The 144,179-nt window shown below is 41.2% G+C and overlaps 1 protein-coding gene across 1 annotated transcript; it reads right to left on the bottom strand.

Annotated features, from left to right (window-relative positions):
• Nucleotides 1–32,033: 32,033 nt before the first annotated feature.
• GAK (cyclin G associated kinase) lies at nt 32,034–108,420 on the bottom strand (the record flags this gene model as incomplete). Its single annotated transcript, XM_082497487.1, has 28 exons — nt 32,034–32,697; nt 34,282–34,458; nt 35,838–35,986; nt 37,406–37,618; nt 41,060–41,179; nt 41,531–41,665; nt 47,850–48,020; nt 49,913–50,374; nt 51,148–51,306; nt 53,220–53,413; nt 53,758–53,837; nt 58,096–58,213; nt 59,271–59,465; nt 61,485–61,618; nt 63,510–63,632; nt 66,829–66,977; nt 67,074–67,123; nt 74,758–74,881; nt 77,011–77,122; nt 77,699–77,811; nt 78,391–78,526; nt 85,894–85,983; nt 87,959–88,084; nt 89,844–89,986; nt 90,423–90,537; nt 92,603–92,662; nt 94,080–94,141; nt 108,279–108,420. The coding sequence occupies 28 exons, from the start codon at nt 108,418–108,420 to the stop codon at nt 32,596–32,598; spliced, it is 3,954 nt and encodes a 1,317-aa protein (XP_082353613.1). The 3' UTR covers nt 32,034–32,595.
• Nucleotides 108,421–144,179: the final 35,759 nt, after the last annotated feature.

Genomic DNA, 144,179 nt, shown 5'->3' with positions numbered 1-144,179 from the left:
TGCCATCTGGGGACTGCTGTCATAAGAATAGGATGAGGAAAAGGCAGTAAAGTTAACCAAGGACCTACTTTTCCCACTCATAATGAGCAGAACTTTATTCTGTGGGAGGTATTGGTTACTTGCATGGGGCCAGTCTCAGGGTCTGGCACTGACTGGCCCACACTGCTGCATTAACAGCCAGGACTGCTCCAGGAAAGGAGTACCAATACATCTCTAAATGCAAGAGCTGTAGTCAAGCAGCAGCTTTATTATATTTTCTCAATACAAAAATTTTTTCATTTGAAGTTTGTAGGGAACAGGAGACTACATGGAAATCAAAGAAAGGACAATATGACATAGCACCAAGGGAGAAATTCTTTCAGACCTTCCCATTTTATTATGCTACAAAATAGGAGTTTATTTTACAAAGCCTCCAGAGCACAGTGCTCCCCCATTTAAACCAAATATTTTCAAATGAGTCCCTGAGATTTTGCTTAAGGCTGCAGTGAAATGGCAGCAGCTGACAGGTGGCTTTTTTAATGAAAGCAAGATTCTGCTAGATATCCTGCACTGCTGGGAGTTGCTTCAATGAAGTTGATCCACTTCTTGGACAAGGTACCGGTGCTTACATTGGTGTCTCACCCTATACAGAGATGGCATGCAGCAAGCACCACCATGTAGCTGTTTATACAAACAGTGGGAATATGTTTGTTTTCCAGGCTGGCACAGCTGATACGAATGGGAGCAGAGATCTCTTGGAAGGACAGTTGCATTGTTTCAGAACTGGCATGGGGCAAAGGAGAGTGCAGGAGCAAAGCACCTAGTAGTGACTTCAGTCAGCCAGAGATCCAGTCTGGGCTCTTGCAGGAATGCAAGCTTGATGGCTGCACAGAGAACACAGGCAAGGTTTGCAGGCTTTTCAGCAGAACATAGAAACCCCAGAGATGGATTAGACCTGCTGAGCTGGGTGTTGCGCAAACACAACACAGAGTGGCTGCTTTTATCCCAAAATTGTATATACATAAAGAAGTAGGAAAGTAATAAAGGCAATTAATTTTTGCGTTTCTTTCAGAGGCCTTAGATTTCTTTGAAGAATTATGAGTATTATGTTAATATTTTCAGCTTAAGCTTGATCAAAGGAAAAAGAGGAACCAGAGAATGTGGTCTTCAGCAAGAAGCTATAGAAGTAATGCATATTTCTTTTGTTTTACTCTCTAGTAGCTCAAACTGACTACAAGATAGTCAGGCTAGTTCTTCTAAAACAAAAATAACAAAACTATATACCCATCTGTGGTATTTAAATATCTTCAAGTTTTCAAAATGTTCAGTACAAGTATTCCCTTCTGTTATATTTATAGAATTTATATCACATGATATTTATTCTGTTTAATATTTATAGTTCATTAATTTCAATTCACCAGCTGCAATGCAAAATGTGGACCCACTGCTGAATGAGGCAGGTGCCCTGGTGACAGAGAATGCAGAGAAGGTGTAGTTACTGAATGCCTTCTTTGCTTCAGCCTTTACTGATAAGGCTGGCCCTCAGGAATCCCAGACCCTGGAGGTACAAGAGAGAGCCTGGAGAAAGGAAGACTTCCCCTTGATCGAGGTTAGAGATCATTTAGGCAAACTCAAGACCCACAAATCCATGGGCCCCAATGGGATGCACCCACAAGTGCTGTGGGAGCTGACAGATGTTATTGTGAAGCCACTCTCCATCATCTTTGAAAGGTTGTGGAGAACAGGAGAGGTGCCTGAGGATTGGAGGAAAGCTACTGTCACGCCAGTCTTCAAAAAGGGCAAGAAGGAGGACCCAGGAAAATACAGGCCAGTCAGCCTCACCTCTGTCCCTGGAAAGGTGATGGAACAGCTCATCCTAGATGTCATCTCTAAGTGGGTAGAAGAAAAGAAGGGTATCAGGAGTGGTCAGCATGGATTCAACAAGGGGAAATCATGCTTGACCAATCTGACAGCCTTCTGTGGTGGCATGACCGGCTGGGTAGATGAGGGGAGAGCAGTGGATGTTGTCTACCTCAACTTCAGCAAGGCTTTTGACACTGTCTGCCATAACATCTTCATAGGTAAGCTTAGGACATGTGGGTAGATGAGTGGACAGTAAGGTGGATTGAGAACTGGCTGAATGGCAGAGCTCAAGGAGTTGTCATCAGTGGTGCAGGGTGCAGTTGGAGGCCTGTAACTAGCTGTGTTTCCCAGGGGCCAGTACTGGGTCCGGTCTTCTTCAACATATTGATCAATGACCTGGATGAGGGGACAGAGTCTACCCTCAGCAAGTTTGCTGATGACACAAAACTGAGAGGAGTGGCTGACACACCATAAGCCTGTACAACATGACCTGGACAGGCTAGGGAGTTGGGCAGAGAGGAACTTAATGAAGTTCAACAAGGGCAAGCATAGGGTCCTGCACCTAGGGAGGAATAACCCCATGCACCGGTACAGCTTAGGGGCTGACCTGCTGGAAAGCAGCTCTGCAGAGAGGGACCTGGGAGTCCTGGTGGACAACAAGTTGACTGTGAGCCAGCAATATGCCCTTGTGGCCAAGAAGGCCAATGGTACCCTGGGGTGCATTAAAAAGAGCATGGCCAGCAGGTCAAAGGAGGTCTTCCTCCCCCTCTAGTCTGCCCTGGTGAGGCCACATCTGGAGTACTGTGTCCAGTTCTGGGCTCACCAGTTCAAGAGAGACAGGGAAATACTAGAGAGTCCATCGGGGGGGGGGGGGGGGGGAAGGGTATGAAGATGATCAAGGGAAAGGAGTGCCTCTCTTATGAGGAAAGGCTGAGAGACCTGGATCTGTTTAGCCTGGAGAAGAACAAGAGGGGATCTCTTCAATGCTTATAAATATTTAAAGGGCAGGTGTCAAGAGGATGGAGCCAGACTCTTTTTGGCGGTGCCCAGCAACAGGACAAGGGGCAACAGGAACAAACTGGAGCACAGGAAGTTCCACCTGAACATGAGGAAAAACTCCTTTACTTTAGGGGTGACAGACAGAGCACTGGAACAGGTTGCTCAGAGAAGTTGTGGAATCTCCTTTTCTGGAGATATTTAAAACCTGTGTGGATGCATTCCTGTCTAACCTGCTCTAAGTAAACCTGCTTTAGCAGGGAGGTTGGACTAGATGATCTCCAGAGGTCCTTTCCAATCCTTACCATTCTGCGATTCTGTGATTCTGTAATATGCAGTTCATTTTCAATACGTTACTTCTAATTTCAGTTCCTTTGCACAGTCTACCTTCTCTTGAGCTAACCCCTGGAACTCAATTCTCATCTAGAAACCAGAGGCTGGGAAATCTGCTTAAGGAACAGCACATGCCCTGTGTCCTCATGAAACTGCCTGACATTTAGGGTCATCACAGAGCTGATGGTATGCTGTTCTGGAGGGAGAACAGTAGGCACCAACCTCCTTCCCTCTTACCTTTCCTATGCAAGGAAAGCAGAACAAGTCACCCAACAATTACTGCTGGAGTGAACCCTACTTCTCCATCTCCCCACTCAATCTGAACAAACAGTGTTTTGGCCATCTCTCTTTTGTGGACACACTGGCCATGGTGCAGCCCTGAAGATATCATGAGCCTTAATGGGGACAGCTTTTTGTCTGAACAGGCACTAGACAACCTGCTCTTGAGGAAACTCATCATCAGTGAAACAGAAATAGAGGCATAGTAAATGAACTCCCTCCAGCTCATGGCACTTTTCAGGCAAGGCAGGCAGTTCCTTGCAGGCACGTGTGTCCTCCCATACTCAGTAATTCCCCTCAGCTGCAGCCAGAGCCTTCCTGCATCCTTGGGGAAGTTTCTCTCAGCATCCTCTCTAAGGCACAACTGTGGTCTATTCACGGGTTCTCTCAAGCCCGCTCTTGAGCTCTCTTGCACACTGTCACTCTCCCTTCTTGCACCCAGCTCCCTGGACAGTTTGACTCCCCCACAGCGCGTTTGGCTATTATCACATAAATGGTACATCCTTTGTTTTCACAAAACAGTGTTCTTTAAAAGGCAGAATAGATGCTGTACACCAACTGGAAAAAGATGCCTTTTGTTGATAGGGCTTCTTTGCTTGCTGGAGTTGCAGAGTCAATGCAATGCAGGTATACCAGGGGAGCTAGACTAACAAGAAAGTTTTAGGTGGGGCCTAATACAGTGTCAAAAAAAAATCATCTCTTATTCAGTTCTTCAGATACAAATGTATCCAGTTCCCTTAGGAATCAAACCATTGACCTTTCTGAATGCAACAGAGCCTAGAAGCAAGGCAGAGGGACAATGATTATCATCTCATTAAAACAGCATATCTCCCAAATCTAGTTACTGCTGGACCTGATGCTAGCTGGGGAGAAGGAGGAAGACAGCATGCCGTTGTTAGAGCAGGCTGTGTTTGGAGGGGTGGGGAGTGGATCACAGAGGATCAGAGGATCCAGGCTGGCACAGGCTTCTCTGACTTTTCAGGACATTTCACTTATTTCTGCATAACACCTGAAAAAAATGGCATCCTTACTAAGGTTGTTTGTGAAACGCAGGAAGCAGCAGTGACCTGAATCAGGAGGTTTTTCTCGTTGGGAGAACCCTCAGAAACGTGTTTCTGGGAGATGCATTCAGGCATGGCATGTTTTCTCCTGGGCGCCTGAAGTCCCCATGGTGTCCCCAGGACACTGGGTGCCACATACACTGCTGACAAAAGGGTTTCTCTCAGAGAGCTCCCTCAGCTCCAGGGCAGGTGGTGCAGAGCCCCACACCTGCAAGGGGCTTACCCTGACTCCCCCACAGAGCCCCTCGAAAAGGCATGTGCAGACCCCCCTCATGTACAGACACCCCATGATGACACACCTGCAGGTCCCTCTCCCAGCCCCCAGCCCAGGAGAGGGTGCATCAGGCACCACTCAAGGACACCACTTGTGCTAACTGCTTGGCAGCCTTGAATCATGCATTTAAAGCCAATTTCCTCTACAGAGCCTTCAGAGATAAGAGAGTTCAGACATGCCTAAGTTTCAGGTCATACAAGAACATCCCTTTTAACTGTATAGGTGTGGACAGCCCTCACTGAAGATGACACAGGGTTGCCAGTAGATGCATTAGCCTGGGACCCAGTCTTGTGGTTCACTGGTGGGACTTGATGCCAGGCCAGGGGTTGGCCACTGGGGGTGCTTGGTATCTGCACAGCATGGAGGGCTTGCGTGTGGTGGTGGAAGCGGGTTTGATGCCCAGATATACAAGGGGCTGAGACTCTCCAGAAACTTGGCTTCCCCAGACGGCCTATGGGTTAGCACAAGGCAGCTTCTACAGTGAAGGAAAACATGGGAGGAAAGATGGGGAGAAGGCAGCATTTCTGGGACCCCATTGCTAAGGTCACTGCAAGTTCAAGCCAGTAGCTCCATGCACTAGTCATTAGATTGCAGAATGACAGCTGAAAAGCAAGCAGACACCTCTGAGCCACACACTACCTGGTAATGTGGATCCCAGGCTGTATCAGCAGGAGCAAGATTTTCCAGTTTGCAGCTGAGTCTGGCTGCCTGATTCACCAACACATTGGGAGCAGCAAGGACAGGACAGGTGCTTCGCCACAGCAAACAGCCCCAGCTGTAGCTTTCTGCAGAGCGCAGTGGCAGACCAGGAGATGAGGACCTGTGACATTTTCATTTTGATTTTATCCCACGTGCAGACAGTTAAGTGTCCTCCCAGGACTGAACTGGAGCCATTACTGGGAGCCATCCCAACTGCAGTGATAAGGCAGGCTTTTCCTTTCACAAGCCAAGAGCTAGTCATCATTTATTTATAGGTGGCTTCTGTTCACTCAATGCTGTACTGCTGGTAAGCAGATGACAATTACTAAAGTGACTTGGCCTCTGTGATTTTTCAAAAAAAAAAAAAAAGTTTCTTTCTGCCTTTACCTGTCACCTCTCCCATGTGAGAAGGCATGTTCTGGACAGGCTGGGACAGAAATAAAGATTTTTTACATTAAGATTTGACCATCATACATTTCATGAAGAACTAAAATTATTTTGGAAATTAAGAACTGCTGAAGAATTTTTGTTTCTGCTTCCAAAAAAATAAAACCTGTGTTTATACCCCATGATGCAACCAGATTCCTTCACCAACAGTAGTTGAATATATTTCCTTTGAAAAAAACCTAGAGTGTACAGATACTGGCAGATACATCCCTGCCCATTTCTAGGCTGTCAAGAAGCAGAGCACAGCGTTTCAAGCATAGGAAAAGCTGTTTCCCAGGGTTTCTGTGAACAACTCCCAGTCCAAGCTGCAGTCCTGCTGACTTGACAGCAGAGGGGTGTTTGTGATGGGGAACTGCAGTGTCACACTCAAAGGGGCTGAGCTAAGGCTGAATAAATATTCAGACTCCCCTGTGCCTGGTTTAGCAACTGACTCTTGCTTTGAAGGGAGTTCTCTGAAATACTTACAGAATCCCCCAGAGGGGTCCCTCCAAGTGGGAGCTGCTGAATTCCAGGGTTCAAAAAGCCTGAACCCCTTGGTCAGAGAAAAACTCCACATCCAAATTCATTGTCAAACAGTTCATCTTTTTTTGAAAGTTACTTTGTTTGGTTAGGGTTCAGTGACTCTTGCAGTATCTCATATGCTAAGTACTCAAACACCAACATGACCCAGAGATATGAGAACAGCTTTTGCACTCCTAGGACAGTCTCTGTGACTCTGCTGAAGAGCCTCTGTGTCTTACAGCACTACAGTTTGTCTTTATCTCATCTTCTCACCACCCTGTATTTCCAAGAAAAACAGACAAAACAAAAACCAAAGAAAACCTGTGATGTGGTCACAAGGGGGAAATTGTCCAGATCATCAGTAATGTTGCATTTGTGTCGCCAAAGCAGAGGGAACGATGTTCCCACATGCCAGGGTGCACTCAGGGAGCACTCTCCATTTGGTATTCATGGTTCATGCACTTCTATGCATCGTAACAGCAGTGCTTAAGGAAGGACAGGTGGTTACCCTGGAGGTCAGTTTCCTAAATGAATATCCAGCACTTCTGAGATCCTGTCGCAGTGATAGCTGTAGGTAACCAGCTACCAATGAATATTTCAAGGCAGGTTTGTGGTTTTCTGCAGCTATACTGCCTGAGGATGCACAGGGAGCCAGCTCTGCATCTTCCTCCCTCCCAACTGCTGTTTGCTGATCAGCTCTCTGTTGCAGGTGTACCCAGGATGGAAGAGTGTCATGTAGAGTACTGTCTTCCCACACCAAGATCAGGCCAGGAACTCATGTAATTTTTCTTTCTGTGCAACTAACTCCTACCCAGAAACCTACTGAAACAATGGAGAAACAAAGCCTCTTCATCCAATCAGCAGAAAACAGATTTTGTAAGCTACTAGGTAACAGGTGTGAGGGGGTGGTTAGGAGTGACTAGCTTCATAAGATTTGTTTTTAACAGCTGTTTGGCTTGCAGTGTTGCTTGGAACAACTGAACATGAGTATTAGCTCTCATTAGGCTCTCAGTGATTAATCCACATATGGATTAATATATATGGGGATCCAGAGCAGAGCTAAAGACTTGTCTAACAGCTTTAAGATTTTCCTATGTGATGAATAGGAACTACAAGGCAGTTCATCTCAGGGACTATTATGCTATCAGTACAGCTATAGACCATTTGAGACCTGCAAACAGGCTCCCACAGAAAGCTTCAGAACTTCAACTGGCCACAGTGCTTAATGGGAGCTAGGAAGAAAGCTGCCAAGTTGAAAAGGAGCGAGCCTCTGCAAGGATGTTTGTTGGTCCATGCTATCCAGCTCTCCACTGCTCTCATTTAGACAATCCCTTCCCAAGAACCACCTGGTTGTGTTTGATGGATGCAGCACCTTCCCATGCCTCAAGCACCACTTCAGACACTGCATTTGTGCCTGCTCCTTTGCTGTTCTTCAACAGCATTTTAGGCATGTAATGAGAAACATGCTGCCCTGGGTTAGCCAAAGGAAACAGTCTCCTGTTTGGCTGTAAAGCAAATCCAGATCCCTGGGTTAAACACGCCCATTGAGCAGGGAGGAGAAGGAAGCAGTGGGTTTCCCTGGATGTTTTTGCTCCACCACCCAGGGGAAAAACCCTCTAGCAGGAACCAGTTCCCAGGGGTGGAGGAGCAGGGTCACATGCATCTGAGAGATCAACACCGCTCTGCAATGTTAGTTAGTGTGAAACTCACAAATGACCCCCCTGCCCTCCTCCTCAGCTAAACTGGATTGAGTTGCAGCTCATGGAGGAAGACTACACAGCTCCCAGTGACACTCTCTGAAGAGGCAGAAGCCCCACCACACACCATCAAACGCCAACCAGCTCCTTCTTGGGGCACGGTGGGACTCAAAGAGCCACAGCTCCAACCCAGAGGCTGGTAGCGGAGCACTTTGGAGGCTGGACCACATGGGAGAGATCCCTTTTCCTAACTCCAAGAGCATTTGGAAGAGGAGAATTGACCCCCAGACCTGAGAGATTTTCCTCAGGCTTTCTTGGTGCTGAAGTCAGTTACCTTGCTTTCCCAGCAACACCCCTGTGGGCTGTCCTGGTGAATGACCCCCTGAGGAGTTTGCAAGGTGGGAGGAAGCCATTGCCCACCTGTAGCATGATGCCAGCATCCGGGACTCACATGAGTTGGGTAATACCTCAGCTCCATCCCAGCTCTGGAGTGTAGCAGCATTTTGGAATGCAAGGCAGATAGCAGCATGCACCTGAGAAGCAGTTAACAAGCCTGAGAAGCAGTTAACAAAGACATAATAAGAAATAGAACTGGATCTCAGCCAGCGACCATAACAGGAGCTCAAAAGTACACAGCTCTGTGTGTGTGTGTGTATGGGAAAAGAGCATGACCAGAACACTGTTCTGCAGGATCAGATGTTGTGAGGAATGAAGAGTGCAAAGGACGTAAACAACCTGCTTGGCTGCATAATTGAGATCTGTATCTGTGACTATATAATAGCTTTACATGCTAATAAACTTTGTCTTGGTTCACAACACTGAGTCCGTGCATTCAGCCCACCGCACTCGAGCAACACATTGTCCAAAGGAGGGGAAGATGGAGCTGAAGCCTACTTGGGATTTTCCCACCTCCATCCAACTGGGAGGACATATGAGCGAGGAGATGCTGTGCCCAGTCTCCAGAGGAGTCTCACAAGATAAACTGGGGACATAAGAATACTATAGGAACTTCAATTAAAAGTCGGTCCCAAGGCAGCTGAGTTGTGTCTGTTTCTCATGAGTTGCACCCTCCCCTGTCCTTCCTGCCCTCCCTGCAAGGCAATGGCAGGGATGACTTGGGTGTCTGCTCTCTGCATCTCCTCTCTCCCCACTGTGATGAAGAAGAGTGGACATGGAATACTGATAACTCATGGATGATGCTGGGACATGGCTTGCAGGGGACTCTGACAGCTCTTCGGGGCAGAGAAGAAGATGAAAATTTCCAGGCCTCCCGTGAGTGCTGTCTGGGTTTCACAGGCCATTCAGAGATGTGAGAAGTGGCTGAACTTCACAAGGAGGGGACCTTTGGGGACACAACTCTCACCAGGCTAGCAGCGACTGTGGAACTGCATCAGTAATAGCATAGAGAACAGAGATTATATGGATAACCATCTCAGAAATACCGAACTTGGGTATGGATGTAGCAAAACTGGAGCCAGTGGAGAAGCAGTAACATGCAGGGATTTGTTTATTTGGGAAGGGATTGTGCTGAGAAAGGGAAGGACAAGGACAGCAAAGACGATCAAGTAACAAGTATCAAGGTATGCAGTCAGGGCTGTCCAAAGACAACAGCCACACAGTCCTGCACCTGACCATCACATTTGAAAAATAAATCAAACCTACCTTCTGATCATACCACATGTGACTGGCTGCAGCCAGGAGGGTGAGGAGGAAAGCAGGGAGCACAGGCTGGCTAGCAAGGGAACACCCAGGACTGACAGACCAAACATCCCCATTCCCAGATGCATTCCAGACCTGATGGCCTCAACATCTTCATAACACCTACCAGGCTTCTAATACTACAGTCTTAAGTCTCCAATTTTTCCTGTGGACATTTCTGCATATGAGTGCATGCATGCTTCCCACCTCCCCATGTACACATAAGCCCTTAGCAGCTTCAAATGCATTGTGCAGGGAAGCAGAGACACCTTTATGGTGTGAGACAAATCTCTGGTTAGTTTGATCATATCAAAAGTTGCAATGATATAAAACCATTCCTCTCAGGTGCAACTTCAAACTGAAACTATAAAAAAAGGATTAGAATAGTTGCTGTTATCAAACTCATCAGGAAAGCTGAAACACAGAGAAAAGGTCTGCTTGCATTAACCAGGAACAGAAAGATCAGATGACCAAAATGAAACCTGGAGTCAAAGCCAGTTGATGAGAGAAGAGACTGATTATAAAGTCTTTCTTGGATCAAAATGCAAACTGAAGCGTGAGCAGCAGTAAGCACCTCTTTTAGTGAGCCTTCAAATGTTCCTATTTTCATACACAATTAGCCTCACTAGAGCAGTAAGAGCTGCCTGAAGTGCCCTTAATGTAATCATTGCTTGTGGAAAATTTCCTTTTGCATCTTTGTTACAGTTTCTCTCACAACATTTCTCTCTGAATAGGTGATAATTTCAGTCAGAGAGTGGGAGAAAACATCTGGGCCCATCTGGCTCAATTAAAGTGCCTTGTTCCAAAAGCATAACCCATCATTTTCTGTTCATCTTGTTGTATTTTCACTCTTGTCTGAAATTAGGACACATTTGGAAACGCTAATTATTTCATGAACGATTTAACATCAGACTTAACACATCTTTTGTTGTTGTTATGCAGAACCCTGACTTTCGATTCTTTTGTCCACTGATACCAACTTAACACTGTTTCGCTTATGTCATTTCACAGCCACTAAAGAATTCCTAACAGTAAAACTGGTGATGTGTATGACAGCGTGCTCTGCACATCCAATGTGTCTGTTTGCATAGTCTCTGCATGCTCCAGCATACAGAGAGCAAGTGAGGAGGAGGCAGAATGTGCTGTGCAGATGACAGAAAGGAGATGCTGTCAGCCGGTTGCCACCCAGACCCCCTGACTGATGGGGTGCATCACCCCAGGGCAACATTTGCAACCCAACAAGCCTCACACCCAGACATGTAGCAGGACTCCAAAGTACATATGTAAAACCTGTTCTGGGGCCGCAGCACACTCAGCGCTAGCTGCAGACCTTACAATCTCAGGACCAGCTGTCAGGCAGCTCCTCAAACAGAGGGTGGGAAGCTTTAAAAGGTACTAAGCCTGGCAGCTCAGAGCAATCGTCAGACACAGGGGAGCAGGAGGGGAGTCTATGAGAAGCGCTGGCCCCTCCACAGCACCAAGGACAGAACAGACTGAACAGCAGAGCCTCTTGTGCTGTTGTGGTGTGTCTGTTGCAGAAGGGCATGTAGAAGACTTAAGAAGCGCAACTTTGGACATTAAGGAGAACATTATGTCCCACACTTTGTAGGTGCTGTGACAGGAAGAGGAGCAGAGGCAGGGATCACCTCCCTCTTCAAGATATTTGGGACAGGAATTTACAGACACAGCAATCATTGGGTTCCTCTGGTGTCCTGCCCGAGCATGAGGTGTGGCAGGGGGAAGCAGCAGAAGCAGGAGAGTATGTGCCTCCAGAGGGCCGGCTGAGATCACCTAATTCCTTTTACTCAGGCCCTTGGCCCAGGGCACAAAAGGGTATGTTGCCACAACATGAGCCACTGGAGAAGGGCAGATCCCTTCTCTGATACTGAACTATTAAACCTGTGTTTGCATGGTCAGCTGTTCCAATGTTTCAGGCTCACACCATCGCAGGCAGTGTACCAGGGAGCTTTCCAGAATCCCTGAGGTCTGATCTGCCCTGGGCGAGAGGGCAAATGCACCAAGACACTGTTCCAGAGGCCCAGAGTACACAAGGGAGGTAGATCTAAGAACAGGGTCCTTAGAGAAGCAGTATGGAGATTCCCAGGTGTCATATATCATGTTTCCAAAGTGTCCTGCCCTGAAGTCGGAGGTCCAAGACCACAGCAGGTATTCAGCATCCCAAAGCTGCCCTGCTCCCTGCAGTAGCCCCCAAAAGCCCTAGAACAAGCTCCTGCAAACACCCCTCCCTGCAGTAATGCTAAGCCAGCTCCTTTGTCTGATTTTGACTTTGAGTCTGCAGTGGCAGGAGCAGAATCAGTTCTGCCTAGTGAGTTATTTCTGCCAGCCAGCACACCGCCACCACCAGTCTGTGTAGCTGCAAGCTGCTCATGCAAAGCCCCGTGGCTCAACTGGCCAGCAGTGGCTCCCACCACACAAGATGCACCTAACCCTGGTGACTCTGCAAACCATGACGTTGCAAGTAGAAAGGAGGGAAACAGCTCATGCCACCTCATCCTCCACGTCCCTAGGGCTGAAAGGTCTATATTGGCATATCTGAAAGCAGGAAAGATGCTAAGTGGATGAGTCGTTTGCTAGAGATCAATTACAGACCACTGTAAACAGCTGATCTACTGAATTCACTTATTTATTATGCAATTTTTTTAAGGATTATTCAGACAGCTCAGCTGGATCTTACTAGCACTTCAATATTTATTCTGCCCTTTAGCAAAAAGCAGAACTGCAAAGCATAAGTTTCTTGCTAAACTCTCCTGCTGGGAAGATAGCACATTGCTAATGCACCAGAAACCCTCTTTCTCCTTCATGAAAGCTTATGCCCTCTCACAGACCCACCCTTGGGCCTGGCTTGGGGACACAGCCCAGGCAGCATGGCACCCACGTGTCACCAAGGAGGCACATCTGCCCAAGCCAGGTACCCAACTGTACAGGCTGGTCTTCACTGAGGAAACCTGAATTGTAGCTAAAAAGCTAAGTGGAGATATGACTGCAGTTATACTTAAAGCCAAGGAAACCACTTCAGCTTTCCAGAAAAGCTGTAGCAAGAAAAATAGAAAACTCAGCACTATTTCAGATTACCCCAACACTGGAGCTGCGGTGAGGTTGATAAGCAGATAATTCTGCAAAAGCCACATATCTGAAAACAAGGCTCTGCTTCCCCGCTGTCGTGGTTTAGGCCAAATCCACCACTGGGGACCCGAAGGACCCCAGATGGGACCGACAGATGCTCCCCTCTACCCCTCTACAAAGAGAGAGGCAGAGGAGGAAAAAGAGACTTAAGAGTTTAGAAGAAACTAAACTACTTTAATGAAATATTAATAATAAAATAAAAAGAAATAATGAAAAATATATACAAAACCGTATCAAGCTCCCGAGATGACAATCACGTCACCGGCTGGCACTGGGGCAGTCCCAGGCTGGACTCAGTAACGGACGGGAACTGGATTCCGGATCTGGAGTCAGGATTGGGATCACAGGCAGAGAGAGTCCTCCTCAGACGTCGGCCATTGAAGGAAGAGCCCGTGACCCTTTGGTCCCTCAGCTTTTATACTGAGCATGAGGCAGATGGGATGGAATACCCTGTTGGTCAGTTTTGGGTCACCTGTCCTGTCCGCTCCTCCCTGCAGGTGGGACCGCACTATGCTTTTCCGCTTCCGACCCTCCAACGGGGCAAATAACAAAGTTGGTTGGCCTTGGCTGTTATGGCAATAAGTGTAAGCAGGAGCCTCTCTGCTTACCATGCCTGGGCATCAGCTATAAACAATTGGTCTTATCACTCAGAGAGAGTGAACACTGTCTGCACAATATGCAGTTAATTTCAGTAGTTAGAAGAGGCCCAGCTAAGAAGCGAAGTTACTGAACAAAATTGGTTCTGTTTTACCTCGAACCAGGACACCCGCACATTTGACAAAAGCGCCAGGTTGCTTTCTTGCTCTTGCTCATTGCTCCAAAACTGAATGGCTTCAGCATCGATAACTGGACATGTAAAACAAGGGCAAACATTTTCTCCAACAGTTGAATATCTGAATGTAGGAAACACTCAGACCCATATGACCCATGTTAAAGTACCAAACCTGAATTTTTTTAGAAGCTATCTAAATAATCGGAAGTGTTGACCTCCCACTGCAAAATCCATGGTATTGTATGTTGCTTGAAGGACTTTATTCCTCCTAACTCTTGGAAACTCCTTACAGGGAAGGCGGGTGTTTGCTTGCCACAATAATATCACTGGCACACAACAATTTCTGAAATTTCAGGTCTTAAGAGGCCCTGGATTTGCATTTTCATACCTAGAAATTGTAGCCTGTAGCTCAGCCATAGCCATAACAGAACTCAAGCTTTATAATATTAATTCCCTATACTAGACCTCAAGTCTTGTCAGGCCTTGAACCTGCCTTTGCTTGATTTCAGCCATCTCTGCAAAATTAGTTAAAAATGCATCACTTGCACCTGCAATTTACCTATTAGACACATTGTCGTGGTTTGGCCTCAGCCAGCAACAGAGAACCACGCAGCCGCTCACTCGACTCCCACAGCCGTGGGAAAAATCAGCAGAAAAGGGCAAAACTCGTGGGTTGAAATATTATAATTTAACAGAACAGACAAAGGGAAAAAGAAAGAAAAGAAAGAAAGAAAAACAATAACACCGGTAAAGGAATACAAGAACGCGATTACAGTACCGCCGCGAAGCGCACCGACCGGACCCGCACCGCCGCAACCCGCCCCCGAGTGGCGACTGACTCCCCCGCCCGGCTAGCTCCTTTTATAGCGGGGCATGGGTCACGTGGTATGGAATACGTGCCTCCCCTGCCGGCTCCTTGGAAATTAACCCCATCCTTGCCGGAACCAGGACATTATCCACCCCTTATTCCATACCATCTATGTCATGCCCAGATCTTTCAGTTCCCATAGTCTATGAGCCATCCCTTAAAAATGTCCATTAAGCTCAGGTAGTCCATGACGGTAGGCTCCAGCAGTGAGAACAGTCTCTCAGGGCACATAAGATGATGTGTAGTGCTGAACTAGTGGGTGCTGTATTTGAAGCTCGTGACTGGGGAATGCAATACAGTCCATGCCCATGGTCCACAGGTTGAAGATGTCGATCTCAAGGAAAATTGCTGGGCGCCAGATACTGAGATCAGTTCTTATTACATCATAAAATTATTCACTGGCTATTCTCACCCCAAATCAAATCCCCATGAGGTACACATCGGACTTCCCCATCCTCTCGCATCACCCACCAAGTGCACCCGGGTCCTTGTGCAAAAGCAATCCCACGGATGGGTTTGCCTTTGCCTGAGGCAGGGCTAACCCAGACTGTCTTTCCTAACATATTCTTCATATGCACTACAGGGACTTTATCCCCTTCTACTGTACGTGGAAGTTTTGATTGGGCAGGGCCAGCTCGATTGGCAGATCCCCTAGTGTTAACTAACCAGGTGGCTTTTGCTAAATGGGTATCCCAATGTTTGAAGGTCCCACCCCCCATGGCTCTCAGGGTAGTCTTTAGCAGTCCATTATATCGTTCTATCTTACCCGAGGCTGGTGCGTGATAAGGAATGCGATATACCCACTCAATGCCATGCTCTTTGGCCCAGGTGTCTATGAGGCTGTTTCGGAAGTGAGTCCCGTTGTCCAACTCAATTCTTTCTGGGGTGCCATGTCGCCATAGGATTTGCTTTTCAAGGCCCAGGATAGTGTTACGGGCGGTGGCATGGGGCACAGGGTATGTTTCCAGCCATCCAGTGGTTGCTTCCACCATTGTGAGCACGTGGCGCTTGCCTTGGCGAGTTTGTGGGAGTGTGATATAATCAATCTGCCAGGCCTCCCCATATTTATATTTTAGCCATCGTCCTCCGTACCAAAGAGGCTTTAACCGCTTGGCTTGCTTAATGGCAGCACGCGTTTCACATTTGTGGATAACCTGTGCAATAGTGTCCATGGTCAAGTCCACCCCTCGGTCACGAGCCCATCTATATGTTGCATCTCTTCCTTGATGGCCTGAGGCATCGTGGGCCCACCGAGCTATGAATAGTTCACCCTTACGTTGCCAGTCCAGATCCACCTCAGCCACTTCAATTTTAGCAGCCTGATCTACCTGCTGGTTGTTTTGATGTTCCTCAGTGGCCCGATTCTTGGGGATGTGGGCATCTACATGACGTACTTTCACAACCAGATTCTCAATCCGGGCAGCTATATCTTGCCACAGTTCAGCAGCCCAGATGGGCTTACCTCTGTGCTGCCAGTTGTTCTGCTTCCACTGCCGTAACCACCCCCACAGAGCATTTGCCACCATCCATGAATCAGTATAGAGGTAAAGTACCAGCCATTTCTCTCGCTCAGCAATGTCCAAAGCCAGCTGGACGGCTTTTACCTCTGCAAACTGACTCGACTCACCTTGTCCTTCAGTGGCTTCTGCAACTCGTCGTGTCGGATTCCACACAGCAGCCTTCCACTTTCGATGCTTTCCCACAATTCGGCAGGACCCATCAGTGAACAGGGCATGTTTCTTCTCATTTTCTGGCAGTTCATTATACGGTGGGGCCTCTTCTGCACGCGTCACCTCTTCCTCTAGTGATATTCCGAAATCTTTGCCTTCTGGCCAGTCCATGATCACTTCCAGTATGCCTGGACGACTGGGGTTTCCCATTCGAGTTCGCTGGGTGATCAGTGCAATCCACTTACTCCACGTAGCATCAGTTGCATGATGTGTGGCAGGGACCCTTTCTTTGAACATCCAGCCCAGCACTGGCAGTCGAGGTGCTAAGAGGAGCTGTGCTTCAGTGCCAACCACCTCCAAAGCAGCTCGAACCCCCTCGTATGCTGCCAATATCTCCTTTTCTGTTGGGGTATAGCGGGCTTCGGATCCTCTGTATCCCCGACTCCAGAACCCCAGGGGTCGACCTCGAGTCTCCCCTGGTGCTTTTTGCCAGAGGCTCCAGGTAGGGCCATTCTCCCCGGCTGCAGTGTAGAGCACATTTTTAACGTCTTGTCCTGCCCTGACTGGCCCCAGTGCTACTGCATGAACTATTTCCTGCTTAATTTGTTCGAAAGCTTGTTGTTGCTCAGGACCCCACTTAAAATCATTCTTTTTCTGCGTCACTTGATATAGAGGGCTCACAATCAGACTGTAATTTGGAATATGCATCCTCCAAAAACCCACAACACCTAAGAAAGCTTGTGTTTCCTTTTTACTAGTCGGTGGGGACATAGCTGCTATTTTATTTATCACATCCATTGGGATCTGACGGCGTCCATCTTGCCACTTTATTCCTAAAATTTGGATCTCCTGTGCAGGTCCCTTAACCTTACTTCGTTTTATGGCAAAGCCAGCTTTCAGAAGGATTTGAACTATTTTATTCCCTTTCTCAAAAACTTCTTCTGCTGTGTCGCCCCATACAATGATGTCATCAATGTACTGCAAATGTTCTGGAGCTTCACCCTGTTCCAGTGTGGTCTGGATCAGTCCATGACAAATGGTGGGGCTGTGTTTCCACCCCTGGGGCAGTCGATTCCAGGTGTACTGGATGCCCTTCCAAGTGAAAGCAAACTGTGGCCTGCACTCTGCCGCCAAAGGGATTGAGAAGAATGCATTGGCGATATCAATCGTTGCATACCACTTGGCTGCCTTCGACTCCAGTTCGTATTGAAGCTCTAGCATGTCTGGCACAGCAGCGCTCAGCGGTGGTGTGACTTCATTCAGGCCACGATAATCCACTGTTAGCCTCCACTCTCCATTAGATTTTCGCACTGGCCATATGGGACTATTAAAGGGTGAGCGAGTCTTGCTAATCACTCCTTGAGTCTCTAGTTGACGAATCAACTTATGGATGGGAATCACAGAGTCTCGGTTAGTACGATATTGCCGTCGATGCACCGTTGTGGTAGCAATCGGCACCTGTTGTTCTTTGACCCTCAACAACCCTACCACAGAGGGGTCCTCTGAGAGACCAGGCAAGGTGGATAACTGTTCAATTTCTTCCGTCTCCAAGGCAGCTATGCCAAAAGCCCACCGATATCCTTTTGGGTCCTTGAAGTATCCTCTCCTGAGATAGTCTATGCCAAGGATGCATGGAGCCTCTGGGCCAGTCACAATGGGATGCTTTTGCCACTCATTTCCAGTTAGGCTTACTTCAGCTTCCAGTACAGTCAACTCTTGGGATCCCCCTGTCACTCCAGAAATACAAATGGGTTCTGCTCCTCTGTAATTTGATGGTATTAAGGTGCATTGTGCACCAGTGTCCACCAGAGCCTTATACTCCTGTGGCTCAGATGTGCCAGGCCATCGAATCCACACAGTCCAATAAACCCGGTTGTCCCTTTCCCCCACCTGGCTGGAGGCAGGGCCCCTCTAATCCTGATCATAGTATACGTTACTCACTTGTTGCAAAAATGATTTGGAAGTCCCTTCAAGAGGATCGGAGGTAAGATCAGGCCTTCCATTCTGTCTGGGGAACTGTCTGCTGGAAACAGGAGCTGCACTTTTTCTGGAGGGATCCCCTTTTGTGTTTGTTCTTCCTTGCAGCTCACGTACCCGTGTCCGTAGTGCTGAGGTAGGTTGTCCATCCCACCTCCTCATGTCCTCTCCGTGGTCACGCAGGTAAAACCACAGGGTGCCTCGTTGTGTGTACCCCCTATACTCTTCCTCTTGAGTAGGGAAACGCCTGCTCCTAATAGCTGAGATGCTGGCCTGTACAGGTGGGGAGTAGGACATACTCTCTTCAAGTTGCTGGACCTTCTGGGACAGTTTCTCCACAGCTGAAACGAGGGGGGAAGATAGGCTTTCTTCATATTGACGGAGTCGTCCAGCCACCTCATCCACCGTTGGTCCCTCTTCACCTCTCCATTCCATCACTGCCAAGGAGTTGGCATATGATGATGGTGCGCTCCGTACAAACTTCCGCCATATGGGCCTTGTGCACTGGACTTCATCAGGATCTGTGGGTAACTGCGCATTATCTGGGTTGAAGTAAATCATCTCTCGTACGGCTAATTCCCTTAGGTACTGGATACCTTTTTCCATGGTGGTCCACTTGCTTGGACGACATACAACATCTTCACTGAAAGGATACCTTTCCCTTACACCTGCCAGGAGTCGCCTCCAGAGGCTGAGGGCTTGTGTCTTTTTCCCAATTGCCTTGTCAATGCCTGCCTCCCTAGACAAGGACCCCAGCTGCTTAGCTTCCCTGCCCTCTAATTCCAAGCTACTGGCCCCGTTATCCCAGCATCGGAGCAGCCAGGTGACAATGTGCTCACCAGGAAGTCGACTGAAATCTGTTCGCATATCTCGCAGCTCACTCAGGGATAGGGATCGGGTTATTACCTCTGGTTCTGTCTCTTCCTCCTGTTCCTTTGATGGCCCTGGTTCATCATCATCCTTTACTATGCGAACTGATTTCTTGGTGTATTTCTTCTTCTGTATAGGAGCAACTGATACTGGCACAGGTTGGTTGTCCGGTTCAGCTGCAGAGCCTGTCACCGGGGTTTGAGTAGCCGCATTGCCTGTCACCGGGGTTTGAGTAGCCACAGTGCCTGCCACCGGAGTTAGAGTAGCCTCATTGTCTGCCACGGGGGTTGGAGTAGCCTCATTGTCTGCCACGGGGGTTGGAGTAGGCATAGTGCCTGCCACGGGGGTTGGAGTAGGCATAGTGCCTGCCACGGGGGTTGGAGTAGGCATAGTGCCTGCCACGGGGGTTGGAGTAGGCATAGTGCCTGCCACGGGGGTTGGAGTAGGCATAGTGCCTGCCACCGGGGTTGGAGTAGGCATAGTGCCTGCCACCGGGGTTGGAGTAGGCATAGTGCCTGCCACCGGGGTTGGAGTAGGCATAGTGCCTGCCACCGGGGTTGGAGTAGGCATAGTGCCTGCCACCGGGGTTGGAGTAGGCATAGTGCCTGCCACCGGGGTTGGAGTAGGCATAGTGCCTGCCACCGGGGTTGGAGTGGCCTCCTTGTCTGCTGGTCTGGCTTTCCCCTCTTTCCCCTGAGGGTCCTGCATAGTACTGAGCAGTGTTTGGTAGATACTGGCCAGGGCCCAACACAGTGCCATAAGTTGTGCCTCTCTGGAATAGCCACAGCATTTTCCTTTCAAATATTCTATTACTTTATCAGGGTCCTGTAGTTGTTCAAGGGTGAAGTCCCAAACCATTGGAGGTGAGAAGTTCTCTAGATACCTGCCCATGTTCTCCCACATCCCATGCCACCCCTGACTATCTGGCCTTGGGACAGATTTCTGAGTGGTAGTCTTAAACAGCTGTTTTACCCTAAAAAAAACTTGAAAAACATTCAGGAGACATAGCAATAGGAACACGCTGGTTTGAGCATCCCAAGGATATTCAAAATTCTCAAGAGGTGTTATACCTGGCCCAAAGGAGAAAAAGGAGGCAAAAGAGCTGGGGAAAGTATCTCCCCCTGTTTCTCCCATAGATTGGGTGTGATTATTGATAACTTCTGAGAGACGGGAACCAAGGTATGGACAGGACAGCAATACTACATAGAAACCCCAACAAAGCCACTTGAATAGTGATGTTGCCATATCATAAGCTGATATTGCACAGGACAGCAAAATTATAGTCCTGATCCCTCTCCCTGAGATAACAAACAGCATCACAGGGAGTACATACAGCATATAAGAATTTACATAACACAGCGATGTAAACAAACGAAGCAACATTGTAACCGGCAATTATTTAACTAATAGGAGAAATACATATAAGAAATCCGTTTTAACAAGCTCTGGTCAGATCTGTCGTTATTACAACCCTTCGTGCCCCACGTTGGGCGCCAAAAAGGACTGTCGTGGTTTGGCCTCAGCCAGCAACAGAGAACCACGCAGCCGCTCACTCGACTCCCACAGCCGTGGGAAAAATCAGCAGAAAAGGGCAAAACTCGTGGGTTGAAATATTATAATTTAACAGAACAGACAAAGGGAAAAAGAAAGAAAAGAAAGAAAGAAAAACAATAACACCGGTAAAGGAATAAAAGAACGCGATTACAATACCGCCGCGAAGCGCACCGACCGGACCCGCACCGCCGCAACCCGCCCCCGAGTGGCGACTGACTCCCCCGCCCGGCTAGCTCCTTTTATAGCGGGGCATGGGTCACGTGGTATGGAATACGTGCCTCCCCTGCCGGCTCCTTGGAAATTAACCCCATCCTTGCCGGAACCAGGACACACATACTGTTTAGTTGTCCTAGCTGCAGCAGCAAAATTGTCTAATGGCCAGTGTCTGTTCTTGGCCTGTGGTTTTGAGCTTTTTTTTTTTTTTGTGCTATTGTCTGACTCCTTTAGCATAAGTTTTGCTTAACTTGTGCAGTTGTGTGGTTCTCTCTTCCTAAGAAATTATGTCATATACAAAGAAAAAGCAAACCTAAGTAATCATGATATAATTAACCCTGTGGACACACAGGAGAGGAGAAAGTATAACCTATTAGCAAGTCTGGGGTTGAAACATACAAAGATCATCCTAAATATACCTAAGAACAAGAAGGAAGAAATCGCCCACTATCAACAAAGCGTTTCTCGTGGCAAAGGACATGGGATGCCAATGAGCAATGCATAGGAAGGGCTCAGACAAGATTGTGACAAAGTAACATGCTAGAAGTAAAGCATTGCACTTTTTAGGATACATGTTTTAATCTTTTCCTCTTCTCACGTTGGAGTCGCCAGGTCAGAAGCAAAGCTGTGCCCACAGATCAAGCCAGGACATGTTTGCTCAGAGCCCAAGAGCCTGGACATGTGCCTTTGGGTTCACACAGGGACTGGTGGCAGCACTGCTCCCATGTGGACAGCCCCTGCATCCTTTATAAGGCTTTCCTCACAACCACATGTACCTTTCCCAGGCTCTCCCTTACAGGCTTCAGGAAATTTTCATTCATAAGACTCAAGCCATTTCCAAGAGAAGGGTAGAAGAAAAATGCTTGCTTTTGCTCACATTGAACTCTAGCAACTTCATAGGAGAAATTGCAGGGCTGGGTCTGGCAGGAAGACACAGGTGGGAGCAGCAGGTGAATGTGTGCCTTCTCCTGTACAGTGGGGATCATTAAAATGATGCAGCCTTTGTCCAGTTAAGAGATGCAAAGGTCCACCAGTGTTCTGCAGACCTGGAACTTAATTTCACGTTCCTGAACAAGTGCACGGTTTTTTACCATCTCCTTCCTTGTATGCTCCTGCACAAACAATGAATACTTGTGCTAGGAAAAGTGCCTTTGGAAAATACATTTGCATTTCAGTCTGTCTATGGAAAAGAATATTAATGTATTAAATGCCATCATGGATCACAGCAATAGATCTTTCAGTCTGTGCTAATTTTCCGGCAGATGCTGATCTTCCAGCATCAGGAGTAATCTTCTAATATTATTTGCATAGCGCTGAAATTAAAGAACTGCATTTATCATTTCTCAGTTGAAGCAGACACATTACACTTGACGGTAACAGAATTAGAAGTAAAACTCATCTAATTTTATTTACCATACATGAGATGCTTGATAATATTAATGATGCAGTTTCCAACCATTCCTCCAGATAAAACTCAAGCTTCGCTTTTAAGGTCTTGCTGGTATCAACTCCTCATGAATCGCTGTCACTTACACTGAATTTTATACCTTCCCGCGTAAGGGTAAATAAGAAGCAGCTACACAGCAGATCTCCACAGGCTCTGCTGGGGAACGAGCTGGGTGCCTCTGCTGCTCTTCCAGCCTTAGCACTGTAACAGCTGTGAGTCCTACCTCAGTCATCATCAGCTCTATGAATTCACACATGCAAAAGGAGCCCCTTTTCTGCACCATTCACATAAAAAATACACAAACACGTACAAAATGAATACTGTGGCAGAGGTTTGGTTAAAAAAAAAAAAAAAAAAAAAAACCAGCTGTGTTACAAGTGTGCTACTGGTGGACAGCAGGATGACCATGAGCCAGCACTGTGCCCTTGTGGCCAAGAAGGCCAATGGCATCCTGGGCTGTATTAGAAGGGGGGTGGTTAGCAGATCGAGAGAGGTCCTCCTTCCCATCTACTCTGCCCTGGTGAGACCGCATCTGGAATATTGTGTCCAGTTCTGGGCCCCTCAGTTCAAGAGGGACAGAGAGCTGCTGGAGAGAGTCCAGCGTAGGGCAACTAAGATGATTAAGGGAGTGGAGCATCTCCCTTATGAGGAAAGACTGAGGGAGCTGGGTCTCTGTAGTTTGGAGAAGAGGAGACTGAGGGGTGATCTTATTAGCGTTTATAAATATATAAAGGGGGAATGTCATGAGGATGGAGCCAGGCTCTTCTCAGTAGCAACCAATGATAGGACAAGGGGTAATGGATTCAAGCTGGAACACAAGAGGTTCCACTTAAATTTGAGAAGAAACTTCTTCTCAGTGAGGGTGACAGAGCACTGGAACAGGCTGCCCAGGGAGGTTGTGGAGTCTCCTTCTCTGGAGACATTCAAAACTCGCCTGGACGCCCTCCTGTGCAACCTCATCTAGGTGTTCCTGCTCCGACAGGGGGATTGGACTAGATGATCTTTTGAGGTCCCTTCCAATCCCTAGCATACTGTGATACTGTGATACTGTGAAGTAGGAAATGGCTATGAACATGTCCTTCTGCCAGCAGATGGCAATCAAAACAAAGAAACATAATTACTTCTGATAAATAATTCCACTTGTTGTCGGGTGCATTTTATTCAAGGGAGCAATGCAGCTGCTGCCCATCCTGAAGGGTGCATGGCAGAAGGTTGGTGCTCCTTGCCCCCCAGCTTCTGACCCCTCCAGCAGGGACTGCAGCTGCCTCTTCTCTTGGTGGAGCTGTGCTGACTGCAGCCCTGCCTGCCATTAGAAGGGCTGGCTCAGGGCAGCCACCTCCCTGTCACATCCCCCCCCCTTCTCTCCTGGCAGGGTGGAGAGGGTTATCACCCACTGTGGAGCCCACAAGGCCAAGGACAGGCCAAGAAGAGCTGTCTGCATTAGGAAAAGCAGAGCACAGAACAGAGTCCCTTCTGCCTTTCCTGTTCGCCTGAATTCCTGGGAAGATTTTATAGTCCTAGTTTTGGGCTCCTCACTACAAGACAGACATTGAGGTTCTGGAGCATGTCCAGAGAAGAGCAACAAAGCTGGTGAGGGATCTAGAGCACAAATCTTTCAAGGAGTGGCTGAGGGAACTGGGATTGCTTAGTCTGGAGAAAAGGAGAAGGGGACACCTTTGTGCCCTCTACAACAAACCAAAAGGAAGTTGTAGCGAAGCGGAGGTTGGTCTCTTCTCCCAAGTAACAAGTAGATAGAACAAGTAGAAATAGCCTCAGGTTGCACCAGGGAAGGTTTAGATTGGGTATTAGGAAAAATTTCTTCACAAAAAGGGTTATCAAACACTGGGACAGGCTGCCCAGGGAAGTGGTTGAATCACCATCCCTGGAGATACTTAAAAGATATGGTGCTTAGGGACATGGTTTAGTGGTGGTTTTGGCAGTGTTAGGTTAATGGTTGGACTTAAAGGTCCCTTCCAACCTAGACAATTCTATGACTCTACAAAATCCCCAAACACCTTTTTTTACATCTGGTGGTGATAAACAATTGCAGCTCAGCTCTCCATGGGAGATGTACTCCTCATGATGCCTCACACACAGGAGAAGAAATACAGGTCTGGAAGTGGCCCCTACCTTGCACATGTGGGGAAGCAGCTGCAGCAGGTGGGCACAGAAGCAGATGAGAAATTTCCGGGTCTAAAAGGCATTAGACTCATGTTGGTAGGAGCAGCAGAAAAGCCTGGTGAGGCGAAGGGGGAGTGGGAGAAGGAAAAGGGAGGGCAGCTTCCATGGTGAAGCAAGATAGTTGTGGAAAAAAAAAAAAAAACAAACCAAACACACAAACCAAAAACAAGGAAAAAAAACCAAACCATGTTGGTAACAGAAACCCTGCATTCACCCCTGGTTTCATGATGAGTCAGTGAGGGCAGGAGAGGCAAGTTTAGCCATAATACACAAAAAAGTCACAGTGAAATTAAACAGAACATGCACTGGTTCAACAAATTATTCAATCCATTGAAACACTTGTGGAAGTCCAGTTTTCATGGTTCATATGTCCTTGTAATAAACCTGGCACCTATCTTCCTCTAGAGTGAACCACAGCTAGAATGGAGACAGAGCAGGCATGCAGCAGGAAAGGAGGAGCCACAAGACATCACAGCTGCTCACTGCCATAGGTTGACTTATTTCTGGTTCTGCTTTGCTGAAGGTCAGTTTCCACAGGAAGTTTGGCAAGTCCATTGCTTTAGAAACTCCAGAAGCCTGAAGGAAGCTGAAGTCCTGAAACCAAAGACAACAGGGAAGGCTCTGGGTCAAACATTCCATTAACAACTACTAGAAAGGCTGTCACCATCACCTAGCATTTTTGAGCTTCATAATGAAATTGACAGGACCTAGCTAGCAGAGATCAGGAAAGGACCAGAAACAGTGGAAGCACTGAGCTCAAATGCTAAGCTAGGGAACACTCAGCACTTCACAACACACAACATTCCTACGTTAACAAGCACCAAGTACAACTAGGTCTCCCCATTTGCTCCTATTTTTGAGGCACTTCCATTCTACTTTCTACATAAGTTAGTTCCACAAACACAATATTCCTCTTTCCAAAGTCAGCCAGGTTGAGGCTGGTACTCAAAATGCACAGCTATGTACTTCAGTTTGTTTCATGCAGGAGAAATAAACAGATTTAGCAGCTGCAATCTTAAACCTTTGAAGAGGCTTGTCATTTAAATTAGCTTCCTGAGCAAGTTGGATGAGCTGCCCCTTCAGGTTTCATCTTGCACATTCGAAGTCTGCTGAATACATTGCATATTGTTTGGCAGGGAAGCAGTGAACTGACAATCCCACCTCTTTAAAATGCAACTTGTAGAGTGCTTCTGCTGTCTTGTTGGTCACCAAAACTATTCACAAGGAAGCAAGCAGCAAAGTTCACTGATTGCTAATGGCCAAGTAAGGCCTCACTAAACATGAGCCCCCAAACACCCCCACAAAGATAACGACTTAATTCTTGGGTCTGCCAGCAGCATTACACACCAGAGAACTTCACAGCCATTATTTTGTGTGTCCGCAGGCCTTTGATTAGGAGCAGGAGCCACTCCTGGAAAACAGCCAGCACTGATTTACAGATTACAGGAGCTGAAGAATCCCTTACAGTTTATACTAAAAAGGATCCTTCCAGTTCAAGTCTTCACCTACCTACATGCTCCATTTTACCTTCTCCGGTGCTTTTTACTCAGTTCTGCCATCGAGGGTAAAAATCTGCCAGAAGTTCTCCTCTCACCCTTCACAACAGAGGCAGCACTGAGGCACAGCAAATCGTATCATCTTCAGCTCTCCAGCATCCAGATCAGGTGTCTACACAGCAGATTTGGAAGGCTTTGGCTCAGATTGCTACAGGCTACTCTGCACACCACACTACACACGATTCTGCACAGTGCTTCTGCTGCCTTTTTTTAAGCTCTCATTTGCTCTTCCTGTTTTGTGTGCTTTGGTTGATATTGAACTTAAGGCCATGCTATTTCTTTGTAACACATTCTGCCTACCGGGTGCAATTACTTACCCATGCCTGCCAGCTTCACAATGCAGGATTTCCACCTGCTGTGGATTGTACTCCCAACTCAGTCTTTCTAAATACATGTCAGAGCAGCCAGAGGCTTTGTATATGGCAAAGAAAGATGCAACTGAGTAACATTATCCTTTGCTGCAACAGTGAAGGACTAGAAGTTGGTATCAATAAATTTTTCAGCAGCTTTGCACAATAAGAGCAAACAGATTAATAGCAAAAGTAACAGCATGTTTCTTTTGATACAGGGAGAAAGCCTATTTGGTGAGGAAATGTTAAAAGACCTATCTTAAATATTAAGTTCTTATAAACCCATCAGACTATTTGAAGTAGTGAGCAGAATATGAAAAATATTTCCAATGACAATGCTTTGCTTGCTTCTCAGCTTGCTAATGCTTCTCTTTCCTGCCACATGCTTATCCCATCCATCCTCCTTTGGTCATGCCCGTCCATTCTCCCATATCCTCTGTTTTCCACCCTTCTCCTTGGGGATCCTCACAGCCTCATACAGGCAGCAGTGTAAGAAATTCAGCTGCCAAACCACAGAGCACACTGCAGGGACTCCTCTCCAACACGAGAGGAAACACTTCTGAAGAGACACCTGGTTTCAAAGAGGTTCAGTCAACCTCAACACACTAATGAGAACCATTTCTCTAGCGCTCGCGTATTGGTCTGAAAGAGGCAGTGGAAATACTTTGGGCATGCAGGTCATTTCTCCCTTGCTAAAGAAACAAACATGCAAAATCATTTTTTTTGTTTAATTGATCACTGGTTAAGTCATAATACATTTCAAAGCAAAATATTCCGTTCAAGGACATTGTGCCAAACATTAAATCTACTTTTAAACAAGGCTTAATTTGACTATATTATCTTTATATACATACAGGTATAATTTTCATTTCACTAGTAGCAAAATTGCTTAGTACATTGCATTTCATGAAAGATGGCAAAAAAGTAGGACTTGAATATCTGTTCTGTCCTTCCACACACCCCAAACCAGAAAAATCACAGGTATAGAAAGTACAATCACAACTACAGGTAATTACAATAAGGACATCCGAGCAAGCTAAGTCCTTTCTAGAGGTGACAATCACTTCTAGAAGTCTACATTACAAATATACAGTACATTCCACTGAAGAGTTTCGGGAGTTCTCACAATGCCTCTTAATCCTCTTTTGGCAATAAAAAGCTTCTATGACAACATGTATCCTTCTTAAAAAAAAAAAAAAACAAAAAAACAAACAAACAAAAAAAAAAACCACAAAACCAAACAAAAACAAATAGTGAATTTGTATTTTTGGAGCATATGTTGGAAGATTAATGCGGTCCAAACTGCAGCGTACAATAAGCTCACCCAAACAGAGAGCGTTGCAAGATTCATCCAGATCAGAACCACAGCTCAGCTGAGTCACCCTTTGCTCCTAGTCACTGGGCATCCAATAGCTACAGCTCCTCTGCACCAACGACATTCTCAAGGAGTAAGAAGTGATACATTCCTTCTACAGCTTTCCCAGGTCAACTGCCTGCAAGTTCTTGACCAAAACCGTCAACTGACTCACAGCACAGCTAACTGTGCAAGACTAAGTTGAACTTATTTACAAAGCATTCGTTACACTGCAATTGTTAGACAATTACAGAGACAGCTAAGGAGTAACAGTGTTTCCACACTTATGCTACTCCGGAAATATTCCTGTGAGCAGCAGAGAATGCAATGGGCCATGACTATGCAAACATACTCTCACTGCTGGGGAAACGGCAATCTGGCCTTGGGAGGTGGAATGGTGCACGCAACCCAGCAGTCCCAAAAGGCAACAGAGATTTCAGTTACGCTCAAACACTGCTTTGGTTTGTGCAAAATATTAATCCTATGCATGCAGCTCTGAGATGTATCTGCACTCAGGAAGGAACCGTTACTCTGTGCTTGGCAAGAAAACATTCAACATTGGATGAATTTTTTAGAATTAGCAAGAAAAGGGAGGTAAACAAGGCATTTTTCATAAGCGCTAGTTACCCTCACAGGTGCAATGCCAAGGACTCTGCCACTGTTTCAAGGAAATGTACTTCAGCACTGTTGAAGGTTTTTACATTCTGTACTTGCTGAAGAAAGCTACCACTGATTTGAAAAGTATCTGAACTTTACCCAAGTAACAACGCAGAGGCTAAATGTCTGGGATTCACTACTCACTAACAATATTGAGCATAACCCCATGATTTAATATGAATTAAGTGCTTAACTGCTCATTTACTTCCTCTTCCCCGCTGTTAAGTTTAAGGAAATATGACAGCACTAGGAAACATCAAACAGACATGCCCAAGGTTAAAGATACCAACTGATTTCCTCCAACACGGTCAAAACCATGGTCAAAACTCTTCTCCACTCGGCAGGTTCTAGCCATGCGCACTCTTAACATCAATTCTTTACAGATCTCTATTTTAAAAGTTAAGTTGCCTAACTCTCCAGATCTAACAGCAATGTAACATAAGCAACTTAATGCAGAAATAACTAGTGGAAACGTGCCCCATCATTTTATAAGCCCTGCTTTATAGCAACTTCTGCAAAAAAAGCCAAGCACTTGGTACTGCCACTTGTCTAGAGCCAGTCAGTAGCACTTCTAAAAGGGCTGGAAAAGCAGGTTACAAACCAGGTTCTTTCTACTAGTCTAGACCTGTTTTTATAGCAGAGGTATGTAAGAATACGTCAATGAAGAAAGATTAAAAAACAACATTTGAAATGTAGGTTAGAGGCTGGATGTTCTTCTCTACTCTTCCCTTAATCTATGTTGCATTGCTTTTGTTTGCTCTTGCAATAACCACATCAAGCTACTCCTTCTTAAGAGGTGGATCCTGGTAGTCTGCAAAGAAGGCATGGTATTAGTCAGTTGTCATTAGCAGACAAAGGAACTACAAACATGGGCCAAAAGGCACCATGATTTGCTGCAGGAGTCAAGGAGATACTTAGCAATAGAACTACAAGTGTCACACGTGACATCTGGTAGAGACAACATCAACCTACTGGCAACAGTTACCTCAACCTCAAGCTTTGCAGTCAGCAGAAGCAGATGTAAAGGACAGCATTCAGGGCATGACTTCACTTCAACATTTCAAAATCTAACTGTGCAATGAGTAATAAGCATGAATGAAAAACACATTTTAAGCCCAGAGAGAATTCACAGTATCTAATAGCCTCAGCTTAATCAATTTTTCTGTAGCCTATTCTAAAAGCTTTTCAGCTTGTGGACATTAAGACGACAGATACAGTGGAATGTGTGTGTAATAGTTTTGAGTGCAGTCCTATCCCATACAGCAGACAACCAACTAACAATGAAGTACAGAGTGTGAGAAAGGTTGAAAAGCCCTCAATCGCAGCGGGTTTTGTTTGGTTGGTTTTTTTACCATTTTTTATTACTGTTTATTACTGTTTAATTATTACTAATTAAAAGAGAACTTCTGGACTTTTTCTTCCCAATGACCCTCTCTCCTTTAAAAGCAACAATAAGACACTATATAGCTACATAAAATTTACCTTAACCTCCCTCTACCCAGATTCTTGTAACTAAAAAATTTAATATATAAGCCTTACACTATGAAACACCTTTAGTGGGCCTCATGCTGCTTTATCTTCTAAAAAACCCAAAACTTCAGTTTACTATGGTCGTGTTCATCACTTGAATATTTAAAGTTGCTTACTGCACATTCTTGTAGGCAACGCAGTTAAATGACATATTTACACAAAAAAACACCCCACCCAAAACATTTTCACTATCAAGATTTGAGAGTTTACCAAACTGAGCCTCTCCCAGATTCTTAGCACCAAACTTCAACTACATAGGAAGGAGCAGGATACAGGAATCAGCCAGTTCTCCCACTGAGGACCAGACCTGATTAAGCCATAAAATAAGTTGAGGGGTCCTGTAAACCTGCTTGAAGTTTCACTAACTATCAAATGGCTCTTGGAAGAATCAACAGCCAAACTTCATTATTTTCCATAATTTTAAAAAGGGTGAATAAATTTCAAGAGATCTTCAGTTCCAGATAAAATTAGTGAACTCATGTTTCCCTCCTCACTTAAAATCACATCTAAGGTTCTTCTCCCCATTAAAGAAAATTTTGCAACCAAGAGTAGAGAAATAAAAACAGAAATGTAGGCATCATCCAGAAAATGCTACCAAACATACAACCCAGAAGAAGATATTTTCCTCCTAATTTTCAGTTTAAATTTTTATAGACATATTTCAAGAAAAGAGCAATTAAAAATGTGTCCCTCAAAATTAAGTATTAGTATGTGCTGAAAGTTAAATTGTGCTGAAAGAAATTAAGTATGTGCTGAAAGGAACATGGGTTTTTAAAGTAGTCCTTCTTTACTAAAAGCAACTCCCTCAGAAATGCCTTATCTCTCAGCTGTTATGTAGGAGTACAGCAAATCAGTGTCATCATATATCTGTGTATGTCTTTTTAAACCTATTACTAGATATCATTTGCCCTAGAACTGTAAAAAGCCATGCAGGTCTCCAACAAACCTATCCTACCAGCAGAAGCCTTTAATTTCAAGAGATGCAGACCACTCATACAAAGAATTACTGAAGTGTTCCAAGGGAAAAAGATTAGCTCTTACTCTAAATAAGACAGCAAGTTACCTGTTTTTATGAAGAAATCTACTGAGATTCAAGACTGCTTCAAAGCAGTAACTGAAATACAACTGCAGCTATGAATAATATATAACCATCCATAACTGATCCTGGCTTCCATCTTAAACAAAAAAACCCACAAAACACAGTAGCTGAATATATACGTGAATATACACACACAAAAGCTTTTAGCAGGCATTATTTAGTAACTGTTAGATCTGAGCTTAGAGAGTATAAATTGCAACCTGTGTTCACAACTCTCTAACTCAGGCTCTCTCAGACTGGTATAGCAGTGGAAAACCTAATCCAACACACTGTTCAGGTGGCATTAGAATCTCATGTTTTCTGTTTAGACATTGCTCAACTGAACAGTTACCTCTGATAATGGTACAGTGTCCCCTTCAGTTACACAAGCAAAATGTATAAAATAGCAAGATGATCAAAATATCCCCGTGAATGCCCAACTACTGTTTCAAGAGAAAACATGACAAGTTTTCTTATCAAATTGTGTCTCTACTCATCTTGCAGTGCATACATGGAAGGTAGGTGAGCAGAAACACAACAGTCCACCAATACACCCCATGTTTTCACATACACTGATGTCATGCATATCTCAAAAATACAGAAGTTCAGGCATGCAGCAAAATGTGTTCAAGCACTTTAAGCACTCTCCAGATGATAACGAGTAATGTAGTATTTACTCAGAGAAATCAAAGCAAAGTGAAATGTTTTGTGCTTACATGTAAGTTTCCGAATAACATTATTTCTATCAGACTACCTGAAGTCCAATGGAAGGAATGTTCCATTGAAATCAGAAGCAAAAGACACCATGTAAAGAACTAGGAAAATAAGCACTGGCCAGAGTACTGTGTTCCAAAGGTTCATAATAAATAACAAAACAGTAGGAACATGCAGACCTTAAAGTCCAGGGTTGTTTCTAAATTCATGATACATAAAAATTAAAAGTCAAGAAAAACCCTGGCTGACTTTCCCACTTTTGGGGCCTTTTTGGCTAAACAACTGTTAATTTATTGTAAGGAACACAGGTATTGTCAGAAAACATTATTTACAGAATGATTGTCAGAATGATGACAAAATACAGATGAAAATATACACCTTCAGGTTTGAGATAAGCCAACCAAATTCATTGCTGATAACTAATGCACTTTGAATAAGGCGACAGGCACCAAACTGAAACTGAATGACAAGACTACTGAAATTAACAGTCAAACTGGGGAAGGGAGAGGTAAAGCAAAGGTCAATAAAATTGGAATTATTTATTAGTATCAGTATACCAGAAATCATGGAGCTTCATTAAAATTCTATTTTACCATATCTAAAACTGAAAGGAAATCTTTACTCCCTGACTGAGATTTCTGAGCAGCTGTTTTCTTAATGCATCTATGTAATGCTTTGTACTCTACATTTTACAAAATACATCAGCGCATTTAAGTGCATGATTAGAAACTGTGCTGAAATCATGGAAACACACTTCATAAATCATAGGCGCAATAAAGTCACAAGAATACTCAGCTCCAGTTTTTTGAAGTAGTTCTATAAAAGGTGAAATTTTAGAAAAGGGACTTGGATCCCTGGTTTTCAAACTCTGACCACGCATCGTTCAATTCCATGAAGATCATTTTGGCATATTGCTCATAAGGTTGTCCTGTGGCCTGAAAACAAAGAGAACATGTTAGAAGCATAAAAATATTATGAATTATTTTATTTTTGCTATCTTATTCAACAACTTTAGACTGTTGTGTGAATATAATTTTGCAGACACAGAGCTCTCTCCAATCTTATCCAAAGTTTGCCATGAGTATTTTAAACAAAGCCAAAGCCTTCATTTCCTTACATTACTTCAAACTTTTAGTGCAATTCATGGCACTTTGCTAAAACCAGTTTTCCAAGCTGTTCTTTTCATAAGAAGTTTTAATTAATCATCAAATGCTGTCATTTTTGGAATTGCTTCCTGACAGTCTTTGCAATAGTGTACAAGAATAAAATTTAAGCACCATTTAAGACGACTCCTTCTTGTCAGGGTTTCCTGAAGAAAAATCTGTCACTGATTGTGAATGACGTTCCAATTCAACATTAACAACATAGCACTTCTGTGTATTTGCCTCCATACTCAAACGAAGATAGTATGCTTCTGATTCCCTGCCTATTTCACAGCAGCCCTACCTCTGGGCCAACCCAACCCCCATGCTTAGTAAAGATCAAGTTCCACAAGATGAGTCATTTTAACAAGTTTTTTTTCCCCAACACAAAAGGGGAGTCCCAGAGCTCTCTCCAGTATCTTCTCCTGCTGCTTGGCTTTTGCAGCTGCAGTACTTTATAGACACTTTTAGGGACTGCTTTAACCCAAAGTGGCAGAAAAAAATAAATAAGAAAATGCATCAGAGACCTGTGTTCTGACACTGATATGTTAAAGGGGCTTAATGAAAGCACCAAAAAACCACCATGAAGGTGGAGGAAGCCACATGGCCAAGAACAGCAAAAGACCGTAGGAAGAAAAGAACAATGTCTTGTTTCTCTGTTATGGATACAAGATGACCCAGGACTTAGACTACTGCTCACTGAGCCACCAATGAAAGCAAGCCTCAGAATTCAAACCAGGTACATTTAACATGTATCTTTACATCTACAACACATCCTAGAGCAATGACTCAAAAAAAGAAGCTACCTTCATACATTGGGAGACAACCAAACAGCAATGGAATGCATTAAATATTTTAAAAAGACAGCTGAAATGTCATTCATCAAGTATTTTTCAGCTGCTAATTTGTTTACTCTAGTAAAATTTACTTTTTCTAGTTCCTAGTAAGGTTGTTTAGTAAAGGAGGTTCAGCAGTTTTTTCCTACAGTCTTGCTGTGGCAACCTCTGAGTCTTCATATACTAGTGAATAGTCCTAAAAGACCTGAACTATCAGCTGGCAGAAGTAAAGCAGATTCCACTCATCAACATTAAACCTGCCAGCAGTCAGTCAGAACCCAGCATAACTGACTTCGGTGATCATCTTTCATTTGTTAACACTTATCTCTTGAATTCTAAGCTGCGTCAGGATGACAAGAAAAATCCTGTACTACCTGAATACACTAGGACACCAAATTCAGAAGACAATAGAAGCAAAGCGAAGAGCATCTAGGGCGCTGATCAAGAAGCAAGGCTGCAGCATCTGTCAATGACTAGTATGGTGTGGTAAGAGCAGTTTGTATTCCTTATGAAGGAAAGAAGATCAGAGGAATACACTCACCTTATCTGGATGAACTACAAGCACTGCTTTCCTGTAGTACTTCTTTACTTGTTCAGGAGTTACTAGATCTGCCATGCTGACTGCTTTCCACTTATTTTCCCCTTCCCAAAGCACAGTATGAAGAGTGGATATTAATGCTCTGATATTTCTCTCCTTTCCTTCAATCCATTCAAGAATCTGGGAAAACCAGAATGTATAGAATGGAATGCATCACTAAGCATTCTCAGTCTATCCAGAGGCATAACCTTCACTCTGTACAAGACTGCAAGATTAAGACCCAAATACAGTTGCCTTGCTGCCTTCACCCCAAAAGTCCAACTTTCTCACTATACCATTCTTTGTGGCACCCAGATCATTAGCCACGCAAGTGATATTTTGTATTGCCACTAAGGAGCAGCTCATTGTTATTAGTTTATTGCAGAAATTCAGTCATTGCAAGAGATATTACTGATACAGTTAATTTTACAGGGTTTTGTAATATGTAATAACAAGATAATTGACTGGAGTAATTAAAAACATCTGTTACAGTTACATTACCTCCATGCCAGGGCACAACATTAATTTACTAAAATTCTTACTTGATTTGTACATAAGTTTCACATTATGTATATTAATAGTTAATGTTTACTTAAGCAACCTGCAGGGGTGCACAAACTAAAGTGTTCTTTCAGATATCCCGATGAACATTGATTAGAATAACTGGCCATTTCACATACTTTATCAGCAAAATTCAAGCCACTGTGATATAGTGATACAGAGTCTTCATTGAACACTGCGTTACGCAATATGAAAGTCTCTGCCCTCTATCAGCAACAAGTACGGTAAATAAAAATCTGTATTTCCATTTATGGTGATTTGTGTTAAAAGGTACCCATGCAAGCTCTGCACACTTTCTTCATGTAAGACACTTTGTGAAAACAAATTTCAGCATCCCTCTGAAGTTTTTATAAACTTTTTTAAAGCACTGTAAAGACTACAAAACTGAAAGTATATTAATATGTGATGTTATCAATGAGTCATCAAAAAAACCTGAGCAGATGATCACATAAAACCCCACTGTCTAGTTCTAAAGCCCATCTCCAGAACTGCATCTTTTAGTAATTTCTTAGGACAGCAGTTAACTGGTAAATGCAAGTGGTCACCCTGAAGACAGCTATTCTCACCTGCCTTTTTTTTTTTTTTAAAGTTGAGTTTTGTATTATCAGCCAAATCCATACTTTTCTAAGTTCCTTTGGGAAGAAAAGAGATACAGAACAGTTCTGGCTACAAGATATGGACTCTGACAAGAAAACGGGTTCTTAAATTCTCCAAGCTCAGCTGAAATAGGAACTTGCGTTCCATCTACACACTTTGTGCTGTTGTCACTGCCACTTCATTGCCAACGGACTCTTGTTCATACTAATTAACTTCTACAGTCATACGATTTAAATACAGATAAAATCTTTTTCTGCTTTATCAGTTTGCTCTGTTAGTCATTGTATCCTTCTGGTCTGTTGTCAGCAGTTCTAAGCATAAACTCAGATTTTCACTTAAATCAAAATCACTGTTAAACAAACCTTGAGTTTCAAGGGGTCCATATCTTTAGACATTTCCTGTTTTCTCATCTCAGCAATGGTCTTTGGTCCCTTTTTATCAGATTTAGATGAAAACCCTTGATTAGATAAGAGGTCCTCAAAGTCATTTTCTGAAACTTTTGGCTTTTGACCTATGAAAGGAGAAAAAGATTAAATGAAAACTTACATAGGAGAATACATTAATGGGGGGAATATATTGCACTTAGATACACCTGCATGACATTTGTCACTGCCATGATAAATATCCTTCAGAGGCTTGATAAACTCCACAAGACTAACAGAAGGCTAGGAAGAAAAAGGGGTCATTGACCAGCTTTCAGTCCAGTAGACCAGAGCCTTATGTGCACACACATGACTAAATACTCACATGTCTTTTTTTAAAAAATGGAGTAGACTGGACGGAGTACACATCTACCTATTCATGATTTTGGAAACGGTTCCATTTTTTTACTATAAAGCAATTTTAACTGCTGTGCAACAGTTTTTCAAATAACTCAATATTTTAGTCAAAAGTATGTAATCAACATTTAAGTATGTTGAAACATTCAGAATAATGAATGGGTAAAATATCAATATGAATAGTCATTACAGAAGCAAAAAATTTTAGAGAACTGTAGAATGACTGAATTCTGAAGAGGCCTCTGGATGTCTTCTAGTCCAAACCCCACTCAAAACATGGACAAACCAGATAAATTTCTCAGGTCCTTGTCCAGCTGAGGTCCACCTGTTTTCAAGGATGAGCAATCACAACATCCCTTGCCCCATTTCAGCATTTCATCATGCTAATTGATATTTTTCCCCTGTTCTCCAATCAGACTTTCCTATGCTGCAACTTATGCCCACTGCCTCTCCATTCTGTCACCTTTTTCCAGATACATATCAACCAAATCATTTCAACTTACAGAAGTACCTGCTGTTCACTTATATGCCAGTTAAAGAGAGGCATAATCCCAATACCAACACATGAGGAAAATAAATTTTTCCAAGATGATTAATGTAGAAGATGCCATGCCCATCCCTATACTTCTAGGTTTGCCTTTTCAGTTGGAACATCTTAAGGGACTGGTTCAAAGAATGATTCCACCTATTCCTATCCCCATCCTTGTCTGAAACACAAAAATTTCTAATAAGTGTAACCTCAATCTTTTTTAAGACTAGCTACTATTCTTCAGCTAGGAAAAATGTTGCATCCTTTTACCTGTGTATCACAAGCAGACTAGCATGAAGCAACATTATCAACCATCTCTCCCTGGATAGATCAAATTTACCTTTCTGACACAGTGATACAAAACCAGTACCCATATGGGTGAGTGAATGTAGTGAATGTAGCCAAACTTGCAAATAATTGGGGCACGGTCAGCTTGTCTCTGTGATATTCTAGTGTAGCTTTGCAAAAGCAGGACACCAGATTAGCCAAGCTCTTTTCTTATTTCAACCAGATACAACCTAAACGTAAATAAAAAGATGAAGGTAGAAGAGTTTCTGCAGCTAACAGCACATCTGACCAACTTCTCTCAGGTGGTTATGAGTAATGCCTTCAGAAAACTTACCGAAGCTCAGGGTTCTGACTCCTCTTTCTTCTCGTCCTCCAATAACACTGAAGTTCACTGTGTAATTGGGTTTAGCTGCTGTACTGGATTTGGTCTGGGACTGCCATGAAGTAATCTGTGGTTTTGTGGATTTCTGCCACTGATTTCCCAACTTCTGAGATGGAGCAGTCTTCTGACCAAAGCCACTACTTGAGAGTCCACCACTGGAGGAACCTAACAGTAAACACTAAATTAGTTGTTCAGCTTCGTGTCTGTCAGCTGTTTAATACAAGTATGACAGTTTGGTCTTGACATCTAATCACATAGTTTACAGTGATACCACTTTACAAGAGAAAGTGTAACAGAAAAGTGTGTGTTAAATGAATTTAAGAGTCTCATTAACAAGTAACCTGAATGGCAGGAGCTAGAGCCGTTACTCAAAGTCTTCCAGACTCTTACAGCTGAAGTTCTCAACTGTCAGTTTTAGCAGAAGCATTCACTCTTGTCTGAACGGCCAGGCACATGTAAGGCCAGAAAATAATTCAGCAGTGACAGTAGTTCTGCCTCCCAACTCGTTACACTTCAATGTCTGTTAATATGCAGTGGATACTGAAAAACTAATTATATGATCAAGAAAATTGAAAATATTCTCTAATATATTACAACGAATGCTTTCGAAGTCTCTAGTGATTTCTTACACTACTGTTTAAGAAAATTGAGAAGATTATTCTACAGCAGCATTAACAGTGAATGTTTCACATTAGTAAAAAACGCACTGAAGCCTGCAGGATATACTGTGGTAATCACCCTGGTGTGATCTATAGGCCTCTGTCTATCAACACAATATTGAGTCAATTTTTAGTATCCCATTTCTCTTCACTAAACCAATATAAATAACACTGCTTAGCAACTTCACTTGCTACTCACTTTAGGAACAATACACAGGGCCTCTTCATCACTGTACAATACTCACTGTAAACAAACTGAGCAGAATAAAGCTCCAACCTTTTAAATTCATTATTCAGCTTTTTGTCTCACTGATGAGCATAAATCTGAGATTTTTTAATTCTAAACCAAGCCAAAATTAAATTTCCCTTGACTGACTTCCTTTGGAAAGATTTCTATAAACTCAGTTGCCTTGACAAGTTACATATACCTGGCACCTATCCATAACAGGGAAAAAATTGCATGATGACTGAATTTAGATACACCTAGATTTTTTGGAAGAGAAACATTTTATACCACACATATGGCATCCTAAAATAGATTAAGACCTCTTCATGTTGGAAGAACTCCCTAGAAATGACAGAACTTTAATTCAAGACTAGTGGTCAAATATGGTTACACACCTAAAGCGTGCCAGAAAGTATGAATGAAATACTGACAATTCAAAAACAGAGATCTTTATCACTTGGTCTTGAATGACAAACTTATAATCCCATTTCATTATTTCTTGGAGAAAGGTGAATTAGTATTTGCATCTCCACATACGGTACTAATCAGCTGCTGGTAATTAGAGAACCTAACTAACTTTCAGCTCAAACATCAGTCAGTTTAAACTTACTTGTTGTTTTCTGTTTTTCCCTCCTTTTATTCACTCTAAAGCCTCATAAAAAAACACCCAAATTGTCTAGGTATACACAGCCCTGTAAGCTCAGTTTCTTCTTTCAAAACTGATTCCCCACACCTCAGCTCTCCTGATAGCTATCTTTTATAGCTGCTCATAGTTATAACATCTTAGACAAGAGGACATCTCCCTAGGGTCATGTACAAGATACCGTACTATACTTCTAAATATCACACCTGATAAGACCTAGTATTGCAATACAGCACCTCATAAAATCTAGAATTGCACTATTTTTTCATGAAAGCACCCAATTGCGTAGTCAACTCAGTCTTCAGTCACTTCAAGCTTGTGAAATTTATGGAAAAAAAAAATCCATGCTACTAGTCAGAGCACATGACTTCACACACTGAAAAATAATATTCTACTACTCTTTCAAAGCATTCTATATTCACTGTTTCAGTCTTCAAGGCCAACCAATTCTTCCTGTAGGACAAGCCAATGCCTCACTACCAGCAGCAACTTTTCAACTCCACACTCCTACTTTCTGGTATAGTATCATTCCTAGAAATGAAAAGTGTGAGAACACCAACTACCACAGGACACTATTGGTATCCTACCGTTAGCCTGATATGTTTCTAGTAACTACTTTTAGCTATTGTTTCTTTTCTGTTTATATATCATTCCCAATTAAGCAGCTTTCACTCTCATAGCTCTTCTTCCAGAATAATTACTTCTATGCGAAAGCCAAAAAACTCCTATGAAAAATACACCACCAAGTCTAAATTCCAGTTCTTACAACTCCCTGAAAATTCAGTTCAAGCCTGAGAAGGTTAATTAGCACACTGACATCTGCCTACTTGTTAATGCAGTCATTTTTCCTATTAAAAGTTAACTGAAGGACAAATTGATCTAAATGCTGCTAAAAACAATACAATTTCTTCCATTGGTTCAGTGTATGCTATACCTGCATCTCCAAATCAAAGATAAATTGTTTCTTTTATTGTCACACTATCTATAGATTTAACAAGTCCATATTAACCTGGTATTAAACTAGAAAATCTTTGTAAATTGTTTACTGCAGAGCAGCCTTATTGCTACTGCTTCAACACTAGAATTTTGCAAGCAATTATGCACAGACAACACGAAGAAGCCAAACATTGTATGTTACCTTGTGTTTATATAAGATAATTCTACAAAGAGGATAGTCAATTCAATACAAAATGCTAACTGTCCAGGATAAAATCTCTGTCAGCTCCAAGCTAAGGGAAAAGTACCTTCCTGCAATTCAGCAACTCAGCAACTACAGGCTGTTTCAAATTGTTCCTTGGACTCTTGCACCTAGTCATGTTTAACAGCTACAAATCAGCCATTTGCTATGGCAGTGTGGTCCTGACAAGCAAGGACCTCTGCTTTTTCTATTGCCTTTAGTTTTTCTGCTCTTTGAGAATGCTGCAGGGCTGATTCCTCAGTTTGGGGTGAATATAAAGTCCTGGAATGAGTGTTACTCTGCGATGTGTCTCATCTTCCATAACTTCTTGTGCACACCACTGCAAACTGACAAATGTTCATAATGCTTATGGTATTGGTGTACAAGTATGGGCTTGATTTGTGCTCACCTTACAAACACGACAGGTTTGAGTAGCGGAGCTATTAAGGCCTACTGAATTTAAAGAAAAGTACTGAATTAAAAGGAAAACAACTGTCATTTTTGATCTAACAAAGAATTTAAGCCAACTTTCATTTTACAGCCTTCACAGCACAGTATCAGTCAATGCTAGATAAGAAACCTCATGCTGAGTTACTGAATCAGGAATCCCTGGTTTCTCTTACCTTCTCAACTAGATTCTGAAGCCTTAAGTATTTATACTGTTTCTAAATCCCAGCTGGGGTTACTTCCTGAAATATTATCCTGGATGTTTCACACAATCTTTGTAAAGATTCAATCTTTTATTGTTACTTGCCTGCTCTGAGCTGCAGCCTGAAGCTGGTTGTTAACAATTAAAAGGAAATACTTTCCTTCATATAATCTATCAGTTACATTTATTGGTACAAGAAGCAAATCAAACTGTAGAGGCATTAAATATAGCCTCTTAAAAGTAAGATCTTACCTGGAAGACCAGATCCAAGATTGGCAAGATCAGCAAAAGGATCAAAGTTCTGAGATTTAGCCTGGCTGAAAGACAGTCCTGAAGACACACTGGACTGGCTCCCTGTGGTAAAAGCTTGACCTGCATAATAAAAAACCCATATCATGTACTTGATGTATTTGGAAATTGAGAAAATGAATAAAAGTATTATTTTCCACAACACCTCATGTAAACCTCCCCAGCATTCTACTCCATGACAAGAATCACCATTACTATAGACAACTGAAACTATTTGGTTCCTCTGCCTTGAACTTACTCTGAAAAATTATGCAAGTGCCTTACTAAAGGGGCATTTAAGCACAAGAGCATGGAGTTCTTTACGGAACAACGCAAAAAGGCATGAAGACATGCTCAGCACTTTCATGTGATTAAAATGATCAAGTCTGGAATATTCGTTATTCCCTCTAATGGAAGATTTTCACTTCATAATACCTTCAAAAAGAGGCTTCAACTGGGTTGATGCTACATTGCTGGTTGCCGAGGAATCTGGCCAAGAATCCCACCCACATAAGAGATCTGGGTGACTTGTAGAAGATGATATTTTAGGTGGCTCAGGTGTCAAATTCCCTGCAGTAGAAAAAAATGAAATCTTTTAATTATTCTTTTAATAATAGATACTTTGCCAATACCAGTAGAATTGTGTACCACAATGTCAACTACAATAGCCAACTACATGGCTTGCTTAAATTTCTCCATAACACAGTCATACAGCCTTAAACAGGACTCAGAAGGGTTTTACCACTGGAATTCCTTAATTTGTATTTGAAACATCCCATGCACTTCATAAAGAACCTATTTTCATGCATAGGCAGCGGTATGAATTTAACTAGCTAGGTGTCCAGGGCATAAGAACTAGCTAAGGATGTCTTCAGGTCACGCTGCTGTTCCTGACAACACAGCAGGTAACCAGAAAGCAGCAGTGCTTCATGAAATGGCACTCTGTATCAGTCAGTAGTCTGGGTGCTACACAGGTGGAGCCAGGTCACTTCAAAACTTTGTCACATGAGGCCTGGGTTAGGCAAATCTAAAGGGAGCTCTTGACAAACTAATAGGCCTTTTAGGTTCAATACATGAACAAATGCATGCAATTAAAGAGCAGGATACAGGAAGAGTGATCTCTTCTGTGAAAAGACTGAGAATCACTGGCTCCATGGATAAAAGCTGCTTTTCTACATGCACAGCAAAACCACCACGCTAATTGAAAACAGAGTGAAACAGTTTCATTCAAAAGGATGCAATTGTGCTGCCACTAACTTCTAGAAAGTGTCACATCCAATATAGGATTATAACTGTGACCCCTGACACTTGCAAATGATTCCCCCCTTTCTCACTCACACACAATATGTGGTGAGCCACCCTTAGAATGAGAGGTCCTAGGTATGGAACACAAAGCTGTATGCCAATTCTGAGCAGTCCCTTTGAGCACAGCTTGTAACGACTCACAGTAAAGCAGGACAGTTTTTGAGTATAATCACCTCTTCAATGCTAGGACAACAGTCAGTGCTATGGGAAAGGTGAGATTTCAGCAAAATCAATATATTTAGTGGTGCTCTAGGGCATTTTGAAGACCTACGGTTTGGAAAGCTAACCCAGCCATCCTTACAAAAACGATGCTTTACATTTTGATGCTTTGGCGATACTACATCACTGCTTTTGACTTCTCTCAGCTCCTCAACTTTACATTCTGAATATTGATACCAAAACACAGAAGCTATTTTACCTTATTTGAGGAAATAGAAGGAAATTAAATATCCCCTCCACCACCTCAATCCAATAATTCTATTTATACTTAGATCTTATAGTTGCAAAGAGAGCACATCAAATATGATGCAACAAATGTCTGCCAAAAGCTCGTATTATGCCAGCTACCTCTGCTGCACGTGAAGGAAAACATCAGAATCAAAAGCACAAAGTAGCCACCTAAGTCTTCTGAAGGTATAGTACAATTTTCAGCCCTTTCTCCAGGCTTAAGCCTCATCTCCCTGTCTCTGAAACCATGGGAGAAACAGTATGTATTTGTCTTGGTACTCAGGACCACAGCTATCTGCTACACAGCAGTGTCACTGGCCATGAATGTCAAAGTATCCAAAAGCATCTCTTCACCAGTTTAGAAGTGTTCTGTATCATGTGCCATTCCCAAACATTAAGTGGGCATTCAATTAATATTAGTATTGATTTTTAAGCTAGAAATAATTTTGGCTTATGATCTCTGCTATTACAAGGTTTTTTACAGGGGCACGAGGAAATTTACAACCACCTATAGAATTAACTATAATAAAAACAAGCTGAGAGAAAACAGAATAAACTGCATCTGAATGCATTTGAAAGATTGAGAACACACTATAGGAATCGTGTTTTATAACTGGTGGTTTAAGAGCAGTCAAGTTCTTCACTTCCCCCACCCCAAACAAAGCAGGGAGTAGCCTATTGCTACGTACACCAGTAAATTCACTATCAATGGTACAAGTTCACATAAATCCACTACATTACCAGGATAAGCTGCAACAATGGAATACAATATGCAATATACTGAACAGATAAAATGTACCTCCTGGAAGTGTTTATTATTATGCTATATTCTTTCTAGTTGTAGAACTTGGACATCACAATAGATTTTAACATCAAGAAATAGCATTACCAACATGATACTCTGACTTCTACATATTCTGAAGATGTATGACAAGACCACATGCTGAATCACTTATTTTCCTAACCTGGTACACTGGATTTCATACAGACATTAAGGTAAAGGAGCAGAATATCTAAAGAAAAGGTAAAATATGAAGCTTAACTAAATATTCTGAAAGCTGAGGATTTGAGACCATGGACAAACAGACCCATACCTGCTTGCTCCTTAAGTTCTTAAATGCGCATATTTATAGTCCTTACCCATACAGCAGTAAACCCCACTGGAGGTCAGGGCATAGTTCTTTACTAACACTGCTCAAACCACGCTAAGATGCAAGAATAAGTTGGTGGTAATCAGATCACGCTTTCCAGCTTCCTGAAATAAGAGGCCTGTGTTTTACTATATCCTACACACAATTTACATTAGGTTTTCTTTATTTAACTTGTCATCTCTACAGGAAATCCTTTAATCAGAGGACAACAGGATTTTCTGTGAACCAAGAGGCTGGTTTAGTATGACGCAAGGTTTTTTAACCTTGTCTAAAGCCTGACTGAGAACACGGTCATCACAGAAACTAAAAAACTCAGGAGAAGGCTTCGCTGGTCTTTTGATCACCTTCCACATCTCCTGTTATCTTTTGATCAGATCAGTTCATTCTTGCAGAGGGAAATACGTTCCTGACTCAGCTTGCATTAGAGATGACCTGCATATTCAAACAAACCAATTCTGTTCTCAGAAATGCTCACTGAGCAGATACCTACTAAGGAAAAACGGACACTCCTCCAGCTACTGATGATAGCCTGTTTTTACAAGTGTGGCCACTTAAAAGCAGGTTATTGATTCTGAAGTGAACAGCCATCCCACCTACTAGCTTCTCTGCCAAATTACTATAGCTTTTCATAGAAAAATAAATTACATTGTTACTACACCACCATTTAGCAGCAAGTGCTTAACATTTTCATATTACAGGACAGAATACCTTAACAGACCAGATATACTTTAAGACCTACCTTTCCTACAAATTGAAATTACATTTTAAAACTCATATGATTTTAAATTTCAAGCCATGTTGACATACAAGCCTAAAATTCTAATTCTTGAACTTGTGTTCACTGAAACAGCTTTTCTCCTAGTATCTATAGAGGGTTAGTAATTGTTTACCACCAAAGAAAGCTTATCCATCACTAGAATTTAATTCTAGACACTTATTACCTCTCCAGCAGTAGATTCACCATATCTCATTGCTGCAGCTTATTTTGAATGAACACTGACATTACTACTAATTTATTTTTAGTGAGTTTAAAATTGTTTCTCACTTTAATGACCTTATGTTTACACTTTCTTCCGCTCACTCAACACAATTCTTCCAGATATGTCATTTGGGAACACACTCTCATTTACCATTTCTTCTCCAGTTATCATGCCTTTCACTCACAGTCACTCATATTAAAAGCATCATAGCTATTAACATTCCTAACTTTCTTGCTAAAATTGATACCTGTGACTGGATGGAGTGCTAAAGGCTCAAGTATGTATTTAATTTCAGCTAGAAACATAGAAAAGCTGTCATTTGAAAGGTAGATGTAAAGAAGCATGAAATTTTATCCCAATTCCTCACTTCCAGAGGGTTTTTAAAGCCTGCATAGCAACAGAAAAATATTGCTAAATCACCATGTAACAGTAGACTGAAGAGAAGATGACAGGTACATTTTAAGTATCTTTTCCCTATGTTAACAGAAAGGTCCAGAAATTACATTAAAACAGCAGGTACACTAGTGCATTTACTAGGGTGCAAGTTATCAACCAAAATCAGAAAGAGCAAGCCTAATTTGCAGAGTAAGCCAGAATTTGCATTTATGTATTTTTCCAACTTCAATTTAGTATATAGAAGGGTTCTCTGTCACGTAGCGATTGGAGCACCTCTGATATGAGGACACGCTGAGGGTGCTGGTATTGTTTAACCTGGTGGGCAATCTTAATGTGTATAAATACTTAACGGGAAGAAATAAAGGCGACTGAGCCAGACTCTTCTCAGTGCTGCTCAGTGGAAGGACAAGAGTCAATGGGAATAAAGCAAAATACAGGAAACCCCATTGAAACAGAAAGTTTTTTCTGTAAGAGTAGTCAAAAACTGGCACAGATTGCCCATAGAGGTAGTAGACTCTGCATCCTCAGAAATAATAAAAATCAGCAAGGACATGGTCTTGAGCAGCCTGCTTCACTTGTTCCTGCTTTGAGCAGGTCAACTAGATAATCTCCACAGGTCCCTGCCTCTGTAGTGAGAGAGATTTTGGCTGAGATGATGCTCCACAGATCAGTATTGATCAAAATTTCAATTGAACAGAAAGAATTTACCATCTGTTTGGTAACTTCATGTAGGTGACAACAATAGTGTAATAACTAAAGTGGCATAAAACCAGGCAACTGTACAAGTACACAACTAAACCATATGGCTGTTACTCTATCTATAGGATACAACAAAAATGTCACAAAGGGAGCAAGGAAATTCTCAGCAGAAGCAACCACAGCTGGAATATAATGCTTAAATACATGGTAGAGGGGGCAATCAGCTGGCTAGCCTTTTATTTCAAGGAGGAAACCCTTCTCTCAGCTAGGCAAATACTGCATCTTTCTTTATCCAGTTTTTCTGTAGCTAACACTCAGACTGCATCATACAGAGGCAGAGCCAACTAGACCAACTGTCCAACAAGGAGGGGCAACTCAAAACCGCATGCAATAAGCTCTGGATTCAGAGTGAGGAATGTGATACCATCATTCCTAACTACTTCCAGTTTGCCTGGGCTGCTCCGTACTGGTCACCACCAGCTCCAAGAGACCCATTGTAGGGCAGAGGGCTGAGCTCCTCAACCAAGATGGTGGTGCCTCTGGAAAAACATATGTAAGAAAGGGTAAAAAACACTGCACTGCAGTTGTGAGAGAAATGGGACAGACACCAAGGACAGCGGAGAAGGAGTATGAAGAAGTGCTCCAGGTGCCAGAGCAGAGATTCCCCTGCAGCCTATAGAGAAGACCACAGTGGAATAAACATCCACACTCCAGCCTGTGGAGGACCCCATGCAGGTGGACATGTCCTGGATGAAGATGCAGCTCATGGAGAGGACCCCACGCAGCATCAGGCTTGTGGTAGGAGCTGCAGCCCCTGGGGGACCCATGCTGGAGCAATCTGTTCCTGAAGGACTGTACCCTACAGAGACCCATGTTCTTGAAAGACTGTATCCCATGGAAAGGACCCACACAGGAGCAGGGGAACCGTGTGGGGATGAAAAAGCAGCAGAGAAGAGCTGTTACAGACTGACCACAACTCCCATCCCTATGGAGAGGACCCACACTTTTTTTTTTTAAAGTCTGATTTTACACGCACCACTTCTGGCTCTACCACTGCACCATTTTTGCAAGGTATGTTTGTTTTTGTTTTTGTTTTTTTTTTTTAAAAAAAGTGAGCATGCTTAGAAGATCTATTTCGTAACACTTTGGAAATAACATGCATAGGATGGAGATACAGGAAAACCAAACATATCACAAAGCTTTTTGTTTAAAGATTAATAGATTTAAATAAATGCATGAGGAAAAGGCTTCACCAAGAATACATCAGAGAAATTAAAAGAAACAAATACGATTACAGTATTACATAACGTACTCTAAGTACATTACCAGAATGCAATTCAGGTCAAGAAGGTCCAATCTAGCCTCAGCTTACATTTTAAGAACTGGCCATACTATAACTTGACTTGCTCATTTCTTTTCCAAGGCTTTCATAAAATCTTTAAAATGTGAATATAATCAAAATCACATTCTGCCATCTGGAAAGCAAGTTTGCAGGTGTTTGTGTACCCTCGGTTCTAAGGGCTCTCAGAGGAAACTCCAGCTCCTAACAGAAAATTAGCAGTATTAGAAATCCTCTCTCATCATCAATATTAGCATTACATTATACAGGCAACCCTTGCTACATTTCTATCTGCATTCCTTGAACATGGAGCTAATTAAAACTGCAGTCACAACAAGTAGATCTATTAAGACACTAATCCACCTTGACTAAGCTGAAAGACAAACGCACAGAGCAGCAGAAACTGTTGAGAAACAGAACACCAGAACCACACTTACCTAAATTTAAGAAATCTGAGCTGGAAGAAGGCGGAAGCGAACCATGTGTGGAAGGAACTGTACTAGCTGTAGAGCCTGAGCTTGGATTAAGAAAGTCCCCGAAGATGTCTGGACCAGACAGGGCTTGATTCTCTGAACTTGATGACATTGTGAAAGGGTCAAAAGGATCAGCTAAAACAGAAGCAGAAAACAAAATTATCTTATGAAAAAATTTAGAATAAACAAGTTGAAAAAGCTTTACTCCTCTGGGGGCACAAACAAAAGGTAAGGTTCATATTGGAAACTCCAGCAGCCTTCTGAGAGTTTTTCATGGCAGAGGATCACCATCTGTCCCTTTCTCTAGACATCTGTATGTTCATGTTGGTACAAAAAGTATTTCAGCCATACATAGTATGAACAGCTATGTCTTCAAACAAGTCTTTAGCAAGGCTGCATACATTCAATAACATTGTTAATTTCATCCATGTAAGACACCATAAATTTGAGTGATCATCTGGATAGGAAAAGAAGAACTACATTTTTTAAATGCTCTATAATGCCAAACCTCCAAAGAATGTAAACAAAACAGACTATTAAACTACTAAAAAGAACATCAAGTAAAACATTCATACTACCACTCTGACTTGAAGGCATTGGTGACTCTGGGGCAGAAAGCGCGTCAACTCAAGAATGAAAACCAACAGAAGCAAGGCTTTCAACAGGTCTCTAGTGATCACAACGAAGAAAAAACTAATTGGAAGAGTATTTATAGTCAGCATGGGGTAACATGTGACAGTCAGCTGGAATTACGGCTTGAGATTTTCCTGTTTCTGCTGCCCTCTAGGGTCAAAATCCTCAAGAGTCCAGAGACTCCAGCCAGATTCACTCAGAAGCTGAAGAGAAGGAATAATTCTGCCGTAGTGCCCTAGCACATTCTGAGGTGATGGCCAAATATTGTCAGATCTGCAACTATCTTTCTCTTATCCAATTCAACAGTAGAATGAGATACATACATGAATACTGCCCAGGTGTTCTATGGAGTAGATATAAGGCAGACATTAGTAAATAAAGATAAAGTAATAAAGCTTCTCTTTCATAGACTTTTGCCTATGTAAAAAAGGTAAATTAAGTGATTTCTCATTGACCACAGTAACAAAGTTCAATACTGAATTGCTTCAAAAAAAAAGAAATATCTGAAGTCACCTAATTGCTCTGTAAAAACACTTTGCAGCTGTATGTAGATTAAAGCCTTCAGTCCAAGTGAATTACCTTTGTGCAAATAAGCTAAACCTTGCAAGAGTTTCCCAGATTATTTGACTAATATTATCAAAAATCTTACTGTTAACTTCAGGCAGAGAATTGCTGTTCCAAAAGGTTTAGCCATGTGACAAAGAGATAACGATCCCTTGGTAAGAGGAACAGAACCTCTAAACAAAACCACCTTGTTTTAAATGGCAAATAGATAGCAGTATGTAATACTCTCTTTCAGGATACAGACCTGCCAACATCATCAGTATGACCAACAAGAAAATACCTTTTAGCAGTACCATTACCCTACTTGTTTGAACAGTAATCTACAGGATTTCCAGTTGCCTAGCAGTCTTACACGATTAACACTGAAAAATCCCACATGGACATTTGACCTAAGCAACACAGCTCTGTACCACATCTAATGCTATTGCTTTACATATAGTGCAAGCAAGCAGGGTGTTATTACAATTCTATACCTTAGCAAGAGAAATTTATTACAAATGGATTTAGAAAAGGATCTAGCATATAACATTTGTATGGGAAAGCTATGGATTCTTTAAGAATACTGAATCTCCTTTAAATTCAAAATTTGGTACTTTTCTGTTTACATGTTTTAAAGCTAATAGGATAGTGGCAACATAACAAAATACCTGGATAATATACACTAATTTCTCTCCTTCATGCAGTAAAAACACCTATTCTATACAGGTTCTTGCTATAGACCAACATGCCTTCAGTGTACATGAAAACATGGCACTCATAAAAACTGCTACTTGCATTGTGCCTAGAAAATTTGTTGGCCAGCCAAAGAGTATTGATGTTAATCTACGTACCTGAAGACATGGCTGCTGCTGAAGACATACCCTGAGTAGCAGCTGGACACTGACCGCTGAAAAAGAAATCTGTTCCTTGTCCAAGAAGATCTCCAGTGGGCTCTTCTGAAGTCTGTGATGCATTACCCACAAACAGATTATTCAACAAGTCCGCATTACTTGATGAAGAGTTTATTTCTGAGATAGGTTGTTTCTGTTCTAATGAAACATCAGAGTCTAGTCCCAGTAGGTCTACATTCTCTTCAGGAAGAGATTTTTGTAATGGTGCAGATGGAGCTTCAAACAGCAACTCTCCTTCTGGAGTAACAGAATCTTTTTCATCAACAATTACTGCATTTTCTTCACCTGGAAACGTAGGGAATTCCTCATCTGAAGGATCACTCTCCTCCCTGTCATCAGATAGTTGAGCACGATCATTCTTAGATGAACTGTTCTCTATTCCACTTTCCAGACTTTTTCCTTCTTGAATAAAAAGAAGTAACAGCTTTAGATTACCACAATTCTTCTGTCAGCTAGGACAAGACAGACTTATATGGTGAGATCATATGAAATCAATCCTTAATCAATCAAAGCTGACAAAAGAATTCATAAAAAAGAAGATCTAACTGTTGCTTACGACCTCTTTGCACAGGGCGGGCAACAGGGCAGCTCACTACCATACTTGCCACTCTGAGATGGCAGGTATTATGAATTTTTTCAAAGTGAGATTGACTTGGACATATGCCTGAAGACATTGTACCACTTATTGCTCAGTAACTGCTGCTCCACTCAGTGATGGCATTCAATGACAGCATAACCAGTTACTGACATTTTTGCCAACAAAGCAGAACCCAGAAAAAAGACACACACACTATAAAGTTACGTTTTCTCAATCCATACATACTGATCTGGACCCCACTGGCTAGTCTGCTTTGCTTCCTCTGTTCCTCAGCCAGTCTAAGTGGGTCTATGGGAAAGCAAAGGCTTCCTTGCAGAACTTTAAGGCTATGCTTTTTGCAGAAAAAGAAAAGTTTAGCTCAATATTTAAGTTACATGCAATACAAACCCCATTACTTGGTGTTTATCCAAATGCATTGGAATGACTACTTGTTAACCTGTAGAGCTCACTCTTTAAATAGCTTTTTCTCATGGTTTGGTGAAATAATGACAGTTGCTGCATAAGAAGGCTTAAGCACTCATGGAAGGTGTACAAGACAAACATACAACAAATAGTTACTTCAGAGGAAAACCTGTACCTTTCCAGTCCAGAGACTGAAAGAAGTTATTTGCATCAGTACTACTGCTGTATGGGGATTCTGTATCAGTAGGTGCACTTTCTGAAGACTGCTCCAGCTGGGATGCTTCTGCTTCATATTGTGCAGTTGAACCTGGTTGTCTAGGCAGCTCCGGTTTCCCTATGAAACAGACTTTAAGCCAGAACCCTTAGGAGAGAAACTTCTAAAACTCTGTGGTCATCATAGCAGCTGGTATTTGACTTCTGGACTGACTGCTATAGCAAGACAACTGTCTCAAATTATCTACTACTCTGCAAAGGCAAATTTCCACCCTTATCCACCTTTGAAATTAGCATTAACTTTGTTTCAACTGAAAAAGCTGGTAAGACCCTACTTCCAACTGTAACATTAAATCAGACTCATTCATACCAAAACACTCAACCATTCTAATTATATTTTCATACAAATATAAATAACACCTCACTTGTACCAACTGTTCCCTAAAATATGCAAGAGCTATGAACAACGTCTGCAATAAGGAACAGAAAAGAAAAGAGCAAATGCAGCTATAGAGAAATCCCAGAGTGTAAAGCCAGAGAAGAACATGGAGCTGTTAACAAACACCTCAAATGAGTTAAGTGACACAGTGTGCTGTGATTAACTACTCCTTACTTTTCTTATTTTATTGAGATCAGATATTAGATCAGACTCTTGTGTAAGACTGAGTTGGACTGAGTTACCTACTGCTTATTCAGTTACCTGCTATATCATCTCTCAAAAAGGTTTCCTCAAGGCAACTAAGAAGACTCCCTAAATTAATGTGTTCATCCACTGTTTGAAAAGAATGGGATGAATGCCTAGGAGAAAGCTATTTGTCTAAACCTAAATACCAAACTGGTTGAGCACTTTTTCACCTTCCTTCTACATACTCATTTGTAGCTTACAGAGATGCTGAAAAACAGTGTGTCTCAGAAAACTTACTTGAAAGATCATGATTAATGAAATAGTGAAAATTCATTTTTAATAAGGCAAGTTTTATAAAACCAGTTCACAGCACTTGCTTTTGTACTACTCCCTTCCCACCAGTTTTAAGAAATATTTTCAACGGAATTTGAAACCCTTACATTTCATTTATCAATCAGAAAAAGAAAGTGACTTAAAAAAAAAAAAAAGTCATTTTTGCAGATCCTCATTATCAATGACACACCTTAACTCCAATGAGCTGAAGATTGTATTCACAGTAGGATTTTTAAAAATCTACATACACTAAAGTTAAACAGAAAATTACCAAAATCATAACACAAACCAAATGTATCCTGCTAAAAAAAAAAAAAAAAAGTAAAACAGAATCAACTACCTTGTATCACAAGAAATATAATTTAAGGTGTACCATGTTAAGAGCAGAGAGTAATATCTCATGTATGGTATACTAAAATCACTACAGTAATCTCCACCATGCTTTTTATTCTGGAATCACAGAGAAGGTTTAAGAACTTTAATGAAAATGTCAAAGCTAATTACTGATACCAGGAGAAGATACTGAATGGCACTAACTGGAATTAATGCAGTTATCTACAGATGAAGCACAGAATACATAGTATTAAAAAAATTAAATATCTGCTGGACTAGACTACAAAAAGTTAAGAAATTGTATTACATTACTTGGATATACATAAGAAAGACTTCGATAGAAACATTTTTAGTTAAGACCATTTGTGAGGAATGCTCAGGTGATTTTGAGTGAAGTGATAATGATGCCAGTTTAGACAAATATAGTTCTTTCAAGACATTTTGCCTGCAAATCCTGGCTGTCACAATTCCGTTTGCTAAAATCCCTGCAAATAGCATATCCATAGCTGTAAAGCAAGCAAATGTAATGACAGTGGAGGTAAGACAAGGATAATTATAATCCATTACTGAAGGATAATTTCTACTCCTTCGTGCAATACAATTTTTTAAGTGATATTTAAAAAAAAAAAAACAACCTTTTAAATGTCTTTCACTTAAAGGAATATCAGAAGTGAAACAACAGACACACACCAAGTACATTAGAGACTTTATCATGTTCTCTAGTTGTTCAAGAGATTCATTACCAAATTTTGATAAAATCTCTTGTTGTTCTTCTCGGGTGGAGAAAAGGATCTTGGGATTCAGTCCCTTTATATTCATGTTATCCCATGGTGGCTGTTCACAGCTAGGTCTATCTCTGGGCTCCACCTCTACTTCCAGATTGACTTGAAATAAATCAGGATATTTTTCTTGTATGTCACAGGCATCCAGATCATACCTGCAAAGATGCAGAAAAATAGATTCTTGATACCGATTACTAACTAGATTAAATCACTGCAGTCCAAGACAAAATTTTAAAGCAGTTAGTATAAGGTTTAAAATATGCTATATTTGTTTATTTTTTCCATACATTTTAAACAGGTGATACTTTGGTACAGAATTTTTTTTTTTCATCTGTGAACAAAATATTTGAGACGAGAAAACAGAAGAATCTTATTGCAATCAAGGTCATCTACTTCCTACACTGACTATATTTCCTCCTGCTACCGTATGTTCTTTTGGCATGATAAACAGTTTCAAAGAAAACTTCTTCCAATGTCTTACAAAAAGTTGTCAACATACTTGGCAAATTTCACTGTGGTGGCATTTCGGGGCACAAAACCTGTGTGGAACTGAATCTGAAACATCTTCATTGAAGCCATCTGTTGAAAACAAGAAGTACAGGGAAACTGCATAAATCCACAAGAACAGTATGCATAGCGTTCTGCCTTTAATTTAATGCAAAGTATTTTCAGTATTAAAATCATATAATCATAGAATGGTTTAGGTTGGAGGCGACCTTGAAGATCACCTAGTTCCAACCCCACTGCCATAGGCAGGGACACCTCCCACTAGGTCAGGTTGCTCAAAGGTTGACCCATCCAGCCTGGCCTTAAACAGCTCCAGGGATGGAGCTTCCACAACTTCCCTGGCCAATTTGTTCCAGTGCCCCACCACCCTCAGAGTGAAAAATTTCTTCCTAACATCTAAGCTAAATCTACCCTCTTCCACTTTAAAGCCATTCCCCCTCGTCCTCTCACTACACGCCCTTGCAAAAAGTCCCTCTCCAGCTTTCCTGTAGGCCTCCTTTAGGTACTGGAAGGCTGCAATAAGATCTCCCCAGAGCCTTCTCTTCTCCAGGCTGAACAACCCCAACTCTCTCAGCCTGTCTTCATAGGAGAGGTGCTCCAGCCCTCTGATCACCTTTGTGGCCCTCCTCTGGACCTGCTCCAGCAGGTCCATGTCTTTCCTGTGTTGGGGGCTCCACAGCTGGATGCAGTACTCCAGGTGGGGTCCCACCAGAGCGGAGCAGAGGGACAGAACCACCTCCCTCGACCTGCTGACCATATTTCTGATGCCCAGGATGCGATTGGCTTTCTGGGCTGCAGTTGCACATTGCCAGCTCATGTTGAGCTTCTCATCAATCAGCACCCCAAGTCCTTCTCCTCAGGGCTGCTCTCCAGCCATCCCCCACCAAGCCTGTATTTGTGCTTGGGACAGCCCCGACCCAGATGTATAACCTTGCACTTGGCCTTGTTGAACTTGATGAGGTTGGCATGGGCCCACTTCTCCAGCCTGTCCAGGTCCCTCTGGATGGCGTCCCTCTGGATGGCATCCCTCTCCTCCTGTGTGTCTACCTCACCACACAGCTTGGTATCACCGGCAAACTTGCTGAGAGTGCACTTGATCCCACTGTCCATGTCACCAGTAAAGATGTTGAACAGCACTGGTCCCAGTACTGACCCCTGAGGAATGCCACTCATAACTGGTCTCCACTTGGACATCGAGCCATTGACCACAACTCTGAGTGCGACTGTCCAGTCAGTTCCTTATCCACTGAGCCATCCGTCTGTCAAATCCATGTCTCTCCAATTTAGAAACCAGGCTATCATGCGGGACAGTGCCAAACTCTTTGCACAAGTCCAGGTAGATGACATATGTTGCTCTTCCCTTGTCCACTACTTGCTGTAACTCCCTCATAGAAGGCCACAGTATTTGTCAGGCATGACTTGCCCTTGGTGACTTGGTGAAGCCATGTTGGCTGCTACCAATCACCTCCTCTTTTTCTAAGTTCCTTAGCAGAGTTTCCAAAAAGATCTGCTCCATGATCTTGCCAGACCCAGAGGTGAGACTGACTGGCCTGTAGTTCCCTGGGTCTTCCTTTTTCCCCTTTTTGAAAATAGAGGTTATGTTTCCCCTTTTCCTGTCAGCAGGAACCTCACCAGACTGCCATGGCTTCTCAAATATGACGGATGGTGGCTTAACAACTTTGTCTGCCAGTTCCCTCAGAACCCACAGAGGCATCTCATCAGGTCACATGAACTTGTGCACCTTAAGGTTCCTCAGGTGGTCTCATACTTGGTCTTTGCCTACAGTGGGTGGTTCTTCATTTCCCCAGTCCTTGCCTTTGCCTTCTTCCTCATGAGTAGTGTGGCTGCAGTCTTTGCCAGTGAAGACTGAGGCAAAAAACTCGTTGAGTACCTTGGCTTTGTCTCTTTCCTGGGTGACCAGTTCTTGACTTTCCCTTTGGAAAGGGCCCACATCTTCCCTAGTCTTTCTTTTCTTGCTGACATACTTACAGAATGATATTTTAGAGTGGGGTTTTTGCTACCATTTTAGTTTAATTCCATGTATACTTTATCTTGAGAGATTTAAATGCAGTTTAAGATAGAACTCAGATAAACCTATTAGTACCAGAAGCAGATACCTCCTATCATTAACCTCAGACTATCAAAGTCCACTAAATATTTCCAGACCCTGTTCTAGAGGCTGAAAATGCATAACATTTATTGCTTTTCTAAGTAACACACACACAGAAAAACTCATTGTGCAATATGCTACTCAAGAACTATATGTCATATATAAAGGAGTCCATTCAGAAGAGTTTAAGTGTAGCACATTTAAAAGGAGACTTCATATGACATGCAAAGTGCTTTTTCCTGTGCAACTTCAAGCCAACCATTAATCCCAGATGGAATTATAAGGCTTTTCCAAATTGATTCATTATAACCATTCAACTTCCCCAACTCTTTCTTCTGCTAACAGAAAAACTACTTTCCCATGCCTAATCAGCATATGTGAGAATCCCAAAAATGCTACTATAGAAGATTCATGTAGCTCCTGGTTTTGCACAAACCCAAATTACAGCAAACTGATAAATCCACAATGTATTTTCCCTGTGGCTTTAGCTACAACACATGTGGAATAGTCTTGCCTGCCCTTACAAAGGAAGTCACACAGTAATAGTCCAGTAAATATGATATAATAAAACTGAATTATGAAAGCTTTCGTTGTAAATAAGCATGTATTGAACATCATAACCAGAAGTCAAGTAACAGGCAAAGCATTGCCAGCAGGTTGAGGTGATCCTTCCCCTCTACCCAGCATTGGTGAGGTCACATCTTAAGTACTGAGGAGCCCAGCGCTGGGCTACTCAGTACAAGAGACATGGCCATACTGGAGTTTCTCTGATCCATCCACCCCTATCCTGACCTACATATGAAAACCCTAACACCCTATTAAATCAGTTTTCTTAAACCATTGCTGTGCAAGGCATTTCCTAGAAGATAAACTAAATCCTCTCAAACTAACTGAGGAAGTAGGAGACAATCACAACCTACTGCTCTAGGCACTTAACTGCAATATTGAAACATGGTGGTTCACCTCCTTAAGTGTTCTGCCGAGAGCTTCACGGGGCAATTTAGTGTACATAAAACTAAGGATACATTAAATATTGTTCCATCAAAGCTCCAAACCAGGATCATCACAAACACTGTTGCTGTATTATGTGTTATAGCAGATAGATGAGAAAATTCTGATCTTTTCCAATCAGTGAATAAATGTCAGAGAAACCACATCAAAAAACCCCTATCATCATTGAAATTAAGATTGCACAAGAAGTATAAGCTAACCTTGGCTGAATTTTCCCCAGTTGAATGACTTCACTGATGACCTTAAACCATACACTAGTTATTTTTGTGCATTAGAGAATCATTTCACTAAGCTTTCAGTTTTAGGGTTGTCTGGAAGATCTGGCCCATTGCACTGTGAAAAAGTCTGGAACCTCTGTAACATGACAAGATTTTATACTCACCTTTCTACATACAAAGTAGAAAAAACAGGGAAAATCGTATTTCAGTACAGTAGATACGTATGAATATGCTTGTTTGCCCCAAACATATAGAAACTGTCTGAAGAACCTTTGGATCAATTTTCACAATGTTGCAGGTTATCCTAAACTTTGCACTACCACTTCCTATCTTTTACATGGATGTCCAAGTTTAATTTGGGTTACTCATCTGGAGAAAAAAAAATGATGTTTTTTAAAATTTGAAGACAGGCTTCATTAGCAAGTTTTTTGTGATCTTGCAATACATTTGCATCCACAGTTGAATTAAGAAAGAAAACATGCATTCTCCCTAGGAGAACAAAGACCAGCAAGAAAAATCAGTTGTAAAAACCCAACTGTGCTCTAGAAATAGGGTACAAAACCATATGAATTTTTCTAGCCTCTTTTTCATAGGCAGTCCCTGGAATTCCACTTTTCTATTGAATAGTATTTTCCCTTGGGTTGCAATGTGTGCATACTGAATTAAAAAGTTCTGTCTTGTCATGCAACTTATCAGATAACAGTCACTGCCTCAAAAACCTGGCCAGAGGCCTTCCATAAAAATATAGTAACTATTACTACTGAAATAATTTCCAGAAATGCTTACCAAAGCATCTACATGCAGAGCATGAAGAATGGACACGCTACTAGGCTTGAGAAGGCTGAATTCCCAAGTACATGAAAACCTCACACATTTCTTTGTGAACAAGTAAGAGCAAATAAAGCTTAATGAGATCACAAATACAAGTATGATACAAAACTGCAATGAGAAAAAGCAAATCCTCCATGTAGGCTGTTAAATTTATCATTACCTTGGCTTGTAGTCGGCCTCCTAGTGTTGACCTGGCATGATAGATCACAATGAGAACATCTCCCTGGACTGTTATGCCTAGTGGAATTACTGCTTTCCCATCTTCAATTTTAAACTCCCTGAAGAAAAACCATAACCACAGTTTATTTCATTTTTAAAAAAATAGTCCATGATGTTATGTTTAGTTTGGTTTCTCCGAGGCCTTCAATAGCAACTCATAAAAGTCTGCTTCGGGTTCTGATTACAGAGAAGGAATTAGCTCTAAATGATTAAAACTCAAAAGCAGCTCTAAAAACGGGATTAACAGTTGCCTACAGCAGAGCAGCAGACCTATTTAGACCTATAGTTCTCAAATCAAATAGGGAAAAACATGTCTTCAAGGAGCCGCTAGGAAATACAAGAGAGATGGTATTAAGAAGGAAGCAGTTCAGGTGCAAAAAGAAACTGCAGCTGCACTGCTGTGATATGTTAGGACTCCCACTGAGGGATAGTGGTAGTAAAAAAAAGATGGCAAAATGTTATTACACCCCACAGCTGTTTCTGTTCCTGCTGTCTCCAAATTCACTGAAGTCCTTATGGGGCTTGGATTTATAGGAAAGCTAGAAGAACTTTGGTATTCTCTCATCTTTCCTCTGTCTGTGACTATCCGCACCTAGTACTGCTTGTACCATTTGCAACACCGGTGCTGTATTGCAACAGCAGACACCAGTGCTGTACAGGTGCTAATAAGCACTCCCCTTACAGATACTGTGCTTGGGGGATCCTTACTGTTTCCATGACTGAGACATGATGTTCAGTTCAGTACACATACGCTAGGGATCAATCTTCCTAGTTTATATCGCATGGAGTGAGAGGAAAAAGGGTCTTGCTTACCTCTGCTTCCCAGTGCTTACCTTGCTTGCTTACCTCTGCTTTCCTGTGTCAGCCCCACTATCAGTCCCACTTTCTACAGGAACAGATCCAAGCTGCTATTATAACCACATTGTCTCTTCCCCACAATTTACCTTTCAAGATCAGCTAAAAGGGACAGAGGAGCTGTTCCAGACAGTAAAGATGCTTTCTGCTCAACTGGCACATGCAAAACCATGCTTTCTCCTCACAGTAAGGACTTCATATTTAAGTTTGTCTAGAAAAACATAATGTGCTATTTCAGTGAAATTCATGACCTGTACTTACTTCATTTTGTCATATTCCTGGGAGGTAGTGGTTACTCTCTCATCTCCCACATAAACTTCACAAAAAGGCCTGCAGCCATTACGCTGCTTACTGAAAAGAGGAACTGGAGTCATAATGATTGATCTCACAAGGATGGGCTTGCTGTGAGGAATAATGGGTTCTTCAGCCATCATGTCACACATGTATTCAATGTATCTGCCAAAGGCAAAAAGATACTTATTTAGCCAGAGAACCAAACACTAAAAATGGGTGAACACAGAGTTTGAGTTACTTCTGTTCATATCCAGACACTAAGTAGTGACAAGTGGTAACAGTAAAACACTGGGAACACTTATTAGCACTTCCAGCAAGCAGATTTTTAAGTCTGATAGAATTTCACAAGAGGAAAATGAAATAGAAACAGAGATAAATATTTATGAACCCTAGCCAACCCCTCAATTTAAGGACAGCAACACAGTTTCTGTACAAAAGGCCGATTGCTACATCACAACAGGAAAATATACTGCCCAGAAAATTGCGTACATCACTGCATCTGAACTCATCTGCACCTGTGTCCCACCTTCCAGACAATTCCAGATGTTGCTTTAGGCCTACAGCTTTACATATATTCCCTTCTAAACCAAACAAGCCAGTCCTTCCAAAGGCCAAACTACACCTCACCAAGCTAGGAGAACTATTTATTTTGTATCTTACACACAACGGACCCAAGTTGCACAGCAGTTCTGAAGCCAGTAGCTCAAAGCTGCCTAAAGACTTCAAATTTATCCTCATTAATATCAGTTATCTTGTAAAAGACCCATTAAATATATTAAAAGAAAATCTGTCATTTATATTTAAACTAATCCTTTCTAAATCTAACTGTTTTTGTAGGAAACACCCTTACTAGTAGTGTCACTTGCTACTGAGATTTTATTGTTATAAGACCTATCAAATTAAACCAAATTATTTGTTTAAAACATTTGTCGAAGTATATGAAAGTCAAGTCTGCATGCACTCCTTTTAAAAGCAGCACACATTATTACCTAAATAGAAAAAGATTGACAGAAATCATTGTTGGTCTTTCCACAGAACATGCAATATTCTGACACAGTAGAATCGTAGAATGGTTTAGGTTGGAAGGGACCTTGAAGATCACCTAGTTCCAACCCCACTGCCATAGGCAGGGATACCTCCCACTAGGTCAGGTTGCTCAAAACCCCATCCAGCCTGGCCTTAAACAGCTCCAGGGATGGAGCTTCCACAACTTCTCTGGGCAACTTGTTCCAGTGCCCCACCACCCTCAGAGTGAAAAATTTCTTCCTAATATCTAAGCTAAATCTACCCTCTTCCACTTTAAAGCCATTCCCCCTCGTCCTCTCACTACACGCCCTTGCAAAAAGTCCCTCTCCAGCTTTTCTGTAGGCCCCCCTTAGGTACTGGAAGGCCGCAATAAGGTCTCCCCAGAGCCTTCTCTTCTCCAGGCTGAACAACCCCAACTCTCTCAGCCTGTCCTCATAGGAGAGGTGCTCCAGCCCCCTGATCACCTTTGTTAGCCCTCCTCTGGATCTGCTCCAACAGGTCCGTGTTCTTGTGCTGAGCACTCCACAGCTGGATGCAGCACTCCAGGTGGGGTCTCACTAGAGCAGAGGGGTAGAACCACCTCCCTCAACCTGCTGGCTGCACTTCTTTTGATGCAGGCCAGGATACAATTGGCTTTCCAGGCTGTGAGCGCACATTGCCAGCTCATGTTGAGCTTCTCATCCACCAACACCCCCAAGTCCTTCTCCTCAGGGTTGTTCTCAATCCATTCTGTACCCAGCCCGTATTTGTGCTTAGGATTGCCAACAGTAAAAGTATATTCTAATATAGCAAAAAAAGTAAAAGCTATTTTAATAAACTAGTAAACATGGAATAAGTCTTAAACATGTGAAAAAGGATTTTATACTTAAGAAAGCATTCAAAAGCACTACATACCCTTGATTTCACTCCTAACATTTCTTCACTACAGGACATCATTCACTTTTGATAAGAACATCATGAGTAACTTAAAGGCTCACAAAATTCAGAACTACCTTCTCTGCTCGTGGTACATCAATTTTTCCAAGTATTCTGCTGTTCAAACACAGACACTATTGAAATAACTTTTCGTCCTAAAAAGCATCCTGTAAAAACTGTAGCATATTCACAATTGCAGAACTACTTGCTTCAACAGTACCCTACAGACAGATACTGTACCTTTTATGAGAAGGCCAAATGCCAGGAGGACAGCGTTTCATACTGAACATATAAACTGCAGCTTCAGCAGTAGTGAAGAGACGACAGAAACACAAAAAAGAACAAACTACAACAGCAGATGCTGCTCTTCCATCCTACAAAAAAAAAAATTTGTAACTTTGTTAAACCTAGTGGAAAAAGCATTACAGAAGTTACTGAAGAACATGCTATCTCCTTATTTAATGTAATAAAATCCAAGGTCTAGTGCAATCATTAGATTTGAAGTTTGTATCTGAATTAAATGTTTTCATTTGTTTTTCACACAATACAAAAGAAACTACATATCTGCTGTCTCAAATATGAACAATCATTTTAGCTTAAGACTGAAATTTTCAATTGATGTTTACTACCTTGCTGTCACTAACACCCATTTTTAAGTTTGTTTTCTGGCTGCTACCTTAAATCCCCGTTCAGCGCTATTTTTGGCTGATAACTATGGACTTCTACAAGAGAAGTCTTATGAATTCAGAAGAAATAAGCCATACTAAACTCTTTAGTCTTCTGCGAAGAATAGCTTGCCACAAAACTAAGACAAGAAAATTAAAACACTGAACCTCTTTCCACATGGACCACAGCTACACATATCACAGACTCATCCCTATTTTATAAAAGGCCAAAGATTCAGAAGAGGTAATGGTTGACAGAACATGACCTCTCAAGTTTTTTTGCTAACAACATGGAACAGATTTTTTTATAGTAATTTGGTGTATGAGTATAGAAATGGGGAAGAAGGAAATGTTTTTCCTCAACTTGTTTTAACAGGCATTTCCTTCAAAGCTAACCATCTATTCTAACCATTACTTAGACCAATAAAAAGAAGGTCTGCGACTATCATAAGAGCCAGATCTTTAAGGATCAGTTCAGCAAATCATTATTATTACTGCTGGTGTAACTAACAAGCCAAATGATTTCCAGAAGTCACTAAACTAAACTAGTCTATGATTCTATGGGCTGGACCCTGCCTTTTGGTTAAATTTCACATAGATGGAACAAAATCACGGTCCCTACCCTGTGATGCCTGCACTTAGGACAAAATATTAATGAATAAAAGGGAAGAATGAAAAAACATTGTTCAGCATGACAAACAGTAACTTATGTACATTTGCATTACAAAGCCACTTCCAAATTAAAGCACCACACTGAGGGGAAAAAAATTGTACAAAGAGGTGAGCAAGTAAGTCACAGCAAGCCCTTTGCAACTGTGGCGTAAAGGCAGATTAACAAATCATCTTTTAAACTGAGTGACATTCCATATAGACTACTATACCGTATCAAAGGACTGGTTTTAAATGTTTTCCAGAAGCATCATATGTATTGTAACTACTGTCACGTTTCATTACTGCACAGGAAAATAAGAATGTCAAAATTTCACACGCAATTCTCTTACACAAACATAACAGTAACCTCATGTTTTCAGATCTTGAGCATAGTAATTATTCTTTAAATTCATTTTCCCCCCATGTTTGACATGAGGTGGCTCTTTGAGAGTTTTCTTGCTTTTTTGGGCTATATCTAGGGGAATGAGAACAGTGGAAGTTACACAGCAATCTGCTGCCAGCAAAAGCAAGTTCCACCAAAGGTCTCATAGTCAGTTTCTGCAATTCTACTGATAGAAATTAAATTCCAAATGGACAGTAGTGGGAAATGCAGTGTACATCCAGCTGTCACTCCAAAAACAAGAACAAAAAAATAGAGCAAACACTATAATAGTAGAGCAGATTCTTTCTCCCAAATGCTGCTTTGCTTTAATCCCTCCTATATACTGCCGTCCATGCTACATGCAAGTAAGCAAGGGCTACATTACCCTACCAGTTTGCCTAAGAAGAAAATGTATGCAAATAATTTTCCTAAAGACATAGCAGGCTGGAATTGCCCTGTGGCCTCACAGCAGAAAAAGCCAGCAACATTCACAAACTCACTAGCATCCTTATTCACAATTAAAACCTGGATAAAGCAAAGCACTTAGTATTTCAACCAGTTTCTTACAAGGCAGTGCACAATGCAAACATTTTTCTGGTCTTGTTTCAGCCATAAATGCATGTTCTTGCATATGCTATAAAGATTCTGAAGATTTGGTGCTCGTCTTGCTGGCCAGCCACATTCAGAAACCTGAAACAAGAGAAACAAGATTACATAGTCACATACATTTGCATAGCACAAACCTTATGTAAGAGGCAAATTTTACACTTCAATAGCACCTTCAGGTAGACCTTAAGCAAGATGCTCAAGAAAAGTAGTCTTACAGCACCACTTTATAGGATGAAGCGCAACATAACTCTGCTGTCTATAGTCTGCTGCACTAGAAGTATCAACAACTCAGAACTATCTGAAGTACTGATAGTACTATTAGTACCACCTGAAGTTTTCTTAGAGCAAGGAATGAAGTAAAACAGCTTTCAACTTGATTTGTGCACATATTCTTAAGGAAAATAAACAAACAGAAAGACTTGGTTTGCTTTTACATTTGTTCTTTATTCAACAACCATCAACATTTAAGTGATATTCTTTCTGCAATTAGTGCTACAAAACACTACCAAATAATCAGCTTCACTCCTGAGAGTCTATATTCTTAAAATCAGCTGTCCAGTAAGAATGTAGCATGTGAAAACTGATCCTTGAGCACTTGCAACACCTTAAGCGTAGACCAAGGAAACAACTTACACAGCAAGATTTTTCTACTTCTTTTTAGCCAGGACCACACTTGCTGAATTTAGAAGACTAGGCTTTGCTATCAGCAATGTGTTTTCTTACCCAGATAAAAGAGTTCAAGGGTTACTCTGAGATTAATTACCTGAACTGAATGAGTATCACAAAAAATTCTCAAAGATTGGTTTTGTGCCAAGCTTAGGAAAAATGTCTGAAAGAAACAGTTTCACATACAAATTCTCCTACAGCTTTTCACTGTATTCTAGTATTTTAATTTAAAAAAAAGAGCAGTTTCAGAAAGCACCACTTAGAGATTTAAATTGAATGTTCTTTTGTTAATGAAAGCTTATGCAAAGTTGCCACTGAACGAAAAAAAGCTAAGGCAAGCAGCCCTTTATATTCCTGTTCACCGTGTAGTTCAATGTGGGCTTCAGTAAATCTCAAATATTATAATAGCAGTAAAAGAATTATATTGCAGCATTACAGCTACAAACCAGAAAACAGACTAGAAAAGCAGGCATATTCAAAAAAGCAAGAACTGACTTTTTCTGATTTACCATTTACTTTCTCCTCAAACACTAGTTTTCTTACAAGAGGTATACCATATAATATTACCTTCTTTTCCCTTGCCTATGTTTTAAGCTCAAAATGTTCTGATCATTAGCAGAACAATGGAGAGCGCACCTTTGAGCAACCTATTCCAAGGAGGACTCAAAACCAGTAGAGAAGACTTCAAAACTACCATTAACTCTAACCAAGGTTAAAGAAATTTGTGAAAGTTCCCTACAGATGGCATACTGAAAGAAAGCGAGAATATACAATTTCATAAATGCCTATTAAGCAAAGTGTCAGAATTAAGAATTTCAGAAGCTGTTGTCCTCTGATCAGGTTTAAGGCTTGCCACTATCATCTTTTGCAGGCACTAAAGAAACACTAAGCTTTCTTAGCTCTCATGCAGCACCTAATAACGAAGTCGGTTAGTATTGCTCATTGTGCATCTGGATTTCAGAGATGGACGAGGAAATTTTCCCCAATATATTTAAAGAGTTTGTTTTCCAAGCAAAATAGCTGTCTTATTTTGTTTTTAAGACAACAATGTTTTGTAGAAACTTCCTAAATAATCCCTGCCAATAAAGTGGGCAGGAACTTACAATTTTTTGACAAGGTATTGTAATATCTACTATTACTTCCCAGTAAAATAAAGATTCTAAGACAAAAAGAACATCAAAAAAAAAAGACGTAGACCAGAAGAGTTCCAGATCACCGGTAGATTTAGCTGTGTTCATATTACCATTCACAGTACCAATACATCAGGAGTATCAGCATATAGGCACCTCAGACTTGCATAACCAAAAAAACAGCCCCAGGGTAAATAATTTGCCAGTCACAGAATTTATCATTCCCTAAACAGAGATTGACAGCTTTGCAGTGTGAGGGATAAATCAGTTCACTATGTCAGCCTCACTGGGCTTTCCAGCAATTTTGTGCTACAAAGTGTTGCTGAAGATTTTGTTTTGAGGAACCTGCTGCAAATAATCATGCAGTAGGTGTCCTGCATGATTAAGCTTTGCTTTCCATGTTGAACAGCCTCTGCCTGAACCTCATACTGAACCATATGTAAAGAAGTTGATTGCCTCCACCAGGCAGTAATCATTTTTTTCAGGTGTGACAATACTTTGTCTCATCCAGAAGCTTACAAGGAAACAAAAGGAAGGAAGTGACAAGCTCTAGACAGAATACATTAGACGTACCTCAGCCTGACAGTTTAAGTGAACCTGGATAACTGAAGTAATGCTAAGGATGGCTCAGCAGAATAAGCCCAAAAGGGGTTTCCTGTAACAAATAACACTTCTAGACTTACCCATGGGCAGTCAGTTTTGTGGGAAAAGGGCATGATCACTATAGACTGAAGTGAGGTCTAATGTGGCTAGTGCTAGACAACTCACAACCCAGTAACAGTCTCCACTGATGAGATACTTACAGGACAGCTGAGGTGAATTTAGGAGGAGACACTGAAGTCCAGTATCTTAGCACATAAGAAGCTGTCCTCACTGCCTTGTTATTGAACTAGCCAAATGTCTTCATTTTACTATCAGAGAAATGGGTAGAAAGGCTAACAGGCTCAGCTAAGCTACACCAATATTTCAAGCAGTAGCAACAAGCAGTCAGCTAGGGCTGAGCCACAGGGTAGTCAAATGGTATGTAGTGGGACAAGGAGAAAGTCCAGTAAACAGGTTGTGCAAATCAGTTGCCAAAGCAGTACTACCTTTGATAAAGGAAAACCTCCAAATGTAGGAGAGATTGATATTTTAGTAAGCTTTAATTATGGTAAGTATTCTCCATTTAAATCTGAAACATGTAAGGTACCTGTACGTGGTTTCAAAGATATCATTAGTGTAGAAAACGCAGACTTTAGTCAGTAAGATTAAAGATTAGTCTTTAATCAGTTAAATTTGGACTAAAAGCAAAGATAAACAGAATATAGGTTACTGACAAACAGAATATAGGTTATTCTTTGATCTTGTGATTATACTTACTCTTTTGTCATCTTTTTGATTATGCAGTGTACTTTAACATATCTCACAATAAAAAGCTGAAGGTATAATGAAGACATTCTGTTGAAAGACCTTTTACAGAAATACACAAAAACTATACACACCCTATTATGGAATCTTGAAGGCCTGTATGTTCTTGGAGAGAGATTGTACACAGCATAGTGGCCAGGATGTTTAGAATCCAGACATAACCGCACATCTTCTATGTTATTTTTGATGGCAGATTCTACACCTTCAGCTGGAAAGGACATCACTGAAGACAGAACAACAAATACCAGGTGAAGTATTCACTTTTTCCATATATAAGAACAATTAGAAGTTATTCTTAAGACAGACATAACTATCATACCAGCAATTCTGGAAGTGATGTATGATATATCCAAGTCTCCTTTTGCATAACTGAAACGGAACACATTGGAGTTAATACTGTGAAATAAACGCATTCAATCCATGAGTCTAAAACCCAGGTCTCTCAGGCTACAGCCACCACCATGAATGTTTCATTTCTTTCATCTGTGGCTTGTTACCTCACACTTCAAGGTTTTCAGTACAGAATTTTCAGAATAAACATTTTATTTGAACAGTTATCAGTTGTAACAGAAGCATTTCTGAGGATTTTGTAAAGATGCCTTCAATGTTTAACTCATTCCTCTAGCCCCTGCTCTTACAGACAAACATTAATTGTAGGTAAGGGTTTGAAAGCCTAATAAGGATGTGTTAATATCTTTAGTGGAGGACACCATAATGCTTAAAACAAAGACCATTTGTTGAAACATTACATTTTAAATTATGTAACTCTGGCAGTGACTACCTGGCCTGGATGGCCATGCTGCCCAATTTCTGGATTCCTTATGAACAGAGGGTACTTGAATCTCTTTCCCTGTTTAAATCATTCCTCCAAAAATTCACTTCGAAAACTCAAACAGCAAGCAAGGCATTAATCATTACTCATTGCTTTCTCATATAGTTATGCAGTGTTTTAAAGAGCATCCTTTTTCAAAAATACTCTCCCAGTGATTTTTTTTTTGGTATTTAGGTCCATTCCCTTCTTCACCTAATCACCCACATTATGCCAGTAATTTACTATTTTAAGACCACTGGGTTTTTTTTGTTTGTTTGTTTCCAGGGTATCTGCTATATAGCAGGACAAAAAAGCTCAAGAAAAATACCAAAGAGCCTCAGTGCAGGCCAACACCCACCAAGTATAATCACATAGGTCTGCACTCCTGATTGGCAAAATAACAACAAACCTTACCTACAGAATTTGGTTTAGACATCCCTAATTTAAGTCAGTAGCACATTATCTCCAGAACATCAAAATGTCATCACAAGAGTATGATGCATGTTTAAAGAATGCAGAGGCACTATCAAAGCAAAACTTCTATGTCACTACAAAGTTTTGAGATACTGCTTGAAAGAGCAGATCCAGGATATTGCACTCAAATTTTGAAACATCAAAAGAGAATATTATGCTTTGATTCCTTACTGCTTGCTAGTAAGCATGAAGGAGGCTAGAGGGATTGATTACAAGATTATTCAATTTACAAGAGCAACTCTTCTGAAAGCAAGGAAACATCCTTGCAGTATTTGGACCTGTTGGAGCAGATCCAGAGGAGGGCTAACAAAGGTGATCAGAGGGCTGGAGCACCTCTCCTATGAGGACAGGCTGAGAGAGTTGGGGTTGTTCAGCCTGGAGAAGAGAAGGCTCTGGGGAGACCTTATTGCGGCCTTCCAGTACCTAAAGGGGGCCTACAGGAAAGCTGGAGAGGGACTTTTTGCAAGGGCGTGTAGTGAGAGGACGAGGGGGAATGGCTTTAAAGTGGAAGAGGGTAGATTTAGCTTAGATATTAGGAAGAAATTTTTCACTCTGAGGGTGATAGGGCACTGGAACAAGTTGCCCAGGGAAGTTGTGGAAGCTCCATCCCTGGAGCTGTTTAAGGCCAGGCTGGATGGGGCTTTGAGCAACCTGGTCTAGTGAGAGGCTGGATCTCTATGATCTTCAAGGTCTCTTCCAACCTAAACCATTCTATGATTCTATTTATCAGTGTCCTAACAATGATAATGACCCAAGGTTTCAAGAGAAACGGAAAAGACCACAAGGAAGTTCAAGAGTCTCAGGAAGTTTGAGGGTCTCACTAGACAAAGCACTAAAAAACTCAGCCTTGAAAAATCTTGCATAAGGAGGTAGACAAAATGGCCAAGTAAACACTATTTCAAAATTATCTGCACCTTTAGAAGGACATAACTTCATCATGTTGCTCAAGCAGCCATGCAGCTAAATCATGCAGCCAAATTAAGGCAAAAATTTACATTCAGAGCTAATCATGATTTCTAACTAAAATTAGTGATGAGCATAGTCCTTTACAAGTGCCAAACGTTATTTGTTGCTTACACCCACCAGCTTCAAGCAAGAAAACATGCAGATCATTCTAATGATATAAATATCTTTTAATATCAAGATAAAGAATCACCTAATACAATAGCCTGAGAACAAAGAACCATTATCTCTTCAATGCTGTAACACTGAGGTTAAGTAGCAACTTGAAACAAGCACAGAACTATTAAGAGGAAAAAAAAAAAAAAAAAAAACCAAACAAACAACAGTCCTCACACCCATTCATTTGGTAACACTTTCAGATATTGACTTCTTACTAGGAACACCACTCAATTCAGCTCTGTTTTTTACATTTGTCTAAATTAAAATGCAATGTTATTAGAAGCATGGATCTCACCATACACACATTGCTGAAGAAGTGCAGCTTGGTATGTCAACAACAGAGCACAGCCAACTCAAGGTTGCTGTTTTGCAGGAAAAAGTCTGTATGCCTGTTGGAGCTGAAAAACCTTCAGACCTCAAAAAGCATCAAAGCTGGTCAGAGGCACAACAGCAAGAGATGGACGAGCTGAACAGAGGTATGTTGAGGCTGCATGGCTCCAGACTGAGTTATCAGGCACACACAGGTACATTTGTTGGAACAAAGTTCCCTTCTGTGCAGATGCTGCTCTGTCATATCAGGCCCCTTCACAGAGCACTGCATATCTGCTTTAAGTGTGTACACACCCTAGTACTTTCTTTTAGGTCAGTTTGTATCAATAGAGGGCTGAACCTCTGTTGCTCTGTGTTTTCTCACTACAGCTCAAAACTGTTTCTGCCTGACCTGAATCTGCAACAGAGACTGCAACACCTGCAAGTGAGGTGGCCTGGGGTCAATCAAGATGGCCCTCATTCACTCTCCTGTTCCCAGTAGTCTGTGACGCATTTTAGTTTTCAGACTTTATCACCTATTGGGATAAACAAGGAACCAAAATTTGAATTAAGATAAGGGCAGCTATGGGAGAGAAAATAGATAACTTTTTTGTAGCAAGGACAAAACACTAATTCTTCCACTGCAGTTTGGATTCACTGAGAAAGAAGTCTATCTACAGATAAAGGAGGTAACTCCACAATTCAGAAAAGCAATGCTAAGCAGGAAGGAGAGCGCCTACCTAATGAGATGACAGACTCCAACATGAGGAGCGCTTAAGTTAAGCAACATTGCATCAACTAACTTTAAACAAACCCCTATAAAGGCATGATATAGCATTCCACTCAAGAACAATGTGATGTGAGCTATCTTTTTTAATTTCCAGTCCCTCAGGACTCTCAAAGGAAAAATTTAATACCCCCTCAACTGAGCAAGCCAGAATTTGAAATAGTCAGGCAACCTGTCAGAGTCTCGGTCATGCCCCACATTGGGTGCTAATAAATCTGTTGTGGTTTGGGCTGGCCACGAAACAAGCAATGGTCTCTTTAACCTCTCTCCTTCAGACAAAAGAGAGACTGAGAGGAAGAGAGAACTTATGGTTTGAAAAAGAAACTAAGCTATTTTAATGAAATACTACTAATAAAACAATAAAAAGAATATATATTAATAAGAAAATTATGAAATGCATACTATATATAAAAAACAGTATTGAGCTCCCAGGATGATGATCACATCACCAGCAGGCACTGGGAAAGTCCCAGACTGGTCTCATTGATGGACAGGAACTGGATCCTGGATCTGGATTCAGGAAAGCATAGATTGGGATCAAAGGCAGATGAAGACAGTCCTCCTCAGATGCCAGCCACTGCAGAAAGAGGCTGACCCTTTGATTCTTCAGCTTTTATACTGAGCATGATGCAGATGGGATGGTCAGTTTTGGGTCACCTGTCCTGTCCACTCCTCCCCACAGGTGCAACCCCCACTACACTTTTCCACCTCCGACCTTCCAATGTGGCACACAACAAAGTTAGTGGACCATGGCTGTTATAGCAATAAGTATAAGCAGGAGTCTCTCTGCACACCATTAACTATAAACTTCAGGCCTTATCACTATGGAAGCAGACACTGCCTGAAGAATACGCCATTAATTTCAGAGCGTTAGAAAAGGCTTAACTGAAAAGTAAAACTACCGAAAAGAAAACTGGTTCTGGTTTACCTCAAACCAGGACACTGATGAGGCAAATGCATGACAAGGAAGAGATATTTTAGTTTGTCCAGAATGTCTACTTTTAATGTTGGTTGAAGAGTTTTGGAACAGTATGCAACATTAGAAGAGCTATTCCCACATCCCTTATGCTATCACCTGTAGCCACAAGAAGTTTGTAAAGGCAGAGAATGACCATGACAGAAACATATGTCCTATAGTAGATGCAACTAAAGAATTAGCACTTCAGCTTTGTTAAAGAATAGTTTAAGAATCCACAAACCCAGTGTTGGGACTCAGCAGAATAGTGAATGTTAAATGCTAAAGAACCTAGGACTACCTTAGGTCTTGCATAACATTAAGTATTGCTCACATTAATTCACGTTTTGCCATTTTGGTGAACTGTTACATAAAGTTAAGATTCAAAACAGACATGACTGACTTATCAAGGAATGGAAGTTACAGAACTAAGGGCCACTAAAGAATATTGGCAAATTATAGGTGGAAAGAGTTTCTCTTTCAGTATTGGTTAAATAGTATCTGGAAAATAAGTACTGAAGTAACTGATTCCCACTAGCATAACTATGTACTCAGTGCATTCCCTCTTTTTCTTTCACTCCCCAAACCCAATAACCAAATTCACTTAGATCACTGCCTTTTTAGTTTCTTGTGTTAAGACAGAGTCCTCCACAAAACAAAGATTTGTTTACGTTAGAGCAGAATATAAGAAAAAGTCTTGGGACTTAACATACACTGTCTGACAATCCTCTGTCAATTTATCGCAGCCTATATAAGTGCTGTATCCCCCCATTAGCTGGAAAAGGCCTGTAGCTCGTTGATCTGATTTAGATATTATGATACTCTCACCCATTAAGAGCTACAAACCAAAACCAGGTCAAACAATTATATTTACAAGCTACTCAATTCTAGTGACTTTTCTTAACTAATATGAATGAGATGGAAAAGTAATAAGCTTTTCTGACTAGTATTTAAGAAGTTCCACAAGGCATGCACTAAAATGTCTCCAACAGCACTTGCATTCCTGATAGAGGCTCAAATACTACCACAGAGTAAATAGTCACGCCAGATAAGATTTGAAGCAGTTTAGAGGATTCTACAACAGTTCCTTATGTTCCATGCAAATTTAAGGCGTAAACAATCCTGCCACAGGGCTCTGTGCCAGACTAAAGAGGGCCAAGTTCCATCTCAATCATACTTTCCCATTTTTGTCAAAAGGCATTCTAACTAAAGTGCCAAGAATACAGCTCAGCCATAGAACACTAACTAGCAATTCAGAAGTAGCATAGTAAGTCTAAGATAAAGATAGATGCAAGACTTGTTTTGGGCAGTCACCATAATCTAAACAAGTAATTGTAGAGAAAAGCATGTGAACTGAACAGCCTTTTTTCAGACAGCAAGTATTCACTGTCCTGTACTTCAGAAGCTGTCAGTTGAGCTCTGCAGATGAAGATGAATGTACAGTTACCATTTTATTCCTTACACACTATACTTATTATGGAACCAAAGGAAATCACACAAAACAAAAAGCCACACACACCTGTTAGATAAGAGAAATAAAAATAAGGTGCAGGCACAGCATAAGCCATTCCATATTAAAAAGTCAATTTTAGACAGTCCTAATCCACTACTAGAAAAGGAGAAAATGGCACAAGATGAAATTAAGAGTAATTAATCTTCCAATGGCCTTTAAGTAAGAAACCGCTTGCAAGAGCAGGAAGAGGAAAACTTTTTCAAGCATAACTGACTGATGGAGGCACTACAATCCAGAAAGTCATGTGGAGACAAGAGCACAAGCGACTGAAGCACAGGAGTACTTCAGATGCTTCAGATTCATGTAGTGTACAAATCAAAATATAGCATCAGAGTAAGTTTTGATACAGGACACAGGCATGGGAAAGTAGGGCTTGTAACTTTGTCAAAGGCAGAGAAGAATTTAAGTATTATCTGTCACAAAGGAAGAAAATAAATTTCTCCACTGTGAGACTTAAATCTAAGCAAACTGGTAGAATTCAAACAAGGAATTAAGTACCTTTGAGTTTATAAATAGTACAGCTGTCAAAGGCAAGGAATTTGCAGAGTGTTTCCATGTTTTTACCACACAGTAAATTTCGTTTAACAAGATACCACAAAAGGAACAGAAGTTGGACTGAAGAGGAGGGGAGAGCAAGATCAGTTCCACAGGAAGTAGAAGGTACAAGGAGACAAAGAAGAGGCCTGCAAGACAGCACACGCCAAAGAAATAAAATGGAGAGCAGTCGCTTAAAAGTTGTAGCTCATCATGTTACTTCATACATAGAATTCCTACAGTTCTGCTAAGCTGCTAACATTTCATCATGCAACAGTTCATTCCCCTTGTACACCTCCCTGTTTTCTCTTGAGTCACTATGGTTTCCCCAGGGTGAAAAGTTTGATGCTACTGTACCAATTGCTTCTGTAGAAAGCTTAAGGACAAAAGAGTTGCATAGCTTTTGTGACCTTTAAAAAAAATAGACCTGGCCTTTCTAAGCTACACGTAGGAAGTTTGAACAAACTAAGTGTAAAAGCAAGCAGCTAAAAATGCAGCTGAAGTGGCTACAGAGGCACAAGACCTACAGATCTAACCTATCTGATAATTACAAACATTTTACAGCAGCACCACACACAAATTACACTCAGTGACAGAAAAACATGTTGCAAACAATAGACTTCACAAGCCATAGTGCAGTATCCCAATTAAAGGGCAACAAACCCTGCAGTGAGGGACAAGGTTCAGTATTCCTTAGGAGAGTCTAGTTTACTCATGGTATTCAGTAGTGACTTACCTGTTCTTCCTAGAATTCAGAAAAAACTTTTACACTGCATAAAGTTTTATTATGAGTTAACAATTTATGAATCATATATATTGATAAATATTGATCATGTACTAGAGGTACTAGAAATATTTGGAACTGGACTGAAAATCTGATTAGAAAAAGATAATCACACACTAGGTAACTGAGAACACATACATCAAAACAAGAGTACTCTTCCACGTAATGCAGGACAAACAAGACAAGCAGTGCAGATCCTCTCACTTTGCCTTGAGGGCATAGAATTCCACCTGAAAACTAAACTGGACAGAAGAGCTCATACACTATTTCCATGCAGGTTTTTTTCCCCACCTGCATTCCCTTTATTTCTGCCTTTCACCAGTCCATCTTTTTTCCTCCCGTCTCGTTCATGGAGGCCCTATCTGTTAATTCAACTCATTTGTTCTGAACCATGACAGTCCTATTCCATGCCTCTCCACCCTGCTCCAGCCCCAACCTGCTGATCTTTCCCAGGCTTTCAGTATCTAAAATACAGCAGGGAAAGTAGTCCTTATGGACACGCTTTTGCCCCCAGTAGTCTCATCTCTAGTACATGATTGCTAAAGTAACTTTTGCATTAATATCACTCAAAATCTCAGGGCTAGCTACCAGCTATTAGAGCTCATGCTTGGAAAAGTATGCTGAATTTGATCGTTTTTGGAGTAAGCTCCTGACCCTTCATTTAGAACTCTTACCAGCACAGTTTTAAATTTATTTTTTTTTTTTTTTACTTACTTGGCCACAGACTGGATAACCTTAGAAGATGTATCCTTAATGTTAGTGAAAAATCGCTCTGTTCCACCCCTCAGAATATCAAAGAACCCTCCATAAGTCTGGTCACATTCCGCAACGGTCAGGCCTAGAGTAGTTGAATAAAAATAACTGTACTTTAAGTTACATCCTGCAATGGGCTCCATACTAAAGCAAGCTGCCTACAAAGCTGGAATTGAATGCACATACAGGCTATGCCTTGCTGTAAGGCTCACGCTTCTAAAGTTCAACTATAACCTATGCAAAAAGTAGTACTACTTGCAGTCAGGAGGTACTAGCAAACTACATAACACATTATTTAACTGGCTGTTTGCATTTAAGAGAAAAGAAGGTTAAAAAATTCTGAAAGTAAAGCATTTATTTCATATTGCCAGTGCAGCAAGATACTGTCTTTTAGTATTGGTCTCAAAGTGTCACAGCCACTTATTACCAAATCTGCTTAGGTACCCCCAGTAGAGACATTTTAATGCAGGGCTTCAAAAGTAGCTGGCATAATTAAGTTACTTGTTAAGCACAACATCCCTATTAATATGATTGTATACAAGAAACAGTACTCCTTCTTGCATAAAACAGATGGCCAGACAGCCTTTTGATTATAAACCTATTAGGAAGCTGGATTCTCCCACAGAAATTGATATGCAGATAACATTACTGCAATGATGGAACATTAATATTCTTTATCTCATTAGCAATTCAGCATAAGTAATATGAAACAAGAAATATCAAGCGGGAAGGAAAATTGAATACAGCATGAAATGTTCCATATTCACATGTAATATATGATAAGATGGGTCCAGTAATTGCTTTTTAGTAAGAAATTACATGCAAATAATCCTATCAAGCTTCTCATTTTCTTCACTACATTAAGTGCAAGTATCTTCAACTGAATGAATTCTAGAATACCTATTTTTACAGAATGGGTATGTCAGCTTTTAATTGTGTTATTCTGGAGACATGTTTTGGTTGACTCAATTTAGTACTGCTACTCCAACTACTGTTTTTCCTCAGATGGAACCACAACTCCTCCTCACCACTGATGTCCTATGGTGCAACCATATCCTGAAGTCCTCCCTGCACAACCCTTCCATGATAAGCTGGGCTCAAGGCAGTACCAGCCTTGGCTATTTCTGAAAGTACTGACTGGATAGCCAATAAACTGAGTTTAGGCTGCTACTTTTTTCCCTTTGAGGCTGTCAGACATGAGTCTTTTGGAAGTGACAACAGTAAATAGCTTTAGACTATGAGTGCGCTCTGTCAGATGCACTTCAACTATCACGGGGGTCAAAAGCCTTTTTGGGGAGGAAAAGAGGAGAAGGGAGAGGAGGACCCCAGAGGTTTATGAATTATTTGTTCCTCATATGGGCTTTCTGCAGGCTAAAGTAAATACGTGTCAGGTCAGTGACTCCTTAGCATTAATGAACTACTGTGGCCCATAGTGAAAATCCCTACAACTGCTTGTGCATTTTTTATTGGACTACTTTAACCATTAGACACCAACAAGCCCATTTTAGATAAAGTTATACCAAAAGCCACAGAATGGCTGTTATCTTTTTAAGTTGTAACATATCTGATATTAAATAGTTGTTCTTCGAAAGCAAAGACAACTGTTACTTTCTTACACCAAAGATCCAATATTGTGCACAAACTCAGGATATGTAATGATTTCAGTAACTTCTGCTGCAAAGTAACAAGATTTCAGTTAAAATACAGCACTTCTAAGACAATTTTTAATAGTTAAATTTAAACTTCTTCAATTCTCCTCTTTACACAAGACACTTTCAAATATCATTGCCTCATTGAATTGGTAAGTTTGGGGTTTAAAATAAGCTATTTTTATTAATTTGTCGTAACCTGAAAACTTTTGCTATAGCTCTTGTTCTTAAGAACATTATTGCTTATTGTATTTGCCACTTTCATCAAGTTTTACTTCACTTATTTCAACTCTACCGTCTCTATAGGTCAATAATGCATTTTAGTTTCAATTATTTTACAGAGGAGACAGAATTTTATCTTGTCCAGCAATGAACTTGAGAAATTCATTTGCATGTATCAACGTACAACCAAACCCTGCAAAAAATAAAACAAGGTTAAAACAGTGACATAAACATAAAATAGCTAGTATTTGTGCAAGATATCTACAATCCCCAAGTTATTTTTTCTTTCCACAGAGAAGATATGCAGTCAGTTTTACACTAAGATGTCTCTTTCTGCACTTACCTGCATTGTACATATTGTTCAGCTGTCCTGCAGGCTTGGAGCTCTGTGAAATAGAAGTCACAGATGTCCGAGGCTGAGCGTTGTTTCCATAGCCTCCATTTTGTTCCAGAAGCTGAGGAGATTAATACTTACTATATTAATATTAGTATTACATTAATACTTACTTGCCAATTTAGCTAACTTGTTATGCTTTATAAATTACTTTTCCTTGGTGAGAACAAGCAAGCTGAACTTCAGAAGAAAGCCAGGAAGTTAAGATACACTAACTGATTCATTTGCAGTATTGCATAAATTAAGCATCGAACAGAAGAGATCTAAATGTGTTTCAAGTTAGTGTAGGCAGAGCCTTCATATACCAGATTTTTCTGTGCAAGTTAAATGCAGCATGTCAAACAGAACACTTGCACATTAAAGAATGACCCAAGATCATGAGAAGTTATTCAACAACCAGTAAGAACTACAACTAGTTTCCTTTAATGTTGTGCAAGCTCTGTGCTTTAAAAGGCATATTTTCAAAGATCCTACAAGTGATACAGATCAATTCAACTGAATTTCAAAACAAGTTAACGTGACATTTTCAAAAGACTAAGGAACAGGGGACTTGCTCTGACATCTGTTACTAAACTCACACTCACTGGATAAGAGAGGAGAGACCTAATCAATAACACTCCTTATGAGACAACTTTACCTCCGTGATGGGGGATTTAGGATTCACATTCCTTGCTGCTGCAATCTCCTGCAGTTGATTCACAAGTTCAGTGATTGACAATCTCTCCTCCGGGTTCACCTTCAAAGTGGAGCCTAAAAAAGGAGATTCACACAATGTAACAGAAAGCCTTCAGAGCTTTTCTCCCAGCAGAGATTAGTCTTCAGTGCATTCCAGTGCAATAAGCAAACATGTGAACAGAGTGGAGCAACTGCTAAATCCAAATATAATTGTCATAACAGGTACCCATGAAAAAACACTATTTAGGGTTAAGAATAATTCATAAAATATACTTTAGGATCAGTTAATGAATAACCTTTGTAACTTTATATCTAATACTGTTGGAATTGTAGACATATTTCTGGCACTGTAATTCAAGTTCCCAGTAATCTATTTAAAATTTAAAGAAAATAAGAATTTCCAAGGCAAATTCAAAGAAACCAAATCAAAACAGTCTAATTCAGATCCTAAGCAAGACAGGCAACAGCACTGAAAAAAACCCAAAAGTTTCATTTAAAATTTTCAAGTTCCTTGATAATGGATTAAAATTTTTAATAAAACAGGAAATTGTTGCAGTTAACCTTTTTCACCATTACAAAGCAATAACATTTAACTATCAGTAATACAACACTGTCAATAATAAGACACCAAATTAAATAACATTGAAAACTTACGAATAAGATCATGAAAAACAGAATAGCGGGTGTCATTTTGTGGGATGACATATTTCCCATTGACTATGCGAAGTTTAGCTCCATCTTCAAAAGGATGTTGCCTAAAGCACAGCAAGTACAGAATACAGCCCAGAGCCTGCACAGAGATAAAGGTAGAAATATTTAATAGAATAATGGAATCATTTAGATTGGAAAAAACCCTTAAGATCAAGTCCAACTGTTAACCTAGCATGCCAAAACCACCACTAAACCACATCTCTAAGCATCACATCTACAGATCTTTTAAAGACCTCCAGGGATGGCAATGCAACCACTTCCCTGGGCAGCCTGTTCCAATGTTTGATAACCACTTCGGTGAAGAAATTTTTCCTAATATCCATCCCCAACTTCCCCTGGTGCAACTTGAGGCCATTTCCTTTCATCCTATCACTTGTTATTTGGGAGAAGAGACCAACTACAACCTCGCTACAACCTCCTTTCAGGCAGTTGTACAAAGCAATAAGGTCTCCCCTCAGCCTCCCTTTCTCCAGACTAAAGAACACCAGTTCCCTCAGACACTCCTCCTAAGATGTGCTCTAGACCCATCACCAGCTTTGTTGCTCTTCTCTGGACATACTCCAGAACCTCAATGTCTTTCTTGTAGTGAGGGGTCCAAAACTGAACACAGTATTCAAGGTGGGGCCTCACCAGTGTCGGATATTCCTGACACAGGCCAGGATGTCATTGGCCAACTGGGCACACTGCTGGCTCATATTCAGCTGGCTGTCAACCAACACCCCCAGGTCCTTCTCCACTGGGCAGCTTTCCAGCCACTCTTCCCCAAGCCTGTAGCACTGCATTGAGTTGTTGTGGCCCAAGCACAGGATCTGGCACTTGGCCTTGCCGAATCTCATACAATTGGCCTCAGCCCACCGATCCAGTCTATCCAGATCCCTCTGTAGAGCCTTCCTACCATCAAGCAGATGAACACTTTTGCCCAACTTGGTGTCATCTGCAAACTTACTGAGGGTGCACTCAATCCCCTCATCCAGATTGTTGATAAAGATACTAAACAGAACTGGCCCCAATGCTGAACCCTGGGGAACACCACTTGTGACCAGCCACCAACTGGATTTAACTTCATTCACCAACACCTTTTGAGCCCAGTCACCTAGGTAGTTTTTTACCCAGTGAACAGTAAGATGCCATGTTGGTGTCACAGCAGGTAGAACATTGGCAGTGGCAGCTGGTGGCACCACCAGCCCAGGCTGGCAGATGAGTGGCCAGGTGAGCAAGGCAGGGAGGGGAAAGCACAGAGGCAGGGGCTGCACGTGGTAATGAAGAGTGGCTGCTTTGTACTACAGTTGGACATCTGGACAGTGAAACAACCAGACCACAGCACATTCCTGTCCTCCTCCTCCTCTGCTACTGAGCTAGAGAGTTGCCAACAGTCTACAGGACAGATAACACTAATCTCTACCCCATGGTGGTTTTACAGGGAGCTAGAATCTCTCCAAAGCCATGGGCAAAGGGAAGTCTATGCCTTTTTTCACTGGGTACCCTGGGACTGACTACCTGGCAGGAGTTCTAGTGATGCAGTGACCATAGCAGTGGCCAGAATGCTGGTTGTGGCCAGCATTTTTGGCCCAGGATGGGTGTCTCCTGGCCATCAGGGAGGCATAGAACGGACAACCTTTATTTGCAGCTGGGAGGGCCCCAGGCAGGGAGGCAGGGACTGCCCGTGGCAGAGGGTGGCTGCTTCAATTGCTGGTTCTCCTGCCTTTGACAGCTGCATCCCTGGGCAGGGACACGAGCAGATCATACCACACTTCTGCCCTGTTCCTCCTCCACCACTCAGCAAAGGAGTGTTGCAACTTTACACGAGCATATTGATCAAAGGATAAAGAAAAATCTTACCCTGTACCCCTACACCTTATCTCGTACCCTGTGATAGATATAGTGTCATGGTCCTATAAGAAGCTGTAGGGTGCCCATAGCCGTGGGCAAAAGGAGCTCTGCATCACCAACCTTCTATGTGTGAAGCTTATCACAGAATGAAAACAGTTTATAAATACAAATCTCCTAATTCATGAACCTATTGGCTGGTCCTTCTTATTTGTGCTGTCTTTAATTCAGGCAACAATACTTAAAGAATTTTAGACTGTGAAATTGATTAAGCTACCTAATATTGATTGCAAATCACAGGTTCCAATCATCAGCTGCTGACTCATGTAATTCTATATATTCCCAGTGCTTTAGAGATCAGCTTCATACTCCTTTAGAAATAATTAGTCTTGACATTTCTCTGACGACAGAATACTTAGTGAAACATTCATTTGTTTGGCATGTCAATTAGAGAGCTTGAAGCAGCAATAGTGCTACTAAACAGGTTTCTGCGTTTTTTTCCCTTTCATGCAAGTTCTCAGTTTCAGGGATTGTGCTACTTGTCTTTTTAAAAAAACATTACAATAAATCCATTTTATGAATTTCACAGTATAAAAAAAATGAGTAGTCTTGCGACACTGAACATATTCAAGAACGGGATTTTTCTTACCAAAAGGCTCAAAAGTTTTATTTCATATCTTCATCCTGTGCTTCAAGGAGACTCATTTTATTTGTGGGGTCAGAATTTGGTCTCTTGTATTTCTAACTCAGGTACATTCTGTTATGCAATGCACCAGCTAGGTAAGTATTTAAGTGTTAATCTATTTATTTAAATGACACTAGGGGGATATCACATCATGTCTAAAATGCTTGTTTTGATAAAGATTTGAAGAAAATGAGCATGAAATGATGGTCCCTTTATTTCCTATATCAGGCTATTCAATTCTTATAACAAATAAAATTTAAGATCATTTTCAGACAGGTTCATTCAAGCCTCAAAAATCACAGAACCAGGACTACCACATCCTGGGAAATTTCACATTCCTCAGTGTACCCAAACTTGAAACCTGTGCAACTTGACAAGGGAACAACCACCAAAGCCAGAATTCAGTTTTGAATTCTAATCTCTGAATAGTCTAGGTGTTATGGATCAGTTAGAATAATTGCATCTGTTACTTAAGTTGATATACATATTTTCATATAAGTTAACATATGAAATATACTGGCAGAGTTATACTGTTTTAATAGGACCATGTTCCATCTGGCCTACAGAAGTTCTATAATAAAGCATTCAATACCTACAAGAAGATATTTGCACAACAGAAAATTCCTCCTCAAAGTTTCTTCTGAGCCCTAGATTAGTTGCTTGATGTTATAACTCCCACAAATAAAGCAAGCCAGTAAAGATGTTAGCTAAGAAATCCACTCACCTGCCTCCAGTCCTCTGCATGCACCATCTCCAGCCATCCTCAGTTGACAATTTATCATAAGAACAGTTTCATAAGATCTGAGTGTTATTAAAGTCTCAAAAGTTTGAGACTTAGTTAATCAGACCACTTACTGACTCTCTCAATCCAGGGCCAGGAGTAAACTGGCTATATTAATTCTGTACAATTGCATAGCAGGTACATTTTTGTCAGTCTGTTGACAAAAAGCTGTCATAATGTATACACTGAAGCATCATATAGTCCACAATAGTTAACACAGCAGGGGAGTACAGGAAATAACACCTACTCTGCAACAGAAATGCCTGTTTACAAAGAAGTAAGGTAGATCATAATTTAGTTGGCGGAACGAAACCACTCCCTGTGCAGTCCAAGACACCATGCACAACAGGAGACAGCATCCACAACCACATGGAGGAGAAAAGCACAAAGGCAATCAGCTGAACACACAGGAAGTGAAGAGACCACTTAGATCTGATCTTTGCTTTAATTGCTGGAGATTGTTTATCATTTCCTGCTTTATCTGTAACTTGACAATTGTACCAGGAATATATTTTAAATGTTTTAAACACCAATTGTGATTCAATTTGGCTAAAAGACAATTCCAATTTCAGTAAGGCAATTCCTCAAAGCCAACACCATCCACACAGCCTCAGCATTGATACATACAGACCAGCCTATTTCTACATGACCCCAAAGCTGCAGACAGTCCCTCTACAGAAGTTGTCTGGGTCAGTCTGAGCACTCACATGCCAGCAGGTAAAAAAAGTGTGACAGTGACCAAAAATAACTAGGAATAACTTTTTGACCTGCTGCTGGGCCTTTACCAGCAGCTAATTTAATCATTTCTTAAGGGGAAACAGGGTTTCTAGGGGATTGTGTTAGTGGTTTGGTGGAGCAGGATGTGTGTGTGTGTGACTGTTTGAAACAAATAACAATACTGTTATTTTTCCACTGACCAGCTTTAGGCAATAAATAGCACACTTAAAATGATGAAGAGTTCTACAGTATAGCTGCAGGATAACACACAGGTATTCAAGTAGTACACCAAAGTACTTTCTAATTAGAATTAAACTACTTCAAGATCATGGGGTAGATCCTCCTTGAAACTATGCTAAGGCACATGGAAAAAGAAGAGGTGATTGGTAGCAGCCAACATGGCTTCACCAAGTCACCAAGGGCAAGTCATGCCTGACAAATACTGTGGCCTTCTATGAGGGAGTTACAGCAAGTAGTGGACAAGGGAAGAGCAACATATGTCATCTACCTTGTGCAAAGAGTTTGGCACTGTCCCGCATGATAGCCTGGTTTCTAAATTGGAGAGACATGGATTTGACAGACAGATGGCTCAGTGGATAAGGAACTGGCTGGACAGTCGCACTCAAAGAGTTGTGGTCAATGGCTCGATGTCCAAGTGGAGACCAGTTATGAGTGGCATTCCTCAGGGGTCAGTACTGGGACCAGTGCTGTTCAACATCTTTACTGGTGACACAGACAGTGGGATCGAGTGCACTCTCAGCAAGTTTGCCAGTGATACCAAGCTGTGTGGTGAGGTAGACACACAGGAGGAGAGGGATGCCATCCAGAGGGACGCCATCCAGAGGGACCTGGACAGGCTGGAGAAGTGGGCCCATGCCAACCTCATCAAGTTCAACAAGGCCAAGTGCAAGGTTATACATCTGGGTCGGGGCTGTCCCAAGCACAAATACAGGCTTGGTGGGGGATGGCTGGAGAGCAGCCCTGAGGAGAAGGACTTGGGGTGCTGATTGATGAGAAGCTCAACATGAGCTGGCAATGTGCAACTGCAGCCCAGAAAGCCAATCGCATCCTGGGCATCAGAAATATGGTCAGCAGGTCGAGGGAGGTGGTTCTGTCCCTCTGCTCCGCTCTGGTGGGACCCCACCTGGAGTACTGCATCCAGCTGTGGAGCCCCCAACACAGGAAAGACATGGACCTGCTGGAGCAGGTCCAGAGGAGGGCCACAAAGGTGATCAGAGGGCTGGAGCACCTCTCCTATGAGGACAGGCTGAGAGAGTTGGGGTTGTTCAGCCTGGAGAAGAGAAGGCTCTGGGGAGATCTTATTGCAGCCTTCCAGTACCTAAAGGAGGCCTACAGGAAAGCTGGAGAGGGACTTTTTGCAAGGGCGTGTAGTGAGAGGACGAGGGGGAATGGCTTTAAAGTGGAAGAGGGTAGATTTAGCTTAGATGTTAGGAAGAAATTTTTCACTCTGAGGGTGGTGGGGCACTGGAACAAGTTGCCCAGAGAAGTTGTGGAAGCTCCATCCCTGGAGCTGTTTAAGGCCAGGCTGGATGGCGCTTTGAGCAACCTGACCTAGTGGGAGGTGTCCCTGCCTATGGCAGTGGGGTTGGAACTAGATGATCTTCAAGGTACCTTCCAACCTAAAACATTCTATGATTATGATATATGAAATTTAAAGAGATTGTTCAGCTCACATAGAATTAAAACATGCAAGATGTCTTGCACTGACTAGAATTTTATCAGATATTAGTAAGGAGAACCTGACTTTGAAATTTTGCTCCTTAACGTATTCCAAAGCCCACTCTTTTTCTTCAGAAATTTCTAAGAGTGGGAGCGTACGAAGTGCTTTCCAAGCCAAAAGATAATTTCAATGGAGAAAAATCTTTATGACAAGGTAAAGCCTGTAATTTCAGTGGAATTCAGTTGAATTTCAGTTCAGGAAATCGCAATTATTTGGAAAAAAATGAATTGAAGGTATTTGGCTTTGGTGTTTACGATCTCTAGACTTAGGTAGGAAATGTACAGAAAGCAGTTGGCCAAGCTTAAGAATCTATGATTTTATAACCAATACCTAACCACATTCCCATTGTGGAGTCTGTATGGTTTACATCTCATGCTGCATCTATGCTGCTGTGCTAAGGAAGACATTTCTATCTCCATTATGCTTTTAAGCTCACAGAGTGACAAGCACACAGACCGCAACCATGAGTGTTACTCACCCTGCCTGCTTTCTTCAGAAAACTCTTCTGTTTATCCTAACCGCAAACTACAAGAGCAGTTATGCTTCCTGAGACAGTACCATATCCTATTGCCAAGTACTTTGGTTTTTGCTTTACGCTCTGAGTTCAATGAAAACATGCACAGAACAACATGTTCCAACTAAGGCGTGGTAAATCATCCAAAGACACAGTAGGAGACAACCACCATGTTAATACTAATGGATACAGAGTTATTCTAAACAAAAAGTAAATTCCAATTACCCTTTTGAGTGAGGCTTTTAAGTGCATTTTCAGCTTTGTGTTTAACTGGATGTGATCTTGGCTAAGACTTCCATTTAACACAACTGAAGTGACCAAATGGTCAGAAAAAAGTATTTTTCTTGGTGTTTCTTCACATGCCAGAAGAAAATCGCCATCAGCTGTAGAAGCTAAGAGTTTCCACAATATCTTAATTCTATTTCTTAAATTAGTAAGAAGTTCTAAGATTCCAAATAAAAACTTTTAAAGCACCAGTAGTATTTTTTCAGTTTTTCTTTTGACACACTGCCAACACAGCTAACAGCTCAAAACCTGCCTCTGTAAAAAACATCCAATAAACTGAGTCCCTAAGCACAAAGTCACTGGGCTCAGTAATGTTACAGTATTACAAAACTGGAAAAGGTACAACTGAGGGTTTAATATTTACCTTTAATTCTGGCTACATTTTTTTTTTTTTTTTTTTTTTTTACAGTTTATCATCCTTTCTATACAAAACATGCATGATCTCTGTACCATTCTCATCCTTGCTACCTGTCAGTATTTTACCTAGGTGCAATACCTAGACATAACCATTTTGAACTCAGTAACAGGCTGTCCCAGAATTACATGAATGGCAGAGCATGAACTGCAAAAATTTGAAACTAAGGACTGTAAGTATTCTGGCTGTATGGTGGCAAGATCCAACTCGGCAACTGTTCTACTGAATGTTGAAGTTCAGCATTGCCTCTCACAGTGGAAGTCAAGCTAAATCTGGGAGAAAACCTCAAATACTACATCCCATTCTTTTAATATTTAGATACACAGTTCATACTATGAAAGTTTATTTTGACATAAGACAGTCTATTCTATGTTTATTTTGGTGCTTTTATCTATTTAATCAACAAATTAACATAAAGACTGCAAAATCAGTTGCACTATGACATAAGCAGCTATGATACAGCAACAGAAAAATTTCTTACCCATATGTCCTGTTTTTCACCAATTGGAAAATTTGAATACAAGTCTATCATTTCTGGTGTCCTGTACATTGGTGTTGTATTCCTTGTGATCTGCAGAAGACAGAATTCCTTGAAACAGAAACTTGAATAATAAGCTCTAACAGTATCCAATCAAGGAAAAAGCTCTCCATGTAGAATGGATAGCACTCTCATTTCAGAAATACTTGTCAAGGCAGAAGCCACCAATTGAATCCCACAATAGTCACAACAGCTTTTATATAAGGTCAGATAAAGATGGTAGTAGTCAAATAAATAACACCGTGATATTCAAAAGTCTATCCAAACTGCAAAGGACAAAGTAAAATGACTGTTCTACATGAAGTGAAAAGGGACATGAACACAACTACAGAAAATCAACAATAAACCAAGAAGTGAATTCATTCTTCATTGATGACAGTTGCAGACACATCCAAAGGGTTAAGCTATGTTCACAAGGATCCCTGAAGACACCTTTTTGCAGACTATACAAGACAGGGGTACAACACAATCTTTTCTTCTCCAGAAACCAATGGATTGGTCTCCAAAGATGCTGGATTCCAAAACAGGGAGAGTGGTATCAGAAATTGCATTCATGAATCTTAAGTGTCACCCCATACCTAAAAGTCCGAATCCAGCTGATGTATTGCATTAGATTTACCAGCATTATTCTCAACTCTAAACTAAGAATCACAGAATCGTTATGGCTGGAAAAAGCCTTTAAGATCATCAAGTCCAACCATTATCTAACTCTACCAGGCCCACTTCTAAAACATGTCCCTGAGCACCATATCTAGATGGCTTTTAAACGCATCCAAGGATGGCGATTCAACTTCCCTGGGCAGTGTGGTCCAGTCTTTGATAACCCTTTCAGTGTAGAAGTTTTTCCTAATGTCTAACCTACACCTCCCCTGGCACAACACGACAACATTTCCTCTTATTGGTTGTGACTTGTGAGAAGAGACCAACACCCACCCCTCTACAATCTCCTATCAGGTAACTGTAGAGAGCAATAAGGTCTCCCCTCAGCCTCCTTTTCTTCAGACTAACCAACCCCAAGTCCCTCAGCTGCTCCTCATAAGACTTATTCTCAAGACCCTTCACCAGCTTCACTGCCCTTCTCTGGACCCTCTCCAGCACCTTAATGCCATTCTTATACTGCGGCGCCCAAAACTGAACACAGTACTCAAGGTGCGGCCTTGCCAGTGCCAAGTAAAGTGGCACAGTCACTTCCCTAGTCCTGCTGTCCACACTATTCCTGATACAGGCCAGGATGCCGTTGGCCTTCTTGGCCACCTGGGCACACTGCTGGCTCATATTCAGCTGGCTGTCAGTCAACACCCTCAGGTCCTTTCCTGCCAGGCAGCTTTCCAGCCACTCTTCCTCAAGACTGTAGCATTGCATAATGGTGTTGGGGAAAAAGTGCAGGACTCAGCTCTTGGCCTTGTTTAAGCTCTACTACTGGCCTCAGCCCATCGATCCAGCCTGTCCCTCTGAAGAGCCCTCCTACCCTCAAGCAGATCCATACTCCCACCTAACTTGGTGTTGTCTGCAAACTTACTGAGGGTGCTCTCAAATGCAGTTTGCAAAAACACACTGCGTGCTTAACGCTACCAATGTAGTCCTACAGGCACTGCAATGCTGCCTATTCAAATTCTGCTCAGTAGACTTGCTGCTTCTCTATATATCATTCAACTGTGAAAACAGATGAGAATCACTTTGGCATAACCAATTTTTTACTTCCTGTTAAAAGCACAATTAGAAGAAGCTGTAGTAATCACTTCTATTCTCACACTAGCTTGCAGAATGGACACTGCTCAAGTTGAAGCAGTGTTTGTATATACACGCAACTACAGAAGACAAGCTATGATTATAACTGTAGACAGTGTTTGAACTCTGGCAACACAAATACAAAACCAAAGCTTTATGAACATTACAACTGAAACAATCTTCAGTTTTCTTAGCAGTCTCATGAGTCAATATCAGATCAATGGTAACAGTTAAATGAATCTACTGTTGATATTAAGATTAATCACATTAAAAGTCTTACCTCTTCTTCAACCAGTGCTCTCTTCTGTGCAGACCAGTTGTAGTCAGGATAGTAAGCTATAGTTGTAGCACTACCAAAGTCACAAAGTTTAATCGTCCCTTGGTTACTAATAAGCAGGTTTTCCACCTTCAAAAAGAGGAAGAACAATAAATTAAAGATGTCTTTTTTCCATACACTAACACAAATCCTTTTAAACATCAACTCACTTGTGCATACATAAAAAAATACTCACTTTAGGCCAGAATGTTGTTTACAGGAGCATAAAGATTTCAGACAGTACTGTAAATACATACAGTAGCAATATAGCCAATTTAGAAAAGGAAGCACCAAAAACACTATGAGCAGGAAACATTCAAGAGTGGGAAATAAACCTGGGGCGGTGGAATGTCATTTCATTAGTGCCTAAGAGGCAGTCAGTTTGTCTGAGGACCACTTGCAGAAGCCGTATCTTGGAATACAAATGTTTTCATGCATAAAACTGAACACTGTTAGCTTAATTGCAGTGGAGTGGTGGTCAGGACTGCTGTAGAACCAAAACAGGAAGGTACTAGTAGAGAAGCAGGCTGCTGAGGGACACCCAGAAAGAGGCAGCCATGACGCTGTGCAGAGACAGAAACCAGCTATCTGAGGACCATGTGCTGCCCGAATAGTTCATAGTCATCCTTCCCTTTTTCCATTCCATAAAATCCAGCCTTCCTGGAGTGCTAAGTGAAATGGGGAAGAAACTTAAGGGGAGGGTAAAATTAGATATTGGGCAGAATTATTGTGGGGTCATAACCACAAAAGGGCTGAAAAAGAAAATTAGTATCCCTGTATGAAGTCAGGAAAAGGTGTAAAAGTCAAAAAGCATATTAGTAACATTACACCACCACACTTCAGATAACTAGGTTTGTTTTCCCTTTCCCTTTGAAACCACATCTCCAGACTTCCTTCTGTAAAACCTTCATTTTTCTACTAGCCTCCCTTACACATGCCCCTTCCAACTTTCTTCCACCATAAAATATATTTTGACCACCCTGCAGGAAGACATAAGCTCTGTTAATGATGTGGTTAGAGTATCTATCTCCATGACCAATTTGAATTCCCTTCTCTGTTGGATAATCTTTGCTTATCTCCATGTACAATAACAAGGGTGGGCATTCACCAACAAATTAAATTTATGCACTAAAAATGGTCACAGTAAGACCAGAGATCAAGCTTCTGTGCACATATGTTCTGGGTTTTGTGCATTGATAAAGGCTGCTAATAATGTAAAACATTCCAGCTGATTATTCAGATTTTAACTGGCTCTCTGACCTGTGTTATGCAGACTAGCTGTGTGCTGCATGGCAAAACCTGAAAACATCAAATTCAGACAATTAAAATATCAGAGAAGCACTGATATTTTACAGACTGACCTCTAACTAACTTTGAACAAGCCCTAAATCACGTCAGTTGATAGTTCTAAAACTTCTCAAAGGCTAAGTAATCCTTCACAAAGAATCCAACATTAGCTCTCCTCTCCTTCAAAGCTTTACCTCTTCTGCTTAGAGAACCTGCTCACCCCAAAACTGCAACTCACAAGTCGTATCTGGTTCTTTTTTCAAAAGCAAACTACTTAAAGACTAACTTAATCAGCAAAGCATGATACACTACTTTTCTGTCAGCTTGTTCAGATAGAGTACAGGTAGTACTAACCACACAAGCACAAGGAAAAGTTGTTTGGAGATGGAAGTATTTCAGTGATGACCTTCACTGACATCCAGCAGTCTTGGCAAGGCAATACATGGAAGCTCTATCGTCAAGAGTGTCCACTGTATTTTATCAACAGCCTCAACACTGATTCAGCCCAACATGCTCCTTTGTTGTTTAAAAATTCAGCCTTTATTTAAACATTGTAACACACCTTTAAGTCTCTGTGGATAATAGGAGGCTTCTGTTTATGCATATGCTGCACTGCCCTGCAGGTCTGATAAAAGACCTTCAAAACTGTGTCACATGAGATCGGTCCTTTGGATTCTACTTTCTTTAAGAATTCCACCAGCTGTCCTGCAGGAAATCAGAGAAATTCACATAAGCACACACAGAACACCACAAATTCTGAAAGCTTGGCATGAATAGACAAACATTCTTCTCATCAAGGAAGATTTAGTCTTGAGTTGTAATATTAGATATATATTCTGAAAACGGCAAACCCACACTGACTACAATGCCAAAGGAAATGGTGCTCTAAGGAACTATTTGTCCTCTTCCTCGGACTAGTCTCGAATAAAAAGAACTTAATTATTATCCCATATGTAAGATGAGGTTGAACTGTAGTCTCAATGAATATGATCCTTGTCCTATAAAAGATGAGGTAAAGTCTAGCTTCACTGAACTATGCTATCTTTAAGAGGCTTTCAAAGCCTCTAAGCTGTGAAGCAACCTGTGCAAGACAGCTGTCAGAAGCAACATGCACTGCTAGGGAAAAAGAAATAAAGTTTACCTTTACACAGCTCTGTAAGCAGAAGAAACTCTCCCTGTCCCGTGTCTGATTCTTCTTTTCCTATAGATGCAGCAGAGCAGAACTGGACAATGTTGGGATGACCTGAAAGTTTTTTCTGGAGATAACATGTTTAAGGAAGACAACTGACAAGTTTATTGATACTATTGTACACAGCAGTTCACAGACATATCATTTGGAATGTTAGCTTAAAACCATAGAAAGCATTACAGCTGCAATTAAAATACTAAGCAGAACAAGGAAATCCATGCCTCAGCTGGAAAAAAGACTTCAAGGGATGCCACTGAAGGTAATGTAATAAAAAGTCAAAATAAAACATTTAAGTCCTTGTGATTAAGGCTCTGAGGAAACTGGACTTCATAACAGATTTAGTTAGTTTTTGTCTTTGACAATGACTATAAGGCATTAGCACAAGTATCAGAGATCTTTTACTTATCAGCTGCTTCTCTAGCTGGCTGATTAAGAAAGGGCTATTGTATCAACACCTGCCTTTCCAAACCAAGTATTAAGTATGTTATATTCCAATTTTAAGTAATTAAAATACAGTTCAAAACAAATAAAAGCTCTAAAAGACCAAAGAACTTATCCTCCCATCATTCTTCTTACTAAAAACTTTTCCATGTTTCACTTCCAGTTCAAAAATTCAAGGTATCGTTCTTGAACTATGTAAAAGGGAGTAAAATGTAAGTGATATCAGTTCCTGCCAGTGGAAGCTACATTGCATTATGCCTGTTTGTGTTGACCCTGACGGGCGTCACCTTGGTCAAATACTGAGACTCACGCCTATGAGACAAACACACACTATTTACAAGATGCATTCACCAAGTCTGAAAAGAAAAAAACAAAGACATCGCAAGTATAAAGCTATAAAAAAAGGGTAAGTTGGATCCACCAAATTAGAATAAATTCAAAGTTATTATTTCATATCTTATGCATCTCTTTACAACCTTTTACTCAGAGATGCAGGAATTAATTTCATTTCACAGTTATAGCTTGGATAGTTTGCAACAGTTAACCCTTGTTCTTGTTGTATATGTGCTTTAATGAGCCTGAGCTGTGAAAAGACATCCAAAGAACATTCAGTTCTTTACTCTGGCAAGATACAGTCAGAGTAGCTAGAAAGTGTATAGTGCTATGGTAGTCAGTTGTTTGCAAGTGCACATCTAGTGAATGGTGTTTAGTGTAAGATTTTGCCAAACATTTCAGTAATCATAAAAAGAAATATTTGAGTAGCTTAAATTAAGATCAGTAGTTTTGTCTGGTAATTCAAAATGAAGCTGAATACTCAGAGTGGAAAACAAAACAACAGCATACCATGGCTATTCACTGGCTCTTGAAACAAACTGAGGGTCTTAGAGCAGATGCTGAGGAGTAAATACCGAGTTTACTAAAGCCAAGGACTGAAAACACTCTGAGATTACATTATAGCCTACCATCTAACATAACTGAAGACAAAAAGGACAGCAACATCACTGGGAAACATCTGTTTCTTGTTTCTGATGCACGGCTGCCCAGAGAGGTGGTGGAGAGTCTCTGATTCTGGAGACATTCAAAACCTGCCTGGATACCATCCTGTGCAACCTGCTCTAGGTGAACCTGCTCTGGCAAGGGTGTTGGACTAGATGATCTCCAGAGGTCCCTTCCAACTCTTGTGATTCTACTGAAATTCCTTCCTTAACATTCTGTATTACTTTTTAAAGCCAGACGCATCTGAGGCAGAAGTTAAGAAACATAGTGAGTAAAACCAAAGTTTTGAGTAGTCAAAAAGGCAACAAATCCAGTGCATGTGAGGGAATTCTACTTAAGATCTAAGTATCATCTGGATAGTCAAAAGATCTCTTGACCACAGTCACAGGACTGCAAGAAAGCCTGAATAAGAATTTCACTTCTTGCTAGACAAAGTACATGACAAAGTGTATACTAGCTACAAGAGTTATCTACACACATCAAATTCCTGCAGTTTTTGAAGAACTGAACTTGCTGGATGTTGGTGCCAGATTCACAACAGACCATGAACCCAAACCTTCCTCAGAATGTCAGTGCTCTTAAGTAGTGTACAGCATGGAAAGAAGTGAACCTGTAGAGCAGTCCTCTGTTTCTCAGAAGTGTTCGATATCAGGCAATTAGATCAAAACATTAAAAAATGTTCCAGAAAAGGATACCATAAAACAAACTTCCTGAATGATGGCTTTATTCTTTTCTTCTTCATTAGACAACAATCGCTGTCAGAAAACAGAATAATTGGGAAGTTATTAAAACATACACAAAAACATTGCACAGATTTTTTTGTTTTCTGGAACACAAAGAACAAGCAACAGTCAAAGACCTAAGGAACTGTAATGGGAGAGTAAACAAAGTGAGCTTATTTGTACATTTGGACACACTGCCATAAATATAACATCCAGTTTTCTAGCCACCTGTACTGTTCAGGCTTAGTGATACTGAGCAACTGTAACCTCTGACACTCAAAGTAACTGCTCAGAGTTTTCTGTTGTATAAAACACTAAGCCTCCTGGCTACAGCACCATTCAGTGACACAGAAAGATTCATCTTCTGCCTCAAATCTTTAGGAACAACCTTCAACCCACTCCAACCAAAACTTCTCCAAATTATATAGCCCACTTTTTCAATGGTACCTGAGTAATCAGCAGCAAAATCAAGCACTGCTATTTCCAATACTGCTTGGATTTGGAGTCAACATTTTACTAGAATCAATCTGAGCATTTGCAACAAAAGTAGTAGTTTTACAAAAGAGAAGTACAGTAATGGTTCACTCTTCATCTGTTATTTTTAAATGGGTCTACTTCTAGATGACATTTTGAACACACATGCTATATGGCTTTGGTCACAGGTTTTGTTTCTGTAGGATGTGGTATGAAAAGGAAAAAAAAAAAGACTAAGTACTTACTGGTCATCTAAATGCATGTTATCTCTCCCACCTCTCATACTACCACCCTTTTCCCTTTCTATCCAAGAGAGATGTCTTCATACTGACACAGCCACAAAACATGCCTACTCCAAAAATGAAGCCATTTTGTGGTAAACACAAATGACATGATTGTTTTTTGCAAAAAATATGACAAAATGAATGACTTTGCTTTATTGTCCTTTCTGTAACAGCTCAGTTTTTCAGCTCTTACATGATTATTATAAGCCTTCAGAAAACAAGAATCCAGAGAAGTGTCTCTGAAAAGTGTCAGGATAAATGTTTGATCAGTGAGTCAAAGTGTGGAGCATTATTTTTACTTAAACTTACTCTGGAAGTACAAAGGTAGGCCAACCAGTAGACTAAATCTGCTTCTGAGGAGTGAAAATATACCCCACTTCAGGTAACTAGGAAAGATTCTTTTTACCCATGCAACAAAACGCTTAGGCAGGGTCATGAATTTCTAGACCAAATCAAGACAAACAGCAGTAGTACCTAATAAAGCAACTCCCATCTTTGGCATTTAAGTATAGGATCCTAAGAGGAATGACCATTCTAAATACAGGTACAGCGTGCTCCAAACACTACTTCATCATTCTGGATTTTTCCAAATGACTTGTTCAGTGACATACAGCAAGGATTAACTATCATGCTAAAACATCAAGCAAAAAAGATAGACCTCATAAACCTGTAATGATGTAAATTCATTTTACCTTTAAAGCATAATCTTTGCCACTTCCAAGATCTTGAGCTTCATAGACAAAAGCAAAACCACCTACAAGAAAAAGGCCCATTAAGTCAGTTTCAATGTCAACATTCACGTAAATCATTCTTTTTAGTCCAACAGATATCACATGAATTTAAATGCTTTTCTGACCATAAGTATACATACTTTTCAGTGGCTTGCCAAGAGTATGGGTAACCTACATACAAGAGCTAAAATATTCTCTTCCTTCCTTTTACACATGCCAGAAGCACACTGACTGTTACTTCCTTGCATTCTGTTAGTCTGCATATCCAGATTTCCTATGAAGCAATTTTATTTTTTAATGCAGGTCCTTATAAAACCAAGATTCAATACAGCCAATATTACCTAATGATTTTAATTAAATTACTTCTTGGTTTTACACTGTTGGGCTTCCTATGAAAACAGCAATAGCCAAGGGAGATAAAATGTTAAATATATACCTCTTCAGACTTTTTAATTGCCATGTTTCAGGCTTCATACCAAAAGCAGAAACCATTTTCAAGCACTGAAGCACACGCTTCAGTAAGGGTGATGCCATTACTAAACTGCAATTTTTCATTCCATACAATATTATTTTGCTTCCAACTCCTTTTGTCAGAATATCTATTTCATCAAACACTACTAATTCGCTCAAGAACACTGTGCAAATTTCTACAAAGTAAAAAAGACTGAGAAAGTTAGAGATCTGCTAAGTTTCCTCAATTGCTAACTATCTTAAGCTACCTGTATCAAAAGAACATATTTGAATACTTATACTTGATTTTAAAGATCCTGGTATTACTTCCATTTCTTCTGGAAATGCCATCCTTGTGGTTACATATATGCTGTCCACCTATTGCAGAATATCTCTAGTAGAGTAACAGCCAAAGTGACAAACTTCAATGATTTGCCTTTCTACTCCTTTAATGTGAATTCTGTTTTCATTGAGCTACATAGCAATGTTCTCTCCAGCAGTAATATGGAGAATAAGCACAGAAGATGTCAGTGAAATACAAAATTTTACTTGTCAAAAAGACCAAGAGAATGGGATAACTGAAGAATGAACCACCACAGACAAGAAACAAGTTGGCAAGGCACTTTTCTGAAGATATGCAGCATCCATATCAGTACAGTCACATTAGTACCTAATACTTTCTCCACAGATGAGGAACATTAACATGAGGCTGACGTGAACATAGTATTTGCTTTGTGCAATTCAATCAAATACAAAGCTTTTCAGGAAGTACTCTCAGAAGTTTTATATGAAAATTGACCCTCACAGTGTTCTCCAAGACTCCTCGTACTGCCCACGCACCCAGTAGCATCCACAGCACAAAACAAATGAATGACAGGCTCTTTGCTTTTGGTATCTAAAGTGGAATTACACACAGAAACAGCAAAACCAAGATCCCAGTTGCAGGCAGGACAAGCAAAAGAGTAACTAGTGCACCTCAGAAGAGTTAAAGTATCAATGAGAACTGCAAAGATGAAGGACAGCTAGGGCTGCAGTTCAGTCCCACCATACATTACCCATGCATGCACTGTGTTTATCCATTTACTTTGATTCATTCGGTAAAATCAGGTTCAGCACTTCCCATAATAGGAAGTTCCCTTAGCTTTTCTAAATCCCCTGTGCAAGTATTCTGATCAGCAATTAGAATCAGCATTTTGGGCACTGATGGGACAGGGTCTGGAAATAGAATGAAATCCATGCTTAACACCATGTTAGAGTACTACCTGAAGACACTTTGCTCCTTTCTGAATGAGAACATATGCAAGAAAAACATGGTTCTGGACAGTGCTGATCAGTTATGACTACTGTTCATGGACTTCATAGAGCTGGTAAAACAACCATGACCACAGGTTGTCTTTCACTAAAGCTGGGTGCTGGAAAACCATTTTTTTTGACCACTTTTCCCCACCAGTTCCCTATTCGCATCCAGAAGCATGCCCCAGGTTTCAAAGCCCACTGTCCCAGTGAGCTGCAAGCCCCTACACCAGTGTACACTAGTCACTGCAACACAAAGCTACTGCCTCCATGTCTTTGTCACACACAGATCCCACAGACCTTCTACACAGTGAAAGTACTGCTGGCCCTACAGAAGAAAGTCTTTACATTCATCTTGATAACCATTTTTTTTATTTTATTCTAATAACCCTGCAAGCTGCATCTTGAAAATATATGCTCCAATTTATAAAATTAGGGGCTTCAAGTCAGCACACAAATTACTGCAGTCAGTACACAAAATTACTGCAGTTAGTTTTCTGGAAGGCAGTCAAGAGCAAAGTAATGACAGGTACCCCAGACTACAAAACAATTATTCTGCAAACAGCTCAGCTGTGTGCACTGCCAAGGGTTCTTCCATGGCTGGAATGGGGCAAGTCTACTCTGCATTTCAAGCATGCACCTTGCTAGTACCTCTACAAATACAAACATCCACAGACCTACATTCATGCACTCCAAAACACAACCACACTTCATTCAAATGCATCAAATGCCCTCCTGGAAATTATACAGGTGAAAGCGCCTATGCATCAGAATTCACTCATCAAATCAATTCAATCCACCATTTTCAAACTTATCTGATTAACAACCAAGCTGATCAAAACTCTGAAGGCAGCCCCTAGAAGAACTGCTACCTTTCCAACTATTTCAACTAGTCTGATAAGCTTTTCTACAAGCTCTTCCTCCAATATAAGAAATGCTTACAATACACAACACACAACACACAAGTAGCACATTACCACTAAGATTAATCCTGTTGACAATGAGTACAAAGGAGTAAAAGGAGGAATTAGATTACCTGACTAAAAAAAGATTACAGTAAGTTTTAAAAAAAATATATACTCCAATTTTTCAGAGTGCTGATCATGATACAGTCCTTGAAAAATTCTAGACACATTGGGATGCCCTGAAGTTTTCTCAGTTCACAAATAATCTTGAAATTCACACCTAAAACTCAACCACATTTATGAAAACTACACAAGCTCATTTCTTGATGGAAAAGCCTGGGTTTTTTTAACATTCAAAATCACATTACAATAACCTCAGAAAGGCTTCTGAAGTTTAAGTAATTTTTGTTGTATTTAAATGAATCTCATTTCCAACTAAAAAATTAATTTCAGTCCTCTTAATTGCTAGCTATGAATCTAAAGAAATTTTATATTCAGCTTCATAACTACTTCAAAACATATGCTGGTTTCAATACTCATTGAAAATCATATATGTTCACTTTGGCCTAGCAGTGTGCATAAATTTTTTCAGTAATTCAAGCCATTTAAAAATGACAAATACATGTTATCAACAGAAGCTAGTACAAGCTCTGCTCAGGTTAAAACACAGCAATTTGACTTCAAGTGAAGCATAACAGACCTTTTCTGGAAATCCAGTGAAATCAGCATACAAAGCGTGCTAAGATTTTGCTGAGGTCAAATTTAAAGCTGGCAAGACTCAATTTGTGTATTAGCAAAAAAGTTGGCTTAATTATGACATTTTCATAGCACGGTTTAACAAAAGGAAAAGTAATGAAGACAGTCTTCTTTGAGGCTATTTCAATGGTGGTCTGGCTTACCAGAGCTCCTAGCAATAGTTACACAGTGGGATCTCACAATCTATACAGAGGTAATAGGACAGTAAACTGAAGGGAGAAACGTCATTAAAATAGTGATAGCTTAAGTGTACATAAGTAGTTTAAAAGATGTAATTTTACTTCAGCAGTTGCACGTTAAAATCAAGAACTTAACTCTGTGTTTAATGTTTCAGTACATTAAACTTCAGAACTCCAAACAAAAGCCAATAGTATCATGCCTGGTTAAATACTTAATTCATTGCACCCATTTTACAGAGAATTCCACTGTTATGGCCTCTAACCTCATCCTTTACAGTTATGCCCCTGTCAAAACATCAGTTTTAAGTTTCTCATTCTGTCATTTCATTGTTTCAACTGAACACAATTCAGTTCCACACAACACTGCTCATTCCAGGTCGTGATCAGTTCACTACTACTGCAGCACTACAGCTGATAACAATTTTAAATCTATGGATTTTCTGGGATACCAAAGGAGGTACAATAAGTTGTGAAGGTACTTTAAATTTACTTTTTTATAAAACCGTCTCTTATTGGTGAAAACAATTCCTTCACAAGAGGCAAAATTAGTCCTACGGCTTCATTATTAAAAGCAGTTTTGTTTAGGGTTTGATGCTGGCTTCCTTGTAGAGCTAGTCTACTAAAACAGTTTTAACATACCCTGAAAAGGGGCAACTTTACTGGCAAAAATTGTCCTTTGCCATAACAGTTAACTGCAGGCCCTCTGACCAATACAGTTTGCAATATAATTTGTGAAAATGAAAAAAAAAAAAAAAAGGCAATTTCACCTGTTTAACTATAACCACACCAAGGATTTCACAGTCACTACAGCCATGTCAGTCAAGGATCACACCCCTAAATCAACAAAGCTGCATAAACAAACATCTGTATAGCAGACTCCACTGAGGCAAATGACAAAATGGAAGTTAAAAGTGTATAAGGACTGTTTTGGTTTCTTTCCTAGGTGTGTAAAAAGAATGTAGTTTCATTTGAGGTGTTTTCACTTATTTCCACTCATGTAAACATCTGTAGATGGTTTGAAGTCAGTTTTCTGAAGCTTTTTATATCAGCAAAACAATCTTAGTATTTCCCCATACAGGTTAGTAGTGTGTGTACATGTACACAACCACTCAAGCTCTTGCCCTGAGAGACAAGTTTTTCATTGCTGAAGCATTTCACTAGTCCCATTTTCAGAACACAGCTCAAGGTCTCAAATACAGTCTCAGATTATTATTTACTGCCACAGAAATTATGGCAGAAGAAAACTGGTTTTCCTTCTTTTCTGTAGACACAAACTTACACATAACAGGTTCACCATAGAGCACCACACAAACTCATGAAAATGGAGCAGCCAAAGTACAACAGTCAGTCCTGGAATCAGTCTTGCCCCATAGCAGACCCAAAGAAACACACTAGAGCAGAAAGCTTACCAGCCTCACCTTCTTGGCCCTCACTGAGATCATCTGATGACTACCTTTGCATTAGGAAGTAACCCTACTTCATTTGCTTTAATAGTGAGCACTTTACACTCATTCTTACACCACCACAGCCCAAAAGCATTATTCTGTCAGTATTTCATCATCCTCTTAAAAAGACTAGAAGACCTTTTCTTTTCCAACCAGGAGATTTGCCTTCTTCCTCAAGTTAAACCTAGGCATCACATAATACTGAATAAATAGATTGCACTATAAATCAAGCTGGATTTAAAACTGTTCTTTTTTACCCTGTCCCTGTTTTTCCCATCTTCACTGAATTTTTTCAGACAAACCATTTCAGTGAAATGACAGTTTTCCTACTTGGCAGCTAGTGAAGCATCAAAATAGGGACATCAACTACAACATAAAACTGCTTGCTACTGTAATGCATTGTTTCATTACACACTTAATGAGTCATGAGAAAGGGATGGTGTGAATAACTTCCTGTTTACTACTACTTGATATGACTTCTCCCCTCCCCTCCCAAATACTGACCAAATTTGTTTCCACATCAATTCTGAGTGGCTTATGTTTCAATTAGAGCTTGATTGAAACACTGCAATTCTAGCCTGGACTACAATTTACAGTGCATCTTACCTGAAAGCAGACAGATACTCTTCCACCAGAGTACAAGCAGCAACCTTAGAGCATCCTTTCTGTTTTGATTATCATTGTTGCTAAGCATTGCTTGATAAGCATATTTTTTGAAGCCCAGTCATGCATTTGTGTCAACTGCGAAGTCCTAATAGCAAGATGAAAGTGCCTCAAAAATGAAGCATGGCTCAAACTCAAAGATCTGGACCTTTTCCAATAACCTTGAGAAGCAGAGAGGTAAAACACCTTGAAACTTTCAAAGCCCCCCTGCAAGGAGGAACTGTTCTACCCACGAAACACTGGCTTTAAAAAACAGCACTATTCTGCTTCATGTTGAAAAACTTCTCTACATCTACAGCAAAGGGAATGCGAACTGTAAGGCTGCTAGGTCAGGATGCTTCAGTTCTTCTTTAGAGATTGTCATCTTATTTTCCCACTTCCAGGAACATGATTTGCAGAGTAACTATCAGTTCATCCTTTACATCACAGGCTGTTGCAACTTCTCTTTGACTTCATGTGAGCTCTCTTCCCTTCCTTGTAATTCCAAACATCTGTCAGCAAATCAACTGAACAATGTTTGTAGAAACTTGACTGTTAACTGTTTATTGTGCCTCTGCTGCCTGGAGTTTTATGAATTATATCCACCAAAAAAATCTGTATTTCTTTACATTACCACCCTCCTGCAAATCCAAGAGTTGCAGAGACCATAAAATTGTACCCATGAGCTGTAATAGTGCCTGTTCACACTCATAATATTGAAGGAGCCTTGAAGTCTAAAGCAGCATTTTTTTGATACTTAAACAACAGACACAAGTTTCATTTTCTCAGAAAGCAGCTTATAACAAGTCACCTACATAGTTTCAATTCATGACAGCTTTTTAAACTAAAGAAAATGAAGTCTGTAGCCTATTACTACCTTTCTGACTAGGGAATGATTCTTTCTTCATGGTGGAAGTTTTAGTCTCAGATCAAGCAGTTCGAATAATGCCTATTTTTTGTCATCATGTTTCTCCTCTTCTGTGCTTTTATTCTTTTGCCAATGGTTGTGGCTCAAACGAAGAATACTAAGTCAATACACATGACAAATGGTTGTTAAATGTGGTTTGTTTGGTTTTTTTAAGGTGAGATGTGAGCAAATTTGCTTCCATATATCTCAATCCCGATTTTTCACTGGCTTTTTTCAGCATACAGAAAATCTACCCTAACCATCTGGAACTTCCTTCTAGTGGCAACACAATTGGATAAAGTGGCACATCACAAGGAAGATTCATTTTGTCTTATTTGCAAAATCTTGTTGTACTGAGGAAAATTTTGTATTAAAAAGGAATAAAGGACTAGTATTAACATTAAACCATATCAAAAAGCCTTAAAGACTTGCCAGTGCAGGAACTGAAAGTCAAATTTCTAACCTCCACAGGAAGAAGAAAAATCCACTTCTATTCTCAGAGTGGTTCTTTCTAAACCAAGGGACAAGGACAAGTAAAACAATGCTGTGAGAAAGAAAACCCATTATCTGGAAGAAAAAAAAACAAGGCTAAATGGACTCTAGGTGTGTTATAAACTTGGAATTTATTCCAAGTTTCAAGGGAAGTGATGCTGAAATGGCACAGAAGTTCCACTGCTTTGTCTAGTACCTCTGCACTGTCCGAAAAAGCTCTGTTCTGGAACTTCTCTCAACTACCTCATACATAAATAAGCATTACAAAGTCAATGTGTTTCATGAGATACAACTGATATTTGAAGAGTCAGCAAGCACACCACAATCATCTGCTCATTAGAGTACTAACATGAATAGTGAAATCTCAATTTTTGTTTAATTGTTCATTCAAGGATATCAAGTCCCTGATTCTTCTTGAATGAGAACCTCACACACACTGAAACACTAATTTCATCACTTATTCTCAGCTTTTGCTGCTTATTTCTCAGGACAAAGAGTACCCAGCTAAAGCAGTAACACAAGTCTCAAACGTGTTACAATTAGCATACATGAGCAGGCAGCACGTTTCTCAATATGCTCTGAAGCACAAGTGTTGCTCATTCCACGCCATTACTGCCTTTCACTGACAAGACCCTGATTTGTTTTATATAAATTCTTTAAGTTAAACCAAGATACCACTGCCCCATTTCACAAAATCAGACTTAGCCTATACTTCACCGAATGACAATTATATACTCAAGAATTAAAGAGAAAAACATAGCACATCAAAAGTTAATCAGTCTGCAGTTGAATTAGTTGTTGAGAAAGATGAAAACTGTAGTTTTTAAGCAGTGATAATGTGATTTTCCTGATGCAATTATCTTTAGCACAGATATCAAGAAACAGAATCACTCAAATATGAAATGTTTCAAAATAAGTCATTGAAAGGACTAATAGGGGAACATTTCTATCTGGTTTATCTCACTTAGCTTACCAGGAGAGAAATATTCAAAACTTTTTAAAGATTGTTTTTCTGTTAGTATGATCGCTGTTCTAGAAAATTTAATAAAGTTAAAATAGGAAAATTGTTGATAATTTCATATTTACTATTCAAACTACAAAACAACAGCAGTACTCAAGAAGGAAATTCAAGTCTGTCTTACTGTCAGTGGAGTATATGTAGGGATATTACATTACGTATTGAGTGGCAGTAGGAACTACTATGAAGTTGTTTACTGATTTTTAACACTCTAAAAACCCTTAAAACCATTATCTAGACTAACAAAACACATACCACAAAACTTGCAAAAGATCCCTTTATCCTTTCAACCTTATAAGAAAATGAAAAGTAACCAGCCTTGTTCCACAGATCACCATGAAGATGAAAAATTTCTGTTTTCACAGAAAGATCTCTAGAATAGAGGTTCTCTATTTTTGTATATTCCATTTTTACTTTGTCAGCAAGACATATGAAAAAACTTTATGACCTGCCATAACTGTTTCTGCTACCCTATCAATGCAACATATACCTGCTTTTACAAAAAAAAAAGCTCAATGGAAACATTCAAGGAAGAATATTATTACATTTAAAGACTGCATAATTTTTAAGCACATAAGCAGTTTTGTCAACATCTTATCTAGCTAAGAAATCATCATCCTGCCCTTCATTTGTGCTCTAACAGGTACCAGTATTTTATTAAACGTTAATTCAGCACACAGCAAACAGGCCTCTCTTCAATTAGACTAAAGCTATTACAACTGTACAATTTATAGGTCTCAAAAAAATTTAATTTTCTTTGTAACTTTGGAACTTGACACTGTATGTCACAGGGCATGCTATTCTTGTATCAGTTTACCCTCTCATTGGAGTAGCATTACTATACAGAATTGAGGAATGAATTTCTCTCATTCTTTGACATCAACAGTTTCTCAATGAATACTCCGACAGCCCAGTGACCAGGTCCTCTTCCTTCTACCGTATAGGTGGATATCAAGAAATTCCCCACATTTACTTGTCCATCATCTTTAACTGTCACCATTATCAGGTAAACAAGCATAAGGTCTATCAGAAGAGATGCTTTGTCCAACACAGGCAAAAATGAAAGCCAGCAGTGTCTAGCATTTGAAAAACAAATTTGCAAGGGGAAGGACACTCACAGATGTCAACTGAAGAACCAAAAAGTCAACATAAAAATGCACATACTGTTCACATGAACAGCAAGGGATAGCACAGTTTAAGCCAGCCTCACCTAACTCTAGAAAACCAAAACATGTTAGTAACCATTTGGAGAACTCTAACTACATGTAGGTGGAGTATGTGTATGCAGATGCCCCTGCTGTGATGGAGACCTAGTTGATCTGCAGAGTCTAGTTGGAGGTCAGTAACGAGTGGTTGTCCTCAGGGGTCAGTACGGGGTCCAGTCCTGTTCAATATATTCATCAATGACCTGGATGAAGGGATAGAGTATACCATCAGCAAGTTTGCTGATGACACAAAAGTGGGAGGAGTGGTTGACACACCAGAAGGCTGTGCCGCCTTACAGCGCTATCTAGACAGGAGACAGGCTGGTGAGTTGGGCAGAGAGAAACCTTATGAAATTCAACAAGGGCAAGTGTAGGGTACTGCACCTGGGGAGGAATAACCCCATGCATCAGTATAGGTTGAGGGCTGACTTCCTGGAGAGCAGCTCTGTGGAAAGGGACCTGGGAGTCCTGGTGGACAACAGGATGACCATGAGCCAGCAATGTGCCCTGGTGGCCACAAAGACAAATGGCATCCTGGGGTCCATCAAGAAGAGTGTGGCCAGCAGGTCAGGGAGGTCATCCTCCCCCTCTACTCTGCCCTCATGAGGCCACATCTGGAGTACTGTGTCCAGTTCTGGGCTCCCCAGTTCAAGAAAGACAGGGATCTGCTGGAGAGAGTCCAGCAAAGGGCTACAAAGATGATTAGGGGATTAGAACATCTCTCTCTTATGAGGAAAGACTGAAGGACTTGGGTCTTTTTAATCTAGAGAAAAGAAGATTGAGAAGGGATCTTATTAATGCTTACAAATACTTAAAGGGAGGGTGCCAGGGGGATGGGAACAGTCTGTTTTCAGTGGTGCCCAGTGATAGGGCAGGAGGTAACGGGCACAAACTTGAACATAGGAAGTTACATCTTAACATGAGGAGGAACTTCTTTACTTTGAGGGTGGCAGAGCACTGGAACAGGCTGCCCAAAGAGGTTGTGGAGTCTCCCACTCTGGAGACATTCAAAACCCGCCTGGATGCTGTCCTGTGCAACTTGCTGTAGGTGACCCTGCTGTGGCAGGGGGGTTGGACTAGATGATCTCCAGAGGTCCCTTCCAAACCTGACCATTCTGTGATTCTGTAAGATAAGTACAGAATACTTAGACTGGGAAGTGACTTATGGCCATATAAGAATGTGCCCTCTGTCATGAAAGACTGTGAGATAGTTACATTTACTAGTATTTACTAATTAGGTATGCAATCAATGACTATTTTACTTCAGTAAAATTGTGAGGCAGTCTATGCACTTAACTGGAGGACCAAAAAGAACCATGACACCAGAAGACAGCATCATACAAAGGGTGAGTAGGGATGAAATGTAAAGGCCCCAACCCATTTCCTCTAAAATTTCTTAACTGCAGTGAGCTACTGAAATGCCCAAGTAGAAAACACAGAAGACCATATTCTAGGAGCACTAGAATCCTGTGACACAGTCTGTTCATGCATTTGGAGGCAGTATCAGTGCTAGAGATCACCACCAGCTCATCCCCCCAGGTTGTCAGCTTCCTGCAGCAGCGCTCCACATTTTCAGTCAGCCCAGTCCCACCTCTAGCACGGCACCTCTGCATAATGAACAGGGAATTGCATCCAAAGGAACTGTGCAGCTAATGACTCAGCTTACAGCATGGCCAAACATGTGTTTGCACCAGCACAGATAGGCAGCACACTACAGAGCTGGGAAGAGTTGTGAGGTGCAAGAACAACTGAATTTATGCTGCCATGTGACACTGTGAAATGCTTACCCACAGATTCTGCTCACACCAAGTAAAAACAAAGTAAATCATATTATCTTATGGAAAAGTCTATCTCTCTACACTGGCAGATCACACAGTTCACCATGAATTTGAAATCTAAATCTAGAAGTAGTATTTGACTTTCTAGAGAGGAATTTGGCATGAAAGGACTCATTTAAAAGAAAAATAGATTCTGTATTCCTAAGCATGAAAGAACGCTTACAAGCCAGTTATGCAAGCATGTATTAGAAGGTGTCAAACACAGGTTCAGAGCTCAAAGATAAACTAAATTTCAACAACAAAATAAATAATATGCTACAGACAAATTCAGTTTGAAAACAGCAGGAGAGGGTGGGACTTCTATATTTGATATATATATTATATTTATACTGAGTATACCCTAAGGGTTGTTTTAGCCCAGCTATGCTGGCTAGAAAGTCTTAATTTCTAGCAAAAATGAGCAGTTAGGTCCAATTTCAGTTAGTAAAATACAGAGAAAACAACATGAAACAAAATCATAATACTGAAACACACATGGAACACAAAGCAATGGTTACAGATAAATTCTCAAGAACGCTAGACTTAAAGTATGTCTCCATTTGCTTTAAAACATCGTTTAAACTCAACAAGGGTACAGTCCTGCACCTAGGGAGGAATAACCCCATGCACCGGTACAGCTTAGGGGCTGACCTGCTGGAAAGCAGCTCTGCAGAGAGGGACCTGGGAGTCCTGGTAGACAACAAGTTGACTGTGAGCCAGCAATATGCCCTTGTGGCCAAGAAGGCCAATGGTACCCTGGGGTGCATTAAAAAGAGCATGGCCAGCAGGTCAAAGGAGGTCTTCCTCCCCCTCTAGTCTGCCCTGGTGAGGCCACATCTGGAGTACTGTGTCCAGTTCTGGGTCCCCAGTTCAAGAGAGACAGGGAAATACTAGAGAGAGTCCGGGGGGGGGGGGGACGGGGGGGGGGACGGGAGGGTATGAAGATGATCAAGGGAAAGGAGCGCCTCTCTTATGAGGAAAGGCTGAGAGACCTGGATCTGTTTAGCCTGGAGAAGAACGAGAGGGGATCTCTTCAATGCTTATAAATATTTAAAGGGCAGGTGTCAAGAGGATGGAGCCAGACTCTTTTCGGCGGTGCCCAGCAACAGGACAAGGGGCAACAGGAACAAACTGGAGCACAGGAAGTTCCACCTGAACATGAGGAAAAACTCCTTTACTTTAGGGGTGACAGACAGAGCACTGGAACAGGTTGCTCAGAGAAGTTGTGGATTCTCCTTCTCTGGAGATATTTAAAACCCATGTGGATGTATTCCTGTCCAACCTGCTCTAAGTGAACCTGCTTTAGCAGGGGGGTTGGACTAGATGATCTCCAGAGATCCCTTCCAACCCTTACCATTCTGTGATACTGTGATCTAACCCGGCATCTTTTCCTTGACATTTTAGAAAGCCTGTGTCAGATCCTGGGAAAGAGTAAGCTGCTGCCAAAGTAAAGTATGAAATAACTTATTTCAGAACCAAGAACTAAAGAGCAGATATATCTCAAAAGTAGCCTCCTTTCCGCTGTTGTTCTCTGAAAACTGTTGTGGTCGTTCCTGTCAGGAATGTCACAGTATCACCAGCACTAGCCAGGTCATTTAGCATTCACCTTGCAGTCACATCCTATTTACATTTCACACTCAACTCTGCATCTTCTGCTGTAAGCAAAGGCTGAAGGCAGAATAGGACATGACATTTACTACTGTTTAAAGTGCAACTTACTACCTAAAAAACTGCCAGGTTTTGCCTGAGATCATTTGCCAAAAGTGCTTAAGTATTAAAGTAACAACTTATTTGCCCTTAAGAAGATAAAACAGTGGTGAAGACCAATGTCCTTTTGTCTTATACAAACAAATTCTTGTAAGTTTAACTGAAGTAGATATTCCTGAGGAATCAAATTTTTCTTCCATCCTGGTCACTAACATTTCAACAAAAAACTACTCAGGAACAAAAAAAGCAATAGATCTATTTATAAAACTACTTAAATACAAGAAAACTATAAGAATTAACTACAGAAAATAACTTCAATAATGAAAATGAGCTCCGACTAGAGCTTTGGTGTATTTAACCTAAATAACATCAATCACCTGCACAAAGTTAACAAAGTACATAACTGCATTAATACAGAGAAATTCACATTTTAGTCTTTTGAGACAAGCTTTCAATGCGTCTTCTGCTTGAAGAAATAAAGTAATTCTTCTGACCACAAGCACAAGATTCAAATTTCTGCTAATTTCTAAGTAATTTTCACACACCAAACATAGCACCTATTTTAAAGCAGACTAGCAATAGGTGGTGGCAAGATGCCTACCCAAAGATTCACTGAAACTGAAAACTGCCCAGACATTTAATTCCTGCACTCTGGCAAAGCCTATATGAAGAATGAGATCAGCCTCCTGAAATTTTTGTGTAAATTTAATGTATTTTCCTGCATTCCACGGTTTTCCAAACAACCCAAAATGGCACGGGTAAACTTGCAACTTCGGCATAGTATTAGAAATTGTCATTTAAAAAAAAAATAAATGTGCAATCCAGTATTTCCATGAGGTCCTAGGTAGATTATAAACTCTTCTGTGAGTTCTGCTAGACAGCAAAAGTATTTTACATCATGAAGCAAGTGAAGAAGTTGCCAGACAACGCAGTGGCTCTCCATGGGTATTTCTAAAGCAGGCTAACAATGACAGTAAGGATTGCTCCTACACCCGGTCCTCGCCAAACGCCTTCCGCGGCAGTTACGTTAACTCCGTGCACCAATGACCCCTAATGAAAGCGGCAGTCGGGAGACAACAAGCCCTTCGAGGAGCCGGCTGCCCGCGCAGCAGGAAGCCGGCGGACCCGGCCGGACGGGCACCGCCTCCCGTTCGCCCCCACAAAGCCACCCCTCTCGCGGGGCACGGCCTGCCAAGAGAGGAGCCCCCCGGCCACGAAAGGGGAGACGGAGCGATGGGGACCGGGAGGCACGGGGCCCGAGGGGAAGCCCAGCCCAGCCCCGCAGCGGCGGGTCGGGTCCGCCCCGCCCGACCCCGGGCGCGGCCTGCAGCCGCCCGCGCTTACCCTCTGCGATCACCCGCTTGATGCGTAGCTTCATGTCGCCCATCTCCACAGTCTGCCCCACAAAATCGTTCTGATCGCGGCTGGCGGCCCCCAGGGTGCCGGGGCCCGCCAGGAAGTCCAGTGCGGACTGGAAGAGCGACATGGCCCCGGCAGGCACTGCCCGGCGGCCGGTCGAGAAGCAGGGGGGAGACGGCGGCCGAGGAGAGGGGAGGGGAGGGCGGCTCCACCAAGCTACCGACCGCAACGGCGAGACACCGCCTCCTCAACCGCCGTTCCCTCCGCTCTCGTCTGCTTCCGGGAGCGCTGCGTCATTTATCATCTCACGGTGCCGCCTTTTCCCAGCCTGCCCCGCCGCCGGCCGCCGCAGCCAGCCGGGGCACCGGACAGACGGCCCGCCCCCCCGGAGGGAAGCCCCGCCTCTGCCCCCGGCGGCCGCGGGGCGGGGAGAGCCGGACGGGCCCGGGGGCCTGTACGCCGCGGGAGCCGAAGGCCGGGTCGGGCAGGCCCAGGCGCCCCCAGCTGCCTGCCGAGGCGCGTTGCGGTGGACTGCCGCCGTGGCCTGCGGGAGGCGATCGGTGGAGGAGGCGCGCTGCGAGGGAGCGGGCCGGGGCGGCTGGGCCGGGAGAAGGGCCGTCCTTCGCTAGGCAGCAGTTTTTTTCCCGCTCTTAACACTCAGCAGTTTGGCAGTCACCGAGAAGCGACGTTCCTTGTGTCGACGCCCCAGGCCTACAGAGATGGCACTTGGACAGCAGGTGCACTTTTCCCACAGAGTGTGGCTGTAACTCGTTCACGGTTCCCTCACCCTTCCTGCACCCCCCACCTGCTCCTGAGTGCGCAGGAGAACGCGGCGGTGTTGTCTTTCCCATGTGGCACAGTAAGGCAGGTACATGAATACTGATATTGGCTATAATCCGTGTAAAGCATTAACCTGTGTGTTTAAGTGCAAGGCTGACTTCTCCATCTGTTTGCACTGGCAGATCACTAACTGGTAAGGGCTATCTGCTACATAAGGCTGTATGCCCTGGGATAGCAGATCACCGAAACAAAGGCTTTCTCAAAACCTTTTGTTTCCGAAAGAATGCTGCCAGCCAGGTTTCTCCTTCAAAAAGTCACGTCTTTTTTCTACTGCAGTTTGCTCCCTGCCAGCAGCCATCACTTTTTGATCCTCAAATACTGGTAGGATTTCAGGTGTCCATGCTTTCTTTCTCCTGCACAGATGAGGAGTGAAATATTTTAAAGTTGTATTTCTCAATCAGCTTCCATAAACTAAGAAGTTATTGTTGTTCATGCAACTGTGTAAATTACAGGGGCATGGCATCTTGTGCTTCCCTCACTGTTCTGTAATGTCTTACAAGTCAGGAAGCATGGCCTTAGAGGCTGGTAGATTTTTACAGAGATCCCATGTTTTTATATCTCTTATTAAAAAAAGAAAATTTTATCAAAGTCAGATTATATGGACAACTTCCTTCTATCCCAGAGCTCAACTGCTATTTTCTCTTTCAATTCTCCCTATAAGAAAACCTGTTTTGCTGTTTTAAGTCATATCACTGTCTCCACTTTGAGAACAGCAGTCTTTGTATTCACAGCAGGAGCATCCTGCCTTCAATCCCATTTTGGCTTCTGACTTTCACAGTGATTCTTGCAGGCAAAGGCTGGAATTATTTTGGACGAACAAACACTGCTAGTTAGGTTTGCTACACCATACTGTTCTGCTCATTGTCCCTGGACCTATAATTCATCTGCATATTCCTCTTCAAAGACTCATTCATACAAGGCCACTGGAAAAGGAACAGGATCTTTTATGAGGACCAGGTTTGACCTTTCTTAACTTAATGTCTTCATTTTGCATGCAGAGACCCTTCATCTCTTCTGAGACCAGAAAGATATGAAAGGCACTTTCAGAGCCGAGCTGGTACTTCTGTTTCATTCATTTTCTTCCCTAATTGGCTAGTGTAGGTTTGAGTTAAATTATGCGCTTTTGAAATATTTAGGTTTAATTCTGCCTCACGCAACCCAGCAAGAATCATCAGCTTTTGGAAGTGTGTATCCAAATTTACTATTTGAAAAAAAATTTTTCCAGAACAGCTGCTAAAACCTCTATATGTTATGGTGCATGGTATACCCAAGTAATTTTCTGCGATACAGATTTTTCATTCATGTAGCTTTTTTTTATTAGCTGAATATCCATACAGCCTGATATGGCTCGAGTCTCAAAACACAATGCATAAACTATTGTGTTCTTCTTCTGATATGCAATTATAATTTTTTTCTTACACAGATTATAAGCCACTATATTTCAGGAGATTTTTATAACATATTGTAAACACATATTTCAAAGAAGAGCCTGTTCATTTGATATTAAAATAACAAGTTTAATAAAGCAATAGTTGCAACATTTGGAAATAAAAATATTTTGATTGATCCCTGTAAGTAGGCTACATTATAATTTAGCTAAACTTTCAGCAATAACTGCCATCTTAATGCTTATGTCTGATTTGGACACCCTTTTTTATTTTTGAGGTTACAGTTTAAGTGATTCATTTCTAGAATGATAATAAGAAAACATGCCAATCATTCAGAAAAAATTACTTCACTGATTTTGTGGAGCAATAGTTCTGTCTCTTGACTTCAGATTAGACACTACAAATTTAGCAGAGGTAGCTTTTCTCTGTTTGCTTGTTTCAAACAAGGCATATTTCTTTTGCTGTATTTTACATAGGACAAATTAGCTACCCTACGTAAGTAAAATGAATTCACTAGTTGTTAGAAAGCTTCCTAAAATTTGTAGACAGGTTCTCTGGACATTGGATGCATACTGTACCTGTTCCAATCTGTGATTAGGGATTTCTTCTGCAGCTGGTGCTCCTGGCTACTTTGAAACACAAATCAACAACATGAGGAAAGAAAGGCTTGTAGTCTGGAGACAGAGACTATCCAACTCCTTGAAGAACGGGTCTTTAACTTTGATCTCAAAAAAGGGTGTTTTTAGGGATACAATGAACAATGTTCCAAAATGGGTGTTTTTACTAATTTGCTTGGACTAGAAGGACCATAACTAAAGCTGTAGTCATGGAAGTCCCAGCCCAAAGAATTACGGCAATTTGTGCTATTACTGTTTGCCTCTCACAGGGAGCTGTTGGTAGTTACGTCACCAACTTCATCTACTTCAGTACAAAGTTAACTGGGTAAGCAGTAGTGGGCTTCCCTGGCAGAACAGGGATGACTTCAACTTCCACAACCATCTGTGTGCTTACTATCTGATTGCAGCCAAAGGCCTAAATTGTTCATGTTACCAAAGACAAAGCTGAAGACTAGGTTATATAGAGCAGCATGCATTTAAAGTGTAAGGCCACTGTGAAAATTAGAAATTAAATACAAAAAATTTTCAGTAAATTATTAACTACAGAACGTCATTGAAAAAAGAGTAGATACAGTCTTTCCTTGAACAGCTTGAAACTTTATCTAATTATTAAACCACATGTCAATTACATGAAACATTTTGAAAAGCTTAATACACAAGCTTTTTGGGTATTTCCCACGTAAATTCTTCTCTCCCAAAGTGCCCATAGCATGCTGTTTTTTGATAGATTGGCCTCTTCAAATCCAGCTCCCTTAATGAAAAGAAAAAGAAAGTCTTACACTTAACTCCACTCCAATGTATATTATGACTTACACACATCAGAGGGATAATCAGTATTATCCCTGGAAGAAAGGCAATAAAACCTAGGTGTTGTTTCCTTGCTCAATCACCCAGATTTACAGCAGGAAAGGTAGTGGGCTGGTGGTTTCTCAGTTTTTAAGTGACTAGAAACAGTCAGCTTTCTTCAAATGTATCAGAGATGCCGTTAAGTATGCAGTTAGGCTTTATAAGCATTACAATGCAGAAGCATTACAATTAGAATAAAGTTCAGCTATATGTGTGCAAGCATCAATGTGTTTTCTGTTATTGCAAGTGTAATATAGAATATTTTCTAATGCTGCTGTGCCAGAAAGACAATGATGATCTCAAAAGAAGCAGCCAAAGCTTGAGTAGACTGAGTAACTGTGGAGGTTTAACTGCTTATATGGATGCACAAAGTCACTATTTAGAATAGGGCTTAACACTGATTATGACTAGATAAATAATGAAAGTGCAAGTCATGATTATGGCTTTTTAGCCTGCATAATATAGTGGATTGCAGCTGCGCTAAATGGTTAGACACAAGTATCTACACAGAAGTTTCTTCTCATTTCATGAAAAGTCTGAAACATTTTCTTCTATTTGGGCTTTCTTCTCTTTGGGATATGTTGTTTAGTTATCTCTGAAAGCACATTTAAAATAGATGATTCACATCATAACCTGCTGGAGAGAAAATTGGTGGAGGAATGGCAAAGTCAGGAAAGAAGCACAAATACTAACAGGATAAGGAGTACATTTCAGATGGTGAAGAGATTACACATTGTTGCACTTATGGGGTGATTTATGATGTACAGCAGCTAAGTCTTGTTTCAAGTAATACTTTGTTCAACATGATCAGATGCTCCAATGGCTACTAGTCATTTGTGCTTGACGCTAATACGAAAGCCATCAAAATGTGACTGCTGACTAAATAAAAAGTGAGACAACATGAAGTACTTTGGTGCATAGTTGATTAGAATGGATAGCCAGTACCATTTACAGGATTTTAAAAATCATGAGGTAACATTTAACAAGAAAATATTCACTAAATAATGCTCATGTTTTTGCCTGCTTTCTTCGCTTCTTACTGCCTTCACCATTTCCAGGGCTATGGTAACATATTTTAAAAAAGCAGCATTTCTATGTACGTCAAATCAAGGGAAGTGTCTAGGAACCACACCAATTACTGATGGCAATGAGCTGCCATAATGACAAAGACAAAGGAGAGTTTTTATTATATTTGTGAACTGATAACACTTGGAAAACATTATCCAACAGAAGTTGCCATAACGCCTTGCATTATCTCGGACTATTAAAAATATGTCAGCTCTACTCTCAGCACGGATATTCAAGAAGCATTCTGAAAAGGAGTGCAAAAGGCTGGCCACACCAGCAAAATGTTGATGCAGCCTGCCAGAAATGTCGTTCCTTTTTTAAGGAAAAAAAGAGACTTCTTATTCACTAACAGTTTGATATTCGTTCCCTCGGAGCCAAATACGCTCAAGATTCTTCTGGAATATAGAGACTAGAATTATATTAATAGCTCTGGATTTAAAAGAGAAGTGAACCATTAAAAGCATTTTTGTCAAATACTGAGATAAAATGCTAAAACATGTATGCTCTAGCATTTTAGAACAGAGGTTTTAAAACCTGCATTGCTCAAAGTGACAAAGTGGTTTTTCTGTGCATGGAGTCACGTTCTTGTTGGTGTCTATCTCAGGCTTTAGCTCCCATGTCAATTTCACAGAGTTTAATAAGGGGTGAACTCACACTGTGGCTGCTCCCTTAAAATAGGGAAGAGGTAGTGTTTTTCTCTATTAGTTGCATATTTCATGAAATTTTTATGAAGTCCAGCCTGTCAAGTTTGGTGAAATTCAGCCAAGAGATTTGAAAGCTTTTCAGGACTGAGAAGATGAGCCTGTAGCATTAGGTCTTAGGAAGCTTTACTACAAATAGGCACGAAGCTCTACCTCCTAAAAGAATCATATGAGTTAGTCACAAAAGGGAGAAAAAGAAGGAAAATTGTTAGGGTCAGATTACAGCTCCCTGCTGATAAGGACAGGTGTTGATCTTCTCTCCTCTCAAAGAAGAGGGTAATCCCATGCTTCTTTAAGTGAAAAGATTATGTTTGTCCAAGAGACCTGCTTTTTCAGGTCCAGAAGCATTCCATAAAGGAATATAGCTGGGTTGGCTGCAGGAGGCAATGTAAATAGGTTTGGGCTTTCTTGTCTTTTCTGACTGCATGGTAGCCTCAATGACACTTCTGATCACAACAGGATTTTCACTTCAAGACAGCTCATCTCATGGCAGGACTTTTATTCTTGTTCTGTTTTTTAAATGCATGCAAGATTTGGCTTACCAAATCTTAAGGGACCATTTAAGAAACCTGGATTCCTTTTCAATTAAGTTTAGTTGACTTCAAACAGGCTGCACAAGACTACATGACAACTAAAGACGGGCTGTGAGCATTCAGTTTTTCTGATGCACAAGGTAGGTTACAGTTACCCCTCATGAAGAAGCTAGTCACTTAAGAGTGTTCATTTCTCTTCTGGGCTAATGGCCAATAAACCCTGAACAGCAACAACAAACACCATACTGTTGTGGCAGGGTGACACTCAGCTTCTGTGCATGAGCAAGGGCAAACTACAGTACATAACGTCCCACTCATTTTAATGGGATTGCTTGTCAAGTGAGGGCACCAGAACCTTTCCATCTTGTGGCAGCTGTCTCACAAGTTGTTGCCACCTAAAGATCAAATGTAGGGAGACTATACTTACCCTGCTGCTTCTTTCAGAAAGAGCCAATATTTCTGGTGCCTTCCAGATAAGGCAGGGACTGGGAGCCTTACACACCCTGTAAACAGACTGGAAATCCTAACTACATCTAATGTTAAATTTTAATTCCACTTTACCAAGCACACTACCAGCTGGCTAATGAACTGCAGCGTAGCACACCACCAGGGTTACTGCAAGATGTAACATAGTATAATTTAGACCAGTCTTACTTATTCCGTACATTTTGTAGCCAGAGTTATTAATCAGGCTTTGTACGTTGTACTGGGTGCATGGGTGAGGGAAGAACAGAAATGACAGCAATTACAGGTTTATAGTGAAGGTGACTTTCATGAGGTTAGGAGCCAGAAATTTTAACATTAAACTGTTAAAGAGAGCACTAAAAATGTTATTCCTTTCAGTAAATAGTAATAGCACACAAACCTTATAATAGCTCCAAGGCGTAGATCAAAGTTTTTCTGCACAATCTCAAGCAGTTCTTCTTCAGATCTGTCTGATGTTCCATAATGAAACACTGAGATTGCAAGAGGATGACTCAGACCGATAGCATACGATAGCTGTGGAACACATGTATACAATCCATGCACAGTTAAAACAATCCATCCTGCTTTTTGTTCAAGAGAAAGGAAAGGCTTATCTTATGTATCAGGTGAAGATTTTATGCACACCTTTTCTGCATTAAGGAAGCTAGGAGATGTGGTTTTGCTATTTGTCTTTTATGTTAGAAAATTATCTGAGAATGCTCAGCCTGGTCAAATATCAGACCTAAGTGACGTTACTTAAAAGCAAAAGAGGTACTTTCTAATCATCCTCAGATACTGCCATTCTGCATCCTTCAGCCTCAGCTAGACACAAGGATTTCATGCCTTTGAGACTGGAGACTCTAAGATCTGCAAATATTTCTCTTTTTTTTTTTGCTGAGGCAGAGAAAAGATTATCTGGGACAAGATGAGGAAAAGTTCCTAAAGAAGTCACAGACTTTTTTTTCCCAGAGTGAATTATTTCCAGGCACTCCCTGGAACTTCATCCAATATTTCAATGTACTTTTTAAAACATATCTATCAGAAGTAGACAAAGTAACCCAGGAAGTATTCCTTGTAATTTCACTTCATTCAGAGGAGGACAGAGTAGCTCTATAGCTCCTTTCTGACATCCAAGAATCACATTAACTTCTTTTCACCACAGCACTGCACAGCACAGCACTGACAGGTTCTCCTGAAATGTATCTGCTTTTGTTATTCAGTCCCTTTCCAAAATACAGTCCTACTGCAGTATAGGCTAATATATACTTCATTTTCTTCCAGCATGATGTATTTGCATGAAAACATGTTTTGCTTGAATGTCATTAAGCAACACATGATTCTGTGGCTTTCACTGGTCTTCCTCATTGTGTCTGCTTTCTACAAATTTCAAGAAGCAATAGTCCAATGGCTCAGTTCTATCTATATACTTCTTAGTAACCAGGAATTGATTTTAGTTAGAAACTGCCCCAGTCATGACTATCTTCCCTTTAGCTAATTTTGAGATCATGCTAAGTCCGTTTTTCATTAACCAATAAGCTGACAGTTCCATATCACACTAAATAAAGCCTACATGGTGTTTGTGATCATATACAGCCAAATAGTCTGCAGTTCCCTCCATTATCCATTTTGCCTTATAGTATGAAAAGGTGGTTAGCATGGAAACAATATCCATAGCAGAGCCAGCTCAATTGTCAGCCTCAGTGGAGGCTGGCGAGGTGTTAGTGTAACACAGACGCTAATGGGCTGAAAACACTTTTGCATTTGCACTTGATACATTTTTCCTTTCGTTAATCTTTAATCCAGCCTTCTGTAACTTCACAGGACATTTGCTTTTCTCCTCTTCCATCCTTCTCTCTCCTTCCATCTTATTTTCACTGCTAATATCTGACATATCTGTAGTTTGCTGTTAACAAAATCAATCTTGCTTGTCTAGAGTTAGGCTCAGGTATTTAAGGAAGGTCTCTGGGAATCACTGGAATAACAACATTCCTACCTAACTCAAGAATTAAGAGAGTGATATATGTGTTCAAAAATGCCAGTCAAAATGTGCATACCAAGAAATCAGAAGTTTGTCTTCTGTCCCCTCAGAAAAAAAAAGTTTCAACAATTTACTAACCATCACTATTTGTGCTTGTCTTATTCCCAGCCTCTCCTTTCATTGACTAACTCTGAACTTTAAGTTTAATCAGCTATCAAACACATGTACAATATCTAAAGCAAGAGGCCTTGTTCCTAATTGCGGTGTCTGGACATTATGTCATTGATCACAACCACATCCAGTGGGCCTCTCGTCTGGTCCATGGAGAAAGTAAAAGGTTTTATACACACCTCTGCAGCAAAACATCAGCCAGATCACTGCTACTTTTTACTGTAGTAATTTGTTGTACTGAGATAAAGTTGTTACGTAGCAGCTTCTCAGAATACGTGTATAAACTAGTATTGCAAACTGCCTAGACAAACCTTAATTGTTTAGCATTCACATTGGGTTCATGTTTAATGGTGAAACTGCCTAGGGGTCAATAAAACACCTCTTTTGACTTCTTAAAATTAATGGTCCCAAAAATTCATCCACAAGGAAGGAAGTGCATTTCTTCTGAGCATATAAGACTAGTGAAAGTTGTTCTTGTTTTAAACTCTTAAAAACAATCAAATTTTGCTTTTAGTCACACCTCACACCATAGTAGTATACTAGGAACACACAGAGAATTCATGGTAACTTAAGGTAATTTCAAATACAGCTTAAACCAGTTACAACTAGTTATTAATAAGTTACAACTAATATTACCATATAGTACAGCAGGTTGCACAACTACGTCTAGACACTAACACACCTGTCTGTAATGTGCTGTGCAGCCCAGGTTGGAGTGCTGGGTATGCATGCGTGTGCAGAGGATCCCTACAGTTGCTGGAATTAAAAGCAAGGATGAAGCAAAGTTCCTAGACCAGGATTGCAACAGAGTTGGAGTAAGAATACTACTGAGAACACACTCCTTGTTTCAGGATCGTCCCAGGCTGTGGGCCTCACAGGGCTTCTTAATCACACATCCCCGAGAGAAACTTCCTGGAGCCCCATTCTAGTATAGGAAATAATTTTCTGAAACTGGAGGGGGGCTGTGATGGTAGTAAGTATTCTTATAGGGTGACCACACATGAGACAGAATTTCTATTATGGTGTATTACTTTCACAGTTGCTCTTACCTGGATTAATACTCTTTTACAGAGGCCAGCTTTCACCAGAGATTTTGCAATCCAACGAGCTGCATATGCTGCAGAACGATCAACTTTGGAGGGATCTTTTCCAGAGAATGCACCTCCACCATGGGCTCCCCAGCCTCCATAAGTGTCAACAATGATCTTCCTGCCAGTCAGTCCAGCATCACTCTGCAGGACAAGCAATTGAATACATTCATGAGACACAAGATTTTACCAAATCTTAGGATAAAATACTAGGTTATTTGGTACAGCTTTGTTTTGTATTTGCTACAGATTTGTTTTGTATTTGCTACAGACATGACTCACTGTTCACAGTGTTCATCTTCACATGCAACTGTTTAATGAATGAGATCTACTGACTGGAGTATTTTTCAGAGATGTAGTAAACTGTCTAGGCTGCAGTCACTTTTGAAGATTCATAAGAATGTGGCACAACTGTAAACATCACAAAAAGTGTGCAGCCTTCAGATCAGCAATCATGAAATACTATCTCCTGATTACTGGCCAATGATTTCACTCAGTAACACTCAATGGAGGCCAAGAACTTAGACAGAAAAAAGCCTTCCTCAAAAACAGATCACATATGACCCGAAAGGTTAACAAGCTTCACTTATAAACACAAACTAAAGAGGAAGCAGGGGCTTCACCAAGCTGCAGCTCAGTGCTGCCAGCACAGAAGTATTGAGAAATTCTAGCTGAGTTCACCTTAATGCTTCAGTAGTGGCACACAGACCACTTGATACTACTCTTCTTTCTTCTTCCTCCCTGCCTGTCCCCCTGATAATGGAGTCCCACCCTCTTGCATGGACTTTTGTGTGCCTCCTATCCACTTGATAAGTGGATCCAACTTGTTCAACCATCAGAGAATTACTGCCTTTCTGTCAGATTAGAAAAGCTGGTGACTGCAAACTGATAAATGAACTCCAGACCATTGAGAAACTCCATCCTGAAAGAGGATAAACTAATTTTAAATCCACAAATAAGTAATACAGGAGTAAAAATGACATTTATCTCTCAATGAAAGCAGTATCCCTACAGCATCCCAGTGTGATCATAAGCACACCTTGTATTTTTTATCCTTCATTCCACTCCTTATACAAAACCAGACAGTTTTGTGTAACAAAACTTTTACAATTTCACAACAATGACCTGTGTACCTACTACCAACACCTGGAAAGCAGAGCATGCGTCAAATTCTAATGACTATTGAAACTTGATAAATTAAGGTCTCCTTTGAAATTTATTCAGCTTTCAGAATAATTTGAATGTAGAAGATCAGATCTGTTATTATTTCTGGTTTTGATTTTTACTGGGAAAGTGAAGAGATAGCTTTCAGTCAGGCATTTTAGTGTATAACTTAAGGGCTGGCTTTTGGTCATTTAAAATACTTTCTAGAAGCAAGGCAAAGACCCAAGAATCTGTACATTTGGCTCTCCAAGCACATACAGTTTCAGTTTAGATGCCAGCTGTCCAGTAGGAAAACTCCACTAGAAATGACTGAAGCCTTCTTAAAAATGTATAGACTTTCTTGGTTAAAGGTATACTGGTTCATTGCACTTTTGTTCAAGAGAACATTTAGAAGGATGTGGCAAAGTAGAATCCAAGTCTGTATAGGCTGTCCTCTTTCCAAGTACCATACCTTAGGACCACCTTCTACAAATTTTTCACTTGGAAGGAGATGATAAATTGTCCCCTCATCAAGATACTTCTCTGGAATGACTTCTTTAACAACTTTCTCCATTAGCTCCTTCTGTATTTGTTTTAGAGGTATGTCTGGGGCATGATGTACTGAAATCACAAGTGTGTGCACTCGGATGGGCTCCACTGCGCCATTACTCTCTTTGTATTCCATTGTGACCTGGAGAGGAAAAAAAAAAAGACAGTGAACACTCAAGGCCAAGACCACCGGTTTGAAAACTGAAAGTGAACCTTACAGTTATTTTCTGCAGCAAAAAATAAACAGATGAAGGAAAATGGGATGAAAAATGATGGATTGTTGCTGATGCTTAATTTCACTGTAAGAAAAAAAATACAGAAAGTACTGAAGTACTATCACCAAAAGAGTTAACTAAAAGATATTACATGCATCGCCACAGAGAAACAAAATAACAACAAGAAAGCTACAGAAGCCTAAGATTTCACCAGCAGATGCTAAAATCATTCACCGTTTGGCGCATCAACAGAACTTCAAACAGTGAATCACCAAAGGAAAGTCAAAATAACTTTTGGAGTACCCTGCTAAAATAAGCAACAGTAGATCATTATATGATAGGCTGTATTCTTTGCTACCTCTCCTATGAGGACAGGCTGAGAGAGTTGGGGCTGTTCAGCCTGGAGAAGAGAAGGCTCCGGGGAGACCTTATTGCAGCCTTCCAGTACCTGAAGAGGGCCTACAGGAGAGCTGGGGAGGAACTTTTTACAAGGGCATGTAGTGAGAGGACGAGGGGGAATGGCTTTAAACTGGAAGAGGGCAGGTTTAAATTAAACATTAGGATGACAATTTTCACTTTGAGGGTAGTAAGGCACTGGAACACGTTGCCCAGAGAAGTTGTTGAGGCCCCATCCCTGGAGGTGTTCAAGGCCAGGCTGGGCATGGCCTTCGGCAACCTGGTCTAGTGGGAGGTGTTCCTGCCTATGGCAGGGGGGTTGGAACTCGATCTTCAAGGTCCCTTCCAACCTAAACCATTCTATGGTCTATGATTCTATTGCATGGCTTTTGTGTACATGCAAATATATACTGGCATTGCTCCATCCTTAGTATAGGTTTTCTTACAGACTGAGAAGACCTCTCTAATTTCCCACCCTTCAAAAATGCTTGGATAGATATGTCATAAAGGAATCAGTCTATTCACATGTTGTATGCACTGCTGATAAAGGGTAGGGCCACAATCCATGTTGCACTGCAACAACAGCAGCAGTGTAACTCAATGCAGTTCAACACCACTAATCAACAGAAATTAAGAATAAAACAACTTGCTGTCTTGGTCTTTTTCTCCCCTCCCCTCCCCTCCCCTCCCCTGCCCTCCCCTCCCCTCCCCTCCCCTCCCCTCCCCTCCCCTCCCCTCCCCTCCCCTCCAGGTTTCACAGCCTGAAATACAGGGAACTTACTGCTTTGATACTGCCAAAGTGCATCACACAGCAAGCTCAGTGACTTATCCACTCAGCGCTGCAACACAGCTGTCAGTGACCTTGACCACTGATCAAATATAGTACACATGAGGTTTGAATCAAGAACAGCTCTGTTTTAACTGAGAAACCATAGCAATATCCCAGTCCATGCTTCTGGAATGCTAACATTTATTCAGAAAAAAAAACAGCTGATTGTCAGTAGTTTGTTAATCTTCTTAACCTCCAGGGGAAAGGAAGCAAGATACAAGTGTTTAGAAGAAACCTGCTAAGACACTGATAGAACAGTTTAAACTAACCATGTGTGCTACATACAGATGTACCTTATGAAACTCACACCACCTTGGAACATGAAAATGACAGCATCATTTTTGACAAACATGATTTCTAATTTAGTAGCAGACAGGGTAAATGATTTCTGTTGTTTCTCACTCTTAGAGTTTATACATCTATGTTACAAACCTGTGTTTTCCCATCTGGTCTAACCCAGGGCCATGTTCCATTCCGTTCCAGAGCCTTTATACGTGCAGTCAGTTTGTGTGCCAGGAGGACCGTTAAGGGCATACACTCCTCAGTTTCATCAGTGGCATAGCCAAACATCAAACCCTGCATTGAAAAATAAGGAGTAAGTGAATAAGCCACTTGTTTCCATGTTCTCTCTCCATTTCTGCACCTGTCTTTGCCACATAGTACCTTAAAACCACCCAAGCCAAGAAAGAGAAACCAGTAACATGCAGACTGAATACACTTTGACATATAACCAGCCTGCAGTAACATTTATGTATCTGTATACACAATCATCAGAGCCACAGCAGGGTCTGCTTCCCAAGAATGACTCTGCCTTAAGCATCCATAAGAATCCACTGCAAAGACATAAAGCTTATAAAGGCTGCTCATTCTTCCCCTCACGCATAACAATTGAAATTACACAGCATTTGATGCCTAAGAAGTAAAACCAGGCTACACAAAGGACTTGAAAGACCAGAAACTAACATGAACGGATAATTAGGTGGACTGCGAACTGGCTGAAGGAGAGAAGCCAGAGAGTCGTAGTCAATGGGGCAGAGTCCAGTTGGAGGCCGATAACCAGTGGAGTGCCTCAAGGGTCGGTACTGGGGCCCATATTATTCAATATATTCATCAATGATTTAGATGAGGGAATTGAGTGTACTATCAGCAAGTTTGCTGATGACACTAAGCTAGGAGGAGTGGCTGACACGCCAGAGGGCTGTGCTGCCATCCAGAGAGACTTGGACAGGCTGGAGATTTGGGCAGGGAATAACTTAATGAAATACAACAAGGGAAAGTGTAGGGTCCTACATCTGGGCAGAAACAACCCCAGGTTCCAGTATAGGATGGGGAGCTACCTGTTAGAGAGCAGCGTAGAGGAAAGGGACCTGGGGGTCCTGGTGGACAGCAGGATGACCATGAGCCAGCACTGTGCCCTTGTGGCCAAGAAGGCCAATGGCATCCTGGGCTGTATTAGAAGGGGGGTGGTTAGTAGATCGAGAGAGGTCCTCCTTCCCCTCTACTCTGCCCTGGTGAGACCGCATCTGGAATATTGTGTCCAGTTCTGGGCCCCTCAGTTCAAGAGGGACAGAGAGCTGCTGGAGAGAGTCCAGCGTAGGGCAACTAAGATGATTAAGGGAGTGGAGCATCTCCCTTATGAGGAAAGACTGAGGGAGCTGGGTCTCTGTAGTTTGGAGAAGAGGAGACTGAGGGGTGATCTTATTAGCGTTTATAAATATATAAAGGGGGAATGTCATGAGGATGGAGCCAGGCTCTTCTCAGTAGCAACCAATGATAGGACAAGGGGTAATGGATTCAAGCTGGAACACAAGAGGTTCCACTTAAATTTGAGAAGAAACTTCTTCTCAGTGAGGGTGACAGAGCACTGGAACAGGCTGCCCAGGGAGGTTGTGGAGTCTCCTTCTCTGGAGACATTCAAAACTCGCCTGGACGCCTTCCTGTGCAACCTCATCTAGGTGTTCCTGCTCCGACAGGGGGATTGGACTAGATGATCTTTTGAGGTCCCTTCCAATCCCTAGCATACTGTGATACTGTGATACTGTGATGAAAAGCCTAATTGTAGCTCTATCCAGTAAGGCCATGGGATATGGGAAAAGCCACCTTCACTGAAATTAGTGAAGGCTGTGTTACTTTCTAGCACTTCTAGTGATTAAGAGCATGCACAGTGTTTAGCTGCTAATTCTTACACTTTGCACAATAGGTTGTAAGGAAGGGATCTGGTCCAACAAAATTATAATTGCTTGTGCATAAACTAAGTTTAAGTAAGTGCCTGGAATTAAGTTCCATTACCTGATCCCCTGCTCCAATGTCATCATCACTCTTCCCATGGGAGACAGCATGCTTGATCTCTTTACACTGTTGTTCTAAGGCCACTAAAACTGTGCAAGTCTTATAGTCCAGTCCTAGTGAGGGAAGTTTTGTAAAGTTAGGTCATACATTCTTGAGAGTTCACAAATTGCTAGAGAAGCTTTTAAGGATTATCTAGTTATCTTGGCTAAAACTTTTAAAACTCTAAGCATATAAGCTTCCTATTCTACATTTTGCATTGCTAATAAAAGCGGACAATCATCACATTTATATCAGTCTCAGGATGTGGGCAAGTTAGTTGTATTAGTTCAAACTTGAGTTCTTGAAACTGAAAGGATAAGTGTAATCCTACAAGCTGCCCACCAAAACTTATGTTGCTTATGATGACTAGGGTTCAAACCATTTAGGTAATAAAGCTGGGAGAGGAGTGTGGAAAATGTTACCAGAAACTGGTATTCAGTTTTTCCTGTAGTAGGTTCTAGGGTTCAATAGAATTAGAGAAAACCTGTATATATCATGCATAAAAAGGGAAGACTAAAGGGGAATAATCACATAAGAGGTTCAACTGCTGAAAGGAAGCTACTTTGGGAAATATGTTAAGAATACATAAAGGATTCCCTTGGGTGTGAACTTCAAGTGTCGTGGTCTTATGCATCCCAGGGACAAGGAACATTGGTGTTAAAGCTTTCACTGTACAAACCTGTAGATGTAACCACCTTCAGACATTTGTGTGAACACTAGTTATTCTGCATCAAAGAAGCAAGAGGTAACTGGCAGTTTCAATAATAAGTCTTTTATAAGTATGGCACCTTAAAATAGGTCCTTCAGTACCAGGCACTGAAAAATGCATGTCAACATCTGTGCAGTTTTCTCCTAGGCCTTGAGACACATTTCATTTTATTTTCCAGAAGACCATAAAAACATGACTTTGGCCACATGCAGAACAGACTCAAGAATGAACACATGAAGGATCTCACTCACCTTTAGAAGAGTCATCATACCCTATCCTCTTAAGGGTCTCTCTTACAATTTGTTGGTAATCTACTATAGCCTGGGATGTGATCTCTCCACAAAGCAAAATCATTCCAGTTTTTGCTATGCATTCTGCAGAAAAAAAGATGAAACTTCAGAATTTTATTGCTCCTATTTTACAGTTACACAGGGAGATCCTGAAGATGGTTCTATGAACAAAGGATTAGTCAAAGGGGAAACTCAGTGTAAAGCCTTAGCATACATGTAGGTCTGTGTGTGACCACTGTTCTCTTCAGCTGACATGAATCCCTGCATGGGGGGAAGTCCATCTTACCCAATTATCCTATCTCCACAGTGGCCAGCAGCAAATGTCTGTAAGAACACGTCAAGTATATAGTGCTGTTTCTCCAAATTCTTCCCTGGCCTCCAACAATTTCAGCTCAGGGTCTTCCTGAAGCTAAACGGACATCATTTATTAACAGATGGCATTACCAGTCTTTGACAGATTTTTGTTACAGTAATTCACCCAGTTGCCCTTGGCAACAATGAAAACTTTTAGCACCTACAGGATACTGGAGCTACGCAACTTCATTACAAATTTTGTGCAGAATCATTTCATATTTTATTTTTTTGCTTGTTTCAAGCATTCACCTGGCCTCCAAATTTTTCTCTTTTATGTTAAAAAGTATAGCAAACAATCACAAAATATTCACCACATCAATACGATCTACAACTGTATAGCTGTATTTCATATTCCATTCAATTTTCTCTTTTCCAGACTGGGAAGGCCAAGGCTATTCACTGACAGACACTGTATGGTTATGATCATATTCATTACTCTTGCCATACAATCCCACTATAGGCTTTTTTGGGATGGGGAAAGAGAAAGAGACTGCACACAGTATTCAAGACACGCAATCATAAATTTATATGACTTAATGATGTAAATTCCTTTCCCAGCAAGCCCTAACAGTCAGCTTTGTTTTTTACTGCTACTGAGCACTGACTCTGTTCACAGAAACATGTGTCTAATACAACCCCAAAATCTCTCTTCTGAATGCTTGCAGTGAACTGTAAACCTTACTTTCTATATACAGGGATAAGATTGCTCCCTACCCCCTAGCATTAGCCTACACTGAATTTCAACTGTCATTTTTATCAACCAGTCACCATCTTATTTGAATAATTTTATTTGATTTCAGGATTAGGATAGGGCTACAAAGATGATTAGGGGATTAGAACATCTCTCCTATGAGGAAAGACAGAGGGACTTGGGTCTTTTTAGTCTAGAGAAAAGAAGATTGAGAAGGGATCTTATTAATGCTTACAAATACTTGAAGGGAGAGTGCCAGAGGGATGGGAACAGTCTGTTTTCAGTGGTGCCCAGTGATAGGACAAGAGGTAACAGGCACAAACTTGAACATAGGAAGTTACATCTTAACATGAGGAGGAACTTCTTTACTTTGAGGGTGGCAGAGCACTGGAACAGGCTGCCCAGAGAGGTTGTGGAGTCTCCCACTCTGGAGACATTCAAAACCTGCCTGGATGCCATCCTGTGCAACCTGCTGTAGGTGACCCTGCTGTGGCAGGGGGGTTGGACTAGATGATCTCCAGAGGTCCCTTCCAACCTGACCATTCTGTGATTCTGTGATTAAGTATTCCGGGCAGGAATATTTTATAAAATTGCACAACTATGGACTGCAGCACCACGTAAAGATAATCAAGCTAGCTTTAACTCGCAGCTTATCTTAGATAATCCAAACAAGCAGTTGAGACTTTAACACAGGGCAAGCTTTCTCTGTTTGTCTGCAAGAGGAATTAGTCTACATTGAACTATTAAGCTACATCATAGCTGGCATGGTATCTCTGAATTACACTGTGGACCCAGTAAGAGTCCATAATAATGAAGTAACCCTAAATGTATACAGCACATCAACCTGAGGTAGCGATACTTGTACAGTACAGGGTATCCTAGTGCCATTATTTTCACATTCAGTCTTGTGTCCCTGCTCTACTGACCATCAGCCCTCTTCCTATCTGCTACACCCTAGCAGGCCACCTATATGTGCAAGGCATGTATGGTGCTGTGAATCCTGTGCTGGGGGAAGAGACCCTATATTACAGCTGTGAGGCAGAAAGAATGGCTCTCAACTTTTCCAGTGTGGTCATTACAAAAAGAGGAAGACTCTCTGGAATAATGCAAAGTTGGGGCACTGGGGCTTAGAAAGATGGAACAATAGGGATGTAGTCACCACCAACAGTCCCTAGAAACTCCCAGGCCCAATACAGCCAAGGAAAGCTTGATGGTGATGCAAGACTTCACAGCATGATGATCTTTTTTTAGTATCAGGATAGAAAGATTCATCTTCCTACCTTGACTGCTTACCATCCTGACTGAAATTTATTTCAACCAAAAGACAACACAGCTTAGGAGCTGCACTATAGCTGCAACTTATAAGTAAGCCCAAGCAACACTCCCATCTGCTCTACCCAAGAGAAAGTTACCATATAAGGTTTTGGGCTCTTTACTGGGGGGTGATTTCTTACATTTTTAAGTCTCCCTAAAAAATATTTTGAACACATTAGTAGGTAGAAACTTCCACCTTCCCTTTTGTACTGTCTTATTTTAGATTAGTGAATTTTGTCTCTTGACTCTCATTTGTTGGACACACTGGGAAGGACTCTTTTTTCAAGAAAGCATTTGGCTCCACTTAATCAGAGAGGAAGTAGAATAATTATTCTGCCTTCTGCTTTATGATACTTGCAGCCAGTATTGTCTTGCTTGACCTTACTGCTACCCAGTTTGTTGGCAGCACAAAGAGAGACCAGCTCTGTCCTGCTGAAATGAGGTAGTGCCAGTGTAATAATTCAGAATGTCATATGCAAAAATTTTTTATCCTAAAAGCCCAAGTAGCAAGAAAACCTCAGAGAAGCATAGATACATTTTTCTACTGGTAAGTAGAATCTAGTTTCAACATCTCCTTTCATAGTTTTGTAAAATACAGTGTTACAGTGAGTTAGTACTTAACATAACGTTTTGAGATTTTTTTCTGCAACTTTGAGGCAAGGCCTGCACAACTAAACAGAAATTCTAATTTTCACCCAGTAAACCCTGTATTGAGTGCCATAATTGTTTTCTCTTCTCCAGCCCATTACTTCTTTAGAAATCTCCGTGTCTGGTCAACCACTTTACCTTTCCAGACCTATGCTTTAATGTCATATTCAAGTTTTCTGACTCCAGTCAGCAGTTTTGATATGTTGTTTTTTTTTTCCCCAACAGATTACAGAAATCAGGGATTTATCTATGTAATCATGTCACATCTCAGTCTTCTTTTTTGGTAAGACAAACTGATCATGTTTCTCACATCTCTTATGACACATTTTTCAGTCCTTTTCATTTTTGCAGCATTTCTCTGTTACTATCTCCAGGTTTTCAGCAGTTTTGGAAGCATAACTGCCTGCAATACTGAAATACGTGTGTCCTGGTTCCGGCAAGGATGGGGTTAATTTCCAAGGAGCCGGCAGGGGAGGCACGTATTCCATACCACGTGACCCATGCCCCGCTATAAAAGGAGCTAGCCGGGGCGGGGGAGTCAGTCGCCACTCGGGGGCGGGTTGCGGCGGTGCGGGTCCGGTCGGTGCGCTTCGCGGCGGTACTGTAATCGCGTTCTTGTATTCCTTTACCGGTGTTATTGTTTTTCTTTCTTTCTTTTCTTTCTTTTTTCCCTTTGTCTGTTCTGTTAAATTATAATATTTCAACCCACGAGTTTTGCCCTTTTCTGCTGATTTTTCCCACGGCTGTGGGAGTCGAGCGAGTGGCTGCGTGGTTCTCTGTTGCTGGCTGAGGCCAAACCACGACAACGTGCTTCACCAAGTCTAACACGTATGCTAAACTTCCCCCCCCCCCCCCCCCCCCATGTCTGCTCACTGCTCACATCTATGCATCAAGGATCACATGAGATTTTTCAAATGAAGCGTCGTATTATATCACTGTATTAGTGGGATGCAGCTAACCCCCTGTGCTGTAACTATAACCTTGATGGCTTGTTCTAAGAAAAAAATGACTGTATTCAGAGAACTCTTTAGACACGTTTCCTTTCTTGTCCATTCCCCCTTGGCAATCCAGCTCATTTTAGTCTGATGATATGTTGTTAGGCTATGGAAGAGGTGAAGTTGCTAGTGACAACATCCATGTAGAATACAGGATAGTCCTAACAGAAAGGCAAGCCACTTTGATCAGAATCCCATTCAAATGAACTGTGCACTTATCTTCCTGTGAACCAAGGGCATCACCCTGCTTCTGTAAAGGCACAGTAAATATCTATTTAGGGCTTCTGGATTTTGAGTTTTATTAACACCTTTTACTCACTCTATGAAGAAATACATCTTGACATATATCTTTCCTCAGTTCTCTTTTTCCCTAATTTTCTCAGATTCCTCATTATCATTAGCCCTGTCAACCATAATTTTCCCTGATACCATTGGCTTCTCATGATCTATTTCTTACATTTCATGATTTTTAACTTGTACTGGAGTACTATGTATTTCTTCTTTTTCCTGATAATTTTTTTGCAATTTTTCCCGCCTTCCCTTTACCTCTGAGTCAGTGTGCCAGAGCTGGCCTCTTGACTGACTGTGGAAATGTTGACTGCCAGCCAGCTATTGCAAGAATTTTGGATCACAGGGTGTTATACCAACATGAATTACTTGTTGTACTTCATTAATCAGTTTTTCTGTCTGTATTTTACTTACCACAGGCAACCTTGGCATCTGGATCAATACTGAGATGAGCATCTAGAACAGCATCACTTATCTGATCACACATCTTATCTAGAAGATAAAAGTTAGACAGACATAAGATTTCTTTTTGAGTTAAAAACAAAAAAAAATTGATTTCTTAATAAAATTCTGTTTCCAGTGGAAAGAGACTTCTGTTTACAGAGCATCTGCCAAGAGGCAATTAGAGCAATTTATATTCTGAAAGGTATGTCTTTCCCTATTTTCATTCCTCTCCTCGGGTCAATCCTAACTGACATTTTACTATCATCTGCACAGGCCAGCAGACACCCAGGTGAGGTGACAATGCAAAAGGCTGCAAGGCACCCTGAAATATTAGTTTCAGGAGAACAGATGATACAAGTAGTAACTTTGGAAGAAGTATTTAAGATAAGACCTTTCTGTAGAGATTTGGCATTCTTCTCTTATTTATTTTAAACTTTATATTGCATTTTCTGTGTGAATTACCTATTTCGATCTACAATTTATAACTGTCAGAGGTCTGCACTTAAGCCAGTGTTTACCCCTTCAGTACCTCTAGTGGGTACCTCGGAGACCTCATATATCAAATTTTTTGGATCACAAGAGGCATTGCTCTCCCTACAAACAGGTATACGAGATGAAGTCCACTCCTGAAATTATACACTACTGTTCGGCTCATTTGAGTTTAGAAAAGCATCTGCAAATATTATATCAGAGACAAGCATTAGCCACTCAAGTTTCCCAGTTATATGTCTGAGTTTTGGTCTCTCTTTAAGGACAAAAGCGCTGGAGAAAAAAGGTTTTACCTATTCTGCCTTTAGCACCTATAACTTATTGTCCAGGTGAGACCTGAGTATGCCAGGCACATTTGGTTTGTTAAAAGTTAATGAAAAATTTAGGGGACTGTTGTGGTTTAACCCCAGCCAGCAACTAGGACCACACAGCCTCTTGCTCACCCTTCCTTCCCCCCAAGAAGGGTAGGGAGAAGTGGGAGAAAAGGACAGGAAAGGGAAAAAAAGCCTTGTGGGTTGAGAAAAAGATGGTTTAATAGAACAACAATGAAAAAGAGAAATAATAATAATAATAGTAATAATAATAGTCATAGTAATAGTAATAGTAGTAGTAGTAGTAGTAGAAGAAGTAGCAGTAAAAGAATATATATGACACAAGTCACTCTCACTGCTTGGTGAAGTGGTTGCCCAACCCGACCTGAGCAGAGATCACAGATTACCACCACCTCCCCAACACCCATTTATATACTGAGCGTGATGTCTGTGGTACAGAATATTCCATTGGACATTCTATTGTTCTGTTCTGAATCAATCTTCACCCATCATGAGTACAAAAAAAAGGTATCCAAAATATGTTCAGCCACACAACTACACAGTCTGATCTACAACACTGTCTGTATCAATGAGTCAGGTGCCTATGTTATGTGCAACACCTTATACAATTTTCTATGTAATTTCCCATCTAAAATAACTTCTCTTGTAGGAGTGAGTACTGTTACATATGTGTGTAAACTCAAGGGCCCAAACAGGAAGTTAATGAAGAAGCATAACAATGTCCACCTTAAACTACTTATTTACTTTTAAAGATAATCTGATCTGGATCAAACAAACGTCAGAATGGAATTATAAGGTAAAAGTAGAGTTATTCTGTACCCCAAAAGATCTGTAATTCCATGCAAAGATTAAATGCAAATTGAATTTTTGTATGAGGACTGTAGAGTAACATATTCCAGTACAATCTAAAAGCAAGGAAAAGTGAAACATGCTACCCTGTAGCTTTGAATGGATGAGCCATTGTGCCATCAATACCTCACTGAAATACAAACTAAAAGCAGGCTAAAAGCAAAGCATGAATGCTAAAAATGTATGTCCCCCTTTTATTCACACAGTGACCTCATCGTCATCATGAGATTTGCTTATGGATGTGCACAGGTCTCTTCTTCGCTGGCATAATTTTCACAATTTGAGTCAGCAGTTTCCATACCTTTATGGTTTGTTTGTAGTGTTTTCCCCAATGAAGCTGAAGCTAAACATTTAACTGTGCATTTCATAAACATTTGCAAAGTAAGTTCAACAATTTAGAGGCTTGAAAAAACACAAAACAACAAAAAAAAGCCAACTTGATTGCTGTAAATCCTGTCTTCAGCTATTTGTGCTGCATTGACCCCCAGCTCAAGCATTATCTTCCTGAAATTTCTTGCTAATATATTTACTCAAAGAATCAGAATGCTGGTCAGTTACTTAAGCTATATGGCACCTTCACTGATAAAAATTGACCACAGTTTGAAGACATAAGGAGATAAAATGAAAGACAGAAACATCATGTGGTCATAATTTCAGACCCAGAAATCATTTGTGCAGTCAAGTATAAAATCAGTAATGCCAAGTTCCAAAGTTTGTCATCCAGCTAGTTTGTCAACAACCCTGAGGCAAACTGCATCCTCATGATTGTGAAATTGATTCACACCAGGGGGTCCAATGCTCAAGCAGGAATGGCATAATCTGGAACAGCTGATAAGTTTTATTGCCTTCAGCTGTTTGTACCATTACAACATACAGTGCAGCGTTTTAAAGCAAACAAGTGGCTATAGTGGTTCAAGATACGATGCTACATACTACAGTGGTCTTGCAGCTGTTGGACTGTTCACTAGGGCTGGGCACACAGACTAATATAACTGGTCTCATACTGTGCCATTCCCACCTAATAAATAAGAATCCTGAGAATACAGATACACAAGAAAAAGTCAGCTGCAAACCTTCAGTATTTGACACAACCCTCATTTTCTCACTATCAGTTTTTTTGTCTTTCCTTAAGAGGTAATGTTACTTCTAGTCTTAACATTAAAATGATCCATTTGAAGATCCTGCCATAAAAGGAACTGTTGCTACCTTTACTGTATATTTGAATCATTAGTATGTATGCTGGAGGTCCAAACTTCCTCCTGCCATCAGTTAACATAGCTTCTAGATACCTATTTGTGTAAACAAAGCTGTGTGAAAAATAGCTGAACTTAATGAACAGCAATTAGAGATGAAGCATTGTCTTGCAGTCCCAGAACTGGAAAATACTCTGTACAGCCTACAGCATATGTAAACTTATATTAGGGAGAGCAATGTGGCAAAGAGGCGTATTACAGCAGTATCTGGAATGCAGCTCTGATGAAAATCAATGCTTAGTATTCCACAGGTTTCAGAGATTCAGCGTTCAATGATCACCTATAATAAATATGTGCATGAAGTAATATTTTTTCATTACAAAATTAAAAATTAAATTCTGATTCCAGTATATGTGGCAGCTCCAAGTCTACCTGTAGAAGACCTCACCATGCTTTTCTCTGTCAAGCAAAAGTTTAAAGTTGTCTATGCCAGATTATATCGCATACTAAACACATAAGACAAATTCTTATCAAGCAAACAAAGATACTCATCTGAAGTCTATTCAAAATAACTAACTGGTTCTTTCTTTTCTCCATTGGGGGTGGTATGACTGAACTTTCATCAGACAGCATTCTTCAGTGCAAGTATTATTCAAAGCAAAGATTCAATCATCATTTTTACTTACCAGAATGTCCTTCAGCAACAGATTCTGAGGTAAAAAGAAATCGTTTTTCTTTTTTTGAGGTATGAATTGACATGTTTTGATATCTTTAGCAAGCCTGCAAATGAGAAAGACCCAAAGCAACTGGACTACAGAAAAAGCACAGGCAGAAGGTAAAGTGGAAAGGTTAATGTATCTATGCAAACAGCTGATGTAATTGCTTCTGCATGTTTGTTCCTCAGAAGTTCAATAAATTAAGACTGGTCTGTGTGAATTTTACAATGGACTGCTACAGAAACTCCTTTCATAAGACTTTTGTGTTTGCTTAACCTTGGCCCTGCTAAACTCTGCAGAAGTGTTATCACTATGTGAAATGTTAACACAGCTAAGCCAGAGTTCAGTGCTTTTGCACACTTCCCCCAGCCTCCATTCTTGCTCCTTCTTCTAAGTACTAACTAAAAAGCACTTCAAGGTGAATTTGTAAGGGCAAATGACACTTCCTGCTAGGCATAGTATCCATACATTGTGCTCAACTGCAGCAGTGACCTGTGCAGAAATGTATGTCTGTTTATGTGAAAACAGATGTTCATAACAGCTCTAGGTAGTAAGCTGTGCTCTTCTTCCCGAATTCTATTTGTGTCAGCGGCTAAGTGAGGAGCTGTAGAGCAACAAACAGCATGCTCTGTAGAAACAGTGATGAAAACAGTGTGTTCATTGTAAGTTACTTTGAATTCTGAGACTAAAAGCTATGTCCTAGCTCAATAAATCTCAAACTTATCAATGGTCAGGCTCTTACAACTCATTTTACAGATGTGTTTTCCCTACCGTTTGCCTTGATCAAGAGATACTAGCAGGAAACATCTGTGCTCAAGTATCTAAACTAAGCTAAGAAGCACTGATCCTATGGAAGCATTGCTTGCATTTGGCTTATTTCAGAATAAAGTGTCTGAGTACAGCACAGTGCTGCAAAGCCACCTAGGAACAATAACAGATGCATCTGGTCTTAAAAACCCTTGTCCTGCTGAGCTGCTCTACACTGCTCTACACTTTACGTTGAGCTCAGCTTCTCTAAATCAGTAGTCATTTCTGAAAATGTTGCTCCATAACCTAAGCATGTTAAACAATAACAAGAGTGGTACTGTGATGTAGGTACAACTTTAGCTACAACTGAAGACTTTACTACTGACCGTCACAAGCAAACAACACCTCCTATCCAGCCACCAGCAAACATCACACACTTCAGGACACTTCCCAGTAGTGAAGTATATGAGGTAACAAAAACATGAAGACGTGACTTGGTTGGAGGAAGCAGACCATCTGCACCCATTTTGGTTTTGCCTTTTTTTATCTTATCCTAGGAACAAAAGTTTTTGGCACATAACACCAAAAAACTCCAGTTCTCAGAGGGCAATGATTGCTTAAGTGTGTGTGAAGGAGAGCAATAAAGAGGAAGACTTTAAACCACAGTTAATAATTATCAGAAGTGCCCTATGAAATCAATTAACTCATCTATTTCATTGCCTTTCTTTAGCTTCAGAATTTGTAATGATACAATACAAAAATAAACTAGTCATACAGAGATTTGTGTACCTGGAGGTGTTTCAATTCTGTGTAATAAATATGCTTTGAGCTCAAGTAACATGTTCCATTTTATGCAAAGCGTAGAAAAAATATTCACATGAAAAATTTCAGTGAATTCATATTATGCTGCATTCTAAAATACTTGTGCTTTACATTCTGCCTTATACACTATTCTCCTTCAACATATGCTCCTCAGCATGTCTTATCATGTAGGGTATATATATACTCCAACTCCAGCCTTGAATGTAAAAGAAAAAAAAAATAGAAAGAACAGTCATCCTCTGTAAGTGAGAAACCAAAAAGACAAGGGAAAAGAGGCACCAGAGCAGAGAGAAGAGGTGCCAGGGCAGAAGAGACATAAAGGCAGGAGGATGCTGGAGAAAAAGGAGGCACAAGGAAGTTGCCTGAGCAGCACTAGAGAAGAGAGACACCCACGCAGGGACAGACACACAAAAGAAGACACAGGGCCGATACACCTCCAAGGGGTCTGCAAATGGTGGAGGAGCCCATGTCAGAGGAGTCAAGACAGAAATATGGAGGACCAGTCACAATACACTGTGCCCAATCTCATACTGCCCATCACCTCACCCAAGGGACTGAGGCCAGGACAGGTGTCCAGAGGGAAGTTGGTGTGTTTTCCCTAAGTGATCTTTCGTCTTCTTTATTTTTCAATGCTAGAATCAGTAATTACAAGTTTGTTAATTGGCAATAAATTAAGTCATATTCCCTGCAACAGAACTGTTCTGTTGCCTGTGGCAGTGGGGTTGTGTTTTACCAGGCAGCTGTTCCAGTCAAGATTCACTTATCACTGGTGAATTTTTTCCAGGAATATCAATTACTTCTGTAAGAGTCATGTTTTTCTTTGCCTCTTTTGCTGATGTTTCTTGACCAAGTATAAAAAACACCATCAGCATCACCAGATTCAGAAAGCTGCTATGGAAAATAGAGAGATGAACCGGAAGACCTTTCAAAAACAGGATCACTTCAGCAGTCAAACTTACAATATCACATCCCAGGACCTCACCAAAAAAATACTGTTGGAGCCACAGAACTGTACCTGTCCCAACTGAAGTCCATGCATATTCTGCTTATATTTGGCACACCAATTCAGTATTTCAGCCAAAGGCTTGCCCATTCTTGTTTAAAAAAAATAAATTTTTGCCACAGTTCTGCTATTTTCTTTCATTATCTATACAATAATTAAGCTTGCTTATGAAAAGAGATTGAGTTCTGAGATCTCATGGTTGAAGTAACTCTCATGTCTCAGTCACTTCTTCTGTAATCAGTTCAACAATGTGTGCTCCAGCTCAGACTACTCAGGTCAGCCCCAAATGAAACTGTCATTCATTCACATACCTGCTTCAGGAAACTTATGCTGAACAAATGCTGTTCTTATGGGCAAACGTATTCAGGCCCTTCTCTCTGGACTGTTTCTGGCACTCCACCAAGATGTCCCAAGGTTATTTCCCAGACCATTCTTTGCTTAGGCCCATTGCTAGTGCCTGACAAAAGTCTCCCCATACGCATGTTAAAAAGCTACTTGGTTGCTGCTTTTTTCCAGGTGAGGCCTCCAAGCTTTTCAGCTTCTTCCTCTGGCCTCTTCTTGCTTCTGAGTACAGCCAAGATTCACGATGTGAGAGATGGAACTCAGGGATTGTTTTGCTTCAGCCATTTTGTATGTCGATGACACAAGCAGAGCTCTGAACAGCCATTTTGTGTGTCGATGGCACAAGCAGAGCTGTGTAACTTAGAAAAACAACTCCTTAAAAGGGAAAAATGTGAATCGAGTTTGTGATAGGCTAACTGGTCGTGAAAGAATCTGCGCCCTAACGTACCTAACCAATGGGAAAAGGGGACAGGACATAAATACCTGAAGTTTTGGAACTAGGTGTGCTCCTTTTGAGATGCACCTGACTCAGCTGACTTGTTTATTTTGATCCTGCATAAACTTTTATCTTTGCTTCGAAGACTTTGTCCTCCCTACATTTTTATCTGTGAGCGAGTGTTTCTCACAATTTGGGGGCTTGTCCAGGATCAGCACCCCTGTTTTTGCAGGATGAGGCAGCGAGGGCAGAGGGGCACGATTTTAGCAGTCTCCAACTTACTGTCTCGTTTCATGGAGGGCAGCGGGTCCTATCCAGACAGAGGACTCTCGAAGCAAAGTGGGGAGAAAGGAAAAGATAAGGTGACAAAATTGAATTACGTGCGGCAGCTGACAATTTCTTTGCACGGAATGCAGGTAAGAACATTGACTGTTAAGTATTACTCAGGTGACTGGGAGAGTCCGGGTAAGAAAACTGGCCGTTAAGTATTACCCAGGCAGGAGAGCAGGACTGAAAGTGTGTGAATGCGACACAGGATGATCTGCGAAGTGAGTGTGGAGCCCTTATAACTGCAGTTCTGTTTCTCCACGAGGAGACCAGCTGGTGAAGGGGCAAAGCAAAAGGGTTCCAGGTGAGAAAAGTCCCGCAGAGACCTGCGAAGTGACCATGGAGCCCTTATAATTGCCATTTTGGCTTCTCCGTGAGGAGAGGGACCAGTAAAGGGGTGCCACGTGAGCGGGATCTGCTTCTCCATGAGGAGAAGGGGCGTCAGGGGGGTGGAGTGAAAGGGTTCTAGGTGGACGGAGTCCCGCGAGAAACTGAGATAATGGGAAATAGGCCTAATAAAAAGAGATCTAAGGATCTGGGTTTAGAGCATTCCACCTGACAGTCCTTTAGGGGTGGTGCTCTGGAATTTTGGGTAGGGTTGCACCCATGGAAAAGATAAGAAAAGGATGATACAATATTATATGTTTGCTGTGGATTTTCCCTGTGCTTGAGGCTGGGATATTTTTTTGTGGTCACAACCCGGCTGAGAGCATGTGGATGGGATACAAGCATTGCTTTGGGATCTGCTGACCATCATGCCTGTTACCCATGGGCATTTCAGTCACCTCATTCGCACCCAGGAGACAAGGATGGTGGTGATTGCACCTGGGAGACAGGGATGGGGGGATCGTACCCCAGGAGACAGGGATGCAGAGTAAATAAGACGCCGATTAATGCCGTGCTGGTTCGGGCGGCAGTGGACCCTCGTCATCTCAGGATGACAGGATGCTCCTGCCCAGCCGGCAGGGACTCCGGGAGGAGTGGGGATAGTGAATATGCCTCTGACCAGTACTGAGGTCCATGTGGAAAACTCTTTGGGTTTGTCAGAGCAACTAGACCAGCTTTTGGATCCCAATCTTTATACTTGGAGTGAAATGCAGTTTATTTTAGGAGTCCTGTTTACACCAGAGGGAAGATAAATGAAGATAAATGATTCAAACTGCTGGAATCAGAATCCGGGAGCAGGGAAAATCTTCCCAACATTCAGGGGGGATTCTGGGGGAGCTGAAATTCCCTGTAGGAAGGTCTACCTGGGATCAGAACAATATCTGATTATAGAAGATTAGCAATTAAGGGAGCAAGAGAGGCCATACCAAAGGGGCAGAATTTTGATAAGGCTTTTGAAAGTACACGATAGAAGGACAAACTCCCCCTACAGATTGACTGGAGAGCTTGAGGGAAAATCAAAAATATGCAGGAGTAGATCCTGGGAGCAATGCAGGGCGAGAGTTGCTGAAAGTCAATTTTGTTACCTGATATAAAGAAAAAGTTGAAAAAGCTGGAAGATTGGCATGACAGGGATTTAAATGATTTGTTGTGGGAGGAAGAAGGGATGACAAGAAACAAAAAGCTAAAGCCAAATTGATGGTAGCCACAGTGGAACAGGTAACGAAGTGGCAACCGGAGAGAGAGAAAGAAAAAAGGTTACCAAATTGTGGAAGGGGGTGCAGTTATGGACTGGGACGTGGGGGCTTTAGGACCCAACAAGGGCAAAGAGAGACCCCACCCAGGTGGCAAGTGGGCCCCAAGAGGTGCTTCTATTGTGGAAGGGAAGGACATTTTAAAACAGAATGTCCAATGAGACAAAAAGAGAGTAGGGTGTTCCAGATGATAGAATGAGCAGGAATAAGGGTGTCGGGGCTCTACTTTCATTATTTTGAGCCCTTGATAAATTTAAAATTGGGAGCCCTGAAGGAGAAATATGTATTTTTTTAGTAGACTCAGGAGGTCAAGTCAACTAGCATAGTTGGAATAAAAGGGGAAGGGTTCCCGGTACAAGTAATGATCCAGGAGAATAGAAAAAAAGTTCTAACCGACTTAATAGTGATACCAGAGGCTGGAGTGAACCTATTGGGGAAGGATTTACAAATTTCATTGGGGATTGGAGTAGTTCCAAAAGATATCTTTGGAAGGGAGGAGAGGGCTTCAACCTGTAATCCTGTAATTGAAGGGCTGTTATTTATATGGGGAAATCGAGGAAAGAACACCAGAATGCAACTGCCTCGATGTCATAGAACACCAGACTAAAGTTTGAGAAGATTTAGAAGAAAGATCATTGCTTGAGGGAAAGAGGATCTTTATAGATGTGTCATGCCAGTGCATAAATGGATGGTGTCAAAATGGGTACAAAATGGTGTAATGGAAGAGGGAAGGCTCCCTAATTCCTGGTCGGCCCAGATGCATGAACTATATGTATTGAAATGGGCCCTAGAACTATTGGAAGGGGAGAATGGAACAATATATACAGATTCCAAGTATGCCTTTGGAATATGGAAAGAACAAGGGTTAGTCTCTTCTAGGGAAAAATAATTAGTCCAGAAGAAATTGCAGTGGTGCATGTGGCTGGGCACCAGAAGGGGAATATTCTAGAAGCCAGAGGTAATAGGTTGGCTTACAAACAGGAAAAAGAAGTGGCTCTAGAAAAAAATGCTGAAATGCAAATTTTAAATCTCTCCAAAAGATGGGGTGTGTAAAAACCCAGGGTCCTATGGGATGGGAGACAAATGTTAAATACTGCCTAGACTACATTCCGAAACTCATTGGGGAACTCAAGTTTTGTGTAACCAATTTTTGAGAAATTTGTGGATGTTTGGGAGCTAACAGACTGATGTTTAATTTGCCAGAAAGTAAGGAAAGAAGTAATGAGAAAAGTTCTTGATGGAGGACAAACGCTAACCAGATAGATCATAGGTACAAAGGTGGAAATATTTATGCACAGCCTTGGGGATATGACACACACGCCCTGGAATCCTCAAAGCTCTGGCAGGGTCAAGAGAATAAATGCAAACTGATGGTAGGAACCAAGCTACCATGGACCAAATGCTTGCCTTTAGCATTGTTAAAGATTTAAGACTGTGTCTGTATGAAGTGTTGTTTGGTCTCCCATATTTGGGAAGAGAGGAAGGTGTACCAATCCCCGAGATTAATGATGTGTATTTTAGAAATTATCTGCGGGGGGCGTAACCCAGTCTCTTCCAGACTTAACAAGGCGTGGATTCCCCCTGGACTTTAGTCTGCATCAGATACAGCCTGGAGACTGGGTGCTTGTAAAATCCTGGAGAGAGAAATCCAGAAATCAAAAGGACCTTTTCTGGTACTTCTGACAATGGAAGCAGCCATAAGAATTGAAGAAAAGGTGGGCGCATGTTAAAAGGGCCAGTAGTTCCACCTCCTGAAGAGTGGACTGTAGCCCTGGGAAGTAAACCCTTAAAGGAAACCTTTGAAAAGTAACACTCTGAGAGTAACATTCTGAGAGAAATTTGTAAGCGGTGTTTATACTTGTTGTAAAAGTGCAAGGCGAGAAGTCCAGGATTGTGTATATGTATATATTAAGAGATTCTAATTCTAGGGAGTCAATCTAAAGGGAATGTTAAGACATCGTATCCCTATGTAATCTATGATAAAGATTGTAATAGAAGTGGAAGGTGGGACACTGGAAAGCGATATTCCTGGTATTGCCAAGGGTGCTGGTACAGGAGATCTGTGGAAGATCTAGAAACGGATTTCTGTTATTTATTGTGCATGAGAGGGGAGGCTCTGTAATAAGAATCAAGCTAAGGGCAAGACTGGATCGGCTTCTTTATTCGCCATCTGTACCTCTGCTGCTGGCAGCAACCCAGTAGGCATTGAGGGATGGGGGAAAGAACCGTACCAAACCTTAGTGGACTCCAAGCCTTTGTATTGATGACCCTTGTAATGATCCCTCAACCAAAAAGGTATCTAAGTAATTGTTGGGTATGTGGGAGCCCAGAACGAAAGGACCATGTGAAAATGGCACTTGGGCTCTTAAAGAGCATTATTGGATTTGTGGGCAGAATGCATATCAAAGGTTTTCCCCAAATTGGTCAGGAATATGTTACATTGGATACATAATGCCCTGCTTGTTGTCTCAAGCACAGACAGCTGGGCTGGGAGTTCACATAGGAGGAACTCAAAGAGGGGGGGAAGATGAGTGGCCCCCTCAGCGTCTTATAGAGACTTATGGGCTGGCAACATGAGCACAGGATAGTAGCTGGGGATATCAAATTATTAGCAGTGCAACAAATGCAGATGATAAATGGCATTTACCAGAATAGGCTATTAATGCCATGTTTTATAAGGTTAGAAGGAATGCAAGTCAGCCTATATGTGCATTTGCTGGGGTTATTATGTACATTTCCTGGGTTGTAAAGTTAATAGAAGAAGTGTTTTAATGCAATGTTTTCTAAGGTTAATTCCTAGCAGAAGGAACGCAAGTAACCAGCTGCAGATGGCATTCTTGGGCCAGAATATAGCAACTCAGAAGATCAAGGTGCTGAAGAGAAATCAAAAGAAGGAAGGACAAAATGAAGAGACTGTGTATGGGCTTCAGCAAAAAAGGTAATAAGTAAAAGGAGGTGGATTGTGACAGTTGGAACTCAGGGATTGTTTTGCTTCAGCCATTTTGTATGTCGACGACACAAGCAGAGCTCTGAACAGCCATTTTGTGTGTCGATGGCACAAGCAGAGCTGTGTAACTTAGAAAAACAACTCCTTAAAAGGAGAAAAATGTGAATCGAGTTTGTGATAGGCTAACTGGTCGTGAAAGAATCTGCGCCCTAACGTACCTAACCAATGGGAAAAGGGGACAGGACATAAATACCTGAAGTTTTGGAACTAGGTGTGCTCCTTTTGAGATGCACCTGACTCAGCTGACTTGTTTATTTTGATCCTGCATAAACTTTTATCTTTGCTTCAAAGACTTTGTCCTCCCTACATTTTTATCCGTGAGTGAGTGTTTCTCACAACAGCTTTTCTCACATTCTTCTTTCCAGGAAGATCACTCACAGTTTTAGGCATATCATGCTCTCTGGCTGATCAGTTCTAGCATACAAGCATCTACCCACTTCCTTGGAGAGCTCAATGGGTTTAAGGGCTGACTTCCACCAGATACAGAAACACCTCTCTTGAGCAGAGTTCGGGGCACAGCTGCGTGATTTCCACAGTATTTCCAACTATTGACTAGATCATGTAATAGTATTTCGAGCTCCTAGTTAAGAATTTCAGAGGTTTCCACAGCAGTTTTAGTGCATCTGTTGGAGTCTTATTTCCCAAAAGTCTATTACATATTCATTCCAATTTGTAGTACATACTCAGCTGCCTGTTTCTGAGCTGGCCTCTGTACTATTAGCTTCAGTTGATACCAGAACTGAGGAAGATCAGTTACTGTTTACTGCAGGCAGCATCCTGAAGTACAAGAGTGCTGTATTGTGATTTTTTTTTTGGTCTAGAACATCTTGGATACCTAATTCCCATCAGTAAGCTTAGCCAACTGTTTATGAATTAAACTGCATTCTCGACATATTTTCAGATTGGAATTTGTGCAAACCATTTTCACCCCCATTTTCACGGCACTTTTCCTCTCTGCAATTTTAGTTCTTCACATGATATTTCAATCCTTGGCTTCTTCTCTGGATTTCTCTTATGAACTCCATTATTTAGTGAATAGCCTTTCTAGAAACTGAAAATAGGTTTTTTACTGGAAAAACTTTGTATCACAGACAAAAACCTATCACAAATTCAAGTATGTTTCCTTTGAAGACCCTGATTCTCTTTCAGTTACAACAGAAGACATCAAAAATGCAACAATTTCTCTGCCATAAAGCCACTTTGCAAGTGTTTGAATCACGTCAGTTAGAGCATAATTTAACAGGAAACTATCAGACCTATATATTCCAAATAGACTATCATTATGGTACAAACCATGCCAACAAAATAAAAACCTGAATATAAACCAAAAGCCTCCAGTTCACAGCTTCAAAGGACAGAAGGGGGCATATAAACCAAACACCAAATAGTTTGAAGTGATAGGACAAGATTGGTTGAACTGGAAAAAAAAAAAAACCAAACCAAAAGTAACAAAAAAAGTGGGAGGGAGGGGTGGGGGGGGGGGCAAAGTTACTTTGGAATTCAGATATGGGTTTTAAAATATTATTTATAAACAAAGCTGAGAATCTTGAGACACTACAGCCTCTGGTAAGTGTAATCTTTGGTGTATATACATACGAGCTTTGGTGACGCATAACATAATTTATAAGACTATTTCTTCCCCACGGAGCTGTTATAAGTTGATCCCACAAATTGATGTGAGACAGAGTCAATTTAAAATTTGAAGTATTTATTAGCAAGCGGCAGCAAGCAAAACAGCGCTGGGTGGCCCAGGAGTCTCACTCCACCGACGGCGCGCACCCAATGCAGCGGCCTTCTCAAATATATATGGTACTTTTTACATAATCATAAGATCTCTTAATACGCCTATACATATGCATAACCTATCCCTGCTTCGTATTAAAATTAGCTTTAAGAAGTCATTTTCATGAACTCCTCCTAACTGCGCTTGCGCAATGCTTTGTGGTGGTGGTCGCTGAGGGTCTTGAGGATGAAGGCTGCAAATTCTTCTTCATCACTTCAAGTAACCTTTTGTCCCTGCGCAGATTCAGTTTTTCTTTTTGGTCTCTGTCCAGACTGCAGGGTTGGTTTCAGCCGCTTTTCAAGGCCTTCTTTTATTCGTTATCAGGAGCTGTCCTTGGCAATGCCTCAAGACTTCTTGCTTCGTCCATTTTTTATCAGGCCTGTCTTTTAGGTTATGAATTACTACTAGTTAATTAGTACTATATCTTTGACTCAGTCCCCCCCTTTCTCTAAAGAGTTAGTAAATTCTATAAGGATTCTTCATCTAACATTTTCTCAAAATATTTATCCAAGTGCTATAAGTATCTCTAAAACTCTGGCAGTACTAAACAAACACCCTTAAAATTACACAAATGAATATCTTAAACACTAGTATTGCCAGTGGTCTTGGGGTGAAGGTTTCTTTCCTTCAAGTCTTTTCACAATTTATTATACTTTGTCTACGTAACTTGACCTTGCAGCTTAGTCTTGCCTGCACAATCATGCATATCTTGTTTACACAGTAAAATGTTGGCCATCTTGCCACATCTTGTTAAGCAGTTGCCTTCTTGTGGAAATGTAAGTTTTTAGGTTTGGTGAACAAACGATACTGAGTTTATCACAGAACCAACCAACTCAGTCACCCGTACCAGCCATCAACTTTAAGATTTCAAGATACCTACACAGAAATTTCCGGCTGTAAGGAAAATCACCCTTAATCCACATGTATTTACTTATTTCTAACCGCAGCACGAGTTATCCGTTACAGCCCTCCTCCATCTCCCTGTTCAGCAGACCCACCCGAGCTCCCTCCCTCATGAGGAGGACGGCGGCTGCCGCCTCACGGAGGGCGGCGGCAGGAAGAGCGCCGCCCCCGCTGCCACTGGCGGAGCGCAGTGGGGCCATGTCGGCTGCGCGAGCCGTGGCGGCGGGCCCCGGCGGCGGGGCGGCGGAACCCGAGGCGGTGCCGGTGCGCGGCCGGGAGCTGGAGCTGGGAAAGGGAAGCAGCACCCAGACGTCGCACCGGCTGCTGGCCTACAGCGACGCGCTGCTCTCCATCATCGCCACGGTGATGGTGAGCGCCCGGCCCGGCCCAGGCGCGGGATGGGGCCTGC

The sequence above is a fragment of the Vanellus vanellus genome (assembly GCF_965231255.1).
Source record: "Vanellus vanellus genome assembly, chromosome: Z".
Lineage (NCBI taxonomy): Eukaryota > Metazoa > Chordata > Aves > Charadriiformes > Charadriidae > Vanellus > Vanellus vanellus.
This window is presented reverse-complemented; position numbering and strand designations above follow the sequence as displayed.